The sequence below is a fragment of the Harmonia axyridis genome, chromosome 7 (genome assembly GCF_914767665.1).
Source record: "Harmonia axyridis chromosome 7, icHarAxyr1.1, whole genome shotgun sequence".
Lineage (NCBI taxonomy): Eukaryota > Metazoa > Arthropoda > Insecta > Coleoptera > Coccinellidae > Harmonia > Harmonia axyridis.
Genome location: NC_059507.1, coordinates 19,112,040 through 19,254,358, shown reverse-complemented (window position 1 = coordinate 19,254,358; position 142,319 = coordinate 19,112,040). Strand labels below are relative to the sequence as shown.

Below are 142,319 nucleotides of genomic sequence, written 5' to 3'. Positions count from 1 at the left end.
AATATTTTCATAAATTCCAAAGGAATTTCTGAAAACTTAGACAACCCTTGTATAATTGAAATATTCAGGCTTCCTCCAAGTGACTTTGGATATACTATAACAACATCATCTATGTGGTGTTCAAATGATAATTTCGAATCCAGGTATATTCCCAAGTCCTTGACTACTTTCACTTTCTCCAGAATCTAATTGCTCATAGATAGAGAAGTGCTTACGATGTTGACGTTTTTAGTGAATGTTATGTGTTTGCACTTGTTAACATTTAAGGACAAATAGTGCAGGGAACAAAATTCATAACACCTGTTCAAATCATCCTGAAACTTTCGGGCATCACCCGAATCCTTCACTGCAAAGTACATCTTAATCTCATCCGCATAAAGATCGAAATTTATGTGACGGAAACATTTGCAGACATCGTTGACATATAAAATGAAAAGGAGTGGTCCCAAATGAGAACCCTGAGGCACTCCCGATTCGACCCTGTAAACGGATGAAAATGCGTAATTTATAATGACGAACTGAGATCATTCCCACAGGTATGACCCAATCCATCTCAACAGATTCGATCCCACGCCATAATCCGAGAGGACTTGTAAAAGTGTCGCATGATGAACTTTGTCAAAAAGCTTTGGATAAATCGGTGTAAACAGCGTCCACCTGGGTACCTTGGTTCATATTTTGGGATATGTAACTAATGAATGATGATAGATTAGTGAGAATAGATCTTCCCCTAAAACATCCATGCTGTCTTATGCTGATTGTGGATAGTATATAATAATTGCGTTTTCAATATGAACATTAATCATAATGGTCCAAAGAATTTAGAAAACATCTGAGCTTGTAGTTGAAATGAATCAAAATTATCATGTGAACAAATAAAAATTAGATTGTCAAAAAAAAATATTCTGTCATTAATGAACGTCAAAAAAAACTCCAGTATGATTCGCTGTTGGGCGCGAGGAAAACATTTTCGTAAGTAATTGCACAAGTGCATCAAGAATAGCCGATAATTTTGCATGACAGCGTGTTGTCACTAAAATTCATCCGTTGCGATTGTGATCTGTCAGAAATGCACGTTCTGATTGGTCAAAAATCACATGTGTGAAATTTTCGCCGATATCTCGAAAATTAATATTTAAGAAATCTGAAAAAAAATTCTAAAAGAAAAAGAAATTTCTATTAATAAAAACTCCCTATTCCTGAAACTCTATCTACAATATTTATCGTTCTAATTTAACGCTGAAAATAGGCAATTTTTAATTAAGAAAATTTTCTCATTAATATGAATTTAAAAAAACTTAATTAATCATCCTCAACATTATTCCTGGAGTCATTTCTGTATACATACCTTCTTGAAAAGTTCACGTCATAAAAGTTTAAAAAATTGCAATATTTTGTTTATAATAATTTTTTTTCATTAACAAAAAATGAAGAATTTATGTATTGCAATGTAAAGTAATGTGAATTTTTTTATTTCATCATCATATGACCGTTTCTCCATTAGCGAATGACATCTATTAATTTATGTTATGAATTGTTTTTAAACAAATGGATTATTTTACTATTCTTAAAATTTTTGTTTTCAAATATTATTTTTACAATTTGTAAATAAATAATTACATTTCAATAATATGACATTCTAACAGTATCGAAATAATCCATTTTTTGATTAACAAAATTTATTAGCCTACGGCAAAAAACTTTCTAAGATAATATATATATACATATATATATATATATATATATATATATATATATATATATATATATATATAAAAATATATATATATATATATATATATATATATATATATATATATATATAAAAAAAAAGTGATTATTAAAAAAAAAAAATATATATATATATATATTTTTTTTTATTTTTTTTTTATTTTTTTTTTTTTTTAATAATCACTGTTTGCAACAGGTTTTACCCATACTTGTCGGACTGGTCGTCAAGACAAGAATGGCAGCTACGATTCCTGCAGGAATTTTCGTACGATCCTGGTTGTACTGAGGATTACCTGTTTCTGCGAGCTTGAGATGACTTCGCGGGGGTGACACAGTCTATCTGTATTTCCAATAAGGTGCTTCTCCACGAGTCCGTTGACAGAAATAATCAGCGGGAGTATGCTGATCGACTTGAGCTTGTACAGTTCGCGCAGTTGAAAGGCAAGATCGGCGTACTTTGACAATTTCTCCGTATACGCTCTCGTGAGGTTATCGTCGGCAGGTATCGTGAAATCCAGTAGCAGACATGTTTCCCTCTCCATGTCGAATAAAGCAACATCCGGTCTGTTATGCGCGACCTCTCTATCTGTGATAAGTGTAGCATCCCAGTATAGCTTATAGCGTTGGTTTTGCAGGAGCGTCTTGGGCTGATACAAGTGTTGCTGCTCTTCATTCTGGATTAGACCAAGTTTTAAGGCTAGTTGTTGGTGGTAAATTTTGCCCATGGCATTATGTCTATCTAAATAATCTCTTGATGCCAGGATTGTGCATGAAGAGGTCACATGCTGTATGGACTCCTGCGCCTGGGAACATTTTCTGCATCGATCGGATGGAATATTCTGCTTCGTTATATGCTTCAGGTACATTCTCGTTGGCATGACCTGGTCCTGGATTGCCATGAGCCGCCCCTCTGTCTCAGGAAAAAGATATCCCGCACGCAGGTAGGTAAGAGATTCACTTTTATTGATGTTTTTACTTTTCAGATGTCCAGGATATCTACCATGCAGAGGCTTTGAGCTCCATTCATCCACCAGCTCATCCAACGTCCGCACCGCTTCTCGATGGTCCGAATTCGACAGTTTTAACGCAGATATATTACTATCAGCTTCGCGGATGGCCCGAAATAGAGGTGAGTTTTTGCTGAGGAAATATTCTCTCAGGCTATTTATGTTCTTTCCATGTGTCGTCTCTAAGTTTATCAAACCCCTGCCTCCATGTTGTCGTAAGTATAGTCGGATTGTTGACGAATGTGGGTGGTGTACGCCATACTTCGTGAGTATTGTTCTTATAGTTCGATCTATTTCACGGAGGTCAGTCTGCGACCAGGTGAGGATCCCGAAGGAATACGTCAAACAGGGTATTGCCCAGGTGTTAATGGCTGTGAAAAGAGATTTGGAGTTAAGTTTCGTTTTAAGGAGCACATTTACTCGCTTATATAGCTTTTCCTTGAATATTTTCTTCATCTCTGAAATTTTGATTTCCAGTGCTTGATTTATCCCAAGATATTTGTAGGAATCATTCGCGTTCAGAGCAGGCATATTGGTGGCATTCATCAAGGTAACTCCATCTTCGGTGTTCTGAATTTTTCCCCTTCTCACATCTAGCATGGCACATTTGTCTACTCCCATCTGCATTTTAATGGAATCACTAAAAGCCACGACAATTTCTAGCAGCCTTCTCAGTTGATCAGGACTGGATGCATACAGCTTAAGGTCATCCATATACAGGTGGTGACTGATCCGTAGGTTTCGCTGTTTGTCAATGATGTACCCGTATTTCGTGTTGTTGAGTAACCAGCTCAAAAGGTTAAGCGCCATGCAAAACCATATAGGGCTTAATGTGTCGCCCTGGAATATTCCCCGCCTGATCCAGATCTCCTCAGACTCCACCGCCCCGCTCTCCGACCATAGAAGAAGGGAGGTCCTCCAGGTAGTCATGAGGTACTTCAGGAGGTTGACCACAGGACCAGAGATACCATGCAATTCGAGCACTTTCACAAGCCAGGTATGCGGGACAGAATCGAATGCCTTACGGTAATCAATCCAGGCAATAGAGATGTTTCTTAGTTTTTTCCTGGCTTGCTTAGTCAGAATATAGTCCACCACTAGAAGTTCTTTGCAGCCTTTGGTGTTTATACGGCATCCATTTTGTTCTTCGGCCATTAGGTTGTTGTCTCTCAGATGTTTGTTGATGTGCCTCGTGATAACTGCTGTCAGGATTTTATAGACAGCTGGAAGGCATGTTATGGGCCTATAGTTCTGAGGGTTCTTCCGGTCACCATCCTTTGGAATGAGATGCGTCACACCCAGAGTGAAAGACTCAGGTATGATCGAGGGATCAGATAAGGACTTCTGGAATAATGTGGCCAAAGTAGTGTGTACATTGGTGAAATATTTCCACCAATAATTGTGCACCTTATCCGATCCTGGCGACGCCCAATTATTGGCTTTCCTTAGAACTTCTGCTATGTCTGACTCTGTTATATTGACCTCCTCCATCTGCGTTTGTGGCATCCCCGCCTGCGCCTCTCCTATCCAGTATATATATATATATATATATATATATATATATATATATATATATATATATATATATATATATATATATATATATATATATATATTTTTTTTTTTTTTTCTTTATCACCATATAGGGCAGGTAACTCCTAGTGCCGGGCATTTTTTTGCCAAAGCGCTTCAGAGGGACGTTGAGAACTTCCTCACATATATATATATATATATATATATATATATATATATATATATATATATATATATATATAAGGAGGTGTGGTTGGGTATCTAGGCAATTTAGAAAAGATCAACAGTCTATAGTCTATTCATCTATATTTCGAAACAATATGCGTTTCTTCTTCAGGATGCTAAAAAAATTTTACACAAATTACAAAGTTGTAAAAACAGCAATCCATGCTTACATCTGACTGGACAGTGTTATTTAAGATGATAAGTGCAGCTATAATTGGTCTTCTACTCATAAAATTCAATAAAAATACAATAATCGTAGAAATATCAGAAACGTTGCCGTATGCATATGTCAATTTTAAAGGTTAAAACTCACAGAACAGGGGAACACAGAGAAAACAACAATTCACAAAGTGACATAAAGTCATGTTTGTCTAGATGGCCTACGATCTAAGGATAACAAATAACTATATACAACACTTAAATTCTTCAAGTCAGTCTTCTTATTTATATTATTTTCATTTTCATTTATAAAACACATTTCAAGGAAACTTCTTTTATTGTAGTTAGAATTGGTACATAATATTTCAACTTCATCAAACTTAAAATGGTGGTCTAGAGAGGACGAATGGCTAGCTAATGCACATCTATCAGGTCGTAATCTGGCGTCACTCTTATGTATTGAGATACGTCTTTTCAAACATTGTGATGTCTGTCCAACATACACAGACTCACAGTTCTCACATGGAATGCGATAAACCACGTCAGATCTAGACATGGTGTGGATCCTATCTTTAGTTTGGCTGAAAAGAACGCCTACTACTAAAGGATTGTACTTCGCAATTTTTATATATATATATATATATATATATATACAGGGTGGCCACTTTTTCAATGGGATTGTATTGGTAACTTTTAAACCATAAGAGTTAGAAGGTCGGTCAAATGGAGAAAAAGTTGCATGCATAGAAGCATTGTCGAGCAGTTCAAACAAATCGAGATTATCAGGGCCGGTTCTTGAGATATCATAAGAAAAGTAAATTCTGTCTTCTTGGTTTTTATTTTTTTCCCACTTTATTTCGAATATTATCCAAAAATGTTACAGGAACTTTTCATTCGACAGTAAATTATCCTCAATTTGACGTAATCAGATTTCGTATCTAACGTTTCGTACTCTCTGGGCCACCCTCAACCTCATTTTTTTAAATACGGACCTGCATATTTTATGACATTTTTCGAAATAACTTTTAACACTGAATTCAACGATATATCATACAATGTCATTGAAAGTTGATTTTCAGGTGATTTTGACCCTTATCCAAATTTCTTTGGGGCGGATCTGTATTACATTCAGGTACCTTTAGTTGAATTAACAACATGCAATACATTTCGATAAGATAATAAACTTACTCGTCTTGAACTGAATGGAACATATTTGATTCAAAGCAAGAAACAAGTAATAATTATTTACATATTTCATTTCATCATCATAATAAGAAATGCCATATTATTTGTCACTTCGTTTATTATTTCGTTACAAGAACTTGTTATTGAATACTTTTCTGAGTTCCTTATTTCAATTGAAATTATTCGATATGGTAAGAAACACAAATGAAGAGAAGAGAGATATGTACGAAGTGTACATAAAACTAGACAGGAATTCGTTTAAAGCGCAACAAAGGTATGGTGAATTATATCCTGAAAGACAAACACCGAATATTAAGATGTTTCGACGATTATCTACAAAGCTACTTGATCATAATGCATTCATCCAACCTAGAGGTCCTTATGTACGACGAAACGAGCCTGTCAATGACATCAATGTTCTGGCCCAAATTCGAATAAATCCAGGTATAGGATCGAGAACTATGGCCAGAGACTGCAATTTATCAAAAAGTTCTGTTAATAAAATACTCAAGAGTCACGGATACCATGACTATAAATACCAAGTCGTGCAAAAACTATATCACAATGATCCTGAGAGAAGGCTGCAATTCTGTAATTGGTTTCAACGGAAGGTGCGGAATAACAACAATTTTGCGCACAATATCATTTGGGGAGACGAAACGACATTCACAAATTCTGGCATGTTCAATCGAAGGAACAAACATTTTTATGCCACAGAAAATCCTTACTTAATTAATGAAGTTAGACATCAATATCGTTTTTCTTTGAACATATGGTGCGGTTTGTGGAATAATAAATTACTAGGATCCTATTTTATTGACGGCAACCTAACCGGAGCAAAATATGTTGAAATTATAGAAGAAATGTTGGATGATCTTCCTATACGGTATCGACGTAATAGACCATGGTTCCAACAAGACGGATGTGGTCCACACAACTCAAGAATAGTCACAGATTATCTTAATCGAACTTTTCCCGATTCATGGATTGGAACAAGAGGTCCAGTAGCATGGCCTGCCAGATCTCCGGATTTGAATCCGCTCGATTTTTATTTGTGGGGACATCTCGAAAATAAAATTTATGATACTACGAATCCGACAATAGAGATTCTTCGCGAGAAGATTGAGAATGTATTGGAAGGAATTCAAGGAGACGAAATAAGCACATGTATTAGAAGTATGAGTTCCAGAACCGCAAAGTGTATTTTACAAAATGGTGGACATTTCGAACACTTACTTTATTAATTTTCATTTACTTTCGAATAATCATTTGATTTTCCTTTCATTAATTGATAGTTTCTTTTAATTATTATGAATTGAAATATGTAAATAATTATTACTTGTATTTTGCTTTGATTCTAATATCCATTTAGTTCAAGATGAGTAAGTTGATTTTCTCATCGAAATGTATTGCATGTTGTTAATTCAACTAAAGGTACCTGAATAATAATACAGATCCGTCCCAAAGAAATTTGGATAAGGGTCAAAATCACCTGAGAATCAACTTTGAATGACATTGTATGATATATCGTTGAATTCAGTGTTAAAAGTTATTTCGAAAAGTGTCATAAAATATGCAGGTCCGTATTAAAAAAAATGAGGTTGAGGGTGGCCCAGAGAGTACGAAACGTTGGATACGAAATCTGATTACGTCAAATTGAGGATAATTTACTGTCGAATGAAAAGTTCCTGTAACATTTTTTGATAATATTCGAAATGAAGTGGGAAAAAAATAAAAACCAAAAAGACAGAATTTACTTTTCTTATGATATCTCAAGAACCGGCCCTGATAATCTCGATTTGTTTGAACTGCTCGACAATGCTTCTATGCATGCAACTTTTTCTCCATTTGACCGACCTTCTAACTCTTATGGTTTAAAAGTTACCAATACAATCCCATTGAAAAAGTGGCCACCCTGTATATATATATATATATATATATCAACAATTTTAATTCCCAATATACAACAATAGTTATAAGTATGATAAGGGGTGTGGGAAAATTGATAAGTGTTATAATTTCACGCTTCTTTATTTCATTTAGTCAAAAACAGTCAAAAAACATGGCAACCACAAAACATGTAAAAATAGTACATACCGAAATACAGAGTTGTAAAGATCTTATTTGAACACAAATCAATAGCTCTCAAGAAAGCAATGAACAAGAACATCAACAAATTTAGCGAAAAAAGATCTGATATTTCGTTAGCACAAGAGTAGAAATCAATTATCATATGTAAATAAGGTAAACAGAATAATCAACAAAATGAGAGGTTGTCAAAAATGTTGTCAACCAGACTTGCCACAGAATACACGCACATGACAATTGAAACATAGAATAGCATTAAATCACACTTGGTCGCAGTAATTCACTCTCACCGAACTCAGAACAAATGCGATTATTGAAAGACTCCATGAACCGAATCCAATCCCCTCTCACAGAAATAGTCCGGAACACAGATTTCATTATTACGTTATCCCGACTGTAGAACTTGTGAAAATATTCATTCCATTTGATCCATCCAATTCACTGCCACCAAACTGGTCATAATGAATCAAATAAGTATAGATGGAGCTAATATTGTTTACATCCCTTCTGTAATTCATAGAACAAGTGTGTCGTTTAATATGGTACATCTCTAAGAAACATCTTTTCTTTCCACTAACTGCACATTCAAGAATTCTGGTGGAATCATAATCCATTGGGTGATCTTTGTCCCGGGTATGGTCTGCTAGGGCACAAATCTTATTTGGATTCTTGATGTCGCTCTTGTGTTGAGCAATCCTTCTCTTCAAAAGCTGAGATGTCTGACCAATATACACCTCACTACATATTGAACATGGAATACAATACACCACACCACTCATATTATCAACAGTCATCCTATCTTTCACTCGACTGTATAGTCTGTCAATTTTAAAATAAGATTTCGGAATCAATTTAATTTGTGTGGTCTTTAGGAGGTTAATTAATGCATTAGTCATACCATTTATTAGGGGAATAGAAGAGTAAAGAATTCTATCTACGTTCTCAGTGTCCACAGTGGTGGATGCGCCCCTCTCTCCATTCGTTGGCTGTCTCGAAGGAGTGGTATTGTATATCAATCTGGACAACAACCTCTTTGGGTATCCATTCTCTAGCATCAATTGTAACAATAACCTCAGATTCTGCTGCCTTAGACTTGGATGGGCAACTTTTTCGATGCGATTCTTCAATCCTAAAATCATGTTTACCTTTTGTCCATGTGGATGATTGGAAAAATAGTGTAAGTATCTCCCTGAACTTGTTGGCTTTCGGTACCAATCCAGAATCAGCCTATTTTCCGGTGTTCGAATCACCCTTGTATCCAGGAATGGGACACCACTCGCTGTTTCTTCCTCCAACGTAAACTGTATACTTTCATGTTCACTGTTGAACCTGTTTAGAACGAAAGCAACCTGGTCTTTAGGTACAGCACATTTTTGGTTGACAACATTTTTGACAACCTCTCATTTTGTTGATTATTCTGTTTACCTTATTTACATATGATAATTGATTTCTACTCTTGTGCTAACGAAATATCAGATCTTTTTTCGCTAAATTTGTTGATGTTCTTGTTCATTGCTTTCTTGAGAGCTATTGATTTGTGTTCAAATAAGATCTTTACAACTCTGTATTTCGGTATGTACTATTTTTACATGTTTTGTGGTTGCCATGTTTTTTGACTGTTTTCTATTGCTATTGTAGAGTCCTGAAGAAGGTCCCCATCGGGATCGAAACGTCGACTAAATGAAATAAAGAAGAGTGAAATTATAACACTTATCAATTTTCCCACACCCCTTATCATACTTATAACTATATATATATATATATATATATATATATATATATATATATATATATATATATATATATATATATAAACAAAGGTTTAAGGGGTGTTGGAAAACTTCAATTGTTACTATCTTCTTTATTTCATCAGTCGACGTTTCGATCCTTGGTTGGGATCTTCTTCAGGACTTCTATAAAACAAACAACATACAAATATAACACAAACATTGCAGAAAAGACAACATGTTAAAACGCACCGAAATGCGAAGAGTTACCAGATCTTAAGTTGCACTGAATCTTATACAGATTTGGAGGAAAAATTATTAATTATCTTGAACACAAAATAGTCTCTAATACAATAACGTCTTTTTTTTTTAATCACACACTTCCTTATTCTCTTGAAAACTTCTTTTTACAAAACTTTCTTCATCCATCTGACAACTGCGTAAAAAACGAAAGGGGTTAGGTCGGGATTCATAGAACATCATAGATCTTCAACTGACATTCGAGAACATAGAACTTGAGATCAACAACTCACTCTCACTAAGTTGGTTTGAATGTATCAGATATGAATAAATGTTGCTTATATTCTCTATATCCTTTCTGTAGTTCATGGAATTTTCATGTCGCTTAATGTGAATCATCTCCAGGAAACATCTTTTTCTCATATTCTCCTCGCACTCCAAGACTGTCACCGAATCATAGTCCATACGATGGTCAACTGATCTTACATGTTCTGCCAGTGCACATATCTTTCTAGGATTCTTAATGTCGCTAATATGTTGGGTGATTCTTCTTTTAAGTTGTTGGGATGTTTGTCCGATATACACCTCATCACAATTTTGACAGGGTATTCTGTATACAACACAGCTTTTCTTATCAGTTTCTATCCTATCTTTCAAATTACTATAAAGTCTCTTTAATTTAAATTCTGTTCTAGGTATCACTTTGATATTATCAGTTTTTAATAAGTTTATTAAGGATTTTGTCATTACATTAATCAGTGAAATGGAAGTAAATATAATTCTCTGATCTAAATTGGTGGATGCGATTTCATCGTTATTCTGTGGCTGTCCAGAATTCGATGAATTGTGTATCAATTTCTTTAAAAGGTTCTTGGGGTAACCATTCTCAAGCATCAACTGATATAATAGTTTCATATTCTTCTCCTTCAGAGTGGGGTGTGATATTCTTTGTATGCGATTCTTCAATCCTGTAACCATATTGATTTTTTGTCTCTGAGGGTGGTTGGAAAAATAATGCAAGTATCTACCTGAGCTAGAGGGCTTTCTATACCAATCAAGAATCAGTGTATTGTCAGGTCTTCTAATGACTAGGGTATCTAGGAAGGGGACACTATTGTTATTTTCTAATTCTATGGTAAATTTTATAGACTCACTCTGTCTGTTGAACCTTTCAAGAGTGTAAGATGTCTTATCACTGGGAACTGCACAAATGATGTCATCTACATATTTTTTAATAAAAGGCATCTCAAAGGGGATATCTGTTAGGATGCCATCTAGGAGGAAATCCATCACTATCTCTGCAATGGAAGGGCTGAATTTAGACCCCATTGGGGAACCTAGTATTTGGTTGTAAAAATTACCTTGGAAGATGAAATAGTTAGAGTTGAAAAGAAATCTGATGATGTTGATGAAGTCTTCCTTTGGTATGGTGGTGTGGCTACTGATTGATTCCCATCTGTGTTGAATTGCAGACAGAGCTAATTCTAATGAAATATTGGTAAAGAGGGATACTACATCAAGGCTGATGAGGACATAATCTTCTGGTAGTTGGAATTCACTAATGAAGGTGGAAAAAGAGAAAGAATCTTCTACGTAATATCTGCCTCTAGAAACACTTAAATAACTTGAAATTATTTCAGATATATAACCTGATATCTTAGATGTTGGTGTATTCAAAGAGGAGATGATGGGTCTGAGGGAGAGAACAGGTTTATGGACTTTAGGTAGTCCATAAAATCTTGCAGGAATGGAGTTATAACTGTACAAGGATTTTCCTTGTATTTGGGAAATATGACCACTTGTTACCAATTTTTTAATCAATGCGTTACCTTTAGTTTGTATAGTAGTTGTTGGGTCTCTAGGTAGTCTTCTGTAATAGTCAAGATCATTGAGAATTCCATTAGATAGTTCTATGTATTGTGACTTGTCCATAATAACTGTTACGTTTCCTTTGTCTGATTGTAATACCTGTAAGTCTGGATGTTCTTTGAGATATCTTTTACAATTATAAAATTCTCTCTGTACTACATTTCTGACAACTTTATTAGGTTTGATATTATTAGTTATAATGTTGGTGGCCATGGCGCGTTTTATGTTCTTGGCATCAGGAGATAAGGAGTCATTGAGGTTGATAACATTCTCAACATCAGATTTTTCTCTTATCAGAACAACAAGTACAATAGACAATTTGCATTGACGAAATAGAAAAATCTGGATAAGGTGAGAGCTTTGACAGATGCACAGTTGGGGAAAGTCAGATCACAAGAAAGGTGGGTTAAAAATATAAGTGGAACAAATGTCCCAGATAGAGTTCTAAAATTCTTGTCGCTGGGTCCTAAATTTAGCATTGACATTCCTATGAAAGAAATCTCTATTCCGAAACTTTTATCTGATGTTGAGAATGTTATCAACCTCAATGACTCCTTATCTCCTGATGCCAAGAACATAAAACGCGCCATGGCCACCAACATTCTTTCTCTTTTTCCACCTTCATTAGTGAATTCCAACTACCAGAAGATTATGTCCTCATCAGCCGTGATGTAGTATCCCTCTTTACCAATATTTCATTAGAATTAGCTCTGTCTGCAATTCAACACAGATGGGAATCAATCAGTAGCCACACCACCATACCAAAGGAAGACTTCATCAACATCATCAGATTTCTTTTCAACTCTAACTATTTCATCTTCCAAGGTAATTTTTACAACCAAATACTAGGTTCCCCAATGGGGTCTAAATTCAGCCCTTCCATTGCAGAGATAGTGATGGATTTCCTCCTAGATGGCATCCTAACAGATATCCCCTTTGAGATGCCTTTTATTAAAAAATATGTAGATGACATCATTTGTGCAGTTCCCAGTGATAAGACATCTTACACTCTTGAAAGGTTCAACAGACAGAGTGAGTCTATAAAATTTACCATAGAATTAGAAAATAACAATAGTGTCCCCTTCCTAGATACCCTAGTCATTAGAAGACCTGACAATACACTGATTCTTGATTGGTATAGAAAGCCCTCTAGCTCAGGTAGATACTTGCATTATTTTTCCAACCACCCTCAGAGACAAAAAATCAATATGGTTACAGGATTGAAGAATCGCATACAAAGAATATCACACCCCACTCTGAAGGAGAAGAATATGAAACTATTATATCAGTTGATGCTTGAGAATGGTTACCCCAAGAACCTTTTAAAGAAATTGATACACAATTCATCGAATTCTGGACAGCCACAGAATAACGATGAAATCGCATCCACCAATTTAGATCAGAGAATTATATTTACTTCCATTTCACTGATTAATGTAATGACAAAATCCTTAATAAACTTATTAAAAACTGATAATATCAAAGTGATACCTAGAACAGAATTTAAATTAAAGAGACTTTATAGTAATTTGAAAGATAGGATAGAAACTGATAAGAAAAGCTGTGTTGTATACAGAATACCCTGTCAAAATTGTGATGAGGTGTATATCGGACAAACATCCCAACAACTTAAAAGAAGAATCACCCAACATATTAGCGACATTAAGAATCCTAGAAAGATATGTGCACTGGCAGAACATGTAAGATCAGTTGACCATCGTATGGACTATGATTCGGTGACAGTCTTGGAGTGCGAGGAGAATATGAGAAAAAGATGTTTCCTGGAGATGATTCACATTAAGCGACATGAAAATTCCATGAACTACAGAAAGGATATAGAGAATATAAGCAACATTTATTCATATCTGATACATTCAAACCATCTTAGTGAGAGTGAGTTGTTGATCTCAAGTTCTATGTTCTCGAATGTCAGTTGAAGATCTATGATGTTCTATGAATCCCGACCTAACCCCTTTCGTTTTTTACGCAGTTGTCAGATGGATGAAGAAAGTTTTGTAAAAAGAAGTTTTCAAGAGAATAAGGAAGTGTGTGATTAAAAAAAAAGACGTTATTGTATTAGAGACTATTTTGTGTTCAAGATAATTAATAATTTTTCCTCCAAATCTGTATAAGATTCAGTGCAACTTAAGATCTGGTAACTCTTCGCATTTCGGTGCGTTTTAACATGTTGTCTTTTCTGCAATGTTTGTGTTATATTTGTATGTTGTTTGTTTTATAGAAGTCCTGAAGAAGATCCCAACCAAGGATCGAAACGTCGACTGATGAAATAAAGAAGATAGTAACAATTGAAGTTTTCCAACACCCCTTAAACCTTTGTTTATTAATTACTTTAGGAAATTATCACATTCTGTATATATATATATATATATATATATATATATATATATATATATATATATGACGACAGGATTTTTACCTTGGTGCTCCCACCCGGTTGATCCTATATAACCACGAAAGTGTGAAGGGAAAAAAATATATATATATATATATATATATAGATATATATATATATATATATTTTGATCATGTTATTTACCTGCTTTTCAATAGTCAATAGTATTTTTTTTATTTGGAAGTGTCAGGTTTTTAATGAAGTTGTTTATTTCATATAAAAAAATGTATAATTATACGTTTCGGAGAGACTCTCCTTCTTCAGTAAAAATGATTCATTTGATAGTTTACAATATAAAATATTAAATAAAATTGAGCCTGTAAAAAAAACACAAACATTTAAAATAGTATACACAATAGTCTACCCCACAAAATAAGTTAATTAAAATAAATGTATCCCACCTTCAATTTCTCGTCAATTCACAATATTGGAACGTGAATGTCAAAGTCAGTCTTCTTTGGTATGTGTCACGTTTTAGGTCTTGTCTGCTTCTTTTTGTTGTATCGGTTTTTTAATGAGTGGTACATAAAATTGACTGAGTTGTTTTACGTCTTGTCTATCGTTTACTGTTTTTTCCAAGTTTGATTGTATGTGTATCATCTCCCATATTTCTCTCTGTTTTCGTTTTGGCTCTATTGTTAGTATTTTTGTCTCGTCATAGTCGAATTCGTGTTTTTTTGTCTTTTTATGTTTGTTTAGTGCCGTTGTTGCGTTTTTTGTGTATTTATGAGCGTTGAGTCTGTCGTGTAATCTCTGTGATGTTTGTCCAATGTATTGCTTGTCACAGTTTTTGCATGGAATACTGTAAACTAGATTAGACTTCTTAGATTTGGGTGTTGAAGTTTTTAATTTAGTGAAAATCTCCTTTATTTGATTTTGAGGTTTATGGACTAATTCGATGTTGTGGGGTTTTAATATTTTCGTTATTTTATGAGATAAGCTTTTTGTGTAGGGAATTGGTATTCGTGTTTTTTGTTCTTTCTTTTCCTCAGTTATTATCGTGTTGTACAGTCTATGTATTCTTTGGTTTATTAGTGGTGTAGTCATCTTTGTAGGGTAGTTGTTCTTAATAAGTCGGTCTTTCAATTCTTTTATAATTTTTGGTCTCAATTCCGGTGATGTAAGTTTAAGGGCTCTGTCAATGTATCCAATTATTGTGCCTCGTATTTGTCCGGTATGATGGTTGGAATTATAGTCCAAGATGCGGTCGGAGTTTTGTTTTTTATTTTTCCATTTTGTTAGTATTTTGTTGTCTTTGTTGATGAGTGTCATGTCCAAGAAGTCTAATGTTTTGTCTTTTTTCTGTTCGATCGTAAATTGTAACAGTGTATGAGCATTGTTGAAGTCTCGTAAAATGTGTTTCATTATTGTTGGTGTGGTTATTAAGAGACAATCATCAACATATCTCCTGAAAACAACTCAGTCAATTTTATGTACCACTCATTAAAAAACCGACACAACAAAAAGAAGCAGACAAGACCTAAAACGTGACACATACCAAAGAAGACTGACTTTGACATTCACGTTCCAATATTGTGAATTGACGAGAAATTGAAGGTGGGATACATTTATTTTAATTAACTTATTTTGTGGGGTAGACTATTGTGTATACTATTTTAAATGTTTGTGTTTTTTTTACAGGCACAATTTTATTTAATATTTTATATTGTAAACTATCAAATGAATCATTTTTACTGAAGAAGGAGAGTCTCTCCGAAACGTATAATTATACATTTTTTTATATGAAATAAACAACTTCATTAAAAACCTGACACTTCCAAATAAAAAAAATACTATTGACTATATATATATATATATATATATATATATATATATACCCACCCGGTTGATCCTATATAACCACGAAAGTGTGAAGGGGAAAAAAAAATATATATATATATAAAAAAATATATATATAAATATATATATATATGTATAATATAGTGTGCCTTCGTTGATGACGGAAAGGTCATAACATAATGAATTAAAAACAATTTTAAATATTACATTTTTCGTTTCTTTTGATTTCTTAATTGTTGAAAATTTCCAAGATATCACAATGTCCGTACTTTTCGAAATTTGGGACGTGAAAGGTCTCAAACGAAAATTGCATTCTCCCGGAGATCATGATGAGAGATTTCCAAGAGGAATGCAAAGTTCGCGAGCCAGAAGACTCGGAAAGTAACCAAGATTTGCTCAGAAAACCTCAGACTTTCGAAGGCGAGTTGGAAGTGATCGAGGACAAGGCGAACTTTAGAGAGCAAGTGGCCAAGAAACTTGTCGAGGAATTCCCAGAAACCAATGAGCACATTGACAGCAAGAGGGAAGATACGCTCGAAGCTTACAAATATCTTGTTGTGTGCGCAGAGAGGAAGAAATATAACTTGCAGCAATTGGAACCATCCCGAGGTTATATTAACCAAGACATTGCCGAGAAGTTCAAAATCCTGAAGCTTGGATTAGGGACTTGGAAGAAGCGAAAGGATATCTGCGATCAGAACCTGGACGTTCAGTTATTCAAGAAGCAGGTGTCCGTATTCGTGAATTGGCTGATAACGAGGGACGACGCTCTCAAGGAAGAGAAACTGGAAGATCTGATCGGGAGGTATTGCGACTTTGAGGAGAGGATCAAAGTTCGAGAGAAGACTGTTAGGTATTATTCCTGTGAACAAGGAAATTGCAGAAAAGGAGAATCCTGTAGATTTAGCCACCGTGCCAGATATGTTCAGGGACTGAACATCCTAGGAAGGGGGCAGTGTAACGAATTCGCAAGCCCTACGCCACTGCCTCTTTCTAAAAGGTACCGGAAGCACCGAGAGCTCGATAGAAAGATCAAGACGCTTCTAGAGAGAGATGCCAGCGGTATATAACCAATCGAAGCCGCAGAGCAGGGCAGTGCGACAGAAGCGGCGGTCAGTGCCGTACACTCAATTAGATATAAGTTGTAGAAATAAATTAATGTAGTAGTGAAAATAAATTAGTGTAATAGTTCAAATAAATCATCTGTAAATAGTTATTTATAGTTGTGTACCTGAAATAAATTAGTGTTAGCCAGAAGTACCGATTTAATTAACAGAAAAACGTAACAGTACTTTCGTGCCTATAGGCATTATCAGAAATTATTATTCTTAATGGGAATGAAACATTTCAAAAAGTTGTCAAACTATAATTATTATGGACATATACATTTCCATAGCAACCACCATTCCAACAATTGCGATTTGTATCAAATTTTGTTTTAATTTATCACTACAGAAAAAAATGAATATTCAATCTTTTGTTTCATTGAAATCTGATTAAAAGAGTTTGGTTCCTTTCACACGGTGAGCTGTACGTCTCTCGAACATGAGCGAGAGGCAGACCCGACAGATCGAAATGCAAAGACTACATCGGTGCTTTCACACGATGTGAATATTTTTGTGACCATATTTTTGAATGCCATTCACGAGAATCGCAGTCAAGGAAAATGGATCAGACAACCTTGGATTTCTGTAAGCAAGCTTTTGAACAACTGACCAAGCAAGTGCAGGACTTTAAGACAGAAATAAACGAAAGCATCAAATCGTTGAGAAATGAAACGGAGGATAATTGTAAAAGAATGATAGATAACACGAAAAGGTTAGAGAATACTAGGAATGAGGTTGAATCGAAGGAACTGGAGGATCATGAAAGGAACCAGAATAATCAGGAAGTGTCAAAAATGATGGATGCTACACCAGATAGGAAAAAAGAGCGTTTGCAAATGACGAAAGCCAGAAGACTGAAACTGAAAGAATACAGGGCCTTTCAGGAATTCCTGAAGAATGTTTGCAGCGTGAAGATCTGGTTGAAACAAAAGCTTCATATAGCGGCAGATGAGAGCTATAGGGAACCTCTTAACCTGGAAAGTGAAATCCAGAAGAATTCTTCATTCGAGGAAGAGGTTATGGACAGCGATGAAAGAGTGCAAAGCGTAATAAACGAGGGACAAGAGTTACTACATTCGAATCACTATGCCAAAGATGAAATAGTCATAAGGCTGGAAGAAATCAAAGAGGATTGGAAGAGACTGTTGGAACTAAAGCAGATCAAACGGGAAAAGCTGAACGAGGCATATCAAGCACTGCTCTTCAGGAGGTTGTAGCGTGCTACATTTCAAATTTTATATATTCAACTGAGTCAGACAGTTGATGGAAATCTGGGCGTACGCCAATGCGTATCTTCGTGCATATGTACTCGATACTTCGAAATTATGATATCATTTTCTTTTCTAGTTTCTTCGAACGTACATATATCGATAATTATCGCTGCAAAATAGTTATAATTGTTTTTCTCTAGTTCATTCATAAAACCCTGAAAAAAGGGGTAAGTTGTATATTTTTCTTATCGTCATTATAGGATTGTTGTATACGTAATATATATGAAAATTTTTGATATTCAGATTTAATTTGATAAAGGAATGCATCCGCCATTTTAACATTTCATCATTTTACGTGAAATGAAAATTTTTATTCTTTATTTAAATATAATTTATTATAATCAAATATTTTTTAATACCTATTATTGATGTTTAAATGTAACTTCGTTTTAACTATCGTGAATTTTTATCTTAAATGAAGCATAATAAGTTATAACTCAGTTTATGAGTATTTTCACAAAACTTTTATGTAGAGGATGTTTTTCGTATCTATTATTTTTTACATTTTTCGTTTGTTACATTTTTGAAAGAGATCTTTTCTGAAACAATCTACATATGATTGCCTTGAGATCATCCTTTTAGTTTCTTATCTCATTTGGCAGTCATTTTGTTCAAGCGATAAAATAAGTACATGAGTATTAATATCTTTTATGTAAACTTTGGTTGTTTCAGAAACAGAAAAGCCATCACCTTAATTTGGCTTCTTATTAATTTCTGTTCTCTGATTTTCAGTTTTTTTTTTGGTATATTTTCTTTGCTGAATTCCTGATTGGTTCTTGATAAACGTTGAAAGTTGGATAATTACATTGAGAGTTCTTCGTCTAAAGACAGCCCATCATTGTCAATTGTCAACTTGCAAGTCAAATTATTTACTCTCCTTACAATTGAAGAACTGCCAGACCTAAGTTCTTATCAACTTCGGTGGAGGAAGATTGGCTCAGTATAGAGCTAGGACTTTTACCTCTTCAGGAAAGTAATTTAGGATCTTAGAAAATTTCATTCTTTTTTTATACAATTATAAATTTCGGATTCACTTGTATATATTTTCATTTTATAAATATTGTATGTAAATTTTTCTGGTACCAGATATTTTAAAGATTCGGATTGTGAAATACTTATGTAATTATAAGAGGTGTTTGATCGACCTGCGTTTTTGTCCCTTCCATTTGGTAGATTCAGGGATCTGAACCACGACTCAAACAAACGACTGTTCTCGGGCATTTTGAGTTGTAACGAAGAGGTTACACATAATTTTGGCGCCCAACGTGGGGCAGTTAAGGTCTTTTTGGCCATTCGATCACTAGATCTCTCAGTTTGCCTGGTGGGGGTGACTGTTTATTTGGGGTTGATCATTATCCTCGTTCCGGATAGTTCAGGTTATTATTTTTGGGATCATCTCTCGGCAATTATATCTGATTTTTCAGTCGGGATTTATTTTTTGTTTGTTTTTTTTTGATAAGTTTTCAATTTTTCTCTTCTACCTTATCTTATTCCTTCGAATTTTCTATCGTGGAAAATGTCTCTTAACCCAAATTATCTAAAACAAAATGAACTCGCTTATGAGATTGCGATTCGAGGTATTGAGATCCCGTCATCAGTGGATGACAAACGTAAAATTTTGAGAGGTTTACTTTCACAAGAATCCTCAGATCGTAGTTTCACTGTCTTGTCTGATCCTTTTTCCTTCAAAGAAAATGTTGAAGGCATTAAAGAGAGTTTAACAGATTTGAAGGAGATTTGCGCTAAGTTCAATTCAAATTCTCCTCAAATTGATCACAAACGTATACTCACTCGTTTAACTCATGTAACTGGTAGAATTCAACGGCTATCGGTTGATAAAGGACATTAAGCCCGATTTAAGTAGAGAAGATGATCCTACTGATTTCTCAGATGTTCAATCCGAATGACCTGAATGTTTTGTGTTTTGTTAGTATTAGGTATTGGTTTGTATCGCCTGGAATAACAAATGCCGTTTTTCATTCCTCCTTTCCTCTTATCCTTTCCTTTTCAGTATTCGATTGAATTGATTGAATTGAGACAAAAATTATAAATTGAAGCATTTAAGGCACTTATCTTTATTTCTATCTCTCATTTATCTTTATCTCTTATTTATCTCTCTTTGTACTACGAGCAATTATCTTCTTGTAATGGAAAGTAGTCTTGGCCATTGCAATTATCTTTATCTTTTCTGCTCTAGTATAATTACTTTTCAGCCTTTATTATATGCTTCTACCTCTGTTCGAATCAACGTGCAGTTATACAGTATCTAATGTGCATTGCATAAATCTTTGGTGTAACTGTTTTGTTGTTTTGAAGTAACTAAGTCTTTTGTGTCTTTTCAGATGCAGTTCTATGTCTCTATGAAGTCAATTTCCTTGATATACCTTGTGATCCCTGGATCACTGGCGCCCATCATTTTCTCGTTCAGTTAACTTTGTGGATAAAAAAAAAGCTCATTGTGAGCAAAGACCTTTTTTTTTGGGGGGAATGAGGAGTGTGTAGCGTGCTACATTTCAAATTTTATATATTCAACTGAGTCAGACAGTTGATGGAAATCTGGGCGTACGCCAATGCGTATCTTCGTGCATATGTACTCGATACTTCGAAATTATGATATCATTTTCTTTTCTAGTTTCTTCGAACGTACATATATCGATAATTATCGCTGCAAAATAGTTATAATTGTTTTTCTCTAGTTCATTCATAAAACCCTGAAAAAAGGGGTAAGTTGTATATTTTTCTTATCGTCATTATAGGATTGTTGTATACGTAATATATATGAAAATTTTTGATATTCAGATTTAATTTGATAAAGGAATGCATCCGCCATTTTAACATTTCATCATTTTACGTGAAATGAAAATTTTTATTCTTTATTTAAATATAATTTATTATAATCAAATATTTTTTAATACCTATTATTGATGTTTAAATGTAACTTCGTTTTAACTATCGTGAATTTTTATCTTAAATGAAGCATAATAAGTTATAACTCAGTTTATGAGTATTTTCACAAAACTTTTATGTAGAGGATGTTTTTCGTATCTATTATTTTTTACATTTTTCGTTTGTTACATTTTTGAAAGAGATCTTTTCTGAAACAATCTACATATGATTGCCTTGAGATCATCCTTTTAGTTTCTTATCTCATTTGGCAGTCATTTTGTTCAAGCGATAAAATAAGTACATGAGTATTAATATCTTTTATGTAAACTTTGGTTGTTTCAGAAACAGAAAAGCCATCACCTTAATTTGGCTTCTTATTAATTTCTGTTCTCTGATTTTCAGTTTTTTTTTTGGTATATTTTCTTTGCTGAATTCCTGATTGGTTCTTGATAAACGTTGAAAGTTGGATAATTACATTGAGAGTTCTTCGTCTAAAGACAGCCCATCATTGTCAATTGTCAACTTGCAAGTCAAATTATTTACTCTCCTTACAATTGAAGAACTGCCAGACCTAAGTTCTTATCAACTTCGGTGGAGGAAGATTGGCTCAGTATAGAGCTAGGACTTTTACCTCTTCAGGAAAGTAATTTAGGATCTTAGAAAATTTCATTCTTTTTTTATACAATTATAAATTTCGGATTCACTTGTATATATTTTCATTTTATAAATATTGTATGTAAATTTTTCTGGTACCAGATATTTTAAAGATTCGGATTGTGAAATACTTATGTAATTATAAGAGGTGTTTGATCGACCTGGGTTTTTGTCCCTTCCATTTGGTAGATTCAGGGATCTGAACTACGACTCAAACAAACGACTGTTCTCGGGCATTTTGAGTTGTAACGAAGAGGTTACAAGGTCCGTCGAAGAGTTTGAGGTTTGGCTAGGTGAAGTCGAGATTCAAGTTAGTAACGATTTCGGAAAATACTTGGCTTCAGACAACAACATCCTAAGATGCCATCCCGCTTTGGAAAATGACTACCAACAGCACCTAGAGAACTACGAGAGCATCAACGAGATAGATGAGGAGGTACAGTGGTTGAGCGACAGGAAATCGCTGGCAGCGTCTTTGGACCTGGGTATCAGTCTTACCGCGGTCCAGAGCTTACAGAAAAAGTATCGGACGCTGGAGGTCGAGCTGAACTCGAGGGAACACATCGTGAAAAGTTCGATGGATAGGGCGGTCAACATGATGAGATCCGGTCATGAGTTCTTCAATGATATCAGCGAGAAGGTGAAGGAATTGGAGAATCGATTCATGATGGTGAGGGATATGGCCAGTCTGAAGATGTTGAGGTTGCAAGATGCCCTTGAATCGGAAAAGTTTCACGAGGAGAGTTCAGAAGCTGAGGCCTGGATTGATGACAAGTTGTTGGCTCTGGCAACAAGTGAGGTTGTTAGAGATGAGATTTCCATTCAGATGTTGCAGGGAGAGCTGAGTTTAATAACTGCTGAAGTTGAAGATTACCAGGAAATGATCGATAAATTATCTCAGAGGTGTAGCAATCTTGTGGAAAGGGAGCACTACGATGCAGATAACATCAAGAAAAGAGAGGAAGAAATAGTGCAAGAGTTCAAGAAGTTACGTCAGCTAGTGGCTCAGAGGGAAGTTTCCCTCTCCGAAGCCTTCCAGTATTTCGGGTTCCTCCAAGAGTGCACCAAGCTCCAAGAATGGATCAAGGACCAGATGACCAAGTCCAAAATTGAAAAGCATGGAGTTGATGTCGAGCATGTGGAACTTCTAATTCATGCCTTCGACACTTTTTACGCCCGTATAATGAATAGCGAGGCAAGGCTCCATTCATGTTTAGTTAGCGGAAATGCTCTGATTGATGCTGAATGTAGCTACAGTGCCAAGATCCAGGAGAAGATGATTGAGGTCCAGACTCTTTTGGAGCTAGTAAACGGTCCGAATGAACTCTTGGTTAGAGCAAAACAGGTGCATATGTTCGATAGAAGAGCTGAAGAAATAATCTCTTGGATAAGCGAGAAAGAGGTTGACTTGTGCTACGATACCAATAGTCAAGACTCGGAAAGTAACCAAGATTTGCTCAGAAAACCTCTGACTTTCGAAGGCGAGTTGGAAGTGATCGAGGACAAGGCGAACTTTAGAGAGCAAGTGGCCAAGAAACTTGTCGAGGAATTCCCAGAAACCAATGAGCACATTGATAGCAAGAGGGAAGATACGCTCGAAGCTTACAAATATCTTGTTGTGTGCGCAGAGAGGAAGAAATATAACTTGCAGCAATTGGAACCATCCCGAGGTTATATTAACCAAGACATTGCCGAGAAGTTCAAAATCCTGAAGCTTGGATTAGGGACTTGGAAGAAGCGAAAGGATATCTGCGATCAGAACCTGGACGTTCAGTTATTCAAGAAGCAGGTGTCCGTATTCGTGAATTGGCTGATAACGAGGGACGACGCTCTCAAGGAAGAGAAACTGGAAGATCTGATCGGGAGGTATTGCGACTTTGAGGAGAGGATCAAAGTTCGAGAGAAGGCTGTTAGGTATTATTCCTGTGAACAAGGAAATTGCAGAAACGGAGAATCCTGTAGATTTAGCCACCGTGCCAGATATGTTCAGGGACTGAACATCCTAGGAAGGGGGCAGTGTAACGAATTCGCAAGCCCTACGCCACTGCCTCTTTCTAAAAGGTACCGGAAGCACCGAGAGCTCGATAGAAAGATCAAGACGCTTCTAGAGAGAGATGCCAGCGGTGCGACAGAAGCGGCGGTCAGTGCCGTACACTCAATTAGATATAAGTTGTAGAAATAAATTAATGTAGTAGTGAAAATAAATTAGTGTAATAGTTCAAATAAATCATCTGTAAATAGTTATTTATAGTTGTGTACCTGAAATAAATTCGTGTTAGCCAGAAGTACCGATTTAATTAACAGAAAAACGTAACAGTACATTCGTGCCTATAGGCATTATCAGAAATTATTATTCTTAATGGGAATGAAACATTTCAAAAAGTTGTCAAACTATAATTATTATGGACATATACATTTCCATAGCAACCATCATTCCAACAATTGCGATTTGTATCAAATTTTGTTTTAATTTATCACTACAGAAAAAAATGAATATTCAAACTTTTGTTTCATTGAAATCTGATTAAAAGAGTTTGGTTCCTTTCACACGGTGAGCTGTATGTCTCTCGAACATGAGCGAGAGGCAGACCCGACAGATCGAAATGCAAAGACTATATCGGTGCTTTCACACGATGAGCTATGATCCATCACGTCTTATGAGCGAGAGCTTCTTTCACACGGTGAGACGTACGTCTCTCGCTTATGAGCGAGAGTCACATCGAAGGATCGAAATGCAAAGGCCATGAGCGAGAGCCGTACGGCTCACCGTGTGATAGGAACCTGAGGATGTGTTAATCTCGCTCCTGTGTTATATCCATTGTTTTGAAGTCGTTAACAGTGAATTTTAATCACAAAAGTGATAATATTATCTAAGATATCTCTACCTTGATTGAGTAGTTCAGTAGCTATGTTGCCGGTCCCAAGCCCGGGTAAAGGAGGAGGGTTCGAAGGCAAGGTTAGCACCCTACCGGAGGCAAAAAAAATTGTAATGCTCACAGAACCGGAAACTTGCCTCGGAAAAGGACTGATATAATGCGCGAAAAAGGACGAAGAGATGGAAAAATCGAGATGTTATGCGGTTTGCCACTTGGAATATCAAATCACTCAACGGAAGGGAGCAGGAAACACTTCAGGAACTGAAAGATCACAACATCGACATTTGCGCTTTGCAGGAAACAAAAAAGAAAGGGAAAGGACAGATACAATATCAAGTCTACATATTAGTGTACAGCGGTGTCGATAGACATGAGCGAACTAAGGAGGGCGTAGCTTTGTTAGTACATAATAAGCACAAGCTGAATATAGACCGATGTCAGTACATATCATCCCGTATAATTGTTGTCACGATACACATGGAAAACCAGAAGAGAATGAATATAATATCAGTGTATGCACCAGAGGACAATAAACCCAAAAAGGGGAGAGAAAACTCCCCTTTTTGGGACGCAAATGAGGCGATGATCGTTCTAGGAGACTGCAATGCACGCATCGGAAGTGAAATCATACCAGGAATAAAACAGCGATTTAATGAGGAGGTGATTAATAGCAATGGAGAACTCCTGATAAATTTGTGCGCATTGAGCGAGTTAAGAATAAATAACACCTTCTTTCATCATAAAGCCCAGCACAAGTATACGTTCGAAAATTCAAGAGGGCAGAGATCGACCATTGACTATATATTGAGCAACAGGCACATACATCCTGCTCAGGTAAGAGACGTCAGAACTTTGAATTCAGCTAATGTCAATAGTGATCACAGGCTACTGATGGGAAAAGTTAAACTAAAGTTACCCCTAAAACGAAACAACAAAAACAGAAAAGAACAAAAACTGAACGTAGAATCCCTGTGGCACGACTCCACAAGAGTTTTATACCAACGAAGACTACAGGAAAAAATAGAAACAAACCCAATAGATTCGAGAGACGATGTCGATGTTTGTTGGCAAAAGTTGAAGACCAACATTGAAGAAGCTGTGAATGAGGTACTTGGCAAACGCATGATAAATATGGACAAGGGAATTAATAGAACCCCCTGGTTTACCGATGAAATCAAAAAGAAGTGCAGTGAAAAGAAGCAAGTGTATCTGAAATATCGAGCACAGAGAACTCCAGAATCATATGAACAGTACAAAACAATCCGTAACGAAACAAACTCGCTCATAAGATCAGCTAAAAACAGCCACTGGGAAAAGTTCTCCAAAAGAATGGAGAGTGACTTTTATGGACTGCAAAAACAGATGTGGCGATTGATAAGAACCCAGAGAAAGGAAATAAATGAATTAACTGAGCCTAAGCACATATCAAAGGAGACCTGGACTAAATATCTGGAAACACTCTATAAAAAAGAAGAAGATAACATCGAACGCAATAACACACCAGCAATAGTCACCAGTGACAGTGTCAGTGTGGAGAACACAGACGTAGAATTGGCACTCCGACAACTGAGGAATAGAAAAAGCCCCGGATTAGATGGCATTCCAAATGAATTGCTTAAGTATGGGGGGCAGCATCTGGTTGAACAGTTGACCTTGCTAACTAAGGCCATCTTCTACCACCACAGAATACCGGAACAATGGCGAACAAGTATCGCCGTCCTCATGTTTAAAAAGGGAGACAAGAAAAAACCAGAGAATTACAGGGGTATAAATCTACTCAGTACAACCTTGAAATTAATAACTAAAATAATCACCAATAAGATTAACAATATTATTTTCCTATCCGATGAACAACAAGGCTTCAGATCAGGAAGATCATGCAAAGATGCAGTATTTGTTATGAGACAAATCGTTGAGAAATCCATTCAGTATAACAGGCCTGCATATATGTGTTTCGTAGATCTTCAGAAAGCATTCGATCGAGTTCAAATACAAGATGTCGTACACCTACTCTACCAAAGTCAAATACCGCACAACTTAATTAAAGTAATTGAAGATATATATAGCTCCAACAAAATACAGGCTAAAATCGATGGAGAACTCACCAGACCTATACCGATATAGGTCTTCTCCACCGATGGAGAAGGGAATTCGACAGGGTGATTCTTTGAGCCCATTACTTTTCAACCTGGTCATGGATGAAATAATAAAAAAAAGTTCGTCGTCTCAAGGGGTATAAAATGGGCAATGAAAATATTTCGATTCTTTGCTACACTGATGACGCTGTGCTGATTGCAGAAAACGAGGACGACCTGCAGAGGCTTCTACATATGTATATCTCTTCAATTCCATAGCAAAATCCCTGAATATGGTTATATCTGTCACAAAAACAAAATGTTTGACTACATCTAAATATTCTCTCAGATGTAAACTCGTCGTCGATGACCAAACTATACAGCAAGAGATGACGTTCAAATACTTGGGAATAGAGCTTTGTGGTTTCGGGGATGTGGAGTCTGAGGTGAGACAACAGGTAAATAAGGCAATGAGAACAGCTGGATGCTTGAACGACACCATATGGAATAACAAACACTTGCGAACCGAGACAAAGGCAAGAATCTACAAAGCTGCCATAAGACCAATAATGACGTACACAGCAGAAACCCGACCAGACACAACGAAAACTAAGAGGTTGTTGGAAACATGCGAAATGAAAGTCCTGAGGAAAATAGCTGGAAAAACGCTATTAGATAGAGAGCGCAGTGACAACATAAGAAAAATGTGCGGGGTGGAAGAGGTGAATGAGTGGATCCTGAGGAGAAAGCACGAGTGGAATGCACATAAAGACCGAATGGATCATGAGAGAATCGCACGTGATAAATCACCAACGGGAAAGAGAAGTATAGTAAGACCGCGGAAAAGGTGGAGCGATAACCTGACTACCAACTGAACACCGGACAAGTTACGAAGAAGGAACAGGCAAAAATGCCTATAATGAAGAAGGAAGGAGAATAAGAAGATATCTTAAGAATTGGATAAAACATAGGGGTTGCCATTTAAGATTTCAAACTAATCTCTTCCATCTCCACTAAAATAATAGGCGATAGAGACACTGTATATTCTTCATTCTCAAAAGAATTTCTTAAAAAAAAAAACGGAACTTATAATTTCTGTTGGATCAGTTTAGAGAAAATTCATGATTTGAAAAATTTGAAGGATAGTGTGTAGCTCAGAAACACTAAAATTTCTAAAAGAATGTCAATTGTACAATCATATTTGATTGATGTAATTTTACTACATTTCCTTTTCTGTAAATACTTGTAAATATTTCATAAAAATTATCACCTGTAATGGAATAGTACATTGTACCATATGTCGAGACACGTTCATTTGAATTGAAAAAAAAAATGGGATTCTGAGAAATGAATTCATATTTGAAAAGAGGAGTCGCGACCAAAATATGGTAGGTTGAAATTGTATTTATTTAATCCAACCACGCTAATAGTTATTTATAATACAAGTGCAGAAGGCATTGATGTTCTTCCACGAGTTCAAAATTCAAAAACGAGCCACGAAGTGGCGAGTTTTGGAATGAACGAGTGGTAGAATGAGCCTTCTGTACGAGTATTATACATTATTTTCTCTAATTCATTGCATTTTCATTGAAATCAATGAAATATTTCCATAAATATAATTTAGTGATTTTTGCATTGAAAAATGTTGGTTGGCAGAACTAATTTCTTTAAGGCAATTTGATGAATTGACAGATAAAGCCGTAGCGGAAAGTTCGGAGTGCCAACATAGAATAATAAAATATAACCATGAAAACTGTGCGTTTCTGATATATTCTCGCACGATTTTGTTCTACAAGATGTGGAAGAATGAACGGAATAACCACAGAATTAGAGAAATACATTTTCCTATTGTATAGAATTTATTTGAATAGTCGGGTATCGTCTACATATGAATATCATACATAGCATCGGAACTGACAAAGTAAATAATTAATTATATAGCTCTGAAACAACTTGAATAGGCATAATTTTGAGTAAGTAGGTACCACAAGTATTGGTCTGCCTACCCAGCAAGGTAATATACTAGTAGTCCTGACAGGCGTTGTCCTGTACAGTATGATATTTGACTAGACTCCTCCTAAACGGTTGGACGGATTTTGAATTTTGTGTGTTCAAGTGGATTCGGCAAAAAAAAAATTCGGATTGAATAAAAAATGAATTAAAGAAACATTATGAAAAAAACGTGGATCCAAACCCATTCTCGAATCCACTTGAACATCCATACAAAATTTCATCGAAATCCGCCCAGCCAATTAGGAGGAATTCAATGAAATGAACATAAAAAGAATAATTATATACATGGAGTCCCATTCTGAAAGATCCCCTATAATAATATAATGAAATGAATAACTTCCTACGAACGGTACGAATAGTCTATTAAAAAAAAAATTCAAAAGAAAGTTTCATAGTTTTCAGGGGGACATCGGAATCGGATGCAGATATTCAATATGAACTTGAAGTTTTACACATCAAGGCTGAGTATGTTTATTTTTCAAAAGGGGAAATATATTTTCTTCCCCTAATATTAATCTCCTTATGAAACTAAAAACATTATTCGTCTCCTTCGATCGTCTTTTCCATGAATGAATTTTTGAAAGAATGAAGATATGAAATGATTCATATTCAACATTCAATCACTTGTTTATGTATTCCATTCGAACATATCCAAAAATACAACAAGTTGTTTTCTTAATTTTACTCCAACCGCACACATGCGTGACACCGCGATAATAAAATCTCACAAAAGTTGAATGTAGAACCGGAAAAGGATCTCGCTTATGAGCGAGAGCCGTACGTCTCACCGTGTGAAAGGATTGCATGTATGGGCGAAAAACGCTCTCGCTCATGAGCGAGAGACGTACGTCTCACCGTGTGAAAGGAACTTTATTGTCAAATAAAAGTAACTTTTAATAGTTATTTGTTTACTAGACAGCAAAGTAGTACCTAGATTGATTGCCGCGGCTGATAGTTCATAGCCGAGCGTAGCGTGGCTAGGAATTCAGCTAAAGGCAGTCAATCTACTACTTTGCTGCCTATAGTAAAAAAAATAACTATTAAAAGTGACTTTCCTTTGACAATAACTCTTTTCATCGGATTTCAATGAAACATAGCTTAGATATTGATTTTAGATGAGCTGAATATATCTGTAAAAACCCCAAGTGTTCCGATAGATAGAACAAAATACAATTTTTTTTCCTATTTCTTATTGTCGTCACTAACTTTTTCTACATCTTATAATACGTGCCAAATGTAAAATAATCATTTGAATGATCATTCTTAATTTCAGAAGAATATCAGAACTTCTCATCTAGATAAACAAACCGACAACAATAACATAAATAAATCACATGTCTTATATTTCTATATATACAGTGTTGTGGTCTCCAAAGGCGAATGAAATAAGAACTCAAAAGCTTCTCAAATTTTTCATTCTGGAAATCCCAATATGCACTCTTTCTGATTTTTTCTGTGAAATCATACAATCAGAGATGATCATGTAGTTTTTTCTCATTTCAAATAAATTGCTATTTTTATTATCAATATTCGAAATACGTCCATGACAGTGGTTTAGTATCATTTCTGTCTTCACAATAGTTTCAGCGATATTCTTATTTAGTATTATATAAACTAAACTGAATTTCTCAAGTTTACAGAAACACAAATTTACTCTTTGCTGGGATTCATCGAGAGTTGAGATTTTATTAGGGGCAATAAATACCAAACAGGCGGTTTCTTCAAGTAGAATGGGTGTGCCAGGTATAATCTACCAAAAATTTTGGGGTAGTTCCATCTAGCCTAGCGGAATTGCAGTTCCCGCACAAAGTAGTCTACAACCTTAAAAAGACTTCGTCACTAAATACATACATACACAGTAGTGAAAACCAACTTTGTTCCAACTTACGACTGTGGAAAATTTGGAACCACAAAACAGACACAATATCTTGTTCCTATAGAAGAATTTTTTAATCCCTTGGTACTTCCAAAGTATTAATCTGAAAAGCTGTTTATTTTTCACGCACCTTGTGCTATCTTAATTGAAATGTGATGGACAAAAATGAATTAAAACTCTTTCCAAACACAATTTTTATTTTAAGAAAATCAATGCTTAAATAGTTTCAAAGCTTCTTCAATTAATTTATGAATGTGTCCTGCTCTTTCTTTGCTTTTCTCTATACAATCCAGCAGATCATCATCAGAAATCGGGGATCCTCCTGGTTTATGAACAGAGGATAATCGTTCATCTTTAACCACAATATTGATTATTGAAGAGCAAATAGATTCTTCTTCAGATGTGGGGTCCCATAGAATCAACTTTCTAAAACAGCATTTTAACAATTTTTTCATTTGTTGTTCATTAAAATAATGACTTACTCTTCAAAAACAGAAAATGTTGAACAAATAGGGATACTCTGAATGTTTAAATTTTTTTTTTCTTCTTCCTTAACTATCTTATTGTTTGTTGCAGGGTCATAATCTACTGTTGGTAACCGAACTGAAAATTTTCATCACTGAAGGTTACAACTATTTTTATAATCATCTTCAGAGCTCACCAGTCTTTAAAGCTGTTGTTAAGGCTAATAAACAAGCATCAACTAAAGCACCATCGTAACTAATGCATTCTAAATCAGCGAATAAACACCATGCTAGCTTTTCAGGAAATATACAGAGTTCTTCCAAATTTAAACACTGTGAACTTCTCACTATATCTGCAATTAGTTGTGTAGCAATCTGTGCTTCTTCGCTTGGTGGACCAGGTTTGAATTTAGGGGAGCAAAGTGGTGACAATTCAATATTTGGAATTAAAAAGCCTTCTTTGTTATTTTCGGGTTTAGGTGTACAAAGTTCCTAAAAAAATTAGTTACATATTGTAAATCTTTATAATTTCACACATACTGCCTTGATACCACACATTATTATAGTGTCTCCAACTTTAGCGAGAGCTGATCCATCAGCTGTTTCTATTGAGCCAACATTCAAAACAACTGGACGATACTTGTCGAATTTTCTGCCATCAGGTCTAATACCACACGAGAAATGCTCTTTATAATACTTAAAATACTGGAAACTCCTAAAAAATAATGTCAAGCAATTCCTTTGTATTGAAAATTAGTTTCCAATTACCTGAATTCTTCTTCCATATTTTTTTGAGAATAAGAATTACTATTGAATTAATTAAAAATAATTTTGAAATATAGCGGGTGACTTTCATACATTTGAGGTTATGTTATCTTATAAGTGAGGTTAGAATAAACAAAAAGTTTCAGAACAATAACTTTTATATTTATTATGCTCTGAGCATAGACCTAATATCCATAATATCCAATATCCAATAATGGATATTAGGTCTATGGCTCTGAGCAATAATATGCATCAAACTGAGGAAAAAGGTTATGGATACTGTTTTGAAATGCATCAACATTTTGTATACAGGATGGCCACTTTTTCAATGGGATTGTATTGGTAACTTTTAAACCATAAGAGTTAGAAGGTCGGTCAAATGGAGAAAAAGTTGCATGCATAGAAGCATTATCAAGCAGTTCAAACGAATCGAGATTATCAGGGCCGGTTTTCGAGATATCATAAGAAGAGTAAATTATGTCGTTTTGATTTTTCTTCTTTTCCCACTTCATTTCAAATATCATCAAAAAATGTTACAGGAATTTTTTATTCGACAGTAAATTATCCTCAATTTGACGTAATCAGATTTCGTATCCAACGTTTCGTACTCTCTGGGCCACCCTCAACCTCATTTTTTTCAATACGGACCTGCATATTTTATAACATTTTTCGAAATAACTTTCAACGCTGAATTCAACGATATATCATACAATGTCATTCAAAGTAGATTTTCAGGTGATTTTGACCCTTTTCCAATTTTCTTTGGGTCGGATCTGTATTACCTTCATTTAGTTTAATTAACAACATGCAATATGCAATAAATTTCGATAAGAAAATCAACTTACCCATCTTGAACTAAATGGAACATATTAGAATCAAAGCAAGAAACCATCAGTATACTGGTTTCTTGGTTCTTCTTTTATAATAATCATTTAAATATTTCAATTCATAATAATTAAACGAAAGTATCATTTAATGAAAGAAAAATCAAATGATTATTCGAAAGTAAATGAAAATTAATGAAGTAAGTGTTCGAAATGTCAACCATTTTGTAAATTGCACTTTAAGGTTCTGGAACCCATACTTCTTATACATTTGCTTGTTTGGTCTACTTGAATACCTTCCAAAACATTCCTCATTTTCTCGCGAGGTATCACTATTGTTTAAAGTCATTTGAATCGTTGAAACAAATTACAGAATCGAACTTTATTTTGAGATCATTACGATATAATTTTTGCAAGGCTTGGTATTCAAATTTAAAATCATTGTATTCGCGTCTTTTGACTATTTTATTAACAGCAGTTTTTGAAAAATTCCATTCACTAGTTCTCGATTTTTTTTCTGGGTTCGATTGAATTTGGGTCAGAACATTGATATCGTTAATAGACTTGTTTTTTCTTACATACACACCATTAAATTTGGATGAGGGTCAAAATCACCTAAAATCAACTTCGAATGACATTGTATGATATATCGTTGAATTCAGCGTTAAAAGTTATTTCGAAAAATGTCATAAAATATGCAGGTCCGTATTGAAAAAAATGAGGTTGAGGGTGGCCCAGAGAGTACGAAACGTTGGATATGAAATCTGATTACGTCAAATTGAGGATAATTTACTGTCGAATAAAAAATTTCTGTAACATTTTTTGATAATATTTGAAATAAAGTGGGAAAAAAAGAAAAATCAAAATGACATAATTTACTTTTCTTATGATATCTCGAAAACCGGCCCTGATAATCTCGATTTGTTTGAACTGCTTGATAATGCTTCTATGCATGCAACTTTTTCTCCATTTGACCGACCTTCTAACTCTTATAGTTTAAAAGTTACCAATACAATCCCATTGAAAAAGTGGCCACCCTGTAGATCCAGACATTGTTAGTTACACTGCTGAGAATTTTAAGTGTTCAAGGAAAATAAATTTCACAGATAACTTTAATTGTTCATTCCTGATTTTCAAATAACTTAATGAAATAAAAATATTTCAATGTTTGCAAGTATTTTCAAAATCGTTTGATGGAATATCAGAATTTGTAATGAGTAATTTTTTTTTACTGATATTTCCCAACTTTAAGTAGTGTAACATTCTTCTTTTCAGGGAATAGTGGATCTAAATATTAATCAAAAATATAATTAAATCATAGTACTTGATAATAAGAAATTTATTTTTCACTTTCAGTACACAATATAAAGCAACAAAATTGACAAAAACATGGTGATTGTTAACTAAATCACTCTAAATTCAAAGAATAGTTTATCACATTGCATAGGTACTCTTGCTTGGTTGATCTTCATCTTGTACCCCAGTTGCTTTTCTAACATATTGAGGATTTACTTGTATTTCACTATCCATACTCAGAATCTGTTTATTTAATTCCATACAAACTGCTAATTCCTCTTCTAATTCTTTCAGTACTTCTGGTCCACAGTGCCTTTCGGGTTCATCTAAGAAAATTACCATACCATCTTTTTGATTTATTGTAGCATAAATTTGTTTTTCTTCAATCATTTGTAAGACATATTGTTCAGCTTCTTGAACACCAGATAAACCAACTCGGTTTGCTACATCAAACAAGCTCAAAGTCAAAAATGTTTTAGTTAGTCTCTGAATATTTTTCTTATGCATCATTTGCTTTACTTGTTTAACAAGTCCCATATTATTATCTCTTGTAAATATATCTGAATTTTTAGAGATTATATTTTGCAATTCTGAATTGCTATTCATTTCAAATGCAGCTGCAAGGGAACTATAGGCCTGAGACAATGGCTTCATAAACCTACTTACTACATGAGAAGCATACTTAGGGATAGGTTGTTCCCTCCCATAAAGTAACAAAGAAACTAGTATGTACTTCTTATAAGATTCCAACATGATATGAGAAACTGCATGTGCAGGAGTAGTTATAGCTACCTCAAAGAAATATAAAGCTCTATCCAGATTTTTTAAAGACAAATAGATCATACCACCATAGTAGTAATATAAGAGGAAATATTTGGCATCAAAAATGTGTCCTCCTGTTGAACCAGAAACTTCTACACATATATTAGTAATATCAATATCCAAAAAATCCAGTGCAGGTTTCATACATTTAGCTAATAAGCATAGTTGGCAAATATCAGCATGTATAGATGTCAACTGAGAATCATTTAAACGTAATTTGAAGATTGCTTTACGTAATACCGTAATTCCTAACATAGGTTGTTTGGTTGAAATTAAATACTTGGTGAAGTAATGGCACAAATCAACAAACATACCAGGAACTAAACGGATATGTTCTCCATTACAACTATTAATAAATTCCAATGTTTGTGTCAATGCAGTGGTTTCAGTTATTGGTGTAACATATTCATATTTTGCGAAGAGAAGATAAAGCACTGGTAAGGTATATTGTTGGAAATCAAGAGCAGCTAAGATGGTGTCCACTTGATTAACATTTTTTTGTATTAATTCTTCCGATTTGGATAAATATTCAGCCAATTCTCTGATAGATCCATTTGTAATGTGCGCTTTAACTGAATTCATAAAGTGATCCATTATTGAAGACGTCATGATGTATGTCACTCAGATTTTTTGGAATTTTCTCTTCAAGATATATATTAACCAGAAATTACTTTACAATAATAAATACATTAAATATCAATGTGCAAACATCTTTTGACAAGTAATAACTTTTGACAAACACAGAATTAGGAATTTACATTGATCAGTTATAGCCACAGAAATAATACAATATAAAAATGGATTACAATTTATTTTCAGAATTTTATTAACAAATTTTTGATTTAGAGATTATTTCAACAGTAAGTTAGAGTAATACTTGAATTTAACATATTTGAATCATAGAATTTTCACATGATTATCGTGCTTGTTTGAATTGACTTCTCATATAAAAACAAAGATGAAAGCATATTATTCTAATTGAAAAACTTATCACCAAAAATAAGCTTAATTAAAATAATTTTTATTAAAATTTTGACAGAATTCTCATAGACAATAAAATTTTTGTTCATGTAACCATTTTGTTTGTTTACGAGTCATTGTCAAACTGACAGCCCCTTTTTGTGAAAATTTTCTATGTCAAATCTGAACTGAAATATTAACGAGTATTCCAGGGAAATGCTTCTTTGAACAATTTTCAACGATGATAAATCAACCATCTTCTGAAGCTCTCAATGCTGCTACTTATGTGGAAAATTATTTAGACACTGTTGAAAATTTTCCAGATGAAGTGCAAAGGCTAGTTTCCAGAATAAGAGAATTGCATGTTTGTTTTATGGGTAATACTATTTTTATAATATTTAGATGCCCTTTTCGCAATTAATTATTTCAAACTGTTTTCTGCAGCAAAAGTCAAGGAAGCAAAACACTGGAAAAATCAAGCAGACGAAAATCCTAAACAAAAACAGAAATGTTTATCAAAGATGCAAAGAGCTTTGAGTGCAGCTCAAGAAATAGGTGATGAAAAGATGGCTATAGTTCAAACCATGAATGATAAGATAGAACTAAGGTGTAGACTGGTAAACCAAGATCTTCGAAATCTAGGTAACTTCCATTATATTGGAAAAAAATATATTTTTTAATTTCCAATATTTAGAGGAGAGCAAATCATATTTCTCTTCTTGAAAAATCAGTAGTACCAAAAGATACTCATTTCATGTGGTTATAATCTTCACCTTTTAATGAATTTTTCTCAGGACTTTATTTTGATTCAAATAACTTCATTTTCAGATATGTCAAGAGAAGACCAAAATTCAAATGAAAATAGAGATGTTCCTTTACCAACTTCCTCTGGTGCTACAAATAATTCAGCAGTACCATTAGCAGAAAGATCCAATAAAAGGTCACGTCGAGGGGGAAGAAATGATAGTTATATAGAAAATAATCATGTTGAACCTATGGTAGAAACCCCATCTAAAACTCAAAATCAATCTGTTCCAAATTCCTCTCAAAGGAAGACAAGTACTGGTAAAAAGAAGAAAAGGAAGTCGAGACAGAATACTCAAGCACAACGAGAAGACCATTCTTCTAAGGAAGAAGAGCCTGTTATTGACCCTGATGAACCAACTTATTGTTTATGTGATCAAATTTCTTATGGTGAAATGATTATGTGTGATAATGATCTTTGCCCGATAGAATGGTTTCATTTCTCTTGTGTATCTCTTACAACAAAACCTAAGGGCAAATGGTATTGCCCTAAGTGCCGCGGTGATAGACCGAATGTTATGAAACCTAAAGCACAATTCCTTAGGGAGTTAGAAAAGTACAATAAGGAAAAGGAGGAGAAAACATAACTCCAAGGAATTGGTTGTAGACATATTTCTTGTTTGTGTTTGTATTATTCGTTTTGCGTCCCCCCTAGGATATTTTGGCAGATCCTATTTTAAATTTTTATTATGCAATTTTTTATTGTATGTACTAATAAAAAGATCTTTCTATTATTCAATTATGATTGTTTCATTTCATAATATAGTCCAATTAGATTCTACTGCGGTAGCACCACCATTGTAAATGGAAATGTTTTTATTTGCACATAAGATGTCTAAAAACCTGGTGTATTGACTGATTAGATTTTGTTTTGCCAATTTTGAGAATATAAGTTAAGCTTCGTTAAGTCAACTGCAGGTAGCGCTATCAACAAATTAAGATTCTTATTTGTTATTCATAAGTTCTGTGCCATTATGAACCTATATGTATATCTTTCATTATAGTGTGTAAGCAATTCTTGAAACTCTCTTTCTATTTCAAATATTTGAATTCATTCTACAGTCCATTCAGGAATTATTGACATCCCGGGTGGCTTTGGAAAATCGAAATTAAGTTGGTACTGGCTCCTTCAGTAACATTTTGAATTGCAGATTTCGGGTTGGCATTGGAAATGTCATTGGCAGGAGGTTAGATTTCAGCATTATTTGTCTATGGATTTCAATTTGTTTGTTATTATTAGTATTCTGTGTTGTTTGTGTTATTGGTTTTCGATCGAAGAAATTTTGAAACTTAAAAGTTGTATCAATTTCAAACACACATTGATTAGTTTATTTGAGTATTTCTCACAGTACTGTTTGAAAAAAGAAGAAGGCAAGTCATTACAACCTGGATTATTAGTGGAAGAAAACCTGTGCAATACGATTTCACCTTCAAAGAATCATTGAATGATTTGAGATTTGATTGTTACCAAAAGCCGAGCCAAAAGCAACCAATATATCAGCCTGGATGAAATTTGACCAAAAAGCATCTGGATTTTAATCAATCAAATACAACATTACATAAACTTAATTGGTTAAAAGTTCAAAACAGTTAATAAAAGGAAAATTCTTATTGATAAACAGAAAAATATAATAAGTTGTGTACGATTTTATGGTGAATACAGAGAAAATTTGCAACAAAATGTGAAATTCATTCATCTGGAGGAATGAGGATTATATAAATCTATGAAGGGAGAATTATTTTATAATTGGGATGCTAAATTGATACCTTTTCTGCATGACCGAAGTTATATTATATCAAACTATATGAAAAAAATCTGTAAACAAAGTCTTGGCATTGCATCTATAGTTTATTTATATTCTATTTTGAAATTAATTATTGTTATATCTGTTTTTTGTTCTTCAATGAGTTATTCAAAAATCTAATAAATTCTAATTGCTTTATAGAATTTTTACTGAGTATTTCATGGAAAATATATTCAGAAGAGTTACTTCAAAAATTTCTTCACCTCTTACCCACTTGAAGATAATAATAGAATGCAAAAATGCTTTTAGTGAGTGAGTTAAAGCTGTTATGGGCAAAATATTTATGTAATTTAATCGAAACTAGTATAAAAGCATTTCAATAAAAACAGAAAACTCGAGTACAAATAGTACCTATATTTTTCATACAAGTTTAATCAATCATTCATGTCATCAACAGTTTCAATAAATAGTGACTTTAGAAAGTAATTTACACATCGGCTGATGAATTGGTTCCAATTTTGAAAGTAACAGTACAACTGTGATGTCGAAATTTTTCATATACTAAATGGATTCTTTGAATTTTATTTCTGTCTTATTATGATATGGCTCTTCCATTCACTAAGCTACACTATTTAAATTTATCAACCAGTTTTTTCTGTTTTCTTCACCAGTTAAGACCACAGTTAAAATTATCCATAACATTTATTTGATAAGAATTTTGCAAGCAGGTTAGTATCCAGTGTCCATCAGTAATGCAACAATTTTTGAAGAGCCTTTGGTGAAAAAAAATATGCATATTTTAATGATCTTCAATGGGATCTTTCATGGGCGACTCTTAATTGAATAGATATCTCTTCATTGGATTTCCTTGAAATGAGATAGCATTTCTCTATATTTTTACGTTATATAATCTGAATTTCAACTTATGAAATCATGACTGTATGCGTCCCTTCGTAATAATAGTAATTTCGAAAATTCAGGATCTTTCGGATACAAAAATGATGAAAATAATTTAAACTGGTTATTTCTATGATGAACCATAGCAATTTTTAGTGATATTTTTGTAACCAGAAATAGTAAACATTTTGTGTTTTGTTTCACGACTTTGCACGATCATACTCACATATTACGGATTATGTTATCCGTAATCTGTGATCATACTCGGTAACTCGGTTACACATCGCTTTTGATCGTTTTAATTAATGTATCAAATCCATAGACCTAATATACATTTATTAGGTCTATGATCAAATCAAAAGAAAAAAGATGGAAATGACAAGTATGGCCATAGAGAAAGGAGGTCTATTATAATGAAATAAACTATTCAATAAATGAAAAATTTACCAATATACGAGTTGAGATTCCAGTTCAATGAAAAAATAAAAGCCGCTCTTGATGGCTAGCAGACAACATATGCCACCCTCTCTTTATGCTCAAATATTGCAAAATGGCCCTTATGCAAATTATCAACCCTGTAAAATTTTTAGAGTAGATTAAATCAATATAAGTTATTAAAAACTCACCAAAAGTCATTATTAGAGAGTTATTGCAACACACAAATAAGCGATCTTTTATTACAGGATCTCTTATTTTGACATGTACGCATGCGCATTGAGTCAGATATTAAAGATTGCCTAAATCTAAAATACACGCCTCCCTTACCACAGAATACTAATAATATCCCTTACTTTATTTAAATACAGGCGACCAACTTTTATTTAAGGATCTTTTATTTTGACAGATATCTGTTTATGCCGAATATTTGCCGTCGTTATTCAGCAAGAACTAACCTATAAATATTTGTAGCTGTTTAGGTAAACAAAGTAATGAAGTAAACTTTTTGAGAAATTTTATTTCTTGATTTTGGGCATCTGTGGGAACCATTTCATTCGAGAAAAAAAAATTGCCCTTAATAACGAATTTTTCAAGAACTTAAACGATTCTCAACGAAAAATATTTAATTTGAACCTACTAAAAGAATTAAAAATAATACTGATAAATCCTGAATTTTATTAGAAATAAGAATTTACCTATATGTATAATGTAGTATTGTTATAGAATGCTTGTGCATACTGAATATTATTTTTTTTATATTGAATATAAATAATTCATTCTGTAATATGGACACACCAATGGGATTGTTTTGAAAGAAAAATAATAAACTTGTTACCTAAGTACTTTTTTATATATTGGATCAACATAGTATAAAAAAAGCAAATCACAATGCAGAACCAAATTAATTATCAGTAATGTTATTATAAAATTATACGTTAAGTACACTTTTTTCAAAATTATTGTAGGAAAAAGTACAAAAATACATAACATAATTCTGTTAAACAGAATAATCTTCCAATACTGGTGGTTTCACATAAAAAGAAATACTTGATTGACTTCCATTCAAACAGGTACATAAAGTAGACTGATATTTTACATAGTGATGATACTTCGTCCAAAAATTTCTCTAATAGTTCCATCGATAAAACCCCAGTAGTTTGGTACGGCTCCTCCCATATTACGAATTGGTAGACTAAAAACGAATTAAGGTAATATGATATATAATAATTTAAGTTCAATTCAGCTAATAGCTTACCTGTACATATAGCTGATAACTATTTCTATAAAGCCACTTATGTGCATTCAAATTATCTTAGAAGTGTCCATGATTTTCCACAATGAAGATTGGAGTTATAAAAATAAATTTCGATAATGTAAGTAATGTAAGTAATTGCAGTAAAAATTTTCCAAGTCAACTAGTCGATTTGTTTGAATTGGTTTTGATATATTTTCTACACCAACTGTGTCTATTATGAAAAATCAATTCCTCAATAATGGTCCCAGCTAAAACTGCTAACGCTATTTGTTCTTTCATTTTCGATTTTGAACTTTTACCAAATGAATTATTTTATTTATCAGAATACAAAATGAAGGTGACAAAATATGTCAAATTTAAAGATCTGTCACTTTACTGACTTTCGTTAAAAGCACCTTGCAATAGTTCACTTTTAACGTCCACGATAGAGGATCCTTTAATAAAAGATCGCTTATTTGTGCGTTGCAATAACTCTCTATTAACCACCACAACCAGCTATTAGAGAGTTATTGCAACGCACAAATAAGCGATCTTTTATTACAGGATCTCTTATTTTGACATGTACGCATGCGCACTGAGTCAGATATTAAGGATTGCTAAATCTAAAATACAGGCGTCCCTTACTTTATTTAAATACAGGCGACCAACTTTTATTTAAGGATCCTTTATTTTGACAGATATCTGTTTATGCCGAATATTTGCCGTCGTTATGCAGCAAGAACTAACCTATAAATATTGGTAGCTGTTTAGGTAAACAAAGTAAACTTTTTGAGAAATTTGCATTTTATTTCTTGATTTTCGGCATCTGTGGGAACCATTTCATTCGAGGAAAAAAATGTGCTCTCAATAACGAATTTTTCAAGAACTTATACGATTCTCAACAAAACATCATATTTAATTTGATCCTACTAAAAGAATTAAAAATAATACTGATAAATCCTGAATTTTATTAGAAATAATTAAGAATTTACCTATATGTATAATGTAGTATTGTTACAGAATGCTACTGCATACTGAATATTATTTTTTTATATTGAATATAAGTAATTTATTCTGTAATATAGAAACACCAATGGGATTGTTTTGAAAGAAAAATAATAAACTTGTTACCTAAGTACTTTTTTATATATTGGATCAACATAGCATAAAAAAAGCAAATCACAATGCAGAACCTAATTAATTATCAGTAATGTTATTATAAAATTATACGTTAAGTACACTTTTTTAAAATTATTGTAGGAAAAGGTACAAAAATACATAACATAATTCTGTTAAACAAAATAATCTTCCAATACTGGTGGTTTTACATGAAAAGAAATACCTGATTGACTTCCATTCAAACAAGTACATAAAGTAGACTGATATTTTACATAGTGATGATACTTTGTCAACAAGTTTCTCTAATATGTCCATCGATAAAACCCCAGTAGTTTGGTACAGCTCCTCCCATATTACGAATTGGTAGACTAAAAACGAATTAAGGTAATATAATAAATAATTTAATTTCAATTAAGCTAATAGCTTACCTATAACTAGAGCTGATAACTATTTCTATAAAGCCACTTATGTGCATTCAAATTATCTTATTATTATTATTATTATTATTTGAACTGGGGTCGTTTTGCTTCGGTGAGCCTTCCGGGAACTGCGACCATGCAGATCTTTTGTTCACTACCCTACTCATTCATAGAAACCCAGGGAGGTCGTCAACGACGTTAATAAAATTGACAACCTCCCTAGGGGCCTTGGCCATTACCTCTCTGGTATCCAGGACCGGCTTGCCCATGTGAATGGTTCTTAGGCCAGCCAGCTCTGGACACTTGCATATCAAGTGTTCAGAAGTTTCTACTTCCGATCCACAGAGCCTGCAAATCTCGTCTGCTGACTTACCCATACGGTACAAATGATGTTTGTACCGACAGTGCCCCGTCAGCAGTCCCACCATCACCCGAAGCTCCGCTCGTGACAGCTTCAGGAGTTTTCTGGTGTAAGTAGGTGAAATCTTCACGAATTTCTTTGCCTGAGCAAGTCTAGGAGTGTTAGTCCAGTGGATTGTCCTACTGTTCAACTCCCATAGCTGGACCGCAGCTTTGTATTGGTCTTTTCCTATCCCACAGAAAGGCTCAGGTCCAGCAGGTCTTAGCCTAGATGCACTTTTTGCAAGCTCGTCCGCTCTCTCATTTCCTTCAACACCACAGTGCCCTGGTACCCATAGTAGAGTCACCTTGTTTCCTCTGGCCAGTTGCTTTATGGTGTTACGGCACTCCCAAGTCAGCAGAGACCCCTGACAACACGATTCCAGGGATCTCAGCGTGGCTTGGCTGTCCGTGGTGATGTAGATATGCGCCCCTTTGAGGTTCATTTTGAGACACTCCTGGGCGCATACATAAACAGCCATTATCTCGGCTTGTAGAATCGAGGGCTCACTTCCCAGGGCTTTAGAGATCCTCAGTCTAGGTCCATATATCCCAATGCCGGTGCCCTTCTCTGTTTTTGATCCATCTGTAAACCATATGGATGACTTTTTGTCTAGACGATTTATGAAACTTATTGCACTATGACGGTCATTTATAACCGTTTCAAAGGGCGTTTCAAAATCGTAGGTGGTTGGCATAATATCTGATGGTTTTGCGAGGAGGTTTGAATCTAGTTGATTCAGTATCCTCATATGTCCAACCCAGTTCCCAGGAAGGAGCTTTCCATTATGGGAAATCCTTATTGCTTCGAGCAGGCTACATTTCCTTACATGTAGGTGTAAGGGAGGCAAGTCTAGTATGACCTCCAGCGCTGCCGTAGGAGCTGTGCGCATAGCTCCTGTGACACCAATGCACGCCAGCCTTTGCATTTTCTGCAACCTGATGCGTGTGGTGACCTCCTCGGTTTTTGTCCACCATGCTAGAGATGCATAGGTGACAATAGGGCGTACCACCGCTGTGTATAACCACAGTACCATTTTCGGTTTCACTCCCCATGTCTTTCCAAAGAGTCTTTTGCATGCCCACATAGCCGCCGTGGCTCTGGAAAGAGTCTTATCTATATGTTTCCCCCAGTTCAGTTTACTGTCCAGGGTAACACCTAGATATTTACACTCACTAGAGAAGTGCAGAATCTGACCATTTAAGACCAGAGCTCTGAGGTCGAGATTCCTTCTTCTAGTGAACGGGATTATTGATGTTTTCGAGGGGTTGATAGTAAGCCCCTCTTCCCCGCACCAATTTTCAATAGTTTTGAGAGCAAGTTGCATTCGGCTACTTATTGGGCCCACATGCTTGCCTCTAACCGTCACCACTATGTCGTCGGCGTAAGCCTGGACGTTAAATCCGCCTGTTGTAAGCCTCTCCAAGAGGCCATCCATGACCAAGCTCCACAGCAGGGGTGATAGAACCCCTCCCTGAGGGCATCCCCTGCACGTCAGCACAGTCACTTCGGTTTCTCCCAGATAGGCTGTAACGGTTCGTCCTTTCAACATAGCTGATATCCACTTAACAGTGGAGGGTTCTATCCCTTTCCTTTTGGCTGCATTGCATATGGAGGTATGTAGGGTATTGTCAAAGGCCCCTCCGATATCACCGAACATTGCAAGCAGAATCTCCTTTGCGTTGAGGGTGCCTTCCACCTCTCTAAGAAGATGATGAAGGGCGTCTACAGTAGATCTACCCGCCCTATAAGCAAACTGTTTGCTGTGGAGTTTTACACTGCCTCGTATGTTGTTGTCAATTATTTTCTCCATGGTCTTCAGGAGAAAGGAGGTGAGGCATATGGGTCGATAGGATTTAGGCTCTGGGGAGCCTTTTCGACCCTCTTTGGGTATGAATACTACCCTCGCCTCCCTCCATGATTTCGGGATATAGCCCCTTGTAAAGCTGGCCTTGAAGAGCTCAGTTATCGGGGCTATAAGTACTTCAACACCTTTCTGAAGCATGGCTGGAAAAATACCATCTATGCCTGCTGATTTGAAGGGCTGAAAGCTCTTTATCGCCCATTCAATTCTTTCTGGTGTGAATAGTCTACCAGCTTTCTGAGAATCCCACCTGGTGGGGTTGTATACTTCCCCAGCGGGGGCCGCATCTTCACTGGTAATCTGCCTGGAGCCAGGAAAGTGAGTCTCTAGTAGAGCTCTTAGGCTCTCTTGAGGATCATTCGTAAATTCCCCACATGGCTTCTTTATTTGGCCAATTGGGTTTGAGTGATCCTTAGATAGTACCTTTTGAAGTCTAGCTGCTGGGGCCGTTTTATCTATTCCCTCACAGAAGCTTCTCCAGGACTGCCTTTTGGCTTTCCTGACCTCTTTGTTATAGTTGGTCAGGGCTAGTCTGTAGGCATTCCAGCTGCCTTCTCGCTTAGCCTTATTGAAGGCTTTTCTAGCAATTTTCTTGAGGTTTTCAAGATTATTGTTCCACCAGGGGACGTCTCTGGAGATCGTTTTCTTCCTGAGTGGACAACTGTTTTCAAATGCCCTCTTCAGACATGATGTGAAGTGAGCAGAGGCGTTCTCCAGATCCTCATTGGAGCTGATGTTGTATTTCAGGCCCTTCAGATCAAAACTCATGTGGGCTATGTAAAGTTCCCAGTCTGTCTTCCTGGGTATCCTGCACTCAACATCAGCTGAAGCAGTTGCTTCAACGTTGAATTCTATTGCCATATGGTCTGACATGGATGGCTCTTCTGAGACCCTCCAGTTCTTGACCATCCCCGCAATAAAAGGTGTCGCCAGTGTAAGGTCAATTACTTCCCTTCTGATCGCATTCATGAAGGTTGGACTATTACCCACATTTACTATCTCTATGTTAGTAGAAAATAGAAAGTCAAGTAAATCCTCACCTCTATGATTTATATCTGTGCTGCCCCATACTTTGTGGTGTGCGTTCGCATCGCAGCCCAGAATAAGTTGTTTCTTCTCTATGCGGCACCATTCGATGAGGCGTTGTACTTCCTCCGGTGGTGGGCTGATGGCGTCTCCTGGAAAATATCCTGAGGCGATAACAAGCTGCCTCTTGATGTTCTCAGTTCGCACATCAACCAATGCCGCAGCAAGATCCCTTGTCAGGAACTCTGTAAGTGGAAGACAGGTTAGTCCCCTTCTGAGTATTATTAGGGCTCTTGGACTTACTGCCTTATCGCAGTATATCGTCTGATATACTTTGTTTGGTAGGCCTCTTACTTGGCCTCTCCTCTCGGCCATTGTCTTTGGTCCCTTAAGGCGGAGATTTGTTTGGCCGAAAAAGTAATTTATCTGCCAATTCTTTGCTCTAAGTCTCTCGACCGATGTTCTATCAGCCGAGATGACAATCTCGAGCATGGGTCCTGATGGTCCCCTTCGAAGGACTCTCCAGCTGGAGGTTTTGAGCCCTGCGTTCTGATTCTCTACCGCCTTGAGAATTTTCTCATTGGAGAGATCATGGCTGTCGGGGAGATATCCGACCAGGATCTCCGGGTGAGGCAGTTCTGCCTCTTCGGCTATCCTTAGATCAGCTCCCTCCCAAGGTTTGAGTTTTGGCTGAATGCTCTTCAGCCACTCCACAGTGGCTTTGTCAGAGCATGTCAGCCCAAGCCAGCCTGGCCTCATATGCAGTTGGTGGAACGTAGGCGTTATGGCGTCCTCGTTCCCCAATGCAATAAATAATCTCTTCCATTAGCGATTTTTTGATGGCCATTAGTTTGTCCATTTCCAAAATCACCTCTGGAAATTTTTTGTGCATTATCCCCACCTTCAGACCAGCGGTAGCCTGGCTGTAGGTGGGCCCACCTGATGCGGGACCCTTGGGAGTTCCTAAGGGCTGAGCCCCGGAAGCTCCCGAGGATTGAACTTTGGAGGCACCCGAGGCCTGAGCCCCGGCACCTCCTGAGGACCGTGCGACTTTTGAAGCCTCGCATTTGGCACTCTTTGGCTGCTTGCCTTTAGGCGTGCTGTCCTCCGACCTATTTCTCTTGGTCCCTCGGCCTGTTTTCTGCTTTGGACCAATTGGTTTGGAGGCTTCTTTCCTGGCATCGTCAGGAGCCATCCCTTTCTTTAGAAGGAACTTCATCCTCCTTCTGGCGGCCCCGGAGAGTCTATGTCTCCTGACCGTCAGCTTTTCGAGGCCAGCTACGACCTCTTCATCGCTGCTCTTCAGCAGCATGTCCTCCGCCATGGGGTCAGGACTTGCGCCCTGTTCCTCAGGCTGAGCGAGGCTTTGCACTTCCTCGATTAGCACATTAGGGCTAGTGCTAGACCCTTCTTTAGTTTTTTCTATCTGGTCCATATGAAGTCCCACGTGCAGCTAGGGAATTTCAGTCACCAGAGGCAGAGCCCCGCATGCCCCTGGAAGGCCAATTAAACCAGAGGTCGCCTGGTATCTGGAGTTCGCATATTCAGGACTAGATCCTCCCACTAGCCACGCAGACTTCGGCATACGCTGTTCCACCTTGTCTTGGGGAAAGTTTTTATTGTGTCTTTCATACACTCGGTTCAGGCGGTTAAGCCAAACCCCCCGGCATGTGTCCTCTGCTCGCGAGACATGACCACAGACATCAGATTCCACATGTCGGTATATCAGGCATGAAGTGCTGATCCCTTGCATACCTGGCATCGTAAACCCCGTGCAATACCCCAAGCCACGACACTACAGCAGGGTATGGGGAGTCGCACCGCATTGGTCAGTGTCGGTCGATCACTGTCCAACTCTCGCCCCGAGGAAGCTGCGGTGAACCATGCCAGCACAGACCTTGGCATGGCTGGGCACGACTAATCCCCCGAGAGCATTCAAATTATCTTAGAAGTGTCCATGATTTTCCACAATGAAGTTTGCAGTTATAAAAATAAACTTCGATAATGATTGCGAGACTTGTAGTAAAAATTTTCCAAGTCAACTAGTCGATTTGTTTGAATTGGTTTTGATATATTTTCTACACCAACTGTATCTATTATGAAAAATCAATTCCTCAATAATGGTCCCAGCTAAAATTGCTAACGCTATTTGTTCTTTCATTTTCGATTTTGAACTTTTACCAAATGAATTATTTTATTTATCAGAATACAAAATAAAGGTGACAAAATATAAATATGTCAAATTTAAAGATCTGTCACTTTACTGACTTTCGTTAAAAGCACCATGCAATAGTTCACTTTTAACGTCCACGATAGAGGATCCTTTATTACAGGATCCTTTAATAAAAGATCGCTTATTTGTGCGTTGCAATAACTCTCTATTATCTTTAGAAGCCAGATCTGTGGAATGCTGAACCACAGACTAACTGTGTAATCTGTAATCTGTGGCTTGAACTATAAAAGTCCACTTTGCCAGAGACAATCCAAATCTCCTTTATTTGTCTATGAGTATGGCACATAGACCTATAATAATCGCAGACTAATCTGTGTAATCATCGAACTAATAATACAGGGAAGGAGTCTATGCTTCTATTTTGGTGTTAGGAATGGAAACGCGCATTAGAGAGAAATAGAGCTAATACGCATTGCACTAGTTTGACAAAGATGAACAATCGGAGACCACGTGATACGGGGCAAAACAATCGGGTTTTTGAACCGGAGTTACGGTCACCACAGGATAATTTGTAATTTTTGAATATCATAGGTACTTTAGAAGAATTAAATCATGATATTCATATTAAGACTTCCTTATTTGATAATTCCACATTACTACTTCTGCAATATTGTTTAAAATTATCGATTTATTCATTAAAATTCCTCTTGGTAAAATACAAATTTGGACGAAATATTTTTTTTCGGCAACCGTCCGGGAAGTGCTCACTTCCCGGACGCTTTTTCTCTGAGAAAGTAGCATTTCCCGGCCTAGTCCGGAAAGTACGTACTTCCCGGACTAGGCCGGAAAAGAATCATAGAATCCATAGCAACCGAGATAACGGCTGACAGTTCATATGAAATTAGTTGTCAAAAATTTGCATGTTTTTTGATCGCAATCGCAATAAAATATGGAAAGCAACAGCGATAGTGTTATTTTACATGGTTGCCGAAAAAATATTGTACGCAACACGCCCGAAAATGTTTTTTTTGGACTCACAGACTTCCAGGACTCGCTTACGCTCGTCCTGGAATTTTGTCTATTCGTCCAAAAAAACCCTATTTTCCGGACTTGTTACGTAACTATTTAAATTGGAAACGTCAATATAATTACTTTTTCAATTCTTATTGGATTTTGCAAATGATATAAATTCACACAAGCTGTTGGTAAATGCGAGTAAAAATCAATTTAAAAAAAAAACTCGCTTAAAACAATTGTTAACATAATGAATGAATATTGTAGGAAAGTGAAGGGATTTGAAAAAAAATACAAATTCAACAGAATTAATTTAATGAAGATTTAAAAAATTAATACATCAGATTTTGAGATTTAATATATTAAAAATTTTAAAATATTAGTTATTGTCCTTTGAAAAGAATTAATTTTGTGTACTTTTGTCGAATATGCTCTTCATTTTCAAGAGTAGATTTATTTTAGTGATGTATTTTTAAAGTAATAATAATAATAATCTTTATTTTGAGGAATAACCTGAATATATAAATAAGCAAATTATTAAAATTTTTTATGTGAAAAATCTAGAATCGCTGAGCGCTATGCTAGTCTCCCCAATAAATACTCTTCCACTGAATATGGTTCTAGGTCCATCAGCAACGTATGGACTTCTTTTTTAAACCTATTAATAGGACCAGCTATTTTTATTTTATCTGGCAATCTGTTGAACAACTTTAAACAGCTATACAGGGCAGTCTTTTTCGTCATTGTTAGGTGATGGATTGGGTATGAATAGTTGTTTGTTCTAGTTCCATAAACATTTTGGGGTTCATACTCCGTAAAAAGTTCCCTATTCTTATAGATATAGAAGAACATCAAGCATTCCTGGATGTACACTCCACTCAGGGTCAGGATTTTTGCTCTTCTAAAATGCCCTCTGCATGACTCTCTGTATCCTATTCCTGCCATGATTCTAATGACCCGTTTTTGCACAACAAAGATTCGTTCATTGTCTCTGCTATTTCCATAAAAAACTATCCCATAGCGGAAGACTGATTCGAAGTTAACATGGTATACCATTTTAATCGTTGTTTCATCTACATATCTCCTCAGGATATGTACCTATCCAGTAGCTTACCCTATTCAATTTCTCAATAGTCCCCTCAACGTGGCAGTTGCAGCTCAAACAGCAATCAAGAGTCATACCCAAAAATTTGGTGCTAGTAAAATACACTTTCAAGATAGAGCCTTTTATTATCACTAGGTTCATTTTGATCTTCCATAGTCTTCATACTTTTTCTATGAGATCTAGGTAAGGAAGTCTTCTCTTTCAAATGTTCCGGAAAATTGATATATTGTGGGAATGGAGCCTCCTCTGAGTTTTATCTGTCCAAAATTACGCACAATATCACTGTCAATAAAATGTTTACTGCATAACTTAGTGAATTTTGATGGCTGGAAATTTTTTTTTATAGCTAACGACCACTGAGATCTCAATTTTGAATCACTGGGAAATCTGTAGAATTAGGAATGTAAGTACTGCATAATATAATTACGTATTATTTCTGCGAAAGTACTCACGAGAAAAAAGATAATTCACTACCTTTCTCGAACCTTTCCGTACAATTATATACAGAACAGGATTTAACCATGAAGAAAAATAAAAATTATGATCCTACTAATCTTAAATTGTTGCAAGGAACGATAATTAATTCAACTTCAACACTTTTTACGGAACAAAATATACTCATCAGCAGTGATATTTAGCCACTCCATGCAATGTTTTGCCCCTTTACAGCTGATTATTGTCCATCTCATTCACGTTACCGTAAGTCTCTCTCTAGACTCCTTCCATGGTTTTATTAATTCTATGATAAGATATACCTTTTGAACCTTGGAAATAAGCTACTAAATTAGAAAAACCATCATGAACTCACTTTTATAATTCCATTTGTTGAACAAAGTAGTGTTTATAATAAAATAAATGAGTTATCCCAATTTCGTTGACGCTAAAGATTAAATATTCTTCTCTTGATTTTCTATTTCATTTTCGGTCATTATAACGAATTTAGCTCACTACCACCCATATTAGCTCTTATATTCATATCCATTCATTTATTATATCGCATTTATATTATATCGCTGTTTATTTCATTTAATAGAAGAATTGCCATTTAACCTTACATTCTCAAATAAATAATATTCATCTGTGAAAGTTCTAACACAGACTAGTAATCTGTGGTTTTAAGTTCGAACTTCAAATTTCGATTGTTGCCAAATATAAACACAGCAGTTCGGTTCGAATGATCTATGTTCTAATTTGCCTAATCGTTGATTAAAAATTTAAACATTGATTACTTTCTGATTTCTCTTGCACCATCTGTCAAATGACGTTTAATGTGGTCTAATCACCGATTACACTAAACAGGAAAATTTGGACGTTTATTTTCCCGATTAGTTTTAAACAGGGTTCTGCGCATAGACCTAATATCAATTTGATATAATGTCTATGGTTCTGCGCAACTCAAAACGTCAAAACGTATGACTTATCACATAACCATAAACATTATGTCTTTATGGACATAACCTGATGGTGTCACATTATATGTTTCTGTGTTTGGTTATGTGAGGAATTTCGAAATTGAAATAAGGATTCTGATTCAGATCGTGAATAATCATTCAATGACAATTTATAATGATAATTTGTGATTTATTTTAACTTTGTCACCACAAGAACAGAGAACATTATACTAGAAAATTGAAATTCCTGATTTTTCTCGACGGTGATCATTCACCGTCGATATTTTGAAATGTTGCCAAACATATATCATGTTTAGCTAAACATCGATTATTATCAAACGGTACAATCGGTGGAAATTATAATCATCGATTAGTACTAAACATTGATTAGGTAAACAGCGTTTATTTTTTGAATGGTGCAATTGGCCCTTACACTGTTATGGTGGATTTATGCACCGTACCTAAGAACTAAGGACTAAGAACTAAGAACTAAACCTAAGAATTCAGTGGCGTTTATGCACTCTCTTTTAGTTCTTAGTTAAGGCATGCGCACGTGCTCAAACTACAGTACTTTCTATTTGTTCTATTAGTATAGGATCCCGATATAGAACGACCTTCACCGAGATGCTTATTTGATAAAACGTATTTTATATTTAATTTAACATGTAAATAAATATATCACATATGGGTTGCCTAACAAATTTTAGTCCAGAGTAGGTTTAATTAATAATTAAAAAAATTTTTTTTTTCGAACATTTCACCGGTTTGCTTATTAGATAAATTCTATACCAATCGAATGTATGAAGCCCATATAATGTGCAAACGTTAGGTTGCCTATTTTTTTCCGGTCACAACTCTCGGGTTGCCAGGTATAAACAGGTCAATCTATACTAGCATTTTGCAACGGTCTGACTATTTAATCAAAATCAATATGATTAAAGATTATTTCATTATGAACACGGTGGTATGGGGTTGCCTACGAAAAATCAGTCCAGAATCCCGGTTGTCGAATTTTAAAAAGTTGAATATGAATAATTATTTATGTGTGTATATTTTTTATGTGACACTAAATGAAAAGGATAGCGAGAGACTCGTGTATGCGTGCATCATTTTGGAGTAGATAATTTTTGAAATAGAGGAATAGTTATTTAATTTTTTTTAATGAATTAATTATTTATGTGTGTATATTTTTTATGTGACACTAAAGTATTTTTACTAAAAAAGAAGGTTATAGTAATACATATATAATACTAATCTTGCAAATTTCATCTTTATTATTAGACGACAAAATGAAAAACAAAAATTAAAAAAATACTTCTGTTTTTCATGAAAAATTATAAATACAAAAATTTTTTGAAATTATTCAGGTTTCGAGTCATCGGACATATAATTATGATCTCCAACTTCTGAATCTTCTTCGTCATCATCACTCTCCGTTTCAGTTCTTTCGACAATGTCTTCTATCTTCAAAGGTGTATGATCCCCAATGAATCCTACTGGTTTAAAATATTCATCTAAGAACCAACCGCAGTTCTCAGGTTGAAGTTTCACGCATATTGGATCCGTTGCATTAAGCCACATGGAATTTACAAAAATAGTTCGTGAAATTTTTTGAATTAATGATATCCAGGATGGTGGTATGGAGTTGGAGTCGAAGCCTTTTATTTTTTCTAAGAAGTGCTCGCTGTCTTCTTTGGCAGAATAATTTTTCATAAAAATGCGATATCTCATGCGAAAATAAAACAAGATTTCATTTCAAAATTTGAACGACAAAAAAAAAGAAGAAAAAAACCGAACAAAAACAAATAGGATCAAAATAGCAAATATAAACAAACAAATTTATATATTTAAATGAACAAAAGGATATAAATAGAAATAAAAAATAAATTTTTCGGATAAAAAAAAAATTAAATAAAGAAATGAATTACTACAGTTGAACATAAAAAAAATGATTGAAAAATCAGTATCACTCTGCAGTCAAATCATCGTCTTTAACATCCATACATAAATTTTCACTATCCATCGAATCGAGCATATTTTTTGTAGGTTGAAAACGACAACAATTACCTATCTCTTTAAGTCCTTCTTTAGCATGTTATAATAAGGCTATATTTTTATTTAGAAATCTGTTTCTATTTTTTGTTTTGATGCGGTTAATAGCCGAAAATATTCTCTTTCATTTGGCATTCGAAATCTGAAATATGCAGCCACCCAAATTTGTCGATGAAATTCCAGTTAGACATATTTTTTTCCACTGAATAGAATACCAAATGTGAGATAATGGTATATTTTCATTGGAAGTTTACACACCATCTGTTTTCAATGAGGCACCCTTCGGATATTCCATCATTCTTCGTATTTATTCTCAGCCGACAGAAGTTTTATGATTTTATTATGTTAAAGTAGGTACGTTCTTCTAGAAACACGTAGAACGTAGAACCTCAATGAGAATGAACAATGAATTGATTCATAGAAACAGTCTAGACATCCGAATTTCCATATTCCGAATCGTCTCGGTTATGTCAAGATGTCGGAAAGTGCGGATGTCGTGGCAGCCGAGCTAAATAAATTACGGAAAAATGAACTCGTAGATTTGATAATGAGTGCTACATTACCTGAATATGTGACAAATGGAATATTGATTAACTTCGTTGAAGAATTCAGGAAGAAAATTCAACTAAATGAAATTATAAACAAACAAGGAAAACAACAACAAGAAAATCCAAGAAGTGCAGAGAAAACTGATAATTTAATTTTGCAACTTAAATATTTACAAGAATTACTAGAAGAGACAAGAGATAAAAACAACATCTTGAAACAAAATAATGGTTTATTACTGGAAAAAGTACAATATATGGAAGGAAAAAGTCAAAAATCAGCAAAAACGCAAGTAAACATTCAGAAAAAAGTATCACCAATTCTAATTCACAATGACAGAACTGAAAAAGCCCAAGAAAATGATAAAGAAACCTCTTCCTATGCTAAGGTTACTTCTGCTACTGTTCAGAAGATGGCAGCACCAGCAAACCTCAAATCGCCCAGACCACAGAACTCCGATGATATGTCATTCTTGGACGATAAACAAACAACAACAACGGGTTATGGAAAGGAAAACATTGCTAAAATCACAAAGCACCGAAATACAGGACGAAACCAAGAAGAGGATTTCGTGGAAGTCAATCGTGGTAGGAAAAGACGATTCAAAAACCCTGAAAAGAATATTGGAACTGGACAACAAAGTAAAGGATTTTCTGGACAAGAAAGGAAAGTTTGGCTATACATATACAGAGTAAACAGAAATACAACTACCAATATGATCGAAGATAATATATTAACGAAAGAAGGATTTGATAAACAAACAATTATGGTAAAAGAAATTCCATCAGAAGAGAACAACCTGAAGAGATTTGTCTTAACAGCTCCAATAGCTAAAAAAGACGAGATGTACAAACCAGAATTTTGGCCCTCAGGTGTTGGTATAAAAAGATTTAGTTTTTCCAAACACAAAGAACTCACACAGCAAGGTAAGGATTTTTTATAACAAAAGAAACACAACTGTCAGAACTCCACACCCCAACCAAAAATACAAAGACTAACGATAAAAAAGTTGATAAGAAACAAAACTTAACATTGACACATCTAAATATCCAATCGTTATCAACATCCCTAAATGGACTGGAAATTTTTGTCAATGAAAATAAAATAGATTTCCTTGCATTAACTGAACACTGGCAGTCATACGAACAACTAATGGCTTATAAATTAAATGGCTTCAATCTCATAACAAGTTTCTGCAGAGAAATAAATAGGCATGGAGGATGTGCAATATATGTCAGAGAACAACTACATAACAAATGCAAAAAAAGAAAAGAAATGGACAAATTCAATGTCCCTCGTGTGATCGAATGCACAGCTCTAGAATATGAAGAAAACAATCACATAAAATTAATTATCATATGCATTTATCGACCAAACACACCTCCCTTTGAAAATGTAGATATTTTCTTTGAAAAAATGAACTTAATACTAAAGACACTTACTATAAGAACAAAAAACATCAAATTCATGATCACAGGTGATTTTAATATAGACATGTTGAATCAACAAGATAAGAACACCCAAACTATGACGTCAATACTAGAGATGTACAATCTAAGACCCTTAATAATCCAACCCACAAGAATAACACCTACTTCTAAAACTTGCATAGACAATATTTTTTCGAATATCGAAGATGAAACTGTAACAATACTACAACCCCATCTTTCAGATCATCTTGCCATAACCTGCAGATTCAACATGATAGGAGATGTAACAACTAAATACAAAATTATAACAAAACGTAATGTGAACGAACAATCACTTGAAAAATTTGGCATAGAACTAAGTAATATTGACTGGTCGGAATTATATCAATTTACTGATAATGAGGTGGATGGTAAGTGGAGGTTTTTTTCCACAATTTACAACAACCTATTTGAAAAACATTTTCCACACATCAATATAAAAATAAGCTCATCACAAAAAATTCCATATAAAAATGATAAGAAAATCCAAGCAATAAAAATGAATTTAGATATATTATACACAGCATCTAGAACAAAACCAGAACTAATGAACACCTATAAAAAAGTTAAGAAGGAATATGACAACAATATAAAGGAATACAAGCAAAAATACCTCTCAGACAAAATCAATTTCTCAGACAACAAAACAAAAACTACATGGCAAATAATAAAGAACCTAACAACAGAAAATAAGGATGAAACCTATCCAGCCATACAACAAGGGGATCCCATCAGACTTGCTAATGACTTCAACAAGTTCTATGTAAATATGACTCCAAACAACACAACAAATCAGCTGGTTGAAGAAAAGAAGTCCACCACAATCAAGAGGGTAGAGAAGTCGATGTTTATATTCCAAGTGACACCTGAAGAAATTATAAAGACCATAAAAACAATAAAAACAAATTTTTCCAAAGGTTACGATGAAATTCCCATGTATGTCATCAAGAAAACAATACATCTAATCTCGGAAGTAATTGCACGTATAATGAATAAATCATTCATAGAAGGTGTATTTCCGGAAGCAATGAAGATGGCAATAGTTAAGCCAATTTATAAAAAAGGAGATAAGGATGATCTAGGAAATTACCGTCCAATAAGCATGTTATCATCATGGTCAAAAATATTCGAGAAGGTATTAGCAAATAGGTTATTATCTTTCTTCAACAAAAATAAAGTATTATCTGCTCATCAACACGGATTCATAAATAAAAAAAGTACGGAAACAGCAATATATGAAGTAACTCTTGGAATTATGACCGCTGTTGACAATGGCCATATACCACTAGCCCTATTTCTTGATCTGACCAAAGCATTTGACAGTGTGGACCATACGATACTACTGGAAAAATTAGAAAATTATGGCATTCGAAACAATCAGCTGAAACTCATGAAAAGTTATTTGCAAAATAGAAAGCAAAAGATCCTACTGAAAACAAATGAGTACACATGCACATCCAAGGAACTAGAAGTATCGATGGGAGTAACACAGGGAAGTATTTTGGGACCACTGCTTTTTATAGTGTACATAAATGATCTTCCAGAAATATGCACAGAAAAAATTCAACCAGTCGTCAAACGTCCTTGCGAAACCTTTGCAACCATTTATGCAGATGACACAAACATTGTAATAACAGCTGAGGAACCACAGACAGCAATAAACAGAGCAGATACCATCTTAGGCGAGGTAGAAAAATGGTGTAGAGTCAATATATTGAGATTAAACATGATCAAGACGGAATGTACTATCTTTCACAGTGAACGAACTGGCCACACAATACCTGAACAGCTAATACTAAATAATATTGAAATTATTCCTTCTGATAGTGTAAAATTTCTAGGAATTTGGATAGATAAAAACTTGAAATGGAAAAAACAAATAGAGAGCCTCAACAAAAAACTAAATTCTGTTATTTATACATTAAATGTAATGAAAAACCATGTTCAGAAGAGTACAATAAGCATTCTGTACACAGCCACTTTCCAGACTATCATGTCATATGGAATAATATTCTGGGGAAATAGTGTATTACAGAACAAAATATTCACAACTCAAAAACGAGCAGTAAAAACAATATGTGGTATGAGATATAGGGATTCATGCAGGGGTGTGTTCAAGAGAGAGGGAATACTGACCGTCACTGCAATATATGTAATGAGATGTGCTATGTTCTTGTTCAATCGTAGAGAACTGTTCCAGGAGTATGAAAATAACAACAACACAAGAAAAACAAACCCATATATATATCCGAAATACAAATTGACCTTGACACAAAATAGCCCAACATATATGTGTATAAAAATTTTTAATGCTTTACCAAGGAGATTCCATGAGATGAGAAATTTAAAAGACCTGAAAAAAGAGCTAGCTGATTTCCTGATAATCTGCGAACCATATAACATATAAGAGTTTTATGAAGTGTGCAGACTTCACAAATAGTTGAGAAATTTGATGTTTATTTTCATCTCTATAGAAGTATGTTTCATTGTAATTTTATTATGTGAATTAAATTTTATGACGTCACTCTTACCGCAGAATTGTAAATTTGCATTAAGAAATAAAGGGATTATTATTATTATTATTATATTATTATTTTTTAAAACTACCAAAATCTACTAAAATCTACCAAAGGATTTCTTCCTACTAAAAATGCGAAAAATCTACTAAAAAAGTAGATTTCTACTAAATCTGGTCACACTGTATACGAGTCTATCGCTATCCTTTTCATTTCCAAAAACAAATAGCATGCGCACTCTCTTTCTTTCACTGGACGGACTTCAAACAGCTGCTATGCTGTGTCCTCACTCGCAGCAATATTTAACTTTTTAAAATTCGACAACCGGGATTCCGGACTGATTTTTCGCAGGCAACCCTATACCACCGTGTTCATAATAAAATAATCTTTAATCATATTGATTTTGATTAAATAGTCAGACCGTTGCAAAATGCTAGTATAGATTGACCTGTTTATACCTATCAACCCGAGAGTTGTGACCGGAAAAAAATAGGCAACCTAACGTTTGCACATTCTATGGGCTTCATACTTTCGATTGGTATAGAATTTATCTAATAAGCAAACCGGTGAAATGTTCGAAAAAAAAAATTTTTTTAATTATTAATTAAACCTACTCTGGACTAAAATTTGTTAGGCAACCCATATGTGATATATTCATTGACATGTTAAATTAAATATAAAATACGTTTTATCAAATAAGCATCTCGGTGAAGGTCGTTCTATATCGGGATCTTAGACTATATACTTTTACTGCGTTCGGTATATGTCACACCGTTCGCTGCCTAAGCGTTCGGCAAATGTCAACCGAATGAACCGGTGCTTAACCTTTCGCACCGCCTAGGTAGACGGAGAAAAGGGTTCAACTGTGGACCATAGATTACAAAAATATTAACATCAAAATGAAGAAAAGAAGTACGCCAAATTCTGTGGGATAGGAATTTTTAATTTCAAGAGGTTATATTGAACACAAATAAGTTTTATATTCAGGACAATACAAATGAAAATTGGAGGCTTTACAATAAGAAATACATTTATTTTTGTAGAGGAGACTAAACCGGGCATTACAAATATTACAATTGAAGCCTTTTCTGATTATATTAATTTTCTTTTGAAATCCGGTAGATCGTATGAAGCTTTGAACCTAAAAATTAGAAATTAAGGATTGGTTTGAAAATAGGTACATGCATTGGTTGTCTTTGAACATCATGCACGAATCTGAGAATTTTGGAAATACAATATTCATGAATTATAAGCTTATTATGCAAAATCTCTTTATATATTTAGAGTTTTTCTTATGTTTGTATATGTTAAAGGCATTTAGGAAACAAATATTTTTATTAAGAATAAAGGTTCATTTTACGAAGTACATAATTGTATCTCAGCGAAGAAATCATTCATCCATGTTCAAAGAATAGATTATAAAATTCCTTTTACTCTCTTCTAATTGGTTCCCTGATTGATGATACATATTTTCGATGTCTACAAAATTTCCAACTTTTTCATCAACAATATCCTCAGGATTATCTCCTTTCAACTCTTTCAAGATGAACACATTATGTAGAATACATCCTGATATCACGAGGAGACAAATTAGATCTAGTCTGGCCGTCTCCAATAATTTCAATCGACGAAATTGCTTTTTTTCTTTTCACAAAACACATTCAAAAATTCTTCGATATCAGCTCCGTCATCGTTCGGCAAATCAAGTACGCACCTATTGCTCCGTGGTCACGTGACCTATCAGCCTTTTACACCTTACACCGCACGCTCCGCACCGGTGGGCATATACCGAACGCAGTATTTGATAAGATCTGAAGTGGTGATCCAAAAATTTTTACTTCACTATAGATTGGTGGTGTAGGATCAGAGAAACAGGAAAATGATACTCTGTTAGTTCGCCGACGTTTCGGACAAATTTATTTCCATCCTCAGGGCTCTACAAAATTTACGGAAAACATCATTTGCAACATTGATGAAGGTGTTTACAAAATAAAGGAAAGATGAGCATTACTAAAAGTTATTGACTAGAAAATATCACAGAAAAGATGATCTGGTATAATTTAGATATACAAAGAAACATTATAAAATTCAAAACATTTTTAGTTTAAAATAAGAGTAAAAATAAAAAGTAATATACACACATATAGGTACAAACGAAGTACTTACTAGCTAGACAAATGTATCTTCCCAAAATCATCTCATTAAAATTCGAATCAATTCTCCAATATTTCACGTATAAAGAAATCATAATATATTAAAAAGCTGGGACAAACAATGCGACCGATGCATAGATAGTACGCCGACAGACGGAGGTGAAATCAAAGGAACAGCGGACTCGAAACAAATTAGGGTAAAAAACTTAGACGTATGTATGTGATGCGCTGAAGTAATAATAATAATTTATTTTGTTTAATAATAATAATAATTTATTCGCACATGATAAAGTAATATATATAGAAAATACATGTACAAATAATTTGCCATCAAAAAATTTCATGGCTTGTCAAGGGCTTATTAGTCATACTTCTAGATAAAAGTTCAATATGCAAATACAACACATAAATACTCATATAAAAATACTCGAAGACTGAGAACAATTATTATGTATATGGGACATAAACAATATTAAGTAAAACAAAGGTACTTAAAGAAAAAAAAAACATATATCATCCGTCCAAAAACTCGCTCAACCTATAGATCGTTTTTTCTAGGAGGTGACATTTCACTCTCCTACTGAAAGCAGCCGAACTTAGTTTCTTAAATTCTTCTGGTAGTCTGTTGTACAATTTCAGACAAGTGTGATTGGGGCCTTGTTGGGTTTTCTTAATTCTTGATGATGGAATGGAATAGTGATTTTTGTCTCTTGTGTTGTATTCATGAAAGGAAGCTTTCTTAGGGAATTTGTTCTGATTTTGATGAACGTAATTAACACATGCTAGTATGAAAGCTCCTGTTATGGTCAAAATCCTTTCATTTTTGAAAACCTCTCTACAGCTGTCTATACTCCTCATTCCGAAAATGGCCCTCACTGCTTTCTTTTGCTGAAGAAGAACTCGACCAACATCGACACTCTGTCCCCACAGGATGACACCATAAACAGCCAAGCTATGGAAAGACGAATAATATGCTAGTTTTGCAATATTTGAATTAGAAATTATTCTCATTCGTCTGATAATGAAAATGGAAGTTGACAACCTTCTACACAAACTCGATATGTGATTCTTCCAGTTCAAACCCGAATCGAACTCCACTCCCAGATACCTAATCGACGAGTTTTCCTCCCTTTTATTGGTAAAAATGATTTTTTGTGTTTTGGATGTATTCACTTGTACACCATTAGCCAAAAACCAATTAGTAGCACTAGCTTCACTCATTTCAGTCTTCTCTTGCAAGTTGGATCTAGAGGAAGATTTGTTCAGGAAGGAAGTGTCGTCCGCATATGTGCATACCTTATTCGATGGAGTGTTATGAAAATTATCGTTTATGAAGAGGATGAACAATATGGGACCCAAAATAGATCCCTGTGGTACACCTCTCTCTATCGTTTGACAGCCAGAAATTTCCTCTCTCCATTTTACAGCTTGTTGTCTATTGAACAAATACGATCTAAATATTGCGAGTGCACTTCCTCTTATACCATAATATTGTAATTTCTCCAAGAGCAGCCCATGATCAACACTATCGAACGCCTTGCTTAAGTCAATACATGTCATCTCCACTTCTTCACAGTTGTTGTGTGCCTCCAAGATACACTCAAGGACATCTATCATAGCCGTTATAGTAGACTTAGATTTCCGGAAACCATGTTGACCACAGTGTAGTAAAGATTTCTTTTCCAAGAATTCCACTAAGCGGTTTTTAAGTATCGTCTCGAAAATCTTTGAGAAACTAGGTAAAATGGATATTGGTCTATAGTTAGAACAGTTCTCTGTCTCTCCTTTTTTATATATAGGTATTATTATTGCTGTTTTGAGATTAGCGGGAAATATGCCTTGATCTATGCAATCATTGAACATCTTACACAAATGTCTACTTATGTAAGGGATAACCCGTTTCAGTAAAGATGAAATCTTTCGAGGTTTTATTTTTTAGGTTGTTCGTGATTGTTATTATTTCACCTTCAATTACAGGAAATATAAAAAGAGAATCTGAATTGTTTGACTTACTGTTCAGTCGTGAACTACGGTCGTATTTCTTCTCGAACGACCCCGGTAGAATCTGATTTCGTATCGGCTGTCAGCGGAGAAAGAGAACAGATTTTTAATATATCGATCGTACGTGCTAAATAGAAAAGTTTCAAAAGAGACAAAATTGATTAATCTTCTGATAATTCATCATAATTAGTTAATTTATTTTCATCTATCTTCTGTATCGTCATCTAATAGTGTTAGTGAACCAAATAATATTGAACAACTATTCGTGAAGTGCCCTGAATTTATCATCAGCCAGGTGAAGCCACAGGTACTTAAGGGAGGTAAATTCCCCTGAATTCCCTTCCTTGGAACCTCCCTTTTGGAACCAGATTAGCGGTGATTCGCCTAGGTTTCTTCTGCAGCCCGTTGGGGTAAGTTGCATTTCACAATTTTTTTGGTTGTTCAATATTAGTAACAAAATTCATCTGAAATTGACCGCAAACCCCTTTTTGCGGACAATTATTGGTGCCGAAACCCGGGAAAATATCTTAAAACCCCCTTAATTCAGTCTAATTGTCATTTCCGTTCATCTGATTGAATTTGTGATTTGATTTTCATTCATTAATTGGGTAGTTATTGAAAATTCATAACACGGTTATCTTATCGCGCGTCATCTGTTCATTATCTTCAACGATAAACACATCGTCTGTTCTTCTTAGATTTTTCGGAATTAATTTATACCGATATACATACCGGGGTCATTCGACAATTTAAAATGCCGTCAATGGATAAATTGAAGGCCTCTTTAGCAACATCAGTCATAAAGCGCGAGAATGCATTTTCTGCAGCATCTACTCTTCTTAAATTAATAAAGGATTTGACCACAGAAGTCGATGTGGCCAACATGTGTCTGACTGAGTTGGTCAAAGTGGAAAAGACTTTCAGAGAGGCTGATGAGTTAGTTGTCCAACTCAATTCTCAGCTAGAGGAGCCTGGTCAGATCGGATCACCATCAAAATTCGAGGCATTTTTTGAAATTTGCCTACATGTACGTGCCGCCCATAGTCGTCTAACCGCATCTACGTCTGTTAAGGCGCCATCATTGTCATCGGCTGAGCTACCTATTCCGCGGGTTGACCTGCCTTGCTTTCAGGGCAAGGTTGAGGAATGGCCCGGATTTATCGCTCTATTCGATGCCTTAGTACATCAGAACAATTCCCTGGCGCCCGTTCAGAAGTTTCACCTCTTGGCATCTGCCATCTCTGGTGAAGCAGCATCTGTCATCTCTGGATTTCAATTAAATTCGGTGAATTACCCTCTGGCCTATCAAGCCCTTCACTCCCGGTATCAAAACCCTCGTCGGTTGGCGAATCTTTATGTGAATCAGATCTTGGATTCACGGCCCGCATCTGTGTCTTCCTTACCACAATTGAAGAAATTCGTCACGACGCATCAGAATGCCATTCATGCCATCAAGGCATTACCCATTTCAGATCTGGCTGACTTCCTCTTGTTTTCACTAGCTTTGCGCAACCTCGATATACCATCTCGCCACTTGTTTGAGGGACAGTTATCCTCTGATGACTTTCCCACTCTCGCTCAGTTGCTCGAATTCACCAATCGACAGTTGCGAGTGTTGGAAAGCACTTCCGTCACCTCATCCATTGCGCCGAAGGGATCATTAAGACCTCAATCTCCAGCAGGCTCAGCGTCTGTTTCCCCATCGTCTGTGCCTTCATCCTCTGGTGTGCATCCTCGCCGCCCTGCTTACGCTGGTGCGTGCCCTTCGTCGTCTTCCGCGTGTGTGTTTTGCTCGGCGAATCATTCTGTTCGCCAGTGTCGTGAGTTCAAGGCCATGAACGTTAATCAGCGACGAGCTTTCGTGACTGAAAGGCGGCTATGTAGAAATTGCATGTCGTCTTTCCATGCCACCGCTAAGTGCAGTTCGAGTCAGAGCTGTCACACATGCGGGGGACGACACCATACAATTCTCCATCTGGCATCTGCTGCCGCGGCATCTGCTGCCACTGCATCCCCTTCCGTTTCCTATGCTGGAAGGAAATCCCTTTCAACGGCAGAACGTCCTTCTTTGCCCTCTGTTTCATCAGAGGAGCCAACCCGTGCTGTCACCTCTCGGGGCACCTCAATAAGGGCTCGATCAGCGGGGATCTCGATGATGTCACGCCGGAGCCCTGAGGCGGCAGGTTCAGTGTCGTCTCGAGCCTCGCCAGCTTCACCACCCCTTCATTCTTCCCACTCCTCTGGAAGTGGTTCCGAATGACTGCACTGGTCATCTCGCGGTTGTCTTACTCCGTCAAACAAACATCTGTCTTCGTCTTTCCGTCTGTTCTCTTCTTATCATCTGTCTTCATCTCCGCGGTCTTCTTTGCGTCAGACCAATAATCCTGACTATCTCATGCCTACCGCTTGGATACGTCTTGATAACCGGCGGAATGTCCTGTTCGGCCGTGCTCTCCTGGATTCCGGCTGCCAGCACACCCTCATCACCCGTGAGTGGGCCTCCAAGCTTCGTCTATTCATCCACCCTGAAACCATTCAACTTCGCACCTTGAGTAACGCGGATCAGTTTCGCATTCAGGGGTACGCATACGTCACTCTCTATCACCAAGGGGATCCTCCCAATCTTATCATCAAAGCTTACGTTATTGACAGCCAAATAGATCCTCTTCCTGTCAAAGCATTCAACGGCCGGTGGCCTGAGTTTCAGAAACTCAGCCTGGCTGATCCACTCTTTTTTATTCCTCGTGCCATTGGAATGTTGATCGGCTCGGATGTGCTTCCTCATCTAGTTCTTCCTGGCACCTTGTGCCCATCGTCTGAGCTTCCAGGTGCATTATCTACCACCTTAGGTTGGGTACTTTATGGGCCGTATGCTCGCCATCGGAGGAAGACAAAACACGTGTCCTTTTCACCGGCCACTGTTCATGGTCGCATTCGACCTTCTAGTCAAAATACTTTTCCTTCATTTTCAGCAGGGTCATCATCTGCTGTGTCTTCTCCATTCCCTTCTCAGCCCAAAGTCCTTCTATCAGAGGCCGCCTGCCATGTTCCTTCGGACAATACTGATTCTTCTGATGCTTCTGCCCGTATCTCATCATCTGATGTGATAAGTTCTCCGGTCGTCACGGACCCTCTGAGCTCCCCGCGTCATTCAGATCCGGAACTTGTCAACATCGTTCGGCGTTTCTGGGAACTCGATAAAGTACCTGACGTGCTTCCTTTGACCCCTGCCGAGAAGGAGTGTGAAGTTCTGTATCGCGCTGAAGTCACTCGTGACTCCACTGGCAGGTACACTGTTGGTTTGCCCTTCTCATCTTATCGTCTGGGTACCTCTGTCAATGTGGCGACTAGGCAGTTTCTTCGACTAGAACATCGTCTAGAAAATAACCCTGATCTTCGTGTCGCCTATCATGAGTTTATGCGAGATTATCTCTCGAGTGGTCACATGGAATTGGTTCCTGAATCATTTGACCATCCTCGATATGAACCTTATTATATTCCTCATCATCCTGTACACCGTCCAGATGATCCTGCTACTAAAATTCGAGTTGTCTTCAACGCCTCTTGCGCATCTGCTAATGGCAAATCCCTAAACGATCTTCTGCTTACCGGCCCGAAGCTGCAAGCGGACATTTCCACTCTTCTGCTTCGTTTTCGTCTACATCAATTTGTTTTTACTGCCGATATCAGACAGATGTATCGACAGATCCTGATACGCCCTGAGCAGAGGGATTATCAACGCATCGTCTGGCGTTTCTCCAAACGGGAACCCCTCCAATATTATCGTCTGAACACAGTCACCTATGGAGTTTCCTCGGCTCCTTACCTAGCACTTAGAACCCTTCATCAGCTAGCTTCGGACGACGGACTCAGATTTCCTACGGCAAGGCAAGTCTTGCTGAATGAGATTTATGTCGATGACATCTTGACCGGCTGTTCATCCGAATCTGAAGCTCTTAAATTGCGAAAGCAGGTTCAAGACCTGCTCATGGCGGGTGGTTTTGAGCTGCGTAAATGGGCTACTAATCATCTTCCCCTGCTAGACGGTATCCCATCTGATCATCGTAGGGAATCCTCCTCTATTGACCCCCTTCTTCTTGACCGTGAACCAAGTCTCAAAATTCTGGGACTTGGATGGAGTCCTGCATCTGATCACTTCTTTTATTCCGTCCGTTTAAACTCAACGACAGTCACCAAACGGAACGTTCTGAGTCAGATGGCTAGAATCTTCGATCCTTTGGGATGGCTAACTCCAGTCACTTTCTATGCCAAAATCTTCTTTCGTCAGCTCTGTCTACTTCATCTAGAATGGGATCAACCTCTCTCGAATGAGATTCAAAACCGGTGGTTGCAGTTTCAATCCCAGCTTCCCACTTTGACAGAGCTTCACATACCACGATTCATCCCTGCTGTTTCTTCTTCTGCTCATCGCTTCATCGGCTTCTGTGATGCCTCTGAATCCGGCTATGCTGCAGTCGTTTATCTAAGCACTCCTACATCGTCCGGTCGATTCCACGTGTCTCTTCTAGCGGCCAAATCCAAAATTTCTCCTTGTAAGGCAATGTCCCTGCCTCGTCTAGAACTCTGCGGTGCCCATCTTCTCGCAAAACTCATGCATCATTTGTCTACCCGCGTTTTACAGAATCTCAGTGCTGACTACATTGCCTTTTGCGATTCTTCCGTTGCCTTGTCGTGGATCCGTGGTGAGAGTCATAGGTGGAAGACATTTGTTGGCAATCGAGTCGCCGAGATACAGGATTTGATTCCTTCTAATTGCTGGAGGCATGTGATATCTGAAGACAATCCAGCTGATTGCGCCTCTCGAGGATTGATGCCCTCAGATATTCATCACCACCCATTGTGGTGGCGCGGTCCTCCTTGGTTGTCTCTCGATTCCTCTCTATGGCCCCTGTCCTCTGTTGATTCATCTCAAATTGATCAAGTGGACGAAGAAGCCAAGCCGCTCTCCGCTTTAGTGTTGACGGTTGTCTCCGGTGAACCCACCATGATTGACCGTTTTTCTTCGTATCTTCGACTCAAGCGCGTCATTGCCTTTTGTCGACGTTTCATACTGAATGCTCGTGGTTCAGCTTTACCTCGCACAGGTTTTCTCACCTCTTTTGAGCTTCAGGAAGCAGAGATCTGCTTAATACGTCTGGTTCAATCTGTTCATTTTGCCGAGGAGCTGGCTGAGCTGCAGAAACCATCTTCTCGTCATCGACTCATCATGAAACTTCACCTTTTTTGCGATGAGCATGGACTTGTTCGAGTTGGAGGTCGCCTTTCAGCCTCTTTATTACCATATCGACACAAACATCCTGTTCTTCTACCGAAGGACAATCATCTCACTCATCTGATAATCGATGATGCCCATTATCGTCCTCTGCACGCCGGTGCTTTAGCTACTCATTCATACATTCGTCGACGGTACTGGATATTGGACGGACGTAATGTAGTACGCAATCGTCTGCGCAAGTGCAACCGATGCTTTTCTTGCAAGCCCCGTCCTCTAATACAGCCAATGGGCAATCTTCCACCAGAGCGGCTATCATCTGCTATGGCTTTTCTAACTACTGGTGTCGACTACGCCGGCCCATTTTATGTGACGAGTGCACGACTACGCGGAGCCGTTAGCACGAAGGCATATCTGGTTGTCTTCATCTGCTTCTCTACTAAAGCAGTTCATCTAGAATTGGCATCTGAGCTGTCAACCGCAGCGTTCATCGCTGCTTATCGGCGCTTTGTTGCACGCCGAGGTCATCCTTCCGTCATCTTTTCGGATAACGGTACCAACTTCGTTGGTGCTCATAACTACCTTCGTGACCTTGGCCGCTTACTGTCTGCTCCACAACATCAGCAGAGTCTCTGTGATGCCGCCTCGTCGTCCGGAACTGACTGGCGATTCATACCCCCTTCCAGTCCTCACTTTGGCGGCCTGTGGGAGGCCGCTGTAAAATCTGCTAAACATCATCTTACTCGCGTTATTGGCGAGCAGAAACTCACTTACGAGGAGTTTCTCACCATCTGCACTCAGGTTGAAGCCATCCTCAACTCTCGTCCTCTGTATCTTCCATCATCTGATCCTTCTGATTTTGAGGCCCTTACACCAGGGCATTTCTTGGTTTTCCGGTCCCTAACAGCTCCTCCTGACAACGATGCCAGTTCTGTGTCTGTGAACCGGTTATCTCGTTGGCAACTAGTCCAGCGATTTCAGCAGGACTTCTGGAAGCGTTGGCGTCAGGAATACTTGCATACCTTGCAGCAACGTCACAAGTGGTTGCAGCCATCTACCCCTATCCTTCCAGGTACCGTTGTCGTCATTCGAGATGACAATCTTCCTCCTCTAAAGTGGTCTATCGGTCGTATATCATCTGTTTTTCCGGGAGCTGATTCCACAACCCGCGTTGCTGATGTTGCCACTGCGTCTGGGACAATTCGGCGACCAGTCGTTAAATTGTGTCCTCTTCCAACTCAGTAGATTGCTCCTGAATTATTTCGTCTGTTCACTTCTTCAGTTCAGTTATCTTACTGAAGGGACACTTCAGGGCAGGCGGCATGTTCAGTCGTGAACTACGGTCGTATTTCTTCTCGAACGACCCCGGTAGAATCTGATTTCGTATCGGCTGTCAGCGGAGAAAGAGAACAGATTTTTAATATATCGATCGTACGTGCTAAATAGAAAAGTTTCAAAAGAGACAAAATTGATTAATCTTCTGATAATTCATCATAATTAGTTAATTTATTTTCATCTATCTTCTGCATCGTCATCTAATAGTGTTAGTGAACCAAATAATATTGAACAACTATTCGTGAAGTGCCCTGAATTTATCATCAGCCAGGTGAAGCCACAGGTACTTAAGGGAGGTAAATTCCCCTGAATTCCCTTCCTTGGAACCTCCCTTTTGGAACCAGATTAGCGGTGATTCGCCTAGGTTTCTTCTGCAGCCCGTTGGGGTAAGTTGCATTTCACAATTTTTTTGGTTGTTCAATATTAGTAACAAAATTCATCTGAAATTGACCGCAAACCCCTTTTTGCGGACAATTACTTACTGTGTTGAAGCAGTCCAATTGAAGTCTCCAGGTCCGGGTCTGCACCCTTGCCCGCCAGCGAGAAGAATCCATTCAGGTCTCCTGCTGTAATACTATTACTTCTTTCATTCCCTGTGTTGGACTTTTTTTTTCCATTTGTTTCCCTATTGATCAATCTCCACATCTCTTGTTTTTTATTGTCTGCATTGTTGATCTTGATCTCATTTCTTGTTTTTATCGAGTCAGTTATTTCTTTTTTCAATGATATTTTTAAGGCTTCGTAGATTTTCTTACTTGTTTGGTCTTTTTTGGCTTGCATGATGGTTTTTGCTGCCTCTAGTTTGTTTTTTAGGTCCTTTATTTTTCCTGTTACGGTGTAGTTTTTGCGTTCCTTGATTTTGGTTTTTACTTTAGGAAAAAAAGCATTGAATATTTCGTAAAATCTGTTGTGGAAAATATTGTATTGCTTTTCAGCGTCTTGTGCATACAGATCTTTCCAATTTTCCCCCTTTATTTTTTCAATGAAATGGATTATGTTATTTTCCCTCATGTCTCTCGTTATTCTGAAGTTATGAAGTCGATAGGGGCTAGAAATCTTTATTTTATTTTATTATTATTCCGTAGTTGGATATTTGTTTTCAATAAGGAATAATAAAATCGGCTAAGTTGTTGGATGTCAGCTCTAGAATTTACTGAGTCATGGATACTTATTTGTAACATCTCAAAAATTAGCCGATTGCTCAAGCTCAAGTATGGCTCCCTATTTAATATTTTGACGTCCTCAAAATTGAAGTTGTGACTTTCGTTCAGGCAATGTTCGGCCAAGGCTGATTTAGGGTTGGAGATCGGCAAACGGACAGACCTAATGTGTTCCTGTATTCTAACGGACACATTAGGTCTGTCCGTTTGCCGATCTCCAACCCTAAAACAGCCTTGGCCGAACATTGCCTAAACGAAAGTCACAACTTGATTTTAATAATAAAATAAAATAAAGATTTCTAGCCCCTATCGACTTCATTACTTCAGCGCATCACATACATACGTCTAAGTTTTTTACCCTAATTTGTTTCGAGTCCGCTGTTCCTTTGATTTCACCTCCGTCTGTCGGCGTACTATCTATGCATCGGTCGCATTGTTTGTCCCAGCTTTTTAATATATTATGATTTCTTTATACGTGAAATATTGGAGAATTGATTCGAATTTTAATGAGATGATTTTGGGAAGATACATTTGTCTAGCTAGTAAGTACTTCGTTTGTACCTATATGTGTGTATATTACTTTTTATTTTTACTCTTATTTTAAACTAAAAATGTTTTGAATTTTATAATGTTTCTTTGTATATCTAAATTATACCAGACCATCTTTTCTGTGATATTTTCTAGTCAATAACTTTTAGTAATGCTCATCTTTCCTTTATTTTGTAAACACCTTCATCAATGTTGCAAATGATGTTTTCCGTAAATTTTGTAGAGCCCTGAGGATGGAAATAAATTTGTCCGAAACGTCGGCGAACTAACAGAGTATCATTTTCCTGTTTCTCTGATCCTACACCACCAATCTATAGTGCAGTATTTGATGTTTGACGTTGATATTTATTGTGAAAAGATTAAATTCAATTTTTTCAAATACACCTAATACTTTTCATCGATAAACACGAATAAAGAATATGAAATGATAGAAACTGGTACTCGTTAGTACCTGAGCCTTTAGTTCTTAGTTAACAGTTGGCCTGCTAGTGTTAGTTCTTAGGAAACGTGCATAAACGCCCTCATTGATTTGTTAGCGTTCAATTCTTAGGTCTTAGTTCTTAGGTTAAGTCACAGAATAGAGAGGTATTACCTCTCTATTCTGTGGTTTAGTCTTAGTTCTTAGGACTGGTGCATAAATCCACCATTATATGATATTTGAAATTATGTTAGCATGAAATGAAAATCATCGAAGATTTGAAGAAACCCAACAAAATATTGAAGTTCCGTACATATTTTCAAGAAATTCAAAAAGAACTTCCAAAACATTTGTGTGGATACAAAATAAATCACTGTGCATTCTGATAGAAAGCAATTCCCTTATGAAATGAAGCATTCGATTTGTTCCAATTATCTCATGAAAATATTGATATGCATCAATATTTTTGAAGCCATCAGTATGGAAATATCTAAAATTTTATGGCTCTGTTATCAATGGAAAATATTAGACTCCACTTGTAATCAAATTTGTTCTAATTGTGTACCTACATTATAGCCAACTCTACTACTTAATTCATCTTGATTTTGGCATTGAAAATAAATGAGAAATATTCAATATAAATATCCACGATTGAATATCCTGTTTCTTTTAACTCACCTAATTTGTTTTCACATTAAAACAATTATGGCCCTCTTGGAAATATGTCAATCATATGCTCTTAGGATGAATTTGTGGAATAGTAAAAGAATATAAGTATTCAATTTCAATCATATGAAAATTTGTCTAGTATGTACCTAGTAGTATGTTTTGATGTAAGTTTGAATGACCTGAAGAAGAATACTGTAATATTCGATAGCAGCAGTCTCTAATGGGATTCTCGGATATTGATTGTTTTTATAATGGGACTACTGTGGAAACTTTTCAAAACATGGGCTTCAAGGGTGATCTGGATTTTTCAAAATAGAATGTTGATTTTAATGAAGTATCTTCATATTATCAGAGCTGTGCTAAAGCTCAGTAATTTGTAATCAAATCGAGGAGTTGAGGTGAGCTTTATTAAATAACTTCATTTTCAAAGTAAGTTGGCTAGTACTTCAATTAAAATCTGAGACATGACATCATAGTAAATATTCATTTCTGTGGTTTTTTCCACAACAGAACAGAGTTGTATTCAGCCAAAGAACCAAATTTTTTGAATTTTACAGATAATTTTTTAAGATCAAGTTACTCGAAACGGCTCTTTGTACGAGAAAATATGAAGAATACTTTCATTTTTAAAATTAGCCAAATATTCTTCAACGAACGTTCAAATTACTTTTAAGAGTTGGGTTCTTCGAATTTCTGGTATTTTTATGGGATGTAATGTTCATAATAAAGAAACTGAAAAATGTGTATGGAATATTAAGTATGGCGAGCGATGACGACGTGTTCTCGGATGCGTCCGATTAAAGTGAAAATGAACAGCAATTCTTGAAATGCTGCTCTACAAAAACGTATAAACTAAAAGTATGTGTGAGGTGCTTCGCGATATTCCATATCGCTTGTGCTAAAAGAAACCCAAACGTTGAATTCCTAAATGGAAACAAAGTTGCTGTGAAACGCCTAACCATCTGGAGGAAGACATTAAGAAAGTCCACGAGACAAAAATGGAAAGTCTTGTATTGCAAGTAAGGTACCTACAAGAATTATTGGACGAAGCAAAGGATAAAAATAATATTTTGAAGCAGAACAACGGTCTTCTGTTGGAAAAAATCGAAAATATAGTAGAAATAAATGTGAAAGATGGAAAAAAACATGTAAACAAAGCTGATAAACAACATGGAAGCAAAGTCACTAGACACTAGACAGAGAGAACCATTGGAGATTTCTTCCCCTTCGTATGCTAATATAGCAAGTTCGTCAACTCAACAACAGGTGGAAGCACATGGTCAACCAAAGATTACTACAATTCAGGAAACGTCAAATCAGAATAAACTAACCAAACTAATCGTACGACAATAAGTAACAGTCAGAACAGAAATATTATGAAGGAATCAGGAACTCAAGACAATGACTTTATTGAAGTCAGAAACGGGAAGAGAACAAGAAACAAACCAACACAAAAAAACATAGGAACAGGTCAAGAAGAAAATGGTTTCTCCGGACAGCAAAGAAAGGTATGGCTCTATATTTACCGGGTTAATAGAAGCACTTCAGAAACTATGATTAAGGAATATTTAGCAAAGAAAAACGGCTTTCAACTATCCTACATAATGGTTAAAGAGATTCCCTCGGAGAAATCAAGATTAAAAAGATTTGTGGTATCAGCACCACTTGAAAAAAAAGATGAAATGTATAAATCTGATTTTTGGCCATCAGGAGTTGGTATTAAGAGAATTGATTTTTCCAGGCACACTGAAAAGGATGCGGTTTTTTTATAAACTCTGAACCAAATAAGCAAAAAAGTCCAACTGCAGAGGAAACATCAGAAAAATTCACTATCTTTCATCAGAATATTAGATCGATTGGAAATTCAATGAAACAGATAGAAAACGACAGCACAAATAACAGGGATATCAAGACTATATGTTTGTCAGAACACTGGAAATCAGAAAATGAATTGAAGAACTATAACATAAAAAATTTCATACTTAAAGCCCAATTCTGCAGACTACATGGTGAGCATGGTGGTGTAGCTGTCTATGTTCACACGTCTTTGAAAGCAAAGGAAAGAAAGGAAATAAGCTATGTTTCTGTAAAAGGCCTCATGGAATGTGCAGGAATTGAATTTCGTATTGGTAAAAACAAGGTAATTTGTATGACAGTCTATAATAATGGTACAACTGGTATTTAAACTGAAAAACTGAACGTGCTTCTTAATAAATTTGAAAATGAAAATGCTCAAGTCATAATTGTTGGAGATTTTAACATTGATCTTTTAGGCGAGTCCCAAAGGAAAACTGATTGGCTTATGTTCTTAAGCTCGCATAATATGAAGCGAAAAATATTTGAGGCAACTAGAATCACTGGTACAACAGCAACATGTATAGATGGTATTTTTACAAACCTTGACATACCATACTATGCTAACATTCTTGACAATCACATCTCGGACCACACAGCTCAGACCATCACCTTAATGGGCCCCCGAACTAAGCAAACTTTGGCTTGGAAAAGAATATATTCCTCACATAATTTGAACCAATTGAAGACAAATTTGAGAAATTTAAATTGGTTGTTTCTCAATGACTTAGTAGATGTTAACGAACAATTTAACTATTTCCATGATTTATTTATGCACCATTTAAATCAAGCTTGTCCTCTAAAAAAGTTTCCTATACAGAAGAAACATAAGTATAAGTGCCCAAGTGAATTACAGAGGAGTATGAAGAATAAATTAGATGTTCTGTTAGTTTGCAGTAGATCAGATAGGAGATTTCAGGAGCAGTATAAAAAAGGGGAAATATAAATATGATAGAATGCTCATCCAAAACAAAAAAGAAGCATATTGTAACGAATTCGCAAGCTCTACGCCACTGCCTCTTTCTAGAAGGTACCGGACGCACCGAGAGCTCGATAGAAAGATCAAGACGCTTCTAGAGAGAGATGCCAGCGGTATATAACCAATCGAAGCCGCAGAGCAGGGCAGTGCGATGGAAACGGCGGTCAGTGCCGTACACTCAATTAGATATAAGTTTTAGAAATAAATTAATGTAGTAGTGAAAATAAATTAGTGTAATAGTTGAAATAAATCATTTGTAAATAGTTATTTATAGTTGTGTACCTGAAATAAATTAGTGTTAGCCAGAAGTATCGATTTAATTAACAGAAAAAAACGTTACAATTGGTGTCAGAAGTGAGATTCACGTGTGTTTTCGAACCGAGAGTTAATTAAATCGTGAACATTTCTGTGGATATTTTTGTGAACATTATCGTGGAAATTTCTGTGGACAGTAGTGTGAACGTTTTTGTGACCATATTTTTGAATGCCATTTACGAGAATCGCAGTAAGGAAAATGGATCAGACAACCTTGGATTTCTGTAAGCAAGCTTTTGAACAACTGACCAAGCAAGTGCAGGACTTTAAAACAGAAATGAAGGAAAGCTTCAAATCGTGTAAAAATGAAATAAAGGATAATTGTAGAAGAATGATGCATAACACGAAAAGGTTAGAGAATACTAGGAATGAGGTTCAATCGAAGAAACTGGAGGACCATGAAAGGAACCAGAATAATCAGGAAGTGTCAAAAATTATGAAAGCTATACCAGATAGAAAAAAAGAACGTTTGCAAATGACGGAAGCCAGAAGACTGAAACTAGAAGAATACAGGGCCTTTCAGAAATTCCTGAAGAATGTTTGCAGCGTGGAGATCTGGTTGAATCAAAAGCTTCATATAGCGGCAGATGAGAGCTATAGGGAACCTCATAACCTGGAAAGTGAAATCCAGAAGCATTTTTCATTCGAGGCAGAGGTTATGGACAGCGATGAAAGAGCGTAATAAACGAGGGAGAAGAGTTACTACATTCGACTCACTATGCCAAAGATGAGATAGTCGTAAGGATGGAAGAAATCAAAGAGGATTGAAAGAGACTGTTGGAACTCAAGCGGATCAAATGGGAAAAGCTGAACGAAGCATTTCAAGCACTGCTCTTCAGAAGGTCCGTCGAAGAGTTTGAGGTTTGGCTAGGTGAAGTTGAGATTCAAGTTAGTAACGATTTCGAAAACGGCTTGGCTTCCGACAACAACATCCTAAGATGTCAACCCGCTTTGGAAAATGACTTCCAACAGCGCCTAGAGAACTACGAGAGCATCAACGAGATAGACGGAGAGGTACAGTGGTTGAGCGACAGGAAATCGCTGGCAGCGTCTTTGGACCTGAGTATCAGTCTTACCGTGGTCCAGAGCTTACAGAAAAAGTATCGGACACTGGAGGTCGAGCTGAACTCGAGGGAACACATCGTGAAAAGTTTGATGGATAGGGCGGTCAAGGTCATGAGCTCTCCAATGATATTAGTGAGAAGGTGAAGGAATTGGAGAATCGATTTGTGATGGTGAGGGATAATGCAAGTCTGAAGATGTTGAGGTTGCAAGATGCCCTTGAATCGGAAAAGTTTTACGAGGAGAGTTCAGAAGCTGAGGCCTGGATTGATGACAAGTTGTCAGCTCTGGCAACAAGTGAGGTTGGTAGAGATGAGATTTCCATTCAGATGTTGCAGGGAGAGCTGAGTATAATAACTGCTGAAGTTGAAGCTTACCAGGGAACGATCGATAAATTATTTCAGAGGTGTAGTAATCTTGTTAAAAGAGAGCACTACGATGCAGATAACATCAAGAAAAGAGAGGAAGAAATAGTGCAAGAGTTCAAGAAGTTACGTCAGCTAGTAGCTCAGAGGGAAGTTTCCCTCTCTGAAGCCTTTCAGTATTTCGGGTTCCTCCAAGAGTGCACCAAGCTCCAAGAATGGATCAAGGACCAGATGACCAAGTCCAAAATTGAAAAGCATGGAGTTGAAGTCGAGCATGTGGAACTTTTAATTCATGCCTTCGACACTTTTTACGCTAGTTTAATGAATAGCGAGGCAAGGCTCCAATGATGTTCAATCAGTGGAAATGCTCTGATAGAAGCTAAATGCAGATATAGCGCCAAGATCCAGGAGAAGATGATTGAGGTCCAGACTCAATGGAAGGATCTTTTGGAGCAGGAATGCAAAAACAGGTGCATATGTTCGATAGAAGAGCTGAAGAAATAATCTCTTGGATAAGCGAGAAAGAGGTTGACTTGTGCTACGATACCAATAGTGAAGACTCGGAAAGTAACCAAGATTTGCTCAGAAAACCTCAGACTTTCGAAGGCGACAGCAAGAGGGAAGATACGCTGGAAGCTTACAAATATCTTGTTGTGTGCGCAGAGAGGAAGAAATATAACTTGCAGTATTTGGAACCATCCCGAGGTTATATTAACCAAGACATTGCCGAGAAGTTCAAAATCCTGAAGCTTGGATTAGGGACTTGGAAGAAACGAAAGGATATCTGCGATCAGAACCTGGACGTTCAGTTATTCAAGAAGGAGGTGTCCGTATTCGTGAATTGGCTGATAACGAGGGACGACGCCCTCAAGGAAGAGAAACTGAAAGATCTGATCGGGAGGTATTGCGACTTTGAGGAGAAGATCAAAGTTCAAGAGAAGACTGTTAGGTGCTATTTCTGTGAACAAGGAAATTGCAGAAACGGAGAATCCTGTAGATTTAGCCACCGTGCCGGATATGTTCAGGGACTGAACATCCTAGGAAGGGGGCAGTGTAACGAATTCGCAAGCCCTACGCCACTGCCTCTTTCTAGAAGGTACCGGACGCACCGAGAGCTCGATAGAAAGATCAAGACGCTTCTAGAGAGAGGTGCCAGCGGTGTATAACCAATCGAAGCCGCAGAGCAGGGCAGTGCGATGGAAACGGCGGTCAGTGCCGTACACTCAATTAGGTATAAGTTGTAGAAATAAATTAATGTAGTAGTGAAAATAAATTAGTGTAATAGTTGAAATAAATCATCTGTAAATAGTTATTTATAGTTGTGTGCCTGAAATAAATTAGTGTTAGCTAGAAGTATCGATTTAATTAACAGAAAAACGTTACAATATCAAAAAATAATAGAGAGATTGGACAACAAAAGCAAAGCAACTTGGTCAGTTATAAATTCCATCAAAGGTCAGCCTGAAAAAAATAATTTCCCAATTGAAGGCAATATTGAAGCAATTTCAAATAGACTGAACAAATACTCCATGTGAACCATGCTCTGGATATGACAATGAACAACCCATATATAAATACAAAAAGAAACATCAATATACATTGAATGAATCAATTTATTTGAGGCCTATTAGTCTGCATGAACTTGAAAATATTATCAAATCTTTAAAAAATAAACAGACAAGTGGAGTTGATGGTGTATCCAACAGCATCATTAATCAGTGTATGAAAGAAATTCTGGAACCCCTAAGAATAATAATAAACAATTCAATAAAGGGAATTTTTCCAGATATATTGAAGAATGCGATAGTAAGACCTATATTCAAGAAAGGAGATGAAAATGATTTTGGAAATTACAGGCCCATCAGTATTTTACCATCCTTTTCTAAGATCTTTGAGCTGGCTTTTTGTGGACAAGTCATGACATTCCTCTTGAAAAACAGAATATTCACCAAAAATCAACACGTTATTTGAAAGGAAGATCAATTCAAACTGCCATATTCAACTTTGTGAAAAAGATAACAAGTGTTTTTGAGAACTGAGATCTATCTATGGGACTGTTTCTGGATCTATCGAAAGCTTATGATTGCCTTGATATAGGAAATCTTATAGAAAAATTAGAAAGTTATGGAATTGCAGGACCAGCCCTGGATTGGGTAAGATCATACTTCACTAAACGGACTCAGTTAGTAGAGATATATGCAGATGGATGTACAATAAGATCGGAAACAGAAGAACTGAAGCTTGGAGTGCCACAAGGATGCATAGCGGGTCCCCTCCTCTTCATAGTGTATGTTAATGATTACCCATTGAACCTTAATTGGAGTGAGGATAGAGTGAACTTTGAGGACTATGTTGATGATAAAAATCTGCTGGTTATAGAGTCTCTGTGGCCAGATCTCAAGAAATTGGTTGAAGAGGTACTGAAATATACCGAAACTTGGTTTGCTCAAAACAACATGGTCATGAACAAGGACAAAACCAACTTGATCATATTCCATCCACCAAATTCCAACTTAGAAGTTCCCCAACATGTAACTCTGAATTGCTGCAAATATAAGGTTTCAGAGGCCACTAGATTCTTGGGCGTCCACATCGATGAGGAACTGAACTGGAAACAACACATAGAAGATCTGAGTAATAAAATAGGTCCATCCATTTATGCTTTGAGAGTAGTTGGCAAATATCTGAGTACAAAAGTTATAAAGACTGTCTATCATGCTACTATAGAGTCAAAATTGAGATTTGGTGTTATTTTCTATGGTTCGGGAAACATTCAGCCTTTGTTTATACTACAGAAAAAAGCTATAAGAATTATAGAAAAATTATCATTCAGAGAATCATGTGAAGGATATTCCAAAAAGAACGGCATTTTAACACTTTATGCATTGTATATTCAAGAATGTTTAATATTTTTTCATAAACATAAAGATCTGTTTTCCCCATATCTAAATCTCAAGAAAAATTATAACACATGAACACTATCATACAATTTACCAAAACATAGTCTTTCAACAACTCAAAAGCAAACACCGCTGTTTAAGTTTTTCAATAAATTACCAATGGATATACAAAAGATTGATCAACTTAAACCTTTCAAAAAAAAAGTTTTTAATTTATTATTGAACATGGAACCATATTGTATGGAAGAATTTTTTGGGTGATTAAGAACCTCATTTCTTTTTTTGACACTGTTTCACTTCTCTTCTTGTTTGTAACTTGAATTGTTTTAAAATAAAGATTACTTATTATTATTATTATTTTGATCTGAGAAGATGTCTCACATCAAAAAAAAGTTATATTCCAAAAATCATTTCCTTCGATAAAACCATTTACAAGATATAGCCGAAAATCACATTTTTTTAACGATTTTCAACAGTCTGTATCTTTTTAACTGGGCCGAATCGGAAAAAATGGTAAAGGTAAAAAGTGTTTCTTTTGACCTCAGGAATCTTGGGTTAAAATATATGTACAAGTGAAGGACTCACCCTGTATACCAGAATCAGAGAAAATTCATGAAGAATATTGAAAAAAAAACATTTAAAACCAACTGTCGAGATTATAGGTGGAGATGTCAAATTAGAAATTCGGTAATCCCTTCAAACAGGTTTCTCCTATGATAAAAACGCAATATATTCGTCAATTTGAATTTGAAAAGGAAAACTCCTCAGGAAACAAGAAATTAATGAAACTAATTTTTCAATGGAAACCCTCGATGTATTTTTGCAGAACTTATACAGTGAACAACGGCAGTGTAAAAAAAGGGGAATCCTTGTAAGAACTTTAAAGCAAAAGTCAACACTCTTTAAAATTCAAAATCCAATCACCTAACAATAAATAACATCAATAATTTACTTACAAATAACATGGCTTAGTTATTTATTTTTAATTAATCTTCAGACTTATTATTGTTCAAAATCCAATCAGAAATACATAAAATAAATATTTGTTATATGGCTCATAAAAAAATGCTGATAAAATACCTGAAATTATAAACTATATTTTAATACAAAAATAATGATAAAATATCTTATCCTTTGGAGATAATTGCAAGTTACATACTTTTCCGGCCAGAGTGTGGTATGTTTCAATAAGTATATAGGTTGATTTGTGTTTTATACAAATAAAACACAAATCGACATATATACTTATTAAAACATACCACACACAATTCAGCTGTATTTTTTCCACTTAGAAATTGTCATAATGCATTGCACATTACTATGATATACAGTAATGACTATTTTTTTTCAATGAATTTCTACAAATTGAAATATACATAAAACTATTAAGTCATATATCATCTATATATATTATAAATCTAGATATTCTAAGGATATATTTGCAATTATAATACATTTAAAATATCCATCAACAGGTTAATTATTTGTGACTATGTCTTGTTCATATACATAACCTAATTAATTACTGAATCACTCAAAAATGTGATATGTTTTAATCAGAATAAATAGATTTTTTTTTCTATTATAACATTTTATAATCCTTGCTAAATAAAAATATAATCTGTTCAAACAATAATAAATTTCGAATATTACTTTTAGGGTTTTCACCAAACTTTGATTGGCTGATCAACTTTCATCTTCTGATTGCAATTTAAAAGTTATGTTATCTACGATCGGAAATATTTTGATCACATTTTTGTGAAATCTGTTTTTTATGAATATAACAAGCTGAATAACGAGCAGTTATATTTTCTCAGATGTTTGATAGGTAATTAATAATTTCTAGTTCACACAATGATAAAAACAGATTTGAAGGTGAATAGTTTTTCAAAACAAATTTATTGATTCTTATTTGCTTATGTGAATAAAATATCATCTTCTTTGAGGAAGACTTTCTTAAAATATGAAAAAGTACTTACGAGATCAAAATGCAAATTGTAATAATTTGGTGAAGTGTCCAAATAATTACTTGATGAATGAGTGATATTATATGAAAATATTAAACCCAGACACCATGGGGATTTTTATTTGTGGGTACAGCATTCTCCAATTGCCTTGGAGATCCTATCATCTTTCTTGTACTACCAGCTTTCGATGGTCCTTCTGCCATTTGTCGCGTGTCTTCAGAAGGAACAGCAATAAGACTTTCCAAGTTAGCTTCTTTCATTTCGTCAACTAAATGTTCAACTTGTTGCTTTTTCTCGACAATGGCAGCTTCAAGAGCGGCCACCTATTTTGTAAAGTTATTTGGAAAAATCAATTAGATAAATAATTGGGAATACTGTATCATTTCCACCCTATCTTAATTTTGCAAAATAATTAACTGATTTTTGTCATGAATCAATTTACAGTTTCAGGGAAAAGCTTTATATTTTTATTGCGTGTTTCTACCAATTTTTACTTGAATGCCTGCAAATTTCAAATTTTGAACCGAGAATTCAAGATCAAAATCAATTTTCATGCAAATTTCTATAGGATTTTATTATTGAGAGATTTAAAAATTATTTTTTGTAAAAGTTCAATGTCTAAAAATCTATTAGATTTCATTGAAGTTTTTTGCCTATATGAAGATATGTATAAAAAATTTTCACATTAAAAGCAATTTATCTGATAAACCTCAAAATAACTGTCTGAGAATAGACTGATTCGTTTTGAAATTTTTTATGTATTTCAAGGAGGGTCAAAGAAATGCTAAAACACAAAAAAACGGTATTTTTGACAAGTGGTGTTTTACAATAAAAAGATTGATTTACTCCAAAATAGAAAAAATTCAGTGCATAATTATCTTCCATTCTGATTTAAATTTGGATTTGATAATTTGGATCCAGTATCAAATGCAATACATATGAAAGGAATTGAACTGTCCAAGTATGGTTTAATTGTTTTTATATGCTTTTTGTTTCCTCAAAAAAATTGTTCCAAAAAAGTGATGAATGACATTGTCTTCAAAGTATCAGTCTCTGTTTTTTACCTCTTTTTTCAAAGTTTCTGCAGTTAAGTGATGCAATTCTGTACTTTGCTTTGCCATATCAATATCTTTTTGGAGTCTTTCCATTTCAGCTAATAGAGTTTTTTCAAATTGTTTTCTTGATTCAGACTTTCTCATCTGCAATCTCTGTTCTACTTGATATTCCTCCATTAACAATCTGAAAAATATTTATAACTTGTGCCTCTATATATTTTTTGTGCTGCAAAACAACTTACCTCATTTTATTTTTACACTGTAGAAGTTCTGTTTCACAATTGGCTAGTTTAGACCTTAGTAGTGTTATTTCAGACTTCAATGTTTTTTCTTGTTGCTTAACTATTTCGTTTTCTTCTTCTAAAGAACTAAGAGCTTGTATCTGAAAATCAAAATTGTTGGATTCAACTGGCCAAAAGAATATGACAAACTTACTTGCTCTTGGTTAATTTTACTAGTATTTGTTATGGCGACAAGTTCTTGGGCAATATACTCTAATTGCAGCTGCTTTTCCCTTTCTTTTGATTCCCAAAATACTATTTCAGCATCGTACTATTATCAAAATTTATTATAAGGTTTGTGCAAACATATATACATACTTGGAAAGAATCACCATTAAATGTAACACTGGCTGCGTTTAACGGAAAGAGCAGTTGCAAATCTGATCCCTGAATTCTTAAAGTGATCAGAGAGCGGTTTTCTGAATGGTTAGAAAATACCTAACCTCTAAAATCTCTGTTTTGACAGTTCTCACAACGTGTTGGACTTAGTGAGCTTAGAAAAATGGCGTCCTCTCACTAAACATATTGAGCATACGCTCACTGATCAGATTCATTCAGCGAAAATTCGTCCAACTGTTGTGACCGCTGAACACAGCTAATGTTATTCCATTTTTTTTCTTACCTTAGTTAAATCAGCCTGCTGGTTAGTCAGTCTCTCCCTCTGGTAATTGATTAATGTGATCAATTCTCTATACTGAGCATTATATAACACAGATTCTTGCAATTTGTAACTATCATCCTTATATTTATTCAATGATTTATTAGAATTCTGGAAGATTATAATTAATAAAGAGAGAATATCAAACAGAATCATAAACGAACCTGCAATAAATTTGTTCTTTGTTTATCTAGATTCACAGTAGAAGAAGGTGGTGGAGGATCCCTATACGGAGGCGGTGCTGGAGGATCTTTATAAGGAGGTGCAATTCGATGACTAGGTGAACCAGATTTTTCTGACTCAGAATAATTGCTTTTCCTAGGAGAACTTTGAGGTGATGGGGAATAAGAACTCTTAACATCTACATTGGGTATTTTAACTTGTTGGATTCCTTTAACAATACCTATATTATCTGAACTAGAATGATGACTTAAGCTGAAACATAATTAAACACTCAATTTCTTGTCTCATATTCTGTTATTATTACTCACTTGAAAGAATATTGCTTTGAAAGGTCTTTACTATCCTCAGAACTACTACTTGTATTCAATACTTGCGGACTGCTTGTATTTAGTTGGGAGCTTTTAGTTTTGATAGATTTTTCGTTCCACTGCAATATTAATTGCACATCATTTGAGTACTCCCCCCATTTGTTTAAGATCTGAAAATAAATAAAAAGTAAGTGAAATTCTTTCACATTTAATATATATCCACCTTGAGAGGGTACTCAGATGGTGCAAGGAGTCTTTCATTATTTCTCCATCTTTCAATAAGGCTGAATCTACCAGATTTCCCAGTAGCATGGGCTAGAGCAAACACAACATCTTGACAAGTAGTTGCTTCAGTAACACCACATACAATTCTTTGTATTCCTTCTACCCAAACTTTTAATTCCATCCTAGAAATTCATTATAAACCTGAAACAATAAATGTATACGAATTCGATTAAATTTTCTTAGTTCTGAATTATACCTCTTATTATTGAACATGATAGGAAGCTGTTTAAAAAAAATGATTCTACTTCATGACTCGCATATATTGATGTGTAAATTATGCGTTAATTTCATTCATTTCCTGTCGATCTTTGGTACTGAGTAGATTAATGTTATGGTAATTATTAGCTTTTGGACGTATTTTTCAAGCTACATATTTTGATATGTCAACCACAAATAACAGAGTAGATGACAACAATTCATCAAATTCCGTTCTTTTTCTTCTCCAGATCACAGAAATTAATGGTAACCTTTCAACACAGATTACTAGTCTGTGGTATTAGTGTTCTGGGCTTAGAACATTAGAGAGTTATTGCAACGCACAAATAAGCGATCTTTTATTAAAGGATCCTGTAATAAAGGATCCTCTATCGTGGACGTTAAAAGTGAACTATTGCAAGGTGCTTTTAACGAAAGTCAGTAAAGTGACAGATCTTTAAATTTGACATATTTATATTTTGTCACCTTTATTTTATATTCTGATAAATAAAATAATTCATTTGGTAAAAGTTCAAAATCGAAAATGAAAGAACAAATAGCGTTAGCAATTTTAGCTGGGACCATTATTGAGGAATTGATTTTTCATAATAGATACAGTTGGTGTAGAAAATATATCAAAACCAATTCAAACAAATCAACTAGTTGACTTGGCAAATTTTTACTACAAGTACCGCAATCATTATCGAAGTTTATTTTTATAACTGCAATCTTCATTGTGGAAAATCATGGACACTTCTAAGATAATTTGAATGCTCATAAGTGGCTTTATAGAAATAGTTATCAGCTATATGTACAGGTAAGCTATCAGCTGAATTAAACTTAAATTATTATATACCTATTATATTACCTTAATTCGTTTTTAGTCTACCAATTCGTAATATGGGAGGAGCTGTACCAAACTACTGGGGTTTTATCGATGAAACTATTAGAGAAATTTGTTGACGAAGTATCATCAAGTTTGAATGGAAGTCAATCAAGTATTTCTTTTTATGTGAAACCACCAGTATTGAAAGATTATTTTGTTTAACAGAATTATGTTATGTATTTTTGTACTTTTTACTACAATAATTTTGAAAAAAGTGTACTCAACGTATAATTTTATAATAACATTACTGATAATTAATTTGGTTCTGCATTGTGATTTGCTTTTTTTATGCTATGTTGATTCAATATATAAAAAAGTACTTAGGTAACAAGTTTATTATTTTTCTTTCAAAACAATCCCATTGGTGTGTCCATATTACAGAATGAATTATTTATATTCAATATAAAAAAAATAATATTCAGTATGAGGTAGCATTCCTTATACTATGCTTTAACAATACTACATTACACATATAGGTAAATTCTTATTTCTAATAAAATTCAGTTTTTATCAGTATTATTTTTAATTCTTTTAGTAGGTTCAAATTAAATATGTTTCGTTGAGAATCGTATAAGTTCTTGAAAAATTCGTTATTGAGAGCACATTTTTTTTCTCGAATGAAATGGTTCCCACAGATGCCCAAAATCAAGAAATAAAATGCAAATTTCTCAAAAAGTTTACTTCATTACTTTGTTTACCTAAACAGCTACAAATATTTATAGGTTAGTTCTTGCTGAATAACGACGGTAAATATTCGGCATAAACAGATATCTGTCAAAATAAAAGATCCTTAAATAAAAGTTGGTCGCCTGTATTTAAATAAAGTAAGGGAGGCCTGTATTTAGATTTAAACAATCCTTAATATCTGACTCAATGCGCATGAGTACATGTCAAAATAAGAGATCCTGTAATCTGTAATAAAAGATCGCTTATTTGTGCGTTGCAATAACTCTCTATTAGTATTAGTATTTTATTAGTTATGATGAATTTTGAATAACTCTTTACATTATTATACTTGAAGTAAGATAGATCTATAGTCTGTACAAATATTGTTTGTCCCGGATAACTAGAGGGAAATGTTGTCAACATAGTTAGAACATATAGTGTTTTCTGCTTCACCAGTGGAAGTGTGCCATTTAAATTTATAAATTAATTATGTGAAACTCATTGGCAGAATCCCTGTTTTGAATTTAAATGTGCGAATATACTTATTGTATAAAACCGAAAGTAAAATTCATCTAGGAAAACATATAAATTTGTTTTCAAAACATTTATTTCAGACTATAAAACTGGCACCAAGACTTTTAGCTAATAAATTGTTAAAATATCAACAAAAAAAATTACTCAATAAATTATTCTTAACAATTTTCTGTTCTTGAAATGTTCATTGAAAAAAAAAATTAACACAAGCAATTTCATTTTTACTAGTCATCCTCTTGATTAGATTTAGATATGAATTGCCTCAAAATCTCATTCCTTTCTGCCAATAATCTGTTGTGCTCTTTTAATTCTTTTGTAATTTCGGCGAGTTGATTTAATCGCCTAACCTATATGTTACGGTTTCCAGTTCAAATTCAAATTTCGTGCCAAAACCACTGTCACTTGTCAGTTACTCAACATGTTCCCAAAAAGTAGCCTAAAATAAATTCGCTACCTAAAATGGCGACTGCTCCGTAGCATACGCTCCCTAGCGGAAACTGATAAATTGCGTTCAGCAGAAATACTGACAGAATATTGACAACTGTTGTGTCTGCTGAACGCGCCCATTCGTAGATCCTTGTCTGACCGGCGTCTATGGCAGTGGCGTAACATATTTTGATTTATTTCGAAATAATCAATTGGTGCTCAAAAATAGTTTGAGTGTGATTTATTTATGAAAATTCTTTCGTAATTAGAAAAGGTCAATGTTTTTCTCAGTTTTATGATTTAGCCATTGTGAAGTTAGGAAAAAAAGATTTCTGATAATTATTAAACATAAATACGGATAAAATCTTTTTCGCTGTATGAATTTCAATTTAACACTCAAAATTATTATTTCCCATTTCTTAAGATGTGAAGGGCAATCGGAATTCGCAGGAAATCTATTTTTCTGTTGCATTTTCTCATATAAAATATTTTCTGTAAATTTCTCAAGAATCTGATTTCACGATTTATTCAACAATGAATGACAGGATAGGCTGGTGGATTTTAATTGAATTTATTCAACTTTTTCAAAACATAATAAACTAGTGAAAACTATTTTTCATGAACAATGATTTACTGAAAATTTGAGTTAAATTGTCTTAGGCCCCATTTTGTATTTTCAGAAAAAAATATTTGATTAAGCACTAGATTAACTACTGAAATAATAAGGGCAGCCCCTCACAGAGAAGGGAAATAATATTTCAACTGTTGAGAATTTGTGGAACAGGGGCCAACGCATTTATGTGTAGTGATAACTTTATATGATTAATATATTTTATTTGGTTGGAATCAAGTTGAAATATGACAAAATTATGTAGTATTGCTACTTTCATAAAATAAATAAAATTACTGACAAAAATCCAATCTTTCTCTAAAACACAAAAATCATTATTTGCAATTTCATGTCTTTTTTCTGCTTTTATGGGTACAATAATATTCTCAGCAAATATTGTATATACAGGGTGTTTCCTAAACATGCGGCAAAAATTCAGGGGGTTGTTCCTTGGACTATTCTAAGAATATTTTGTCCTTTGATGATTTTTGAAAAACCTATTTGTTTCGAAGATATAGGGGAAACAAAATTTCAGATAATAACATTTTATTATGAAAAATTACATGAAAATTCAACTCAACCTACAAAAACTGTTGAAAATGACCACCTCTAGCCAGCATACAAGCATCCAATCTTCTCCTCATTGACTGCCGAACCCTTTCAAAAACACCAGGATCATTTCTTATTAAGTTACACCCAGCACAGCAATGATCCGATTTCGCAAGTCTTCCACATTTTCTACTGGAGTGGTATAAACTAATGATTTTAGATGGCCCCATAGGAAAAAAACTGGCCGTTTTTAGTAATTGGAATGTTGTTAAACAAATTTAAAAATAAATTGTACCTACTTAGTAAATATATATATATATTTTTTTTTTTACCTTCACACGCAATGTGGATCAGTCAGATGACCCGGGCATCGCTGCCAAGGGCCATCCCGTCTGTTAATGAGGGAAAAGTACTTGCCGTATTATGTTGACCGTTCCCAAAATTACGGCCTTCTGCATCCATGCAATGGTGTTATGGGGGAGATCCATCTCAAGTAGATGTTTAACTGTTTTTCGGTGCACCAACCCGTTGCAGCTAATAATCAGTGGCTTTACTTTTACGTTATTCAGTTGGTAGGTGCTCTTCATCTGTCTTGATAAGGCTTCGTATTTCGTTATTTTTTCGCCATAAGCCTTTGAGAGATTCTGGTCAAGCGGCACTGAAAAATCGATGATGGTTGCCGACTTCTTGCGTTTCTCCCAAACGACCATGTCAGGTCTGTTGCTCTCAACGCCTGGGTCTGTACTCACTGTCAAGTCCCAGTACACCTTGACATTATCATTTTCCAAGACAGATTTCGGCTCATATAAATGGTGCGGGGTAAAACCCTGTAGTAGTCGTTCTTTGAGACAAAGGAGATGATGTACAACTTTCCCCATATTGTTGTGCCGACTTAAGTACTTAGTGCCGGCTATACTAGAACATCCTGAAGAAAGGTGTTGCACTGATTCCTCGGCATTATTGCAGGGTCTGCATTTTGTTGTTTCCGTGTCTATCTTCATTATGTGTCTTGCATAGACTCTCGTCGGGACAACCTGATCTTGTATTGCCATCAACGTGCCTTCAGTCTGAGGGTAGAGATAGCCCTGAGGAGTAAGGTAAATATTTGTGCTCGGTAAGTCGACATCTATTTGGTGTAAGCTGGAGTAAAATCGTCCATGGAGAGGTTTGGTACGCCAGTTATCCTTCCATTTCTCTACCATGTTTTCTCTTTCAGGCTCCTGCTCGTTGTTTAACCCTGGAGTTGCGGTGGAATATCGCTGAGCTGCCACCCACTGGTGCACAGGTAAGTTCTTGTTGAGAAAATATGTTTTTAACTTTTCTTCCTCTTTCAGGTAACCGTCCTCCAAGCTGATCAGACCCCGCCCTGCATCTCTGCGTGGTATGTAGAGCCTTCCAATAGCGGAGTTTGGATGTAGTAAGCCAAACTGCGTCAAAGTGGTTCTGATCTTTCTGTCGAGCCTTTCTAGATCCGTCCGTGACCAGGTAAGAATTCCAGCCGTGTAGGTGAAAGCTGGTATTGCCCAAATGTTCAGTGCAGTTATTTTGTTTTTAGCTGTTAACTGTGTGTTCAGTATTGTTCTTACTCTTTTTATCAGTTCTTTTTCGACTTCTTCCTTATTTTCTCGCTGCCTAATCTCATACGTTTGTTGAACCCCTAGATATTTATACCTTTGTTCTGCCCCTAAGTTGGCCAATGCTTGTCCGTCTGTCAAGATAATACTTTCGACCCTTTCCAGCTTCCCTCTTTTCACACTGACTGTCGCACACTTGTTCAGACCAAACCTCATACCTATATCTTCACTAAACTTTCGTACCAACTCGAGCTCCCCTTCCAGTTGTTGTCGACCTCTAGCATATAGTTTGAGATCATCAATATAAAACAGGTGTGTTAATTTTTTTTCTGCGTCTAAGGAGTATCCATACGATGATCTATTTAACATACCGCTGAGAGGGTTCATGGCCAGACAGAACCATAAAGGGCTAAAGCTGTCACCTTGGAATATACCCCTCTTGATCATTATCGCGGGCGATTTGTTCAGCTCCGATCTACCCTCGAGTCTTAGTGAAGTCCGCCAGGTCGACATAAGGAATTGGAAAAATGAAATTATCTTCGGGTCCATCTTATATATTCTCAGGATTTCAAGAAGCCAAGAGTGGGGAACAGAGTCAAATGCCTTTTGGTAATCTATCCAGGCCATTGAGATGTTTTTTTGTTTTCTTTTTGCCTGTTTAGTGATTAAGTTGTCAATTATCAATAGTTCCTTACTGCCTTTACCGCTCTTTTCACATCCATTCTGTTCCCACGCCATGAGGTTATTGGTTTTCAGGTGGATCCGGATTTTCTGGCCAATTGTTGAAGTGATGATCTTATACGCTGACGGAAGACAGGTTATCGGTCTATTGTCAGGTATCGTTGGGTCTCCTTTTTTAGGTATCATATAGGTAACTCCATGGGTAAAGTGTTTGGGAATGCTATTTGGGTTCTCCAGTGCTTCATTGATGAGTCGAGCCAGTGCTGTGTGGGTAGACGGCAGTGATTTCCACCAATAATTATGTACACTGTCTATTCCAGCCGCCGTCCAATTTTTCATTCTCTTAATCGTCGCAGTGACTTCATCCTCCGTAACAATGATGGAAGGCATTTCGGCTAGATTATAGTGTTCTTTTTTCTCCCCTTCTATCCAATTGGCTTTGCTGTTGTGACTCTTTTCCTCTGACCATATCTTTGACCAATGGCGTACAAATTTTTCGGGTTCATAGCGCGGAGATAGCAGATTTGCTTGGTGGTTTTGCTGTTTTTGTAGATCTCTAAAGAAACTCTTCTGGTTGCTAGTGAATTGATTGTTTTGGCGATAGCGTTGCGTTCTTTTGTGATATCGTCTTAATCTACTACCTAGTGTAGATATTTTTTGTTTGAGGGTTTCTAGGTGAGTCGTCACTTTATCTTTATATTGAGGATCACTTTCATACATGTTCAATTTTTTAGTGTAGTTCTGCACTTTCTTTTTCACTTTTTTGCTTGCCTCTTTTTCTCGTAGGTAGGCGTGGAAGGCACCGATCTCTTTACGTAGGATATTTATCTTTTGTTCTAATCTCTCTTCCCATGGGGGCTTGTGCTGTTGAGGCTTCTTCTGGAATTTTGATACTGAATCTGAGCATTGCAGGTTGTTTGCCATCATTGCTGCACAGTATACTCTATGGCATAATTCTTCAAAATTTTCGGAATTATTCAGTATTTCTTTTAGGGCATTATTAATGGCAACCATAATTGTTCTGGTATCCTTGCTTTGTCTCAGTTTGGGGATTCTTGGTCTATCCTCCATCATCATCCCCTCCCACTTCTGACTCTCCCCCTGAAATAACTCTCGGATTTCAAGCTTAGCCTCATCTGGTTCCATCTCCACCGTCGTCAGTTGGTCGTCTGAATCGTTTGATTGATTGATGTTTCCTTGCCAAGTATTGGTGCTCTGTCGATGGATGCTTCTCCTAATGTCATCAATCCTCCTTCGTGGTGAATTACTTGTTGCATCTCCTTTAATCGTTTCGAGCTCATCCGGAGAGAGCAATTTGCGAGTCTTAATGTATTTGATTTGAGCTATCAGGTGTTTTCCTGTGAATCTTTTATCAGGATAAATTGATTCCCATTTCTCTGCCAGGTTTGCGGCGTACTTTTTTGTTTTGGTTTCTCCCTCAGTAACTAGATAATATATATATATATATATTGTTATGGAATGGTATTATCAACTTATAAAATCAATGAGAATACATTACCAGACTCTATCTTTCGGAAACTACAGCAAATTCATCAAATAGATAATAAATTTTAACTTGATATGATCCAATAATTTTAAAGAAAAGTAGAGTAACTTTATTCATTTATTCCATTCATTTGCACATTATAAAAGTAGCATAAATCCAATATTTCTAAAGTACTATATCAATATTCATTCAAAACATCTCAGGATCTGAAACAAAATGAAAATATCAATAAAATTCAAGTTCAATTTGATAAAATCAACAAAAGATATTCAACTCAAGTATCAGGAACCATTTATATATCATGTAAATAATGTTAAAAGAGTCAAAAGACTGAATATTCAATTTTCATTCAAAATGATAAAAAAATAATCATTTATTTTATATTTCCTATGTTAATTTTCATGAAATAGCTTGTGATCTAGTGAATTACATCTAGATACAATCTCAAAAATGTAATATTAGCTGAAATTCCTAATAAAATTGTAAATAATGGATAGGGATAGGATATCGAATGATAAATCAGGGATTCCAAAGTAATTAATGTCTCAAACATACAAAAATGTATATATTTCTTTAGATTATAGTATAATTTAAAAATATGTAGTAGATTTTAGGAGTTATAGATAGAAATCTTTGAATATTAGGCCAAAGAAAGTGAATATTAGAAAAATTTCCAAATTGTATATAGAATATTTGAAAATTTTGTAACTTCGAATCGACCGAATACAACATATGTGGTACCGAAAGATGCGGAATTAAATGAAGAAATTAACTAGATCAAGATTGAAGAGAGAAAACTTACCTCAAAAGAGAAAATTGCGAAAGCATCATATTTGGAAAATTTTTTGACATCCAAGGCAATCTTGATTTCAAGAAAAAAATTGAAAATCTATATAAAGCCCAGCCGAATGACAGCTAATCAGTCAGTAAAAAACCATTGTAGAGAGCACGTCACCTGACTCAAGAAATTTACCTGAAATAATTGATAAACGAAAGAATTTATTTACGAAAATTTGCAAGATATTAAAATTGTTAAATACGTACCTGAATATCATTGTGAGAAGAAGTGGAAAATTATTTAATCAATTTCAAGAAGAAATTTCCCTGGATTCAAGCAAGTTGAAGCAATATTAAATGGAAAATGGATTCAAAACAATGCAACTGAATTAATACGAATTAAGGTTATAATCCATTCGAGGTTAGGAGCATAGAAGACGATACCATACCATAACATAGAACACTGATGAGGTCGATGAAGTTTTAAATACGTAAATATAAGATTAGATTAATATAAATTTAGTTATTAGATAAGAATTTCTTTATAGTTAGTGAATTTTGAAAATATTAATTAAATTAAAAAAATTATATAATTGAATTTGAATGAACCCTCCTGAGATATATAGAGTCGGCGCAAAATCATAAAAATATAGTATCAAATTTAGTTATTGGATCGAATCAATTTGAATCAAATCAACAACAACATAATCTCAACTTGAATAAATATACGATCCATAACAATTGGCGCCCAACGTGGGGCTTATATTAATTCAATTACAGCATGATTATATTAATTCAATTACAGCATTATTTTAAAAAAATTTCAAATTAATACATAATTGTTGGAATCATATCATTGATTATTCAATAAAAAAATGGAAACAAGAAGTAAAACGAAAATTGGAGAAAAAGGGGATGAAGAAGAAAATACAAGAGGAAATATGGAAATAAATGAAGAAAATAGAAAAGAACTGAATTTCTTGGATATAATGAATGCAATGAAAAATTTTGAAGAAAATATAAAAAAAAAATTGGAAGATCAGTCAAAAAAATTGGAAGATCAGTCAAAAAAATTGGAAGATCAGTCAAAAAAATTGGAAGATCAGTCAAAAAAATTGGAAGATCAGTCAAAAAAAAATTGGATGAAAATTTTAAAGAATTTAAAGAAGAATTGACAGATAATATAACTGAAATGGATAAAAAACTTGTGAATAGTTTAATGGCAGTCAATGATATGTTTAATGCCAGAATAAATCAAGTTGAAGAAGAATTTACTTCAAAATTACAAGAGAAAAGCAAAATATGTAAAAAGAATTTAGAAATTAGTGAAAATAGAATCAAGACAGAATGTCACAATATTATAGAAAGGAACCTAAGTATTATGCAGAATGATATGGAAAAGCAACTAGAAATCAATAAGATTGAGATGTATAAAATTGCAAGAATTCAAAATGAGAAGTCGAATGAAAAATTGAAAATTTTAGGAGAGACTAACATGAATTTCAATGAAAAACTATTAAATCAGTATACAGCACCTTCAATAGAATTTTCAGAAAATAAAAACAAGATTGACCAAAATATATATGAGCTAGGAAATCCACAAAATTCAATAGAAGACAAATATTATGAAAATAAAGAGATAATTCTGAATTATAACAGTATAAGTGATACTCAAACAAACCCATCAGAACGATACATTCAAGAAGTAGTGAAATATTCAAGAAAACTTGTCAATAGAGAACAAAACAAATGGGATATACAATTAAACAGAGTGGAATTTTTGTTGAATACAATGCATAATACAGTTAGAGAAGATACAAATTTATATTCAATGAAACAAGAAAGAAATTGTTACAAAACAAGTCATATAAATAATGAAGACATCATGAAAAAGGTAAAAGTAAGGTTGAAAAAGAATAGAAAAACATACAGAAAGAAAATGGAGAGAAGGAATAGAAGGAAATATGTGAAGTTTAAAAAAAAAAAAAAAAAAAAAAGATTTGGTTATTGTACGATCCCACAGGGTAACAGACAAGCGGAATAAGATTTGTGCGAAATTAAAAACTCCATTCGAGGGACCATATATAATAGATAATGAGAATGGTTTGAACAGTTATGTATTAAAAGAATTAGAAACAGAAAGAATAAGAGGAATTTTTCATATTAATGATTTATATGAATTCATCCAGACAACGAATGAAAGTTAATTTAAATTTCAATCAAATTTCAAAATTTTAGAGAAATTTTAATATTTTAAATTTTATATTGAAAATAAAAAATTTCAAATATTAAATTTGGGGAATTGTTATGGAATGGTATTATCAACTTATAAAATCAATGAGAATACATTACCAGACTCTATCTTTCGGAAACTACAGCAAATTCATCAAATAGATAATAAATTTTAACTTGATATGATCCAATAATTTTAAAGAAAAGTAGAGTAACTTTATTCATTTATTCCATTCATTTGCACATTATAAAAGTAGCATAAATCCAATATTTCTAAAGTACTATATCAATATTCATTCAAAACATCTCAGGATCTGAAACAAAATGAAAATATCAATAAAATTCAAGTTCAATTTGATAAAATCAACAAAAGATATTCAACTCAAGTATCAGGAACCATTTATATATCATGTAAATAATGTTAAAAGAGTCAAAAGACTGAATATTCAATTTTCATTCAAAATGATAAAAAAATAATCATTTATTTTATATTTCCTATGTTAATTTTCATGAAATAGCTTGTGATCTAGTGAATTACATCTAGATACAATCTCAAAAATGTAATATTAGCTGAAATTCCTAATAAAATTGTAAATAATGGATAGGGATAGGATATCGAATGATAAATCAGGGATTCCAAAGTAATTAATGTCTCAAACATACAAAAATGTATATATTTCTTTAGATTATAGTATAATTTAAAAATATGTAGTAGATTTTAGGAGTTATAGATAGAAATCTTTGAATATTAGGCCAAAGAAAGTGAATATTAGAAAAATTTCCAAATTGTATATAGAATATTTGAAAATTTTGTAACTTCGAATCGACCGAATACAACATATGTGGTACCGAAAGATGCGGAATTAAATGAAGAAATTAACTAGATCAAGATTGAAGAGAGAAAACTTACCTCAAAAGAGAAAATTGCGAAAGCATCATATTTGGAAAATTTTTTGACATCCAAGGCAATCTTGATTTCAAGAAAAAAATTGAAAATCTATATAAAGCCCAGCCGAATGACAGCTAATCAGTCAGTAAAAAACCATTGTAGAGAGCACGTCACCTGACTCAAGAAATTTACCTGAAATAATTGATAAACGAAAGAATTTATTTACGAAAATTTGCAAGATATTAAAATTGTTAAATACGTACCTGAATATCATTGTGAGAAGAAGTGGAAAATTATTTAATCAATTTCAAGAAGAAATTTCCCTGGATTCAAGCAAGTTGAAGCAATATTAAATGGAAAATGGATTCAAAACAATGCAACTGAATTAATACGAATTAAGGTTATAATCCATTCGAGGTTAGGAGCATAGAAGACGATACCATACCATAACATAGAACACTGATGAGGTCGATGAAGTTTTAAATACGTAAATATAAGATTAGATTAATATAAATTTAGTTATTAGATAAGAATTTCTTTATAGTTAGTGAATTTTGAAAATATTAATTAAATTAAAAAAATTATATAATTGAATTTGAATGAACCCTCCTGAGATATATAGAGTCGGCGCAAAATCATAAAAATATAGTATCAAATTTAGTTATTGGATCGAATCAATTTGAATCAAATCAACAACAACATAATCTCAACTTGAATAAATATACGATCCATAACAATATATATATATATATATATATATATATATATATATATATATATATATATATGACCACCAGCTGATAAATGTCTTGATCCGACCGATCCGGCATTATCGACAGCCAAACCCTATTAAGGTGATTAAAAAAAAAAAAAAAAAAAAAAAAAAAAAAAAAAAATATATATATATATATATATTATATATATATATATATATATATATATATATATTATATATATATATATATATATATATATATATATATATATATATATATATATTTTTTTTTTTTTTTTTTTTTTTCACACATTTGTGGTTTTTCAGAGTTACCCGGGCGTCAATGCGCCAAGAGCAAATCCTAATGAGGGTATATTACCTTGCGTATGATATTGACTGTCCCCAGTATGACAGCTTTCTGCATCCATGTGATCGTATTTTGGGGCAAGTTCAATTCTTTTAAATGTTGGATGGTCTTTCGGTGGACGAGACCGTTGGCACTTATGACAAGAGGCATTATCGTTACGCGTCTCAGCCTCCATATATATATATATATATATATATATATATATATATATATATATATATATATATATATATATAATATATAGGGTGGTGCATGGTGCCATCGGGGAGTGACGCCCCCGCGTACCCGAGTCACCACAACTTACCTGAGGCTGGCACCCTCTGTAAGCTTGAATTAAATCGCTCCCGTTACAAGAAGGAATGCAAATCAGGGCGGTGAGGAGTCTCAGGTTGGCTCCTCTCGGAACCGTCCAGAGGTACAACCTGTTGGGGTTAGATGTGGAGCGAGCGGCGCATCCCCCCGAGATGGCACCGCAAGGCCGAGCCTCGTCACTCTCCAAAGAGTGAGCTATGGAAACTTGAATGAGCAAGATGCTCATTCCGTTACAAGCGGAACACGAGATAGGCGCACACGCTGGACATACGAGGAAAATTGTATTTTGATGCGTGCGCATTATATTGCACAGGACCTAACTGAACGAACCGGAAAAACTTATAGACAGCTTTTGGTTGAAATATGGGAGGAGATGTATCCCAGCAGACCCTCATACGCCCAACTTCTATCAAATAGGGTGAGATGGATGATGAAAGGTGGAAAACTGTCTCGAGCTGAGCTGAGCAACATCAAAGGAAGCTGTTATCCACTCGAAGTGGTAGAAAATATGAACACAGATGGGGTGGAATCCAGTCCGCGCAGATCATCGCTGAGGGTTAGACGTAGCGGATTGTATCTGGGAGGTGACGTACAGACTAATGAGATCGAAGAAGCGTTTGTTGGGACTTTGATGAAGTTTTCAGGCTTAACATTAGAAAACAGGCCAAAAATCCCACGGATGCAACACAATAAGAGGCTGTTGAATTCGGTGAAGTTGTTGAACTCTGTGCTACCAAGACACCTCACTGGAATTGAGACACTTTCCGATCTGGTGGACATAGTGTATGCTGGGGCGGTGACTGTCTCTGAGGCTCAAGGATATCAAGTGGGCGATGACAACTCCCGATGTTTCAATTCATCACCACCATGGAAAAGACGCCTGGAAAATAAAATCGTGCAATTTAGAAAAAAAATTGGAACGTTTCATACTTACCTAGCTACTCCACATCCTTCGACAAAAGTAATGAAGAGCGTTAAAAAACTCGCATCTGAGTTCAGGATCAAACGGAGAGATCCTCTCTTCAAGGATAAGATAACCCTTTTAAATGACACCCTGAAACAGAAGATCAAAGCTTTAGGGAACCGTATACGACGATACAATGAGAAGGAAAAAAGAAATAAAAATAACAGAATGTTTCACCAGAATCAGAAGAGATTTTTTCGAGATCTTGAACAAAAAGGCGTCAGTCAAGATGTCAACCTCGAACCTGGGGTTGCTGAGGAGTATTGGAGTGGGGTATGGTCGGGGAGCGTCGAACATAATGAGCAGATGTCTTGGATAAAGGAGGCTGATTCCGGAATACCACAAGTCCAAATGGATGAAGTTGAGATAACTGTATCTGATATAGAAGAGGTCTTAAAAGGAACAAACAACTGGGCAACCGCAGGTTGTGATAAACTACATAATTACTGGTGGAAACACTTCACTAATATCCATGGAGTATTGTCCTCGATTCTCAAGAAGTCCTTAACAGATCCCCTTTCACTTCCTCCTTACCTCACACAGGGACTTACGTACCTAATCCCGAAAGCTGGAGACCTTCAGAACCCGAACAACTACCGGCCCATAACCTGCCTCCCTACGGTTTATAAAATATTGACAGCTGTGATCACTAAACACATAAACAAACACCTCAGAACGAATAACCTGATGGCACCAGAACAAGGTGGGGGCCGTATAAGAACCAAAAGCTCTAAAGAACTGCTTATTGTTGACTACATCGTGACGAAGCAAGCCCGTAAAAAGCTGCGCAATATATCTGTAGCGTGGATTGACTATCGGAAAGCCTTCGATTCGGTGCCCCACTCTTGGTTGTTGAAAGTTCTTAAAATGCACGGAGTCCACGAACAAGTGATCAGTCTCCTGAGATTCCTCATGCAAACCTGGAGGACGTCTCTCCTCATGCGTGCTGGGGATGAAATGAAGAAGTCCAGGAGCATAAAAATCAACCGAGGAGTCTTTCAAGGTGACACACTCAGTGCAATATGGTTCTGCATGGCGATCAATCCTCTGAGTGCACTGCTGAGAAACACAGAATATGGATATGTAATTGACAAGCAGAGGAACATTCGAATAAATCACAGTCTGTACATAGACGACCTTAAACTGTATGGTGCCAATTTCGAACAGATAAGGAGACTCCTGGAAATAGTGTCGCTATTCAGCGATTCCATCGGCATGAGTTTTGGAGTGGATAAGTGTGCGACCCTGGAAGTGAGACGTGGAAAAATTCGAAACACAAGCCTTGTAACTACATTAATGAATCAGATTACCATACCATCCCTGGATGTAGATGATTCATACAAATATCTCGGAATAAAACAGGCTTTAGATATCAAAACATCAGAGATGAAGGAACTATATCGTAAGAAAGTTCTTGGAAGAGTCAACATGCTTTTACGATCAAAACTGAACTCTAGATCTCTATTCACTGCCATCAACATCTGGGCCATACCAACAGTAGCGTATTCTTTTGGCATCATCACGTGGTCGACGACTGACCTACAAGAAATGGACAGAGCAATAAGATGTATGCTCACGAAACATGGAGTCCACCACCCTCATTCCTCGACGATAAGGCTATATCTCCCACGTCATCAAGGAGGTCGAGGGTTATTGAGCCTGGAGAAAATCCATCAGGAGAACATCACCACATTAAGAAATTACTTTCTGAAAAAAAACTCACCTTTCTTCCGGGCAATTCAGAAAGCGGATCAGGATATCTCGGCTTTGCGCCTCTCGGGATCATACCCCCAATCGGTAGATCGTACAATAGAGGATCTCATTGAGGAATGGTGCTCCAAAGCCTTGCACGGAAGATACCCTGCTTGCCTGAAAAAGGAAAATATAAATAAAAAGGAGTCGTTAACTTACCTGACAGCAGGGTACCTCTTTCCGGAGACAGAAGGTCGACTAATGGCAATACAGGATCAGGTGATTCCCATAAGAATGTACCAGAAAAATATTGCCAAACTCGACGTACCATCTGATCGCTGTCGCAAATGTTCCCAAGCACCTGAAACATTACAACATGTAACTTCATCTTGTCCTATACTTGCTCCAAGAGATTACCTGGAGAGGCATAACTCCATGGCGAAGATCTACCACCAACAGATTGCGTTGAAGCTGGGTTTAATCCGGGAAAACCTACCAACTCACATATATGTTCCAAAACCTCTCCTACAGAATGCACGCTACAAACTATATTGGGACTGCACCTTAGTAACGGATCGAGCGGTGATGCATAACAGACCTGATATCGCGCTCTTCGATACTGAACAAAAAACATGTATACTCATAGAGTTCACGATCCCGGCGGACGATAACATCACGAAAGCTTACACGGAAAAAATAATCAAATACGGTGACTTGGCATTCCAACTACGTGAGCTCCACAATTTGAGGACGATCAGCATTTTCCCGATGATCATATCGGTGAATGGCTTGGTGGAGACACACCTGCTGGAGAATACTAAGAGATTGTGCCTGGAACCTGATGTCATTTCAGCTTCCCAAAAGCAAGTGATCCTGTCTACCACCCGAATCGTTAGAAAATTCCTACAAGGATTCTGAACACTATTTTGATCTTATATATATATATATATATATATATATATATATATATATATATATATATATATATATATATATATATATATATATATATATATATATATATATATATATATAAGTGAAACCACACAAAAAACACTTGCTAGGCATATCAAACCACTTCTAATGGTTATAAATGAAAATACAAAATACAGTCCATTCAGGAATTGACCATATTCACCGTCGCCATATTGTTATGCGACAATACCAACTACCCAGTGTTCCCAACGGAGAAATATTGAGTTTATTAGTTCAATGGGATCGGGTTCGAATGTTTATTTTCCGTTCCTTCTATCCATAGATTAACGAATAATCAGATCCATAGACAAATTCATTTCTCTATGATCAGATCTATGGATTTGATTTCCATAAAAATATAGATTACAAGAAAAATGTCAATTTATAATTTCCTTATTAATTAATATCATCATTATTATTGATAAAAATATATACTTATTCTAAATATGTTGAACATGCAATGATGAATAAGAATAAATTGTGTCTGATTGTGGAATAATATCAGTTTGCTTTCCAAATGTTTATAATGGACAATAATCCAGTCAATAATCAAGACCAGCAGGTAATTATTTCGGATTGTAAATATTTCAGAAGATTACCTACATTTTGTAGATATATTTGCCTGAAGTCCAGCAGATTGAAGCGAATTATTCAGAAACCATTCCTCAAATCACTTGTGTCATGATGGGGTGTTCTACAGATAATATACCTCCCCCAAAACCAGATTTTTATGCACCTCCACCATATGAAATTGTAACAAACCCGTCTAAGTTACCAACTTATGAAGAAGTTCAAAGAGAGAAGCATTTAGAAGGACAGCATTTCCCCATAAATATTACTTCTCCGATAATAAGTGTGAGTTGGTTTGAAATTTTTCTAAATTAATTGATATTGGTTGTTTTACCAATGCAGATTTCTTATTTAGTTTCAAGAGAAGAAACTTGCAATAGCTGTATGATTCTCTTTTTCATTAATATGTTGATTTTATTTATATTCATTTTGAAACTTGTAAAAATCAAATTAAGTTGAAAATAATTCTGAGGAGTAGGTTAATTACAATAGTAATCGACCACTTAAGAGGCCTCTATTGCCAGATTGTTCACAGCTTCGGAAAGTTTCGAACTATTCTAGTTGGTTCTTCATTTGACATTTATCTTACCATTGCAGTTAGCATCTTAAGGTGTTTCTAGGTCTTAGATTGTAACTTGACTTTCTCCAATATCAATGTCAATTGAATAATACAAACACATTTTTTTTTGTTTTACAGCTCTTTACTTGAGTTTCTTTAAATTATGTATAAGTAATTTTTCAAGGGATACATCTTATGGAAAAATGAAAACTCATGCTAAACCTTTTCCATTTCTACTCAGAAGAGGGAGAGGGGGTCAACTTTGGAATTCTAAAAAACTGAATAGTCTGAAAAAGACCAAATTGCGTGGGCATATTGAAGTTGGTCACTACAAAGTCAGCCACACCACCCTCTTCACAAGTTTTAACCCATAGTGAATAGTGTGGTGAGATCACTATCTCACCATACTATTAGCATAGTATAAGGAAAGGATAGTAAGCCAGTGTAGTGCTTTCTTCGATTTTGTTGATGTTGAGCGCCATCTAGTTGTACTCACGTTTAACTCGAATTTTACTGTCAAAAATTGGTCCGTAAAGTGGAGGCCTCTAAAAAAATTGGTGTTATTTTGAAGAACTAAAATATTATAAAAAATATGAAATAGAGTGGTCAGAAGATTTCTATATTTTGATATTTTTTCTGCTCTGTAATAAGCATTTACGCCAGAGGCGTGTATTTGTGATAAACAAGTACAATGCTACAAGTTATCATGAAATCAGGTCCAGTCGTCATGAAATGATATCTCTAGGTTTTTTCAGGATTTATGAATGGAATAAACTCCATTTTCCGGAATATCGATATTGCAATTTAATGTATTTGAGGAATATTCGATTGATATCTTTTTGTTATAGATTGAGTGAGAATAGGTAAAGTTTCTATCAACATTAATTTCCTAATGTCGTAAGTTCCAATGAAATTTTCTCAAAAGCTATATTTAGCATTTAACAGTTGGTTTCGATCATTTTTTCCCAACCTTTTACGATTCTTCGAGTTATGTATTTTATTATTTTTAATTATTTTATATATATAAGTATCGGGTCAAAACGTTCTCCGACGTCTTCCGATTTCTAATCGCCATTCGGCCCAGTCTCTCCATAGTTCTTCGCCTAGGCCGGTGTCTCTCATCTCTTTGTCAAAGCCTTCCCTCCAACTTTTTTTAGGTCTTCCTCTTCTTTTACGTCCTTGTGGGGTCCATTTAAAGATTTTCTTCGGAATTCTATTGTCCGGCATCCTCTGTACATGGCCGAACCATATTAGCTAATATGTATTTTATTATTCGACTGTAATAATTTTTTTTGAACAACCAAATTATATTGAAATATCTCAATTATGTTGAAAATAAATAAAATCATGTTTTATTTTTATATTTACCGTATATTTAAAATTGAAATGAATATTTTCGGGTTGTAGTTTGTGGATTGAACATATCAATTGATTTTTCTTATAGCTCAGGAGCTTGAAATATTAGAGGTTTCCTAGTAATACATCTTTTTTGGTAAAAATGAAGGAAAAAACTTGAAAATTGAAAAATTCAGTTTTAATATCAGATAAAAGAAATTTTATAAAGAAAAGTTCAAGAGTTGGTAGAGACAGATGGAATTTTAGTTCTTCTATACATATAAGCAAATAGCCACTCTCAGTGCTGTGCAGTTTTTTTATAAAGTAAATAAGCTACTTTATTAAATCCAAGCTCAACCATTAACGAAGAAAGAACTGAAAATGATTTTTTAAATCAGAATCGTTGTTATCCGTGTTTAATTTAAAGTCTTAGCTCTCTGGTTAACATCAGTTCTACGAGATCTTCTTCTAAATCTGTTATTTATCAAGTATTTGAAAAAGAACCTATTGCCTCAAAACTTTTTTGATCAACATTCTTTGCGTTATTGTTGGAAAACAATCATAGCATCTTATATTACGAATAGGAATATTCTTATTCATTCTTTCTTATATTTTTCAATTTTGTTGCAAATAGGTAGTAGGTTATTATTTGTGAAAATTTTCGTTATAAATTGAACTTATGGTAAATAAGTTCATCGTTTTTAGCTTATGTTGATTCATCAAGCTGTATTAGAAAATTGCAAGTTTGAAATTATACAATAAGGATATTTAGTCTTTTTTTGCAATTTCATCTACTAATTTCCTCACTGAATTTTGTTAGAAGGAATTTTCTTGTTTATTTATAATCATGTCTTGCGATGCAAAACAAGTTCCAGTATCTCTTCCACCGCCCCTATATAGATTCCTCGCCTAAGGCTCTTATCGTTCCTCTACCTCAAAAAATATTACTGCTTTAAATGATTCTTGCTTCTTTCTCTTGATTCCTTCGTCATAAGAGAGAATGAACATTCACTATATTCGATATTTTGAGATCTAAAGAAAACTTTAAAATGACGTGGTAATAAGTGAGTATCAAGGTGAATTTAGATGTCAGAAATACATTGAAGAATTTTGCTACGACCAGGTCAGAAGCTTTTGATTTCTAATTCAATAAAAATTTAGAGAGATTTCCTCAATTTTTACTGAATTAGAAATCAAAAGTTTCTGATCTGGGCGGAACTAATTGATCAGATTTTTTAAAACATTTATAAATAAACCACGTTGGAATATGCAATGGGGCAAGGAAACAATATTATGTATTTTTTCGATACTCTCAATCATTTGAATTCAACCCGCATCAATTCTTTACATAATAATTTTATATGGGAATAAAGCTTTTCCGATATAAGACAGTATACGATATTGATGAGGGTTATTGAGTCTCAGTGCTGCCCTGATGATAATGAATTTGATGTTTTGAAAAGCACACAGTTTCATTCAATAAAACCTTGTAATCATGAAGATACTGAGTGATATCAAAGCGAAAGTTCTTACAACCATCAATAATTTTTATGAATTAACTGGCAATTATTTCTTTAAAGTTGGCAAAAATAACAAATTAGGTACCGAGACCCATAGATTTGATGATTTCCTTGTCACTATATATAAAAACCGTGTAGAAACTTGGAATGGATAAAAAATGGGGGCTCAAAAATTCATTGACAGAAAGGCTTATTCAAGATTGACTCAAGAATAAAATCTCAATATAATACAGAGAATGGAAATCTCACAATAAGCATTCAAAATTAGCATTGTTACAAATTACATCTGCAACAGAGTCTACCTGCAAGGTAGTCAGCCATATGTTAATGAAAATATTTTGGTAGTATGACAACAATTCCGTTTATGATATGTTGAAACTCAATGAAAGCCTATTGTGCTTCTATAGTAGTCCCACAATCGAATAGCTCGAACTGAAGTGACATTAGAACAATTTTCTATTTTATCTTTATATTTTGCAGGTTATTAGGAATTTATTTCTGTTCGTACAATAATAAGACTATTTTGAATGACTAAAATTGGCCTTTGTTTATTCAATTATGTTGAACAATTGACAGTTTAACATTTTTCGATGATTGCCAAGATTTAAGTAGGCTGGAAATATTTTTGCAATATTTACATATTGCAGTTCTTAACATCAAATCTAAAATATATCTTCTATGTTCTGAGCAGATGATATTCGTTGCGAACCATTCAGGCAGAAAATTTTGAATGCATTTAACACTTGTTTTTTCAAATTACACTTGACTTTATCATTACAACTTTTCCATATATGTTTGCTGAAACAATCCAAAACTTTTGTTGTGAATTTCTGCAGCAAAGATGTAGGTGCTTTTTCTTGTAATTAATTTAGCCTTAGTATGTCAAATTTTAGGAGAGGGGAGCGGGCCCTCCTGGTTCCCTCCTAGCTTCGCCACTGCCTTCACAAAGACATTCTTAGAGTTGAAGACCTAAAATGTCCTGAAAAAAAACGAAAAAAAAGCCAAATAGAAACACAACCTATAACACCAACACAATAAAAACACTTCAGCCAGGGAACCTAGAAAGTTCTAGCATTACCAATGAATTAAGAATTAATATGAATGATTCTATTACAAATTATGGTGTGAATGATGAATATAATGCGGTTACATTTAAAAAACTATATAAAGTCCAAGATATAAACATTTCTAGACTTTCACACATAAAAGGAAAGAAATAGGTGATGATTCTTTGAAGATATCAAAAATATAATAGTTTAAACCGAATACTCAGAGGAAAAACAGACCATAGATAAGTCGATGTACCTCTACCCAACTAGCATTGATGAGGTAGAACAGATGATCGGGGAACTGAAATCGAGAAAGTCCACTGGCTGTGATGACATTAGAGCGGAAACGTTGAAAAGCATCTCTGATGAAATTAAAACTCCTCTGACTCATTTGGTCAATCAGTGTTTTGAAAGGGGATATTTTCCCAGATGCCTGAGGATTGGAGTCATCAGGCCGATCTTCAAATCGGGGGATAAGCTGGAGATGGTAAGTTATAGGCCGATTTCACTGATCTCCAATGTTTCCAAGGTTTTTGAGAAGATCATTAAGCGAAGAATTCTGAGATTTTGCAGAAAATATAACATAATATCAGAGCATCAGTATGGATTTATAGAAGGAAGATCTACAGATGATGCAATTCATCTGTTGACAAAATATATTTATGAATCGCTGGATAAAAGTAAATCATCTCTTTGTATATTTGTTGATCTCTCGAAAGCTTTTGATACGGTATGCCATAAAAAACTGATGGAAAAATTATATGATTACGGGTTGAGAGGAAGTATTTATAAACTTTTGGAGAGTTACCTGACGGAACGAGAACAGAGAGTTTGTGTTAATGGAGAATTGAGCGATCCGATGTATGCCACATACGGAGTACCACAGGGAACAGTGTTGGGCCCCATTCTGTTCACTCTATATATTAATAGTTTGTTAGCTCTCAAAACCAAGGGAAAAATTATTAGCTTTGCAGACGACACTGCAATATTTTACGAGGGGGAAACGTGGCAATCGCTGAAGTGTGAAGCAGAAAACGAATTCAAAACTATAGAACAATGGCTCAGGCACAATAAACTCACACTCAACTTGGGGAAAACTAAATACCTGCCATTCTCGTCATATGCTAGTGGATTACCAGATATGGGATCGCTTATTTTGGGCGAGAATTCATATATTCCTGAAGCCGACTCGGTGAGGTACCTTGGCATTGTTATTGACCGACATCTAAAATGGGATCTTCAAGTTGGGAATATCGTGAAAAAACTGAGAAGTATGCTGTTTAGGTTCAAACGCCTCAGAGACTTTATCGACCAAAAACATCTGAGAATACTATATTATGCACTTGTTCAATCACAATTGGCATATGGGATAGTTGGCTGGGGTGGTGTATGTGATAAACACCTAGAAAACCTGAATGTTGTCCATAGGTGGATTTTGAGGATAATGTTCAGGAAGCCTCTGAGATACTCGAATGATATTCTTTATACAGAATCTGGTTTTTTTGATCTGAGACAACTTTTTTGCATGTGTATGCTAATGAGAATAAAAGAGAGAAAGATCACCACCGAGCCGATTTCGCATAGCTATAGCACACGAAATAAGGAAACATTTTTAAGTGTTCCTCGCTGCGAGAAGACCATAGGCCAACGTCAATGTGAATATCTGTCTCCGAGGTTGTATGGTTTGTTGCCCCTTGAGATCAGAGCGATAAATAGTATAAGACTGTTCAAAAAGAAAACAAAGCATTGGATTTTGAGTTCAGAAAGAAAACTCTTCCATGGCCTCATTAATCAGAGTTGTCAATGGTAGGATTCAAGCGGGTGAAGAGAATTTAGGAATATAGAGGGTATGAAAGTTAATCTGTTGCTTGATGGGAATAAAATTTCGGAGAAAAGGAAATCAAAGATCTGGAGAGGGGAGAGATGTAAATGTGGATATTTTAGAAAATTTGAAAAGAAGAAAAAAAAAAAAAGTTAGAAGAAGATTTCTATTTCTTTTTTTGCGTTTGCATTTTGCATTTGATATGTTTTCATACTTGTGATTAGGCATTCATACGCCACGTACAAGTAATAGTCTAACTAGAGCTTCTGTGGTAGGTATTTTGTTTATTCCGATGATTGAACATGATTTTGTAATATGTTTATGTAATATTGTTTATAATTTATGGAATAAATATTTATTATTATTATTATATTTGTTCAATCTTTTCTTTCCATTTCAGTATTGTACTGAAGGCCACAGCCAAAGAGGCAGAAAGTTAAACGCAGTAAAATGGAATACACAATTGTGCTTGCGAAAAATTAAAACCCAAAAGAGAACAAATATATATTTCTTTCAAGTTGGGTGTTCCAAGAGATAATTTAGAGTTCATGAAGGATGCAAGTTTTTGGCTAAAGGGTATAATAGTCGATGATTAATTAAACTTGAGAGAATGTTGATTCAGAGAGGTGTTAATATTAGAAAAAAACAAAGTCTACTATCAATATAGGCAGTAACAATGTAACTTGATCAACTTGGCCAGACAGCAGGAGATATGAACTAGGACTTCATTTGTGTACAAAAACACTGGAACAAAATAATTACTCCAAGAATATAGTGCTCAAAGAATGTGAAAATTCTGATAGGAAAGCAGATAGATGCATAACATACTTTATTGACCCTGTAAAACACTACAAAAGTATAGGATAGGTCAAAGAAAAGAAAAATTACATTACAATTGCAGTTAATGCTAAGTATCTAATGCTAAGGAATCTGAAAAATACTCTCCCACCGAGTAAAAACATTTCGACGCCAGCATACTTTTGATTACTTTTTTGTATTGATTCATATTCAGAGATTTCACAGAAGATGGTAAATGATTATATAATTTTATACTCTGATATAATGGAGAACATTCAAATTTATGTGTTCTATGTTTTGGCACAAATATAATATGAGAATTTCTGGTTTCATATTCATGATAACTTGAGACAGTTTCCCACTTTGATACATTCTCTTTAGCATAAACAAGACATTTCAAAATGTAAATAAATGGCAATGGTAATATTTTATTTAATACAAATATGGGTTTGCACGATGAACGTGGTGTCAAATTGAAAATCAACCTTATATTTTTTTTTTGTGCAACGTACACTCTTGAAACAGTAGTGCTGTTGTCCCAGAGCAAGATGTTATATATAAGGTGGCTGTAAACAAGACTATAATAAATGTCAAGAAGAGAACTACGAGGCAGAGAGTTTTTGAGCCTACAAATTGCAAAGAATGAACAGTTAACTTTTTTGCATACAATGTCAGTATGGGTTGACTAACTGAGATTCCTATCAATATGGATTCCAAAAAATTTTCTCCAATCATCTGAAATTATAACATTATTTAAAAAACTTAGTCTTAGAGGATCAGACGCAAGACTATTCAGGCCGAAATGCAGACAAATGGTCTTTCCGATATTCACCATCAAGTTGTTAACACAACACGAACTGAAAAACTCTGCTATCAAGCTTTCACAAGCCTGCTGTAGCTCCCCACGACTCCGCGCCGAAACAACCACCGATGTGTCGTCAGCAAAAAGTATCAACAAAAAACAAGCCAGATGATAGGGCAAATCATTTATGAACAACAAAAATAGTAAGGGTCCCAATACCGAACCCTGAGGAACACCTAGCTCTATATTTCTTCCCTTCGAAAAGCATTCTTCCAATCTTACTGACATGGTTCTATCGTTTAAATTTAAAAAACTGTGCAACCAGTCCAAGAATATTCCTCTGAAACCCATATTGTCACACTTCTCAAGAATGAAACTGAAGCTGAGAGTGTCGAAGGCACAAGAGAGGTCAATGAATATCCCTGCCACTTGCATCTCCTCATCCAAGCATTGATAAATGGATTCCACGAAGCTAAGTAGATTGAGTAGAGCGACCGTTGGAGTATTGATTCTAGTGAAAAAAAGAATTGCACTTCAGTAAGATGGAAAATTTTAAAGTATTAACTGAAAAATAGAAATAACAACAATCTACTCTCCAAACAATAATTTGATCCTTGTCACAATTTATTGCTCTACCAATAGGAGACTTAAAAAATTGTTGGAGCATCTGAATGGGGTCTTGGGGTTGGTGACTTCTTTCAGGCTTTAACAGGAGAATTCAATATTAACTTTCTATCAGAGTCTAAGGATAAAGAGAATATAATAAACACATGAAATTAATTTCACGGCATTCAGAAAATTTTTCAATTCTAAAAAAAGTACCTCCTCAAACGATACTCTGAATAACTAGTTCGACGCTCAATCCATTAAGCCATCGAGGAAGCTGAAGATTCTCCGCAATGAGGAACCACTAATCCCAGAATCGAGTGTTAATATGCCTTACGAACTATATATATAATTCGCAAGGGTTGAGGAATGTTGAAATAAAGTCGCGATGATCACTGACGGTATTATGTTCTTTCCAATTTCAACATTCTTCAACCCTTGCGAATTATATATATATAGTTCGTAAGGCTTATTAACACTCGATTCTGGGATTGGTGATTGCTCATTGCCGAGAATCTTCAGCTTCCTCGATGGCTTAGTTGATTGAGCGTCGAACTAGGAGGTACTTTTTTGAAAAAGAAGAATTGAAAAATTGTCTGAATGCCGAGAAATTAATTTCATTTATTAACACACAGACGTTAAACTCTTCACGTATAATAAATACATTTACATAGTACATTATGAAAGCAATAATGGGTAACAAAACAAGACATATGGAAACTTGTGTAGGTAATAGATTTTGTAGTAACAATTTAGAAATGGAAAAAATTACATTGTTAAAATACAAAACCAAGAGGTGAATGAGATCTTTCAGCTTCAAAAGAAGTTCTCTACAACTCGAAAGTGACAGAGACCTTTGAAATTCATTCAGAGACGACCGTATTCTTAAACTACTGAGGCGCTTATATTTATGCGTAGGAAATTGAAAAGAATATAATATCCATAACAGAGGTAACCTAAAATTTCTTTATCATAGGTTGAGGACTTTTTAGGTTATCTCTGTTTAGATTTAGGATATTGGGAAGTTCTATATACATATACAGGAAATTCATTGGTTCATTTCTGAGCACTGCATTCCTTTTGCTATCATGACCAATGTCTGTAGAAGTTTATTTTTGTATTTTTAGGTATTGGTTTTTTGTAATTTTATGTGACAACTAATGTTTTTTCTGAAGAAACTATTGGCTGGTTTATGCACCATTCCTACGAACTAAGGACCAAGAACTAAACTAAGAATTCCGTGGTGATTATGCACTCTCTTGTTAGATCTTAGTGAAGGAAAGCGCACATGCTCGAACTACTATCTATTTGTTCTATACTTTGATGTTTGACATTAATATTGATTGTGAAAAAATTAAATTTAGTTTTTTCAGATACACCAAATACTTTTCATCGATAAACACGAATAACGGAACATAAAATTATAGAAACTGGTACTCGTTAATATTGAAATGTGAACTTCATTATTTTAACTGAGAGCTTAGTTCTTAGTTAAAAGTTGGTCAACTTTCGAGTGTTAGTTCTTAGTCCTTTAATGCATAAACGCCCTCATTGATTTGTTAGCGTTCAATTCTTAATTCTTAGGTTTAGTCTTAGTCCTTAGGAATGGTGCATAAACCAGCCATATATTTACTATTTGTTTGATTGCAAAGTGAATTTTAGGTTAAATACATTGAAATGCTGTGGTAAAATTGCCAATTTGATAGAGTATTCAATATAATTCACAAGCTTAAATTTGTTTCAGAAAAAATTTATGTACAAAAGTGTTTCACTAGATGTAAAGAAAAATTCAATTTTCTCAGTCTGTGCTTGTGCTACAGATCATTTACAGGAACTGCATTTTGGTTATTGTCCTATTTGTTATTTGTTGAAATTTTTATGATAATTTTTTTTTTAGCCCCCTGTATTCACCAGACCTCATAATCAGAGAGTCATTACAATCAGTAATGAAGTAACAGATGAAACAGACACAAGTCTACTCGGCACAGATTTCATGTTCTATGTAGCATTCTTTGGTAAGAAAAATTATTTCTCAAGTTCCAGTTTAAATTCTCATCATTTTTGCAGTGGCTTTTGTATTTAATTGGATAGGATTCTTGCTTCTCATGTGTTTTTGCCACACAATTGCTTCAAGATATGGTGCTCTTTCTGGATTTGGATTGTCTCTGGCAAAGTGGACTTTTATAGTTCAGCATTCCACAGATCTGGCTTCTAAAGATAATAGCTGGTTGTGGTGGTTAATAATGACTTTTGGTGAGTTTTTAATAACTTATATTGATTTAATCTACTCTAAAAATTTTACAGGGTTGATAATTTGCATAAGGGCCATTTTGCAATATTTGAGCATAAAGAGAGGGTGGCATATGTTGTCTGCTAGCCATCAAGAGCGGCTTTTATTTTTTTATTGAACTGGAATCTCAACTCGTATATTGGTAAATTTTTCATTTATTGAATAGTTTATTTCATTATAATAGCTGATTCCAATTCATGGAGCATAAATAACTTTTACTCTTTCAAATTTTGAAGAAATTCAACAGAGTTTAATGCTCTCCTTAGAAGTTGTGTGTTTGCACCGCTAAACGTTAAGAGTCACAAAAATTTCAAGGATACATGAATTGAATATTTTTATTTCAAAATCGCTGCATACCAAAGTAGCTGATAAGGAATTATCTGATAACTTCTAAGTCATTCCTTGTGTCATAAATTCTAAATTTGTGTCTCTAGCTAATAACTATTATTAACATGTGAATTTAAATGCTATTATTGGATAAAAAGAAAGTGTATAGTCAAGATAGTTTTCATTTGTATTCAGTCAGTCTTGATATAAATCAACAATTGATGGAAAGGAAGCTTTTTAACTATGTCAAAAATATTGATATAAAGAATATTTCTTGTGAATAGGTGTAACAAGAAATTAAAGCTATTTGAAGATATTCAACAAGGGAGGATGTTTGTTCATTTAAAATGATATTTCTTGAATTATACATATTCTAATAGTGTCAGTCTTTCATGTTCATTATATTATTTATGTTTCTGAAAGATATCATACAATTAATCATTTTAATTAACTTGTGTCAACAGTACATGAGAAAATATTTCTCAGTTTCGAAAAAGAAAAATAAGGTTGCTCAAGATGAGACGTGCACTTTTAGAATCTCTCATAAGGAATAAGTATGATTTCCAAAATATTTTCTCAAAGAACCATCATTTTGTTGAATATATTCAACTAGCTTGGGAAACTAAGGCTTTGTTGTTTTCTCTTTGAACCTCAGCTCTATCCTCTCGTCAAGTAAAACTTTTTTTATACTATTTTTCCTGATTCGGCTCAGGTAAAAAGATACAGATTGTTGAACTTCTAAAAAATATTTTTTTGTGCTTTCACTTGATTTTTCAAAAGGGAATGAATTTTTTTAGTGTGAAGTTTTCTATAACTAAGACACATATAAATAATAATAATTCCATTTTTCCATATACATAATAATAATAAAACTGTACGAATTTAGCTAAAACAAGTAAAGATAATGCACCATTTTTAAGATATTCAAGATTAGATGATATGAAATCAGTGAAAAATTAGATCCACACCCCATGAGCAAGGAAATACCTTGAACACAACTAAGATCAAGTTCCGCGCTTCATTTTGAGTATATTTTATTTCATCAATTATTAATATAACATTATTTTTTTTTTTTGAAATACTCTCATCATAGAATAAAAGAGTATCTGTGATCCAAATCGATTGTTATAATTCTTAGAGTAATAATCTATTTTTATTACTCTGTTTTATAATTGTATGCGTTAATTAGAAATGTCATTTTCAATTTCTCCTAATGATTTATGTGTTCATCATTATTTTACTTTGACACCAACGATGAAAATGGGACTGGCTTACTGGATTATATACAACATAATTATAGCTTTTCAAGCAAGTGCACCTCCTCTAAGTTTATGAAATGCAAGAAATGTTCTATTACAAACTCAATATGTGTAGATCTGGTAACATTTTATAAATAATATAATTCTTAGAACTTTTATGTTCACATTGAGTTTTGAGGTATCTCAGGACAAAGTGGATTAGCCTATTAAATGCTTAAACTTTTTACCTGACCCAAACCTGGAAAAATATTTTATTAGAAGATCAGATTAAATTTAATATACAACTACAAAACCCACCCTGTATATATACAAGCAAATATTTAATGTAAAATTGTTATTTTGGACTTTGACTACAGTGTCAATATGTGTCAGTTGATCACTACTGGCTCTACTTATTACATTGTGAAAAGTTATCTCACCACTCTAAGTGATCATATGTATCATAACTACATGGTAAATTTTCTCATCTGTTTGAAAAAGTCCAATTCGTTGCAGATTTGTATGTTTGATATAAAAATTTCATAAAACCAACAGAAATGATGATCTGTTGATTTCAGGTGTTTTTTTTATTCAACAAAAAACAAAAATGACCTTAGAAAGATCATTAGGTATAGTCAAGAGGATTATTTACCATTAGTGTTTTTTTTTTGTTATTTTACTTATACAAATCCCTTCAAAGTATTCTATTGAATAATGGGTGATTGTGAATGATTACATTTAATATCTAATAAGTCTTATGCAAAATTTGAATATTATTTCAGAAATATTTTGAAGATGTGGTAATGTCTTTTCTTTGTTACAAAAAAAATGTATTCTAATGAAGGATTGCCATGTACAAATTACATAAGGTGTGTTATCAACATACATTAAAGAAAAATATATTCAATTCTCTGATTATTTCATTCTACAAAATAACCTCCAGTTTTCTTCAAATTGATTTTATTCTTGAACTTGAAGCCCCGGTGCACACATCCGACATTTACAGTTGCGACACCGTTGCGGTGTCGTACGCTAGTGTGCATGCTCCCATTTGATTCTTTGTACCACAGCCCGCATGATGGCTGTTACGACGTCGCAACTGCACGGCGGGTAGTGTGCATGCTCCCATTTGATTCTTTGTACAACAGGCCGCAAGTACGACACTGCAAAAGTCGGATGTGTGCACCGGGCCTAAAGGTAGATAAATATTCCCAGAGTCAATTTGATATGATTTATTAATAATACTAATAATAGAAATATTTCATTTCTTAATGGCTCATTATATACTGACAAATAATAAATTCAAAAAGAATGGTGTATAGTACATTGAGAATATATATTCACATCTAAACAACTATGAATTTTTTTCCTAAGAATATTTCTTCTGAAGATCTTATAAATAATTTAATATTATCAATCAATAAATAACAATGGAGTTTATTTCAGTAAATAAATTTATTAGATCACTGAGGTATAAAACATTATTACCTATATGTGATATGAAAAACAATATAAATCCTTAAATAAGTGGGCAAAAAAATTTAAAATGATATTCTTCGAAGCTCATTTGATTTTAATGAATTTATATTGAAAATCATAAATGCCAACAGACTGGTTTATTTTTTCATCATATTCAACCCATTCTTTTTCAGTCAAATCTATGCCTTCAAAAATGTTACCACTATCTTCTATTTTTGCAATCCATCCATCTGTGGGACTGAATTCTATAGGTTCAATTCCACGGCAATCAAAATTTATTATAGATTTGAAGTTTCCTTGATCTTCATTGGTATATTTCTCTGAAAAATAATCTCTTTCTACATGGACTTCATAAAAGTCAAGTTTCCTTTTAGAAAACTACTAACCATTTGTTCCTTCTATAATTGAAAGCCTATTTTCCCTGCCGCAAAGTTTACATTTTTCCAAATAATGCGAATCTGATTTACCAGTTTTAGATGGAAATGTTTTCGATTCAATTACATCATGCCATCTATCAGAGCATTCTCCACAGTTCAGACATTTAAGTTTCAATAAAAATACATAATCAGGATGATTTGTATACAATTCTTCAATTTGTTCCAAGTTGGCACTAATTTGTAAAGTAATTATCACCATTTTAACTAGACTTCGGCGGAATAAAGATGCATAGAAACCCTGGTGTGTGTGTGTGTGTGTGTCTGTTTACTTATTAATTATTTATCCTATGAAACCTGATGAAACTTTCAGACAAAACAAAATACTATTCATCTTCTTATCTATGATACTATTCAGAATTATGCCTACATTGCCTACTTGCATAGATAAAGGAAGAAGTTCATTACTCTATGTCTAGTGTCTACCCCAGAACCATAGAATTAATAGGACCATGGAAGGAGTCTAGAGAGTAGGGATGTGTGGTTCGTTCAATTTCGACGAACCGGGTCGAACCAGATCTATGACTAGACGACCCGGTTCAAAAGACCCGTTCAATTGACCCAATGGTTCTTTTCAGCTCATTAGCTCAGATCGAATCATGTACGATTTGCGCATGATTCAAAAATCCGTAGATCTGGTTCTTTCGTTCTTTGTTTTTTTTCTTGGTAAAGAATGTTAAGTTAATATCAGCTTTGTATTTGTTAGTCGGTATGTTTTTAATCGGATCGTGAATTTGTGATAATGATTTTTTTGAGACATAATCATAAACATGAAGGAGATTATCTATTATCATAAAGTTATAAGTAACTGAGATGGCAGAATATATTAAATTGATATCTGGTTCATGAGATGATTATGGACTTTTCGAAAAAATTTCAAAATCTGATATATATTCCTCGTTCAAATTGATGATTTTGGAATATTTAAATGACTAATGAAGAAGTAGAAGTAAATCACGAATGTACTTTGTACAGAACACTAAATTCACGAGGTCTTGAATTATTAATTTTAACGAAAACTACCTAATGATCATTACCTGTATCTATTCCAACCAAATAAATACAGAAGATCTGAAATCCCTCAAACTGATATTAACCCTAATTAATATATTTTGTTCCCGAAAAATATTCATTTTGATCAACTTTACAAAGTTAGGTTTGAATATATAGTTAAAAAAATTCCCAAAAAATAATGAACAATATTTAAAACAATAACATTTTCAAGAAATAATAATTGGTGCATCTAAGAGAGTTCAATTACAGAGCCCAGTTTCTTTTATTATCTATCATCTTTGTTGGGACATGCTGTACTTCATTGTTTCATGCTTTACATGTTATATTTTTTGTAGTGTGTTATTGTCATTATGACACAAGATTAAGTTAGAACGAAGTTGTCAATAAAAAATCGTCACAAAAAGTCACCTTCCAAGTATTTATTTTATATAATTAGAAAGCAACTCAAAATAATTGGCATCCCTTGTAATTTTGGAGAAGAGCATGCAGTCTTTGAAAACGGAAAAAAAGATTGTCAAGGACGCAGCAAGAAAACATTTCCAAGAGATTGAGAAGGTAGGACAGGACGATGAAAATTCAGATTTGCCCGATGAAGACAAATTCCAGTACCTTATCCAATCCACCGAAGAAAACTCGCCAGCCCGTAATTTGGTAGAAAGTTTCCCACCCTCAGCAAACAATTACAAAATTGCCGTTGACCAACTCAAAACTAGGTTTGCAAGGGACGAGGTTTTAATTCAGGTTTATGTTAGAGAGCTTTTAAGCCTCGTTTTAAGTCAACATATTTCACCGGAAAAATCAGGTATGGCTTTATCAAATTTGTACGATAAATTGGAGACTCAGCTAAGGGCGCTGGAAACATTGGGTGTGACCACCGACAAATACGCCACGATGCTTTTACCATTGGTTGAGTCAGCTATACCACACGAATTGCTAAAAATTTGGGAAAGAGACCGTTTAACTAATGATTATTTTGTTAACGAGTTACAGGGTCTACTGAAGTTCCTAAAAGCCGAGGTGGAAGCAGACGAGCGAATAAAACTTGCACAAACCAGTTTTTCTTTGGAAAAAGGAGTAAAAATGGGTCAGGATAGGTGTTCTGTAGAAGTGTTGCATGTGAAAAATACTGAGATTAAAGGTAAGCTCAATTTTTCTTGCATATTTTGCGATTCAAACTCTCATAACAGTCAGGATTGCATAAGAGCACAAAAAATGACGTTGGAACAAAAAAAGACAACTGTAGCAAAGAAAAGAGGTTGTTTTTCATGTCTGAAACCCAATCACAGTTTTAGAACTTGCAAATCTATAGTCAAATGTGTAAAATGTACACGAAAACATCATGCTCTTATGTGTCCCGATCTGCATGAGAAAGAGAAAGAAAAGAAGGACGCAATAGGCAGGAGAGAATTGAGCAAACGATGACAACTGTCAATTCAGAAACTTTGCTGCAAACAATAATTGTAAAAATTATTTCTGATAATAATAGATCAAGAACAGTAAGGGCTCTGCTAGATTCTGGCTCACAGCGTTCATATATAACAACAAAATGCGCTGAAGAGTTAGGACTTTTTAAAATCGGAGAGGAAAATATTGTTCAGGGCATGTTTGGCGGATTACAAAGCGAACCAAGAATTCATCGCGTATTCAAAGCAAATATTCAAAATTTAGAGCAAACTTTTAGCGTTGGTATATCTTTGCTTGAACAGGATAAAATATGTAATTATATACCAAAGCTAAATGATATCCATATTATTGAAGAGTTAAAATTAAAAAATATACTTGTAAATGACGTTGCTTCTAACGATTTCGAAGTAAACTTATTAATGGGAGCAGATATTTTTGGAAAAATTCTTACAGGAAATATAATCAGATTAAATGAGTCTATAGTAGTTGTAGGAACGAACTTTGGATGGACCATAATGGGTCAACAAAGCTGTAATAAAAATAATGTGTTTGTTTCTACTTATTTTTCTGATTCTTCTTTGGCAAATTTATGGAATTTAGACGTGTTGGGCATAAAAGAACCAGCAGAGAAAAAATGCAGAGAGGAGTTAGATATACAGACACTGGAAAAGTTCATGGAAAGCACCAGAATAAATGAAGAAAACAGGTACGAGGTGTCTTTACCATGGGTGGACGGTTTCCCCTAACATAACGTCAAAGTTTAAACTAGCGGAAAATCGATTATTTTCAAACACAAAGCGTTTACTTTCAATAAATAAATTTAAAGATTACGATAAAGTTTTCAATGAATGGGAGCAAATGGGAATTATCCAAGAAGTGGAACAAGACGAATGTGAACAAGGACACCACTATTTGGCGCATCATGCTGTCATAAAGGAAGCAAGCTACACAACAAAAATAAGGCCAGTATTTGATGCATCACAAAAGGATAGAAACGGTAATTCTCTTAATGATCTACTAGAAAAGGGTCCCAAAATGATTGAGTTAGTTATTCCTTTCATCTTAAAATTTAGGCTACATAAAATAGGGGTAACAGCAGATATAGCCAAAGCATTTTTACAAATTAGCATTAAAAAAGAAGATAGAGACTATTTGCGCTTTATATGGTGGAAAGATTACGAACAACGACGAATTAAATTTTTAAGACATTGTAGAGTCGTTTTCGGGTTGAAGCCTAGTCCATTTCTCTTGGCAGCTACACTAAATTTACACTTAAAAAAAGAGAAAAAATTTAAAGAAACTGCAGGTCAACTTTTAAATGCGTTTTATGTTGACAACTGTGTTTACAGCTTAAAAAACGGAATTGTTAGGAAACTACTTATAGAAGAGCACGAAAATAGTTGTCATGCAGGACCAAAAATTTTATTAGGAGTCATCCGAGAAAAGTTCTGGTTACTAAAAGCCCGTAAAACGATAAATTCCATAATATTTGCCTGTGTAAATTGTAAAAAACATACGTCTAAACCACTTGAAACTCCTTTTGCGCCTCTTCCAGCAAACAGAATAAACGACGCGGGTTTTTGAAGTTGTGGGTGTTGATTTAGCAGGACCATTACTACTAAAAGATGGTAGCAAAGTTTGGATTGTATTGTTTACGTGCGCAGTCTACAGGGCAGTTCATCTTCAACTAGTTTAATCGCTTTCAACAGAAGCATTTTTATATTCGCTAAGACGCTTCATCAGTAGACGAGGTAGACCAAACACCATTTATTCTGACAACGGGACAAACTTTCGTGGAAGTAATAATTTGTTTAAAAAATTAAATTGGGAGGAAATTGAAAATTTTTCGGGACAAAAAAGAATTAAATGGATATTCAATCCACCTTCGGCTTCGTGGTGGGGCGGATGGTGGGAAAGATTAGTAAGGGTTGTAAAAGAATTATTGCGTCGATCGTTGGGAAAAGCATCGTTAAATTTATTTTGATTTATACACTGTGCTTTGCGATGTAGAAGCAGTAATTAACGAACGACCACTCACCTATGTTTCCAGCCCCGATGAGTGGGAGGTTCTTAGTCCTGCAAGGTTTTTAAGGCCTATACACTCACAGTCGTTAGGTACAAATTTTTTGGGTGAAGTTGCGGATTTAGACGAGGTAGACGCGACATTTTTAAAAGGTTGTTTTACACATTTGCAAAATGTTCGAAATTCATTACGGGAAAGATTTAAAAATGAGTATCTTGCAGAGTTAGTTAATAAAGGTCACATCAGGAAGAAGACGGAGCAGATTAAAGTTGGTGATGTAGTTTTGGTTGGAGCAGATAATCTGAAACGGGTACTTTGGCCAATGGGAAGAATATTAGAAATTTATGATGGAAAATATGGAGTTAGCCGGGTCACAAAAGTAAAAACGAAGAACGGAATAATAATTAGGCCATTCCAAAAGATCTATCCATTAGAATTAGGAACAGCATCAGAATCAAACAGTGAAGAAGTTATCACTGCAGAAAAGAGACAAAAGAATAAGAAAAAAGAAGAGAAGAATGAAAACCCAGTCGAAAGATCAAGGTTTGGTCGAATCTTGAAGGCTCCAGCAAGGTTGGGTGTGGAATAAGCTTGGGGCCGGAGAGTGTTGGGACATGCTGTACTTCATTGTTTCATGCTTTACATGTTATATTTTTTGTAGTGTGTTATTGTCATTATGACACAAGATTAAGTTAGAACGAAGTTGTCAATAAAAAATCGTCACAAAAAGTCACCTTCCAAGTATTTATTTTATATAATTAGAAAGCAACTCAACAATCTTTCTTCAAAACCGGGTGCCAAGTGTAACAAATGGGAAATTGGTAAAACCTTCCAAATTTAATCGAACCAAATTCTACGCAGTGTGAGAGGTTCGAATTGTCGATAATTCATAATTAGATCCTTCAGCACTTTCTTTGTTCTGTATCTCAAGTATATTGATCATTAATGCCACATAAATTGAGTGGCCAACACGGTTTTTAGATTTGTCTTTCAAGGTTCAATACGCAGTTATGATGATCTAATATATTTGAACGGAATAATTCTTTGGAAAAATATTTGGTAAATAACATGAAATTGCTTTTAATTCCCTCAACTAAGCCCCTCTGTAAGAGATCAATTGGGAAAATGGATTAGAAAAATTAGGCAGTATCGATCGGGGACTCAGGGAAGTCAATAGTAACGGGAATAGTACGTCGGTCGCGAAACCGGAATTAGAGCAAAGCAATTTTTTTGAAGATTAGAGTTCTATTTTTTTTTATGGTTGAGTTGAATAAAAAGGGAAAATTCCGTAGATGATTTAGTTCAAGGAACTTCAAGTATTTGAAAGAAGAAATTGTTTTACTCTAAGAAATACCAGTTAGGTCAGACTCAGAAGTAGAAATATAGGAGTTCTTGATAAAGTTTCAATTTTGTTTTTGTTTTTAAACGTGGGTTTAGTGGATCGAATAACTGTTTTAACACTTTTATAATATAAGTTTTATTCTTAAACAGAACAGGAGAACAACGGCTTCCAAGTTTTTTTTTTTTTTCTACTTATGACGTACTACTCATAGACAAGACAAGACTATATGCGGCTGCGCAATACATGTCATTGATACAATCATAGAATATGATCAGTGTTACCACTAGGATAAATTAACTTGCCATTGTTCCCTAAACATAATAACAACACTCCCCCTCAATGGTAAGTTACCCAAAAAAAATTTCTTAAAATACATTGCAGTTGATTGTAAAATTATTGAATGAACTTAGAGACAGCGGTTTCGTGAACAAATCTGCGAGTTGCAGTTTGGTTGGAATATACTTTAGTGAAACTGTTTTATCATTTATTTTGTCTCGAATGAAATGATAACGAATATCAATATGTTTGAGTCTCTTGTGGAACTCTGGGTTCCTACACACTTTGATAGCCGATTGATTATCTTCATAAATCATGACATTTAAACTATCACAAATTTTTAAATCACTAATTAAACTCTTAAGCCAACAAGCTTCACTTATGGCTAAGCTTAAAGCTATATATTCCGCTTCTGTTGAAGACAGAGCTACGGATGATTGTTTTCTAGAGCACCAACTGACTGTGCACCCAAAAACTTTAAATACATAACCAGACGTAGATTTCCTGTCTGTTCTATCCCCAGCCCAATCTGCATCAGCATATCCTTCAATTTCATTCTGAAAATCAGTTTTTCTAAAAACTAAACTTAAATTTTGTGTTTTTTGAACATATCTTAAAACTCGTTTAATCGATTGCCAAAGTTGTGAACTTGCAGTTGATTGATATCTACTTAGGATACTTATGCTTATACATAGATCTGGGCGAGAGCATAACATGGCATACATTATAGAACCTATTGCTGCTCTACATCTTTCTTCAATTTCTATACTTTCAGAATTTTTGCGTTTAAGATCATCATGTCTAAAATTTGGTTCCATAGGGGTATTACAAGGTTTACAGTTTTCCATTTTAAAAATTTTCAACATTTTCTTTAGATATAAAGTTTGGTTGATTATGATTTCATTTTTCAATACATTTTGTGTGATGTGCATACCCAAAAAATAACTGATACCTCCTAAGTCTTTCATTTTAAAGTGTTGATTCAAAGTAACTTTTAGATCATCAACCTCTTTTTCATCTGATCCGGCAATTAATAGATCATCAACATAGATCAATACAAAAATCTTTGAACAGCCTGAAATTTTGTAGTAAATACAGTATTCATTTTGAGATCTTACAAAGTTCAATGTCATCATTAAATCATTAAATTTTTTATACCAATTTTTTGGTGAGGATCGTAATCCATATAAGGACTTCCTTAGCTTTGCAAATTTTCCTGTGTCAGTATTAAAACCTTTAGGTAATAAAATATATACATCATCATCTATTTCTCCGTTTAAAAAAGCACTACATACATCAAGTTGATGTATCCTGAAATTTAAATTATTGCATATAGCTAAGAAAATTCTTACAGAAGTTAATTTCGCTACTGGACTATAAATATCGCCGTTTAATGGAATTGTCTGTTGAAAACCTTTTGCAACAAGTCTTGCTTTGAATTTCGTGACACTACCGAACTCGTCTTTCTTCCTCTTATACACCCATTTGCACTCTATGACAGGCCTTTTAACATCACTATCACACACTACTTCAAACGATTCATTTTCTTGCAACGATTTTACTTCCTCCTCCATTGCCTTCCTCCATTGCTCAGCCTCAACGCTTTTCATAGCATCTTCATAGCATGTTGGTTCGTCATCTTCTGTAACTGTCAACAACAAACTATCCAAATCCATTTCAAAATCTTCAAACCTTGGGTTTCCTCTTAAGTTTCTTCTCAGGTTATATCTTCCATTCACTATTTCTTCACTGATTTCTGGATCCAACTCTTCTTCATCGGTAATTGTCTCTTCATCGTGTACAATATTATCAATTTGGGTATCTTCTAACTCCAAGTCTTGATTTTCTTCAATATTACAGAATTCAGTTATTTTACCTTTTGTTTCTTGAACTTTTTCTGGTAGGAATATTACATCCCTCTGTATGACAACCTTGTTTTTATCAGGTAAATACACTCTAAATCCCTTTGTGTCTTCTCCATAACCAAGGAAGTATCCTTGTTCATTTTTTGTGTCCCACTTCAATCTATTTTCCTTAGGTACTAGTACTGAAACTCTACTTCCAAAAATATTAAAATTTTCCATCTTATATTCCTTTTGATTCCATAATTCAAAAGGAGTTTTAAACTGAACAATGCTTGGACCAGAGCGATTCAGAACATATGTAGCGGTATTTATTGCTTCTGCCCAAAACATTTTTGTCAAATTTTTATTGCTATGTAACATTGTCCTGGCTGCTTCAACCAATGTTCGGTTTTCTCGTTCCGCCCTTCCATTTTGTTGGGGAGTATATACCACTGTGCGTTGGTGGCATATACCTCTGCTTTGCAGACATTCCGTTACCTGTTTGTTCACAAATTCTAAACCATTGTCTGTCCTCAAAACTTTCATCTTTGCACCAGTTTGCCTTTCTGCCATAGATATATAATTTTCAATTGCTTTTGCTACTTCAGATTTCTGCTTTAGGAAATAAACATGTCTATATGAGGTGTAGTCATCTTTAAATAATAAAAAATATCGAGCTCCTCCTAACGAAGGTGTTTCCATAGGACCACACACATCTGCATGAACTAGCTCTAAAGGTACAGTAGCTCGTGATTCACTATGTTGAAATTTTAATTTATGTTGTTTGCCCGATAAACAGTATTCACAAATAAATTCATTGTTTATATACTCAACATTCATTTTTTTAAGGAAATCTTTGATGTACTTAATATTTTGATGTGCTAATCTGTGATGCCAAGTCTCTAAATTTTCTATATTTTTAACTGTCATACATTCAGAAATATTATTAGTTAATTCATTTTCTATTTTGTTTTCATACATTTCCTTCTTGAACTGCATTTTATATAATTTATTCTGTCTTAGTGCCTGGGCTCTAATATTTCCATATTTATCAAAAAACTTACATGATGAATTATCAGATGACATGAAATATCCCTTATCAAGAGCACATCCAGCCGAGAATAAATTAAATTTTAGGTCAGGTATATACAAAACATTCGATAATGACGTTTCAATGAATTTTCTTCCATTATAGGACCACATTTTAATATTTCCATATCCTCTTACCTCCAATGTTTGCCCATTTCCAACTTGCACCATCCTAGGGGTTCGATCCTCGAACATTTTCTCGAACAAGCTTCTATCCCATGTCATATGTTCAGTGGCTCCCGAGTCAAGGTACCAATCACCTGATTTTACACCATCTGAATATACCATAAAAGCGTTGTGTTCCACTTCTTCTTTGACAGGATTCTTATTCGACGGTTCTTCCTTTTTCTTCTTGATCCAACAAGTCTGAACTAGATGTCCTTGTTTTCGGCAGTAACTGCAAAATTTATTTGTTTTATCAGCCTTATCATTCTTAGAGTTCTTAGTTCGAAAGTAACAGTTCTTTGCTATGTGACCAGCTTTTGCACAGATGTAGCATTTTTTGGTTGGATTATTCTGAGAACTCGTTTTGCTTACTAGTGCTGTTGTCGACTCTACTGTTTTGCATCTTTCTTCTTCAAGCAATAATCTAGAGGTTAACTCTTCCAATGTTTGATTTTTATCTGGAACTGACTCCCATGCTGATCTGAAGTGTTTAAAATGTTCTGGCAAGGTCATCAAGATTTTAGTAATTATCATTTTATCTGACAGAACTTCACCTGCAGTCTTTAATTTGGTTTTTATTTCCTCAATTTTGGATATAAATGTATTCACAGAGGAATCAAAGTCGAGCATGAAAAACCTTTGTTGTAGCAAATGCACACTTACAACTGATTCTTTATCATATACCGTTTTTAATTTGGTCCACATTTCTTTCGCAGATTCACATGACAGTAAGTGAGTTAGAGGACCTTCTTCCATACGTGTAACCAACAATTCTTGAGTTTTTGCGTCGTCCTTGAGCCATTTGTTAAGTTCATCTCCTGAACTGGGTTTTATTCTTGAACCATCCGCGATCTCGAAAAGACCTCGTCCTTTTAATATAATACTGGTTTGAAACTTCCATATGGGCCAATTATCACCATTTAATTTTAATGTCGTCGTGGTCGTGTTATCTGCCATTTTACACCACACGTGGTTTTTTCGATTTTACTTTTCACACACTCGAAAAACGTATCGTTAAATTGTTTTTATTCCAGTTGCACGACTGGGCACATAACCTGTTTTTAAACGTGGGTTTAGTGGATCGAATAACTGTTTTAACACTTTTATAATATAAGTTTTATTCTTAAACAGAACAGGAGAACAACGGCTTCCAAGTTTTTTTTTTTTTTCTACTTATGACGTACTACTCATAGACAAGACAAGACTATATGCGGCTGCGCAATACATGTCATTGATACAATCATAGAATATGATCAGTGTTACCACTAGGATAAATTAACTTGCCATTGTTCCCTAAACATAATAACAACAGTTTTGATAAAGAAATAGATTAGCTTTGAGTGCGTGATTCGGGGGTGAAGTGAATAAAAAAAGAATTACACGTCTCGTGTGAAAAGTTGAAAAGGAGTTTATTAAAACTAGGTATACCAACCTAGCCTCGTGGGATAAGGGCAAGTAACAGTTTAACGATCTTTTGGGTTTCTTTTTATTATCGTCTTATTGAGTAGTCCTGATTCTCCCAAATTCAATGTTCAAAGAATAATTAGTGGATCATTTGAGATATATTTTTCTGTATTGAAAGTTTTGGCCGTTGAGTCAAATAGTACAAATTTTTGAATATTGTAACTTTGGTTTTTTGCTTTATTATACTTAATTTTAAAGAATCAATTGAGTTTGATTAACCTGGAAATATAATCCTGTCCCCAAGAAAGAAAAATCAACAAAAAGACCTGTCCCTAGTGCGACGGGCCGAACCCACAATAACATCATATCTTTTTTATTTTTAGTCAGTGGAAAGCCGCTCTTCCATTGACATATATACCCCCAAAGAAGGGGGTTTATTACAATTTGGTGACAGCTTAAGGGATAATTGATGATTTTTGTTTTTGGGATTGGATATTTTCCGAAGAGTTATTCTTGGTAGTTTATGCGTGAAACTGTTGAATTGGGAGATTTTCGGATGAACAGACTTTGTCTCATTTATGTAATATATTTTGGAATTTGAATTGTTTTGAGCGTATTGTTGTTAAATGGTGAAAACATATAATTTTGTTGAGGTAGAGGAGTGTGACAAATTTTGATAATTTTGGTATGTTATTTAGGTAGTTGGAAAACATCAGCTGTTGTGCCTGAATTATATTTAGTTGATTTTTTCGTTGGACGTTCATTTTCTAAATCCACTAGAAGAAGAACCGAATAAACAATTTTTTCATATTTAATTGAAGTAAATTGTCTTGAGACATTTTTTATTGAAGTGATTTTTCTTCCAAAATTATTTTCAAGTAAGTTTTTCATTTCATTTTCTAATTTTCAAAGGAAAAGAATTTCAAGTAGACATTAAAGTCAGATTTGTGCTTGTTTTGAAGATTACAGTTTTCGGTGTTAGGAAGAAATTGAGGGATTTCAGGTAAAGGTCAGACAGTTGATCAACGTGGGATACCAAAAATATAAAGGTAAAACTAATATTGTATTTATTTATTTTGGATATTCAAATTTTATCAAATATGTCGATTACACCTCCTCTACCTGGTGTCATTTCGCATGAAATACCAAATGAAATGTTACAGGGGTGATAAGCAAATATGAAAATGAAGAAGGATTCTTTTTAGGAGATCGATACTCACACAATTTTTGGGAATTTTGATAAATAATAATAATTAATTTTCGACATTTTGGATAAGTAGTGGAAATTTTGGTGAATTTTTATAAGTTTGATGAACTAGGGAGAAATTTTTTCTAGGAGATTTTTGATAAATGTGTAAAATGTTGATAATATTGGTAAAATTAGGGAACTTGGGAAGTGTTTGATTGTCTCAGTCTTTACTTGTCGGAAATTCATCTTGATGATTAAAAAGTAAAATAACTTATTTCCGCTTTATATATTTATTTTCACAACAATTGTTTCGTCATGATAACATGACTTCGTCAGGTGAGCATGGTAACTGAGTTACCATGCTCACCTGACGAAGTCATGTTATCATGACGAAACAATTGTTGTGAAAATAAATATATAAAGCGGAAATAAGTTATTTTACTTTTTAATCATCAACTTGGGAAGTATAGCGAAGTGAAATCATAATTATTTTTTTTGGGATTTATGATAATTTGAGCTTTGAAATAGTTGAAGAGATATAAAAGTTTTTTGGGTTTTATAAAATTATTTGAGGATTCAATTGATAGAATCAAGACACTAAATGATGATAGTTTTTTTTTAAGTAAATATTGAAATAATTATGTATTTTCAATAAAAGTTTAGGACGAGCAAACGTTAGTGGTTTTTCATTTTAGGATTTTATTAAGGTGATTCTGAATACGATTATTTTGAGTCTTGGGAAGAAGTTGACTTTCGGAAAAAGAATAAAGACTTATGAATTTTTTTATTTTAATATGGGAAGGTTTAAAGGGATAATGAAGCAAATAAATATTATGATTTTGATCCTTGGGAAGGAGTGAGAATATGTATTTCGAATTATGAGAAGTTTCAGCTTTTGGGAAACATGGATCTGATTATTGTTGAATTATGTGGATTTATTTTTGAGGGGTGGAACTAAGGATATTCAGTAAAGAATTAGTAGAAGTAAAGTATATAGAGTTGTCAATGTTACGATGATTTATTTTGTTTTTGAATTCCATTCGTATTTATACTGGGGTGAAAGATAATAAGTAATAAATATAAGTCTGACGTTGGCTGTTCGGGAGATAAGATAATTAGTTTCTTTTTTTTTTGCAATTTTTGGATGACACAAAACCCAATTTGTTTTCACATTTTTTGAAATTTTGGGTAACGTGGGACAAAACTTAGATATATGTCCTCAGGGAAATTGAATCGCCCCTGCCCTATACGTGAGATTCAAGGGTCGCTCTCAACTTTAAGGAGTAGCCACCTATTTTTGGGTATCGTGGGGAGTCGTGGAAAGATAGCCCTCAGGAAATAATCGCTCCTGCCCATTACGTAGATTCCGTTATGGTCGTCGAAAAGCGAGCAAAACGGTTGAAAAAAAAAGGAGTTAGGAGTTTTATGAATTTTTGATTAAAATTCTTGAGGTTTTTTTTTGCAAATAAAATACAGTTAATGGTGGTTATGTTTAGTTGTTTTTGTAATGATTTAATTGATCAAGAAATTGTAACGGAGATAATAAAACATTCATTTGAATTGATGTAGCTAGGTTTAGTTTTTTTTGTAATGCTTTTATGAAAAATTTTATGATAAATTATCAAATGGTAATATCGAAGGATGAAAGCAACGGCAGGAAGATGGTTGGATCGAATCCTAGTTTACGGAATAACCTTCATCCGAATTACATCTGGAAAATACAGAAAAGTTGAAAAACGGCTGAACACTTCTTACAAAGTGATGACGTAGTCAATGAACTGGTTAGAGTCCAGTTCTATCAAGAGGCAGTTGATAAAGATGATCATTATTATGATATTAATTTATATTGGAGAATTTTTGTGGAAAAGCTTTAGAAGCTGAAGAAGAAGATGGGATCAGGATCAAACTGAGGATGAAGAAGATGCCCAGAGAATCCTGAATTCTGCATCCAAATGGTAGAAGTATGCAAGGTGCATACCGTAGACGTCAGACCAGGGGTTTTGGACGTCGAGTATATTGGGAGGAAATGACTCGCTCGCCAATATGGGACTATTCATTAGCGGACTAATGGTATTCAACGCTTTATTTCGTATGATTAAATACGGCCTTGAATTTATAATACCGATCGTCGTTATATGAAATTTTATATATGGGAAAATAATGCTAGCCAATCTATGGAGTATCAGCCCTATGAGAGAAACAAATCATCACCAAGCAGAAGAAGATGAGATCACCAGAACTATGAGGGACATCGAAGTAAAAGGTTATTTCCGTGACGAGGATGAGATCCAAAGAAGAAACAGAGTACCATTCCACAAGACAACCCTAGGAAGCAGTGTTATGGAAGTGCCGCGAGAGTGAAATTTTGAAATCCCGAAAATTGAATAAACTCAATGCAGGAGTTGGTGAAGTGCACAGAAGGAAAGATGTCCTGAATTGATTATATGATTTTCAATTTTGTTGTTTGTACCTATATGTATTACGATTAAGGTTTATTTGTTTCCTTTATTTGAGTTAATAAAATTGGACACTTGTCGAATTATTGAATAATGTCGGAGAACATACCACCATAGACTTAAGTTTTACCTAAGGGTAGGAAGAAATGATATAGTTTCATGTTGCATGTTAATGAGTAGTTTGATAGTTGATAATTGATAATGAGCTTCGTAATTTAAAGATATAAAATTTTAATTTTGTTTGAGCTAGTCTCAATACAGTAATAGGTTAGGGTTATTGTAATCATTGGAGAGGAAGGACTACATTATTGATATGGCTAAAAGTAAGGGAAAAGTTATGGCAACCGATGCCAAAACTTTTTCGAAGGAGGGAGTAGTGTAACAAATGGGAAATTGGTAAAACCTTCCAAATTTAATCGAACCAAATTCTACGCAGTGTGAGAGGTTCGAATTGTCGATAATTCATAATTAGATCCTTCAGCACTTTCTTTGTTCTGTATCTCAAGTATATTGATCATTAATGCCACATAAATTGAGTGGCCAACACGGTTTTTAGATTTGTCTTTCAAGGTTCAATACGCAGTTATGATGATCTAATATATTTGAACGGAATAATTCTTTGGAAAAATATTTGGTAAATAACATGAAATTGCTTTTAATTCCCTCAACTAAGCCCCTCTGTAAGAGATCAATTGGGAAAATGGATTAGAAAAATTAGGCAGTATCGATCGGGGACTCAGGGAAGTCAATAGTAACGGGAATAGTACGTCGGTCGCGAAACCGGAATTAGAGCAAAGCAATTTTTTTGAAGATTAGAGTTCTATTTTTTTTTATGGTTGAGTTGAATAAAAAGGGAAAATTCCGTAGATGATTTAGTTCAAGGAACTTCAAGTATTTGAAAGAAGAAATTGTTTTACTCTAAGAAATACCAGTTAGGTCAGACTCAGAAGTAGAAATATAGGAGTTCTTGATAAAGTTTCAATTTTGTTTTGATAAAGAAATAGATTAGCTTTGAGTGCGTGATTCGGGGGTGAAGTGAATAAAAAAAGAATTACACGTCTCGTGTGAAAAGTTGAAAAGGAGTTTATTAAAACTAGGTATACCAACCTAGCCTCGTGGGATAAGGGCAAGTAACAGTTTAACGATCTTTTGGGTTTCTTTTTATTTTCGTCTTATTGAGTAGTCCTGATTCTCCCAAATTCAATGTTCAAAGAATAATTAGTGGATCATTTGAGATATATTTTTCTGTATTGAAAGTTTTGGCCGTTGAGTCAAATAGTACAAATTTTTGAATATTGTAACTTTGGTTTTTTGCTTTATTATACTTAATTTTAAAGAATCAATTGAGTTTGATTAACCTGGAAATATAATCCTGTCCCCAAGAAAGAAAAATCAACAAAAAGACCTGTCCCTAGTGCGACGGGCCGAACCCACAATAACAACATTTTTTTTTATTTTTAGTCAGTGGAAAGCCGCTCTTCCATTGACACATATATACCCCCAAAGAAGGGGTTTATTACACAAGTGCCGAGCCGATGATTCATTTGCGGAATGTATGTATTTTATTACTACCATAATTATGTTCCTTTAAGGTCAGTCCAAACCGAAACCCATCTTCCTAGGCTCGGATAACGAACCATTCTATGGATCTTTGGGTCCTAAAAGATCCTCAGATTGAATGAACTGAATGTGAATGTGAACGGATCGGTTCGAACGAACGAATCATTTTCAGAGAGACGACCCGATCGAACCATTCGTTCTGAAGACCCGGGTCTTTTGATTCGTTCGTTCGTGAACGACACATCCCTACTAGAGAGAGACTTACGGTAACGTGAATGAGATGGACACTAATCAGCTGTAAAGGGGCAAAACAATAGGTGCTTTCCAGCCAACGTCAGGAGCTCCTCGGTACAGCTCAACAGCTCCGAAGCGCACTTGTAGTGTTCCAGTAAACAGGGCGTCGAGCCCTCGCGTTACCTTCCCCTTTCCCCTGAAGCACCCCCCGCATTTGCCCGGCTTCGAGCCCTGACAGGTGTGAGAGAGAAAGAAGACCGTTACTTCCATAGACCTATTTGATATTAGGTCTATGGTTACTTCGTATAAAATACGAGACAGCTGTAGAACGCTGGTTTGTTTACGTTGAATTCTTAGAACATTAATAATCTATCTATATTCTAAGGTTGAATTCGACAGTTTCGTTTTGGCGCGTTCCACTCATAGCAAGGGCTCGAAGCTCTAGTGCGCCGAGCCCCGGGGTGACACGCACCTGACTGGAAAGCAGCTATTGCATGGAGTGGCTAAATATCACTGCTGATCATAGACCTAATATCTATATGGATATTAGTAGCGCGTTCGGCAATAGCATCCGAGAGCGGACGGATTTTTTAGTCACGTGAGCACAGATATGTCGGATATTACAGATTTATCTGTAATAAACGAACGGTACAGAGCATCCTGAGCTTCAGCTGTTATGTCAGTTCGTCAGTTCTTTGATATACGCATGTGGCGCCCTTCGTGCCTAAATGAAATGAAATAATTAGTAAAACATAATCAATATTCATAATATACACTTTTTTTGTCTTGCCTGCTGAAGAGGCGTTAGAAATTTATGCTTTTTTAACTATACTAAGAAGTTTTGAGTTGATTTTGTTTTCAATATTGAAAAATACATAAAAATTCAGAAGGTATGGACCTTAATATTATCAATTATTTACTGCAAGAATTTCACAAATTCATGTGCTATGTAGTTGGTTGCCACAATTCATATTACAATAAGAAAAAGTAGCTCGAGAAAGAAGGAAAGATATGGTGATATGGATTATTAGTGTGAGAAGAGTTTGATAAGAATATTTGAGAAATGATAGCAAATATCTCTCTTATTGTAGTGCTGATCATATTTTGAGAGAAATGGCAACCTGAAGTATTCCATAAAATATGCAGTGCTCATTTTGTGTGAAACGTGAGAAAAAATGATCATGAGAGAACTTCATTTAACCCAAAGATTTGTAGAGGTTAGTTTTTAAATTAGCTCTCGGGGGATTAGTCGACCCCAGCCATGCCAAGGTCTGTGCTGGCATGGTTCACCGCAGCCTCCTCGGGGCGAGAGTTGGACAGTGATCGACCGACACTGACCAATGCGGTGCGACTCCCCATACCCTGCTGTAGTGTCGTGGCTTGGGGTATTGCACGGGGTTTACGATGCCAGGTATGCAAGGGATCAGCACTTCATGCCTGATATACCGACATGTGGAATCTGATGTCTGTGGTCATGTCTCGCGAGCAGAGGACACATGCCGGGGGATTTGGCTTAACCGCCTGAACCGAGTGTATGAAAGACACAATAAAAACTTTCCCCAAGACAAGGTGGAACAGCGTATGCCGAAGTCTGCGTGGCTAGTGGGAGGATCTAGTCCTGAATATGCGAACTCCAGATACCAGGCGACCTCTGGTTTAATTGGCCTTCCAGGGGCATGCGGGGCTCTGCCTCTGGTGACTGAAATTCCCTAGCTGCACGTGGGACTTCATATGGACCAGATAGAAAAAACTAAAGAAGGGTCTAGCACTAGCCCTAATCGAGGAAGTGCAAAGCCTCGCTCAGCCTGAGGAACAGGGCGCAAGTCCTGACCCCATGGCGGAGGAAATGCTGCTGAAGAGCAGCGATGAAGAGGTCGTAGCTGGCCTCGAAAAGCTGACGGTCAGGAGACATAGACTCTCCGGGGCCGCCAGAAGGAGGATGAAGTTCCTTCTAAAGAAAGGGATGGCTCCTGACGATGCCAGGAAAGAAGCCTCCAAACCAATTGGTCCAAAGCAGAAAACAGGCCGAGGGACCAAGAGAAATAGGTCGGAGGACAGCACGCCTAAAGGCAAGCAGCCAAAGAGTGCCAAATGCGAGGCTTCAAAAGTCGCACGGTCCTCAGGTGCCGGGGCTCAGGCCTCGGGTGCCTCCAAAGTTCAATCCTCGGGAGCTTCCGGGGCTCAGCTCTTAGGAACTCCCAAGGGTCCCGCATCAGGTGGGCCCACCTACAGCCAGGCTACCGCTGGTCTGAAGGTGGGGATAATGCACAAAAAATTTCCAGAGGTGATTTTGGAAATGGACAAACTAATGGCCATCAAAAAATCGCTAATGGAAGAGATTATTGCATTGGGGAACGAGGACGCCATAACGCCTACGTTCCACCAACTGCATATGAGGCCAGGCTGGCTTGGGCTGACATGCTCTGACAAAGCCACTGTGGAGTGGCTGAAGAGCATTCAGCCAAAACTCAAACCTTGGGAGGGAGCTGATCTAAGGATAGCCGAAGAGGCAGAACTGCCTCACCCGGAGATCCTGGTCGGATATCTCCCCGACAGCCATGATCTCTCCAATGAGAAAATTCTCAAGGCGGTAGAGAATCAGAACGCAGGGCTCAAAACCTCCAGCTGGACAGTCCTTCGAAGGGGACCATCAGGACCCATGCTCGAGATTGTCATCTCGGCTGATAGAACATCGGTCGAGAGACTTAGAGCAAAGAATTGGCAGATAAATTACTTTTTCGGCCAAACAAATCTCCGCCTTAAGGGACCAAAGACAATGGCCGAGAGGAGAGGAGCTTCTCAGGCCCCAACCTCTGGTCCGGCGTCGAAAAGGCCCAAAGGGGAGGTAAAGAAGAAGGTGGTGAAGCCTCCAGGAAATGAAGAGGCCATAAAACTGACCACCAGCTCTGGGGGGAGGGCTGATCCGCAAGGGCGTGATAAGGGGGGGTCCGACGGAGAAAAACCGGCGGTCCCTTCCGAAAAGCCTAGCGGACAACCTACCTCATAAGGAGTAGATGTCTGACATGCCTTCAGATAAACCTCCAGCACTCGAAGGCAGCCTCTAGTGCCTTATGCTGGAGAACATCTAGAAGGCATGTTGACATAGGGCTGATACAAGAGCCCTGGATCAATGGAGGCCAAGTAAGAGGCCTACCAAACAAAGTATATCAGACGATATACTGCGATAAGGCAGTAAGTCCAAGAGCCCTAATAATACTCAGAAGGGGACTAACCTGTCTTCCACTTACAGAGTTCCTGACAAGGGATCTTGCTGCGGCATTGGTTGATGTGCGAACTGAGAACATCAAGAGGCAGCTTGTTATCGCCTCAGGATATTTTCCAGGAGACGCCATCAGCCCACCACCGGAGGAAGTACAACGCCTCATCGAATGGTGCCGCATAGAGAAGAAACAACTTATTCTGGGCTGCGATGCGAACGCACACCACAAAGTATGGGGCAGCACAGATATAAATCATAGAGGTGAGGATTTACTTGACTTTCTATTTTCTACTAACATAGAGATAGTAAATGTGGGTAATAGTCCAACCTTCATGAATGCGATCAGAAGGGAAGTAATTGACCTTACACTGGCGACACCTTTTATTGCGGGGATGGTCAAGAACTGGAGGGTCTCAGAAGAGCCATCCATGTCAGACCATATGGCAATAGAATTCAACGTTGAAGCAACTGCTTCAGCTGATGTTGAGTGCAGGATACCCAGGAAGACAGACTGGGAACTTTACATAGCCCACATGAGTTCTGATCTGAAGGGCCTGAAATACAACATCAGCTCCAATGAGGATCTGGAGAACGCCTCTGCTCACTTCACATCATGTCTGAAGAGGGCATTTGAAAACAGTTGTCCACTCAGGAAGAAAACGATCTCCAGAGACGTCCCCTGGTGGAACAATAATCTTGAAAACCTCAAGAAAATTGCTAGAAAAGCCTTCAATAAGGCTAAGCGAGAAGGCAGCTGGAATGCCTACAGACTAGCCCTGACCAACTACAACAAAGAGGTCAGGAAAGCCAAAAGGCAGTCCTGGAGAAGCTTCTGTGAGGGAATAGATAAAACGGCCCCAGCAGCTAGACTTCAAAAGGTACTATCTAAGGATCACTCAAACCCAATTGGCCAAATAAAGAAGCCATGTGGGGAATTTACGAATGATCCTCAAGAGAGCCTAAGAGCTCTACTAGAGACTCACTTTCCTGGCTCCAGGCAGATTACCAGTGAAGATGCGGCCCCCGCTGGGGAAGTATATGTAGGATTTTATATATGCCTACTTATGCGTTTCGTCCCTGGCACACACACCGGACTCATCAGTGTGACTTTGGTATAATTGTGTGTGCCGTGTCACAGACGCTTGGGGAATTTATTATTATCGGGAGCCGCCGGGATTCGAACCCGGGACCTTTGTCGTATCTCGGTGCGTGAGTCTACCTCTTAACGTCTAGGCTACCGAATGCTGTGTATATATTGTTGCTATGTGGAGCTTTATGAGAAGCCGCCACATGACTCCCTCCCCATTGACGGAGGAACGAAACTTATGCGTGTTACGAGGTCATCGGTGCAGCCGGGTGATTGCCGCCTAATCAGAGCTGCACCTCGCGGCATCGTACGGATGGGGAATGCCGCCTATTCACGTCCGGCATACCGCGGCAGACCAAGGAGCACGTACTGCACGTCATGGGAATGGGCGTCTAGAGTTTCGTTGGAAATTGCAGATAAATGGGAGCTATGCATCGACCTTCTGCTTTCCAGGACACATCGTTAAGATGGCCATTCCCATCACGTCGGGCTTGCTTGCTGTGACGACGGAAACACGAGGCTCGGCGTGCCATCGGCTCTAGTGTCCGATGGACACCCCAGTAGCCGTAACGTTGAGCGGGGCAGTGAGTCGCCTCTGCGCTCCAACGCCGCAGTTTTCCGCCATCACGTCGGGGTCACCAATGTAGGATTTTATATATGCCTACTTATGCGTTTCGTCCCTGGCACACACACCGGACTCATCAGTGTGACTTTGGTATAATTGTGTGTGCCGTGTCACAGACGCTTGGGGAATTTATTATTATCGGGAGCCGCCGGGATTCGAACCCGGGACCTTTGTCGTATCTCGGTGCGTGAGTCTACCTCTTAACGTCTAGGCTACCGAATGCTGTGTATATATTGTTGCTATGTGGAGCTTTATGAGAAGCCGCCACATATACAACCCCACCAGGTGGGATTCTCAGAAAGCTGGTAGACTATTCACACCAGAAAGAATTGAATGGGCGATAAAGAGCTTTCAGCCCTTCAAATCAGCAGGCATGGATGGTATTTTTCCAGCCATGCTTCAGAAAGGTGTTGAAGTACTTATAGCCCCGATAACTGAGCTCTTCAAGGCCAGCTTTACAAGGGGCTATATCCCGAAATCATGGAGGGAGGCGAGGGTAGTATTCATACCCAAAGAGGGTCGAAAAGGCTCCCCAGAGCCTAAATCCTATCGACCCATATGCCTCACCTCCTTTCTCCTGAAGACCATGGAGAAAATAATTGACAACAACATACGAGGCAGTGTAAAACTCCACAGCAAACAGTTTGCTTATAGGGCGGGTAGATCTACTGTAGATGCCCTTCATCATCTTCTTAGAGAGGTGGAAGGCACCCTCAACGCAAAGGAGATTCTGCTTGCAATGTTCGGTGATATCGGAGGGGCCTTTGACAATACCCTACATACCTCCATATGCAATGCAGCCAAAAAGAAAGGGATAGAACCCTCCACTGTTAAGTGGATATCAGCTATGTTGAAAGGACGAACCGTTACAGCCTATCTGGGAGAAACCGAAGTGACTGTGCTGACGTGCAGGGGATGCCCTCAGGGAGGGGTTCTATCACCCCTGCTGTGGAGCTTGGTCATGGATGGCCTCTTGGAGAGGCTTACAACAGGCGGATTTAACGTCCAGGCTTACGCCGACGACATAGTGGTGACGGTTAGAGGCAAGCATGTGGGCCCAATAAGTAGCCGAATGCAACTTGCTCTCAAAACTATTGAAAATTGGTGCGGGGAAGAGGGGCTTACTATCAACCCCTCGAAAACATCAATAATCCCGTTCACTAGAAGAAGGAATCTCGACCTCAGAGCTCTGGTCTTAAATGGTCAGACTCTGCACTTCTCTAGTGAGTGTAAATATCTAGGTGTTACCCTGGACAGTAAACTGAACTGGGGGAAACATATAGATAAGACTCTTTCCAGAGCCACGGCGGCTATGTGGGCATGCAAAAGACTCTTTGGAAAGACATGGGGAGTGAAACCGAAAATGGTACTGTGGTTATACACAGCGGTGGTACGCCCTATTGTCACCTATGCATCTCTAGCATGGTGGACAAAAACCGAGGAGGTCACCACACGCATCAGGTTGCAGAAAATGCAAAGGCTGGCGTGCATTGGTGTCACAGGAGCTATGCGCACAGCTCCTACGGCAGCGCTGGAGGTCATACTAGACTTGCCTCCCTTACACCTACATGTAAGGAAATGTAGCCTGCTCGAAGCAATAAGGATTTCCCATAATGGAAAGCTCCTTCCTGGGAACTGGGTTGGACATATGAGGATACTGAATCAACTAGATTCAAACCTCCTCGCAAAACCATCAGATATTATGCCAACCACCTACGATTTTGAAACGCCCTTTGAAACGGTTATAAATGACCGTCATAGTGCAATAAGTTTCATAAATCGTCTAGACAAAAAGTCATCCATATGGTTTACAGATGGATCAAAAACAGAGAAGGGCACCGGCATTGGGATATATGGACCTAGACTGAGGATCTCTAAAGCCCTGGGAAGTGAGCCCTCGATTCTACAAGCCGAGATAATGGCTGTTTATGTATGCGCCCAGGAGTGTCTCAAAATGAACCTCAAAGGGGCGCATATCTACATCACCACGGACAGCCAAGCCACGCTGAGATCCCTGGAATCGTGTTGTCAGGGGTCTCTGCTGACTTGGGAGTGCCGTAACACCATAAAGCAACTGGCCAGAGGAAACAAGGTGACTCTACTATGGGTACCAGGGCACTGTGGTGTTGAAGGAAATGAGAGAGCGGACGAGCTTGCAAAAAGTGCATCTAGGCTAAGACCTGCTGGACCTGAGCCTTTCTGTGGGATAGGAAAAGACCAATACAAAGCTGCGGTCCAGCTATGGGAGTTGAACAGTAGGACAATCCACTGGACTAACATTCCTAGACTTGCTCAGGCAAAGAAATTCGTGAAGATTTCACCTACTTACACCAGAAAACTCCTGAAGCTGTCACGAGCGGAGCTTCGGGTGATGGTGGGACTGCTGACGGGGCACTGTCGGTACAAACATCATTTGTACCGTATGGGTAAGTCAGCAGACGAGATTTGCAGGCTCTGTGGATCGGAAGTAGAAACTTCTGAACACTTGATATGCAAGTGTCCAGAGCTGGCTGGCCTAAGAACCATTCACATGGGCAAGCCGGTCCTGGATACCAGAGAGGTAATGGCCAAGGCCCCTAGGGAGGTTGTCAATTTTATTAACGTCGTTGACGACCTCCCTGGGTTTCTATGAATGAGTAGGGTAGTGAACAAAAGATCTGCATGGTCGCAGTTCCCGGAAGGCTCACCGAAGCAAAACGACCCCAGTTCAAATAATAATAATAGTTTAAATTATGTTACGTTTATCTAATCTCATTCTACTTATTTCAGAAGTATAAAAAACGGATACCTAATTCCTCTACAAAAATGAAAAGATATAAAAAGAAAAATGGTCTGATCTGATAGAAAGTATATTTCCAAGGAGGAATCACTTCTAAAATCTCCATTCGTTTTATGAAGACAAAAATGTTTCAATAAGAAGGAAAAAAGGAATTTTCATGTTAAATTGATCCAAGTGATTTGGAAGATGATATCTTTTTATTTTCATCAGTAATTTAATGGACTATGGTGCCAAGGGAATGTGTGATGGGATAACTTACTGCCATAGAATAAATAAATGATATGTAAAATCAATGCAGTATTTGATAATAATAATAATTTATTTGCACACAAGAAATTCATAAAAACATACGCCATCAAAAGTTTACATGGCTTGTCAATCAAAAAATCTTAAACTATAAATGAGTAGTATTAATAGTCATTGTAATGAAAACATAAATATGTTTGTAGTTACAAATTATCAAATAATATTTACAAAAATGATTCCTAAATAAATCACTCAACCTGTATATTGTATGATCCAATAGCAAATCCTTTACTCTCTTACTAATAACAATTGGACTAAAATTTTTCAACAGTCTGGAAGTTATAACATTGTAGGGAATCTATCGATTCCCTCGAAAATATTCCGTCCGAGAACGAAAATCTTAAAAACAGAAGAACTCGGTGTAAAAACTTGGAATAATTAAAGCCACACCCCTTAGGGATCCGTAGGAAGGCGTTGTGAATGGCGAATAGAAAACAGCCTGAATGCCCTTAAAACTCGGCATTTCAGGGAGAATAATTCAATAGAGTTCAGACCATTCTACAAGAAACTACGACTTCCACAGATGTTCCACACTTGCACCGACAACAAGAAGATTGAACAATTTCACATCTGTTCCCGACCGGCGAAAAACTACCTGCGACCGAGCCACAACGACCCGAGCGTTCAGTGACCCTAAGAATCTAGACAAATACTCATCTTCTTCAAACTCTTTTAGTGGGTTGAAATAAATCGAATACGTATTTTTTATCCCGTTCTTTTATTTCCCTAAATTCCTTGGCAGTGAACTACTTGATAGTCACCGTATAAGGACTACAACCCACAAATTGGTGACCCCGACGTGATTTGAAGAAGAAGCGAATCCCGAAGAAAAATGCCACAAGAAACCGAGGTATCAAGAGTCGCCGTCCGGATGCCAGAATTTGTCGTCACCGATCCTGAGTTATGGTTCGCTATGGCTGAAGGAAGTTTCCACAGCGCGGGGGTGACACAGGACCGGACTAAGTTTGGATATATTGTGGGTGCCCTACCAGCTAAGTACGCAACGGAGGTGAGGACATTATATTGAATCCACCTACCGACGAGGCCTTCCACAAATTGAAGACGGGGCTAATTCGACGTCCAACTGCCACACAAGAGGAGAAGACCCGACGCCTCCTGGAGCGAGAAGAAATGGGAGACCGTAAGCCCTCACAGTTTCTTCGTCATTTACAGAGCCTTGCTGATCCAGCCGTTCCGGAGAGCCTCATGAAATCCCTCTGGATGAACCGTCTACCCAGAAGTGTCCAGGTGTCGTTGGCCATTGTGCAAGACAGCAGCCTCCAAGAGTTAGCTGTCCATGCAGACCACATCATGGACGCAATCCGACCTACCGTACAACTGGTGAACGAGACAACCAGCATCGAGGCCATCCTCAGTGCCAAGTTTGCCCAGCTCACACTCGGACTCAACCAGGAGATAGCAACCCTGAGAGCTGAACTGGCAGCCCAAGCAAACCGATCCCGGAGAGACAGGAGCAAAGGCCAATCCCAGCATCGTCCAAGAAGTCATAGCCGAGGCCGACAGCCAATCGACGGCAAGTGCTGGTATCATTGGAGATTTGGAGCCAGGTCCACTAGATGCAGACAGCCCTGTAACTACGCCTCGGGAAACGAGGGGGGCCTTCACTAGGAGCGGCCAGTGATCCCAGCCCATCGACGCGCCGCCTGTTCATCACCGATAGAGACTCCAAGCTGCAGTTCCTGGTCGACACTGGAGCAGATCTGTGCGTCTTCCCACGAAGTGCAGTCCACGGTAGAAGAGAGAAGTCTGACTACGTCCTATCAGCAGCCAATGGTACTACCATCGCAACGTATGGTACAATTACCCTCACGCTGAACTTAGGACTACGCCGAGATTTCACCTGGAGGTTTGTCATAGCAGATGTATCCAAACCCATCATCGGTGTCGACTTCCTGAGCTTCTACAACCTACTCGTGGACGTAAGAAACCAAAGACTTTTGGACGGAACCACCCAACTCACTACTCGAGGAGAAGTGACTGAGTGCAACATCCCAGAAGTCAAGACAGTCAACGGATCTTCCAGATACCATCAGCTATTGATGGCTTTCCCAGAAATTACTCGACCAGAAGGAGCCCCCGGACGAATCACACACCAGACTAGGCATCACATCAAAACGACCAATGGACCACCAGTTGCATCGAGACCACGGCGCTTGGCACCGGAGAAGTTCAAGGCAGCCAAAAAGGAGTTCGAAGCAATGCTCCGGCTAGGAATCGTCCGTCCGTCCAACAGTCCATGGTCGTCCCCGCTACACCTCGCACCGAAGAAGGGTTCAGAAGAATGGAGACCATGCGGAGATTACCGAGCTTTGAACGCCCGGACTATCCCCGACCAGTATCCTGTGAGGCACATACAGGACTATGCTCACATCCTCCAAGGGAAGAAGATCTTCTCTACCCTCGATCTAGTACGAGCGTATAACCAGATTCCTCTAGCCGAAGAAGACATACTTAAGACCGCCATCACGACTCCATTTGGGTTATTCGAGTTCCCATTCATGACTTTTGGACTCAGGGACGCTGCACAGACCTTCCAGAGATTCATCGATGAAGTTCTACGAGGACTAGACTTCTGCTTCAGCTACATCGATGACGTGCTGATCGCCTCATCGTCCGAAGAGAAGCATATGGAACACCTTCGCACCATATTCGAGAAATTCCGAGAATACTCCATCGTCCTCAATCCAGCAAAGTGTAGTTTCGGACAACAAGAAGTGAATTTCCTAGGCTACCTTGTCTCTGCTGAAGGTACGAAACCACTTCCAGAAAGAGTCCATGACATTCTGGAGTACAGCCAACCGTCAACCGCCAAAGACCTTCGAAGATTCTTGGGTATGTTAAACTTCTATCGTCGTTTCATACCCAGAGCATCACAGACATTGGCGCCACTCAATGATCTACTAGTTCCAACGTTGAAAGGAAAAGCGAAAATCCAGTGGACCCCAGAAGCCACTACAGCATTTGCAGAAGGGAAGAAGATGCTAGCCTCAGCAACATTGCTGGCGCACCCCAAGGATGGTGCACCTTTAGCCCTCGTGACCGACGCATCAGTCATTGCAGTCGGAGCTACCCTTCAGCAAATGGTCAACAGCGA

General features: G+C 35.9%; 13 protein-coding genes and 3 long non-coding RNA genes across 16 annotated transcripts; 10 read left to right on the top strand and 6 right to left on the bottom strand.

The window, feature by feature from the left end:
- Window positions 1-17,628: 17,628 nt before the first annotated feature.
- Window positions 17,629-26,894, top strand: LOC123685307. Its single transcript, XM_045624963.1, has 3 exons — window positions 17,629-18,293; window positions 22,159-24,034; window positions 25,068-26,894. The coding sequence occupies exons 1-3, from the start codon at window positions 17,644-17,646 to the stop codon at window positions 26,892-26,894; spliced, it is 4,353 nt and encodes a 1,450-aa protein (XP_045480919.1). The 5' UTR covers window positions 17,629-17,643.
- A 116-nt stretch (window positions 26,895-27,010) lies between these two features.
- Window positions 27,011-27,720, top strand: LOC123685306. Its single transcript, XM_045624962.1, has 2 exons — window positions 27,011-27,102; window positions 27,195-27,720. The coding sequence occupies exons 1-2, from the start codon at window positions 27,011-27,013 to the stop codon at window positions 27,718-27,720; spliced, it is 618 nt and encodes a 205-aa protein (XP_045480918.1).
- Window positions 27,721-30,913: 3,193 nt separating this feature from the next.
- Window positions 30,914-32,131, bottom strand: LOC123684967 (exosome complex component RRP43-like). Its single transcript, XM_045624496.1, has 5 exons — window positions 31,967-32,131; window positions 31,739-31,913; window positions 31,396-31,690; window positions 31,217-31,337; window positions 30,914-31,160 (listed from the first exon to the last, which is right to left on the bottom strand). Exons 1-5 carry the CDS (start codon window positions 31,981-31,983, stop codon window positions 30,944-30,946), a joined length of 825 nt encoding a protein of 274 aa, XP_045480452.1. The 5' UTR covers window positions 31,984-32,131; the 3' UTR covers window positions 30,914-30,943.
- Window positions 32,132-34,111: 1,980 nt separating this feature from the next.
- On the bottom strand, window positions 34,112-35,648 carry LOC123684965 (COP9 signalosome complex subunit 3). The gene has a single exon (XM_045624493.1). It carries the CDS (start codon window positions 35,512-35,514, stop codon window positions 34,222-34,224), a length of 1,293 nt encoding a protein of 430 aa, XP_045480449.1. The 5' UTR covers window positions 35,515-35,648; the 3' UTR covers window positions 34,112-34,221.
- A 189-nt stretch (window positions 35,649-35,837) lies between these two features.
- On the top strand, window positions 35,838-37,408 carry LOC123684966 (inhibitor of growth protein 1). Its single transcript, XM_045624494.1, has 3 exons — window positions 35,838-36,242; window positions 36,310-36,507; window positions 36,694-37,408. Exons 1-3 carry the CDS (start codon window positions 36,107-36,109, stop codon window positions 37,254-37,256), a joined length of 897 nt encoding a protein of 298 aa, XP_045480450.1. The 5' UTR covers window positions 35,838-36,106; the 3' UTR covers window positions 37,257-37,408.
- Window positions 37,409-39,698: 2,290 nt separating this feature from the next.
- On the bottom strand, window positions 39,699-40,127 carry LOC123684964. Its single transcript, XR_006748219.1, has 2 exons — window positions 39,938-40,127; window positions 39,699-39,886 (listed from the first exon to the last, which is right to left on the bottom strand). It is a non-coding gene; the product is annotated as an uncharacterized LOC123684964 (long non-coding RNA).
- Window positions 40,128-60,527: 20,400 nt separating this feature from the next.
- On the top strand, window positions 60,528-68,811 carry LOC123684963. The gene is made up of 2 exons (XM_045624492.1): window positions 60,528-61,368; window positions 61,457-68,811. Exon 2 carries the CDS (start codon window positions 64,627-64,629, stop codon window positions 68,707-68,709), a length of 4,083 nt encoding a protein of 1,360 aa, XP_045480448.1. The 5' UTR covers window positions 60,528-61,368; window positions 61,457-64,626; the 3' UTR covers window positions 68,710-68,811.
- Window positions 68,812-72,269: 3,458 nt separating this feature from the next.
- Window positions 72,270-75,407, top strand: LOC123684962. The gene is made up of 3 exons (XR_006748218.1): window positions 72,270-73,103; window positions 73,337-73,735; window positions 73,869-75,407. It is a non-coding gene; the product is annotated as an uncharacterized LOC123684962 (long non-coding RNA).
- Window positions 75,408-79,862: 4,455 nt separating this feature from the next.
- LOC123684961 (ras association domain-containing protein 8) lies at window positions 79,863-84,208 on the bottom strand. The gene is made up of 9 exons (XM_045624491.1): window positions 84,004-84,208; window positions 83,746-83,948; window positions 83,523-83,692; window positions 83,196-83,466; window positions 82,996-83,142; window positions 82,528-82,644; window positions 82,335-82,474; window positions 82,102-82,276; window positions 79,863-81,360 (listed from the first exon to the last, which is right to left on the bottom strand). The coding sequence occupies exons 2-9, from the start codon at window positions 83,926-83,928 to the stop codon at window positions 81,130-81,132; spliced, it is 1,434 nt and encodes a 477-aa protein (XP_045480447.1). The 5' UTR covers window positions 83,929-83,948; window positions 84,004-84,208; the 3' UTR covers window positions 79,863-81,129.
- Window positions 84,209-84,533: 325 nt separating this feature from the next.
- Window positions 84,534-85,085, top strand: LOC123684960. Its single transcript, XR_006748217.1, has 2 exons — window positions 84,534-84,819; window positions 84,887-85,085. It is a non-coding gene; the product is annotated as an uncharacterized LOC123684960 (long non-coding RNA).
- Window positions 85,086-88,068: 2,983 nt separating this feature from the next.
- LOC123685304 lies at window positions 88,069-96,953 on the bottom strand. Its single transcript, XM_045624961.1, has 3 exons — window positions 96,720-96,953; window positions 96,428-96,548; window positions 88,069-91,286 (listed from the first exon to the last, which is right to left on the bottom strand). The coding sequence occupies exons 1-3, from the start codon at window positions 96,951-96,953 to the stop codon at window positions 88,069-88,071; spliced, it is 3,573 nt and encodes a 1,190-aa protein (XP_045480917.1).
- Window positions 96,954-97,100: 147 nt separating this feature from the next.
- Window positions 97,101-100,301, top strand: LOC123685303. The gene has a single exon (XM_045624960.1). It carries the CDS (start codon window positions 97,101-97,103, stop codon window positions 100,299-100,301), a length of 3,201 nt encoding a protein of 1,066 aa, XP_045480916.1.
- A 391-nt stretch (window positions 100,302-100,692) lies between these two features.
- On the top strand, window positions 100,693-114,181 carry LOC123684957 (NEDD4 family-interacting protein 1). The gene is made up of 5 exons (XM_045624488.1): window positions 100,693-100,920; window positions 100,971-101,213; window positions 111,317-111,434; window positions 111,487-111,672; window positions 111,724-114,181. The coding sequence occupies exons 1-5, from the start codon at window positions 100,876-100,878 to the stop codon at window positions 111,825-111,827; spliced, it is 696 nt and encodes a 231-aa protein (XP_045480444.1). The 5' UTR covers window positions 100,693-100,875; the 3' UTR covers window positions 111,828-114,181.
- Window positions 114,182-114,491: 310 nt separating this feature from the next.
- LOC123684958 (UPF0587 protein CG4646) lies at window positions 114,492-115,582 on the bottom strand. The gene is made up of 2 exons (XM_045624489.1): window positions 115,140-115,582; window positions 114,492-115,073 (listed from the first exon to the last, which is right to left on the bottom strand). Exons 1-2 carry the CDS (start codon window positions 115,387-115,389, stop codon window positions 114,838-114,840), a joined length of 486 nt encoding a protein of 161 aa, XP_045480445.1. The 5' UTR covers window positions 115,390-115,582; the 3' UTR covers window positions 114,492-114,837.
- A 1,102-nt stretch (window positions 115,583-116,684) lies between these two features.
- Window positions 116,685-117,623, top strand: LOC123685302. Its single transcript, XM_045624959.1, has one exon. It carries the CDS (start codon window positions 116,685-116,687, stop codon window positions 117,621-117,623), a length of 939 nt encoding a protein of 312 aa, XP_045480915.1.
- A 14,797-nt stretch (window positions 117,624-132,420) lies between these two features.
- Window positions 132,421-138,960, top strand: LOC123685301. The gene is made up of 3 exons (XM_045624958.1): window positions 132,421-133,979; window positions 134,324-135,447; window positions 138,889-138,960. Exons 1-3 carry the CDS (start codon window positions 133,022-133,024, stop codon window positions 138,958-138,960), a joined length of 2,154 nt encoding a protein of 717 aa, XP_045480914.1. The 5' UTR covers window positions 132,421-133,021.
- The last annotated feature ends 3,359 nt before the right edge of the window (window positions 138,961-142,319 follow it).

Coding starts and splice junctions, on each gene's coding strand:
- LOC123685307 (XM_045624963.1), top strand. CDS start 17,644: ATGGATCAGACAACCTTGGATTTCTGTAAGCAAGCTTTTGAACAACTG. Junction 18,294..22,158: donor CAAGCACTGCTCTTCAGGAG/GTTGTAGCGTGC, acceptor AGAGGTTACAAG/GTCCGTCGAAGAGTTTGAGG. Junction 24,035..25,067: donor GCGGTGCGACAGAAGCGGCG/GTCAGTGCCGTA, acceptor TGCGCTTTGCAG/GAAACAAAAAAGAAAGGGAA.
- LOC123685306 (XM_045624962.1), top strand. CDS start 27,011: ATGGGCAATGAAAATATTTCGATTCTTTGCTACACTGATGACGCTGTG. Junction 27,103..27,194: donor CTGCAGAGGCTTCTACATAT/GTATATCTCTTC, acceptor ATATTCTCTCAG/ATGTAAACTCGTCGTCGATG.
- LOC123684967 (XM_045624496.1), bottom strand. Junction 31,691..31,738: donor TAATGTGTGGTATCAAGGCA/GTATGTGTGAAA, acceptor TAATTTTTTTAG/GAACTTTGTACACCTAAACC. Junction 31,161..31,216: donor ACATTTTCTGTTTTTGAAGA/GTAAGTCATTAT, acceptor ATGCTGTTTTAG/AAAGTTGATTCTATGGGACC.
- LOC123684965 (XM_045624493.1), bottom strand. CDS start 35,514: ATGACGTCTTCAATAATGGATCACTTTATGAATTCAGTTAAAGCGCAC.
- LOC123684966 (XM_045624494.1), top strand. CDS start 36,107: ATGATAAATCAACCATCTTCTGAAGCTCTCAATGCTGCTACTTATGTG. Junction 36,243..36,309: donor ATTGCATGTTTGTTTTATGG/GTAATACTATTT, acceptor TGTTTTCTGCAG/CAAAAGTCAAGGAAGCAAAA. Junction 36,508..36,693: donor CCAAGATCTTCGAAATCTAG/GTAACTTCCATT, acceptor CTTCATTTTCAG/ATATGTCAAGAGAAGACCAA.
- LOC123684963 (XM_045624492.1), top strand. CDS start 64,627: ATGCCTACCGCTTGGATACGTCTTGATAACCGGCGGAATGTCCTGTTC.
- LOC123684961 (XM_045624491.1), bottom strand. CDS start 83,928: ATGGAATTAAAAGTTTGGGTAGAAGGAATACAAAGAATTGTATGTGGT. Junction 83,693..83,745: donor CATCTGAGTACCCTCTCAAG/GTGGATATATAT, acceptor ATTTATTTTCAG/ATCTTAAACAAATGGGGGGA. Junction 82,475..82,527: donor GTAAAATTAACCAAGAGCAA/GTAAGTTTGTCA, acceptor TTTGATTTTCAG/ATACAAGCTCTTAGTTCTTT.
- LOC123685304 (XM_045624961.1), bottom strand. CDS start 96,953: ATGAGCATCTTGCTCATTCAAGTTTCCATAGCTCACTCTTTGGAGAGT. Junction 96,549..96,719: donor ACAGAGGGTGCCAGCCTCAG/GTAAGTTGTGGT, acceptor TCTTGTCATAAG/TGCCAACGGTCTCGTCCACC. Junction 91,287..96,427: donor CAGTCAATATCATACGCAAG/GTAATATACCCT, acceptor AAAGATTCACAG/GAAAACACCTGATAGCTCAA.
- LOC123685303 (XM_045624960.1), top strand. CDS start 97,101: ATGTATCCCAGCAGACCCTCATACGCCCAACTTCTATCAAATAGGGTG.
- LOC123684957 (XM_045624488.1), top strand. CDS start 100,876: ATGTTTATAATGGACAATAATCCAGTCAATAATCAAGACCAGCAG. Junction 101,214..111,316: donor TTACTTCTCCGATAATAAGT/GTGAGTTGGTTT, acceptor TTTTTTTTTTAG/CCCCCTGTATTCACCAGACC. Junction 111,673..111,723: donor GTGGTTAATAATGACTTTTG/GTGAGTTTTTAA, acceptor AAAATTTTACAG/GGTTGATAATTTGCATAAGG.
- LOC123684958 (XM_045624489.1), bottom strand. CDS start 115,389: ATGGTGATAATTACTTTACAAATTAGTGCCAACTTGGAACAAATTGAA. Junction 115,074..115,139: donor AATTATAGAAGGAACAAATG/GTTAGTAGTTTT, acceptor ATTATTTTTCAG/AGAAATATACCAATGAAGAT.
- LOC123685302 (XM_045624959.1), top strand. CDS start 116,685: ATGCAGTCTTTGAAAACGGAAAAAAAGATTGTCAAGGACGCAGCAAGA.
- LOC123685301 (XM_045624958.1), top strand. CDS start 133,022: ATGGCGGAGGAAATGCTGCTGAAGAGCAGCGATGAAGAGGTCGTAGCT. Junction 133,980..134,323: donor GACAATGGCCGAGAGGAGAG/GAGCTTCTCAGG, acceptor GGATCAATGGAG/GCCAAGTAAGAGGCCTACCA. Junction 135,448..138,888: donor CCCCCGCTGGGGAAGTATAT/GTAGGATTTTAT, acceptor TACTTATTTCAG/AAGTATAAAAAACGGATACC.